The sequence below is a fragment of the Eretmochelys imbricata genome, chromosome 3 (assembly GCF_965152235.1).
Source record: "Eretmochelys imbricata isolate rEreImb1 chromosome 3, rEreImb1.hap1, whole genome shotgun sequence".
Taxonomy (NCBI): Eukaryota; Metazoa; Chordata; order Testudines; family Cheloniidae; genus Eretmochelys; species Eretmochelys imbricata.
Genome location: NC_135574.1, coordinates 5,583,643 through 5,727,513, shown reverse-complemented (window position 1 = coordinate 5,727,513; position 143,871 = coordinate 5,583,643).

Here is a 143,871-nt window from a genome sequence, read left to right as displayed (position 1 = left end):
CCACCTCCAAGAACCGTAATAACAGAGAAGACGCTCGCTGTGACACTCCTCATTGATAGAAGCGAGCTGAGAAAGCCCCTTCCCAGTTTGAGTGGCACCAAAGGGACTGAAGAGAAGCTGGAGCTGCACATGGAGAGGAAGGTTATCTCCAGAGAAGGCTCCTACCTGAGGCCAGGGGCACAGGCAGGTGAGAGCAGGGCAGATCTTCCCAGGACCCAATGCCACCAGGTTGCCCCAGAGGCACCAGGCTCTGGGCAGTTACCAAGATCCATTCTTGACTCTCTCATTGCTGGGCAGTCTGCACACGACCAGCAGATCAAGGACATGATGGAAATGTTGAGCAGCTCCCGCCCCTTGGCGGGCCATATCTCAGTCTGCCAGCTCTGCTGCAAGGCACAGCCAGGAAAAATGAAGGGTAAGAAAACTCAGGAGGAGACACAAGAATCTGCTGAGCTGCATGGTCTTCGAGACATCCCAGCTCCACATGGGTTCAATGGAACTGTGAATTCAAAGCTCTGCAGGGATCAGCCACCAATCAGAGTCTGCAAGAAGTGCGGTAAGGTTCTAGAGAAGAGACCAGCTGGCTCTGCAGGTGCTGACTTGCCCAAAACGTCCCATGGAATTCCCCAGCGATGGACTCCAGGAGACTCTACCGCATCATCCAACCACAACAAGATGCCAGTGGTGTGGCTCCTTTCAGCAGACAGGAGCAAGAGGCAGGATGGAATGGGGAAAAGGGCTCCCACCAAGCAACCGATGATGGTGTCCATTGCGACAAGTACAACAGGGCTTTTGCAAGCAGGGGAGAAAGCAACTGGGAGTCCTGACGCTTCTCCTCCAAAGCCACCAAAGGCCTCCAGAGCTAGGACATCATCCCCTTCAAGGAACAAAGTTCCAGTTCTCAAACGCATCTTGATGTGCCTGAAGCAAACCTTCTCTAAGCTTCAAAAGAAAGTGAAGTCCCAAATGTCCAAGGACTCTCGTTCAAGAACGACTGGTCCTAAATTTACAAAGCTACCCTTTCGAAAGGCAAGGGCTTCTGAGGGTGTCTGGTAGTATTATAAGGGACCTACTGTCAATCAAACCCTCACCCCTCCTCTTTACCCCTTAAATCCCACCCCTTGACCCCTTCGGCCCCGACCACCTGTCACCGGAAGTCCCACTCATGGGGTATTACTTCCAGAGTCAAGGCGGACACATGACTGGAAGCAAAGTGTGTCATGTGACCCCCTTGAAGAACTCCTCCCACTGCCTTCTACTAATCAGGCTCAGTTTCACCCCCGTAGGCCTCCCCGACAGGAGATATGACTAATCCAGGGGAGTTCCAGGGAAGGATGACCCTCTGGAAGTGGTTCATCGGAGCCTTCTAAGAACTCCACCCACCTCCCTTCTGCCGATGAGGAGGGGTTTCAGCCACATAGGACTGCCCAGTGAGGAGATTTGACCAATCGGGGGTGTTCTAGGGCGCGGTGACCCATCTGGAAGTGGTTCATGTGACCCCTCTAACACTTCCTCCCACCTCCCTCCACCAATCGCAATGGGTTTTGGCCGCATAGGACCACCCTGAGAGCAGATTTGAGCCATCGGGGGTGTTCCGTGGAGGGGTGACCACCCAGAAGAGGGTTGTGTGACCCCTCTAAGAACTACTCCCAGTGCCCTCTGCCAACCAGAGTGAACCACCATCACCGTATAAGTCCAGCACCGGGGCAGAAGAGGCAATCTTTTACCAAGAACGCGTGCTTTAGAAATAGTGGAAAGATGGACTCCTTCAGCACCCCTGTGAGAATTCGGACTTTGTTTTAGCCCTGAGGACCTTTGGACTTGTGTGGAGACACCCCGATGAGCATGGTGGCCTCTTGACGTCCACCCTCCTGGAGGAGGAAGGCAAACGCAGCTTGGGGGAGTCACCGGAGAACAAGGTGAACGGAAAAGACGTTGCTCAGGTAAATGAATGAAGTGGCAGTTGATGATGGGGTGAAATGGGGTTAGGAACCGAGGGGGGGGAGTTTTGTAAACTTAAAAACAAGCAGTGGGAACTTACACTGTTTCTTTTCTGAAAATCTCTCAACAGCTCGACGATGCCTTTCCAGAGGTCCCGGAGGACCCTGACAGCGTCGCATCAAGCAGTGAAGATGAACCGGGCCCACCTTGTTTTTGCTCAGCGTCAATCCAAATTGTTGAAGAGGACTCCGAGGATGACGGCTAGGAGGCGTTTAGGAGGAGGTTTGGCATGGAACCCACTGAGCCAGTGCCACGTCGTGAGCGTAAAAAAGTCATGCGGACTATTGTACGTGTTGCTGTTTCTGCTGTCCTCAATCGCTGCCTTCGGGAAAAGCTGTTTGAAGATTGTGAGGGCTGTGTTATGGTTGCGCCAGCCCAACAGCACCATGGCTGTGAATAAAAAACCAAGGCTGACAAACCATTCTCCCAACACCATAAGCTCGTCACAGCTCCCCCATATTCTAGGATTTGGGAAAAGAATTATGCTGCATTCAGAAAACTGATGAAGATTTGGGGGAAATATGACGCTTTGTTCAGTATACTGGTGGCTGCTCTATCCTCAGAAGACCTAAAAGAAAGGAGGGCTGGAAACGACATCAAAAATGCAAAAGGACTGGCAGGTGACTTTTTGAAAAATACTTCAATTTTTCCAAAAGGTGGCTCTGAGCAGGCGTGACTAGCTGTGGAAAGGGTCCTGGGTAAAAAGGGCACCCTCACGGGTACACATCAGGTCAGGTGTAAACAAAAGCGGGGACAACTCTTGGTGGACAAACAAAGGGCTGCCAAAAAGTTCCAGGCCAGAATTGCTGTAAAATTTTTTGAAAAGGCTAAAGAGGCAATGAGGAAAAAAACCAAAAAGAGATGTCCCCGACTAGAGGCTCTCTAACTGGCTTGCCTGAAAATGGGAAAGCAGAACCCGACTCTCACGCAGAGCCTGATTCAGAAAATTCGGCAGGAGGCTCTCTAGAAGGGTCCCTGTCTACTCCTGATGACCCTCACGGAGGCCCCTCGGACTCTGACTCTCAAATAGCCTCTGATGTAGAAGATGCCGCTGATGGTCCCGTAGAGGAACCCCCAAGTAACTCTGAAAATGCAGAGGTGTATATGGAGAGAGTGAGAAGTTGGCAACGTGAATTACCTAGATTTGGGGGGTCGGTATATTGTGAGGAATTTCGTTTTGTCAATCTTGAGCAAAGAAATTCAGCTCAGCAGGTTGTTGAAGCCATACACAGGGGAATACAGTTCGTTTTGGATGACGTTGATGGTCGGGTAGGCCCTGATGATTCTGTTCAGTTAGGTTGAAAGAGCCGAAATTTAACTAACCCTTTGTTTTCGGTCAGAAGAACTAGGGATGAGCTGTCTGCTGAGGGTTTCTTAAATCAGGCCTCAAAGCTGCTACAGAGCAAGAGAGCGTTGCATCTCGATGGGACGTTGTGACAGTTGGAATTAACAGAGGTGGTGGCGCTCGTAGAGTTTTAAATTCTATCCTCAGTAGTCAAATCGTGCATATAAAGAGACAATGCTTAGTGTAGACCTGACTTACACCGGTTTTGCGGGTGGGCTCTTGGCTGGTTTGTCCGACTGTGAACCTACGGACGTGGAATTGTTAGCGGGGGCGAGAAAGTTGCATGGGAAACTGGGGTGGTCAGATCCAAAAATGGTTCTGCTCAGTGCCGTAGCAACGTTGGAAGAGCATTGAGGAGTCACCATACAGGTGGTGCTGTCTGCCGCGAAAGGCGGACGGGGCTTCTTTAAAACGGGGGGGGGGGCATGTACCTTAAGACTCTTTTCAACCTTTTGCATGATGAGCATTACTATGGGGTTCTGGACGTGAAAAAGTTGTTTGGTGAGAAAAATTATGGTGAGTTTTGCCACAGAGGGTACCGTCAGGACCACTCTTGCAGGTATCGTTGCCGCTTCTGTTTGAGCGTAACGTGCTTGGACATCATGGGCGTGCAGCTGAGGTGTCCTAGCTGTAGACTGTATTGTTGGTCCAAAGGGCGTTTAGACAGACACGTCGACTGTGCATTGAAAAAGGAAGTCGAATGCCCGTCTAAAACTTTGTGTGATAAGTGTCAGTCTTGTGCGGACAAGTGGCACAGGTGTGAAGGGAGGCGCTGTAAGCAGGGTCAGGGTTTGATCGCTGGTGATGTAGACAGTCACCTGTGTTTTCTGGAGAGCATTAGAAAGCCCGAATCCTCGGAAAAGTATATATATTTTTTTATGATTTTGAATGTATGCAGGAGATTGGGTTGCACACGCCCAATTACATTTTCGCTATGTCCCTAAAGCCTGAGAAATCCTGGGAATTTAAGGGCAACAAGTGTCTTTCTCTGTTTGTTTAGACTTTTGTTGGCAAATAATTCTGGGACTACACGTTCCTAGCGCACAGTTCCAAAGGTTCCGATGCGTACTTCATTGCGAGACAGTTACTGAGGGAAAAGATATGCATAGAACTGATCACTCAGGGTAGTAAACTAATGTGTGTGGAAGTGAAAGCCCTGGGCATTGGTTTGATAGACTCTTTTCAAACTTCTTGCCCATGAAGCTTAGCAAGCTCCCACAGGCGACGGGGCTTGAAGGGTGCAAAGTGTATTTTTCACTTTTTTTTAACACTTTCGAAAATCAAAATTACATGGGGCCTATGCCCGGTGTGGAGCACTCTGGTGTGGAAAGCATGATGCCCAGGGAGAAAGCAGAGTTCCTTGATTGGTATCGGGACCACAGATATGAGACGTTTGACTTGCAGAATGAGCTTGCGTATACCTGTCAGCAGGATGTCAAAATTTTGAGACAGGCTTATATCCTATATGGAAAAGAGATTATGAAAATGACGGAAATGGGAGATATAGTAGAGAAAGAACCTGGTAAATTCACCGAGATAAAACTGTGTATAGATTCATTCCGGTACATAACGCTGGCATCTGTCTCCATGGCTATGTACAGGATTTTGTTTTTGGAGTCTAACATGGTAGCTCTTCTCCCTCCAGACAACTATCACAAGTAGAAAAAGATATTCAACCCCATCTAATCAGTGGCTGTTGTATGCCTCTCACAAAGAAAATATACAGATTCGGCATGCTTTACAGGGTGGGGAACTACAGGTAGGCCCCTACTTTTTAGACGGTTATGCCAATGTTGATGGGGTAAGCATGGCCTTTGAGTTTCATGGGTGTTTTCTCTGCGTTTGTGTCACCTATTATTGTGAAAAAGCACAAAATCCTATGACGGGGACAACTTTTGGGTTTCTTTATTACAAGACGCAGCTCAAGACTGACTACGTGAAAAGACTTGGTTTTGTAGTGGGGACTCTCTGGGAGCAGGAGTGGGAGGTGATGAAAGAAACAGAGAGGGAGCTTGCAGATCTTTTAAACCGAGCCAGCTTGCCCCAGCCTCTCATGCCAAAGGATGCACTTTATGGGGGGAGGACAAACGCTTTCCGTCTGTATTACAAACCTAACCCTGGGAAAGAAATCCACTCTTATGATTTTACCAGCCTGTACCCTTTCATAAACAAAACCAAAGAATACCCCATCGGACACCCCGATATAATTTACGATAAATTTGAACCCCTTGCAAATTATTTTGGAATTGCGAGAGTTAAAGTGTACACCCCGCGAGGCCTCTTTGTCCCATTGATACCTGTCAGAGTGGGTGGCAAGCTTCTATTCCCGCTATACTGAACCTGTGTGGAAACCGAGCAGCAGGAGATATGCACGCACACTGAGGAGGACAGGGCCATCCTGGGGACTTGGTGCACGGTGGAATTGAACACGGCCATAGCGAAGGGGTACGCGGTGGCTAAAAACTATGAAATCTGGCATTTTAATGAAAAATCTGATGAACTCTTTTCAGAGTACATAAAATTACACCTCTGCCAAAAACAAGAGGCTTCAGGGTGTCCCAGCTGGTGCACAAAGGAAGAAAAACAAAATAAATACGTTAACGATTTCTACCAGCAGGAAGGCGTGCTTTTATGCCAACACGAAGTCAGGTCAAACCCCGCTAAATGCCAAGTCGCTAAACTGTTTTTAAAATCTCTGTGGGGTAAATTTGGCCAAAGAACAAACCTACCCAACACCAGCATCGTGAGAGATCCTGATGAACTCTTTCAGAACCTGTTTTCCCCCAATTACGAGGTTTCATCCTGCGAGTTTATCGAGGATGAAACCGCGTGTGTGTCTTGGAAGCACGCAAAAGACCAGCACTCTGTCTCTGGCAATACCAATGTCTTCATAGCCTGTTTCACCACCGCTTATGCCCACTTAGAACTATACAACCTCCTAGACAGGTTGCAAGAGCGGTGTCTGTACCACGACGCTGACTTGGAGACATTTGTGAAAAGGGAGGGTGACCGGAATCCCCCTCTGGGGGATTATTTAGAGGACCTCATGAGCGAGATCCCGCCAGATCAACATATCTCCGAGTTTGTGTCGGCAGGCCCAAAAACATATGTGTATAATCTGTCAGGAGGAAAGGCCTTAGGAAGGTCAAAGGTATTATCCTGAACATAGCAAACTGTGAAAAGATTAACTTTGAGAGTATGGAAGATCGAGTTCTGGACTATTGCACGGACCTGCGAGAAAACACCTCGAAAACGACAGAGGTGCAGCAGCCCTCTGTTGTAAGGAACAAAAATCAGTGGCAAATAGCGACAAAAACCCTTCAGAAAACAAACACAGAAAGTCGTTTACAACAAGAAGGTCCAAGGAGAGGGTTTAAAACCCTGCCCTATGGTTTTTAAAAATGGATATAAGATGGAAACACCCCTTTTCTGCAATTCTCATGGGGCCTAGCAACTGCCGGAAAAGTTACTTTATAAAAAATGTGTTGGATAACGCCAAACAAACACTGTCTGTTATGCCTGAGAACATCGTGTGGTGTTACAGTTGTTGGCAACCTCTGTAGACAGAATTGCTCTGTAAATATCCCTTTATCAATTTTGTGGAGGGGCTGCCTGATGCTTTTGACGATGACCGTTTGTTTCCTACCAGTAAAGTAAAGACGATTATCTGATGAACGATCTGATGAACTCTGCTTGTGAACGTGATGAAATCGAGAAAGCCTTTACCAAGTATGTGCATCACAGAAACCTGAGCATTATGTTTATAGTTCAAAGCGTATTTTGTCAGGGGAAAAAGAGTCGCAAGATTAACCTAAACACAAAGTACATGGTTCTGTTCAAAAACCCCAGGGATAAATTACAAATCTCTACACTCGCTCGGCAAATGCGACACTCGGGGACACCCGTACTTTCTTCAAAAAGGGACGCTGATACAATGCGCAGTTTAAAGCCTTCAGCTGCACTGCCCATTAAAGAGAAAGCGTCTTTACTGCGCGTCAGTTTAATGTTCACATCGACTCCGTTCAACAAAAGGTTTTCTTGAAAAAACAGGTCGCTGTGCAGATGATCCAGCAGCTCTACCATCCTGCTCTGGGCCGTCAGCTTTGCACGCCTCACAAACCCCAGATTCCCTCCGTCCAACTCTAGTTTCTTCATGTTGTCCGGCAGTGTCTTTGTAAAACAGGCCGGTGGAAAATTGCGTGGCGAGGGTGTTGTCGCTGTAATTGATCACCGATTCTATAAAGGCCCTGTAAGGGTAACAGTTGTTGCTTTAGCTTACGAGGCGGTCTCCCAGCGTAACATCGCACTGACTAAAAATAGAGGCCATGGGGTAATTCACCAGGCCCACCTCGGCATCCACGGCGAGTTCAGTTTCGTCTCCTTTTACAATCTTGCAACACAGGTCCAGCAGCGTGTTGTTTAAAACCATATAATCTACGTCATTCCCATCTATGCGATAAAAAAGTCAATGGGGGCAGACTCCATAATGGCCGACAGAGGCGGCACCTCGATGTAGATGCCTTTCTCAATGCTGGTCTGCGTAGGGGCTATTTGGAACAAGTCTAATTCGGATTCGGATGTTCACTCTTCAGAACCACAGTGAACAAAAGCCATGTTGATTCAAATATATCTCTTTCACCAGCCAGTGAACGTCTCCTCTTTTGCCCAGGCTTCCTCTTGGACTTACGTTTATGGCTGGCCCTGCGGGTCAAAGCCCTTCTTTTAAAGGGTTTTGGGGGACCCTGTGTATCGCGGGTATGATACATTTCTCATGCTCTTCCTCCTTTTAATGTACATCAGTCCTGATCCTTCCTGTGAAGCTGTATTCCCCACTTTCTCCAGAACAGTGCGGGAAACATGACCTACCATGTCTTTAGCTATGTTTTGAGCGGCGATTTTTACATGGGGTTTAATAATCTCTAACCCCCTCCTCAAAAGCGGTACAGCTTTTCAAAAGAGGCTACGAAATATTCCACTCACACCAACCCCGTATATCACAGGGGCACCATGACATCCAGGAAGGGCGTATCCAGCCTGAGCTTTGTAATAGTTCCTGTAGATGGTGGGGTCACCGTAATTTTTTAGGATAGCCAAATAGTGTTTTGCTTTTTAGAAACCTCGCTCTGTCCACGGTCGCAGGTGCAGCTTGATGATCACCTTGCTGAAGCAAAATGAGACATGTCTGTTCTGATCCGTCTTTAGTTCAATGGTGATGCTGTCAATGCGGTTTTTACTGACAGGGACATAGTGAGGTTTACCGTTGGTGATGGTGACAAACTCATTGTTCCTTCCTCGGACGGGAATGCAGCATAACAGGGCAACAGAAAAGTCCCCCACAAACGGGTGTTGTATCTGTACACGCAAATCATACAAGGAGTTGAAACCCCCTGTGATGTCTGCCAAGACGGGAAATTTTTGGACACTGCGCTTGGGGCCCAAACCCAGAATGTTAGCTAGCTCCCTGCTGGTCAAAAACATATACGTAAAATTGGCAGTTTTAAGTCTCACTTTTCTACCCACAGGGTCGTAGTTCATGACCACCTCAGGTGGTGTGGAATGACGAGCCACGGTGCTGTTCATATGATCCAGTAATTCGGGTATGGTCGAGTAATAACCTCGTTGTAGGATGAAATTCCACCTCATATCTCCAAAGGTGATTTTGAAAGGGGTGTCTTCATGGATAGTGTTCCAGCTGTGCGGCTATTGTGTTTCCACTAATCCCACCTCCCAGGTACCTGGGAGATCCAAGGGCTTAATTTGTCGTATTGTAATGTTGGAGCTGGTGTTTTGAGGAAAAGCTGCAGAGCTGGCATTGCTGGGCAAAGTAATGTAAAACCCGCCGTCCCTCATTTCTCTCTCTCTCTCTCTGTCTCTGTTTGGGTCTAAATGTCACAGAGTTGAAAAGCTTTCACCTAGCTGTTAAACTCATCGGGCCACCCCAACCATTTCACCAGTAGCTGCTTTTTTCTCCCTTTCCCTTTCGCTGCTTGAACTTTTTTAACCCTGTAAATCCTGTCTCGTTTGGGGTTTACTTTTTGTAATTCTTCAGGGTAAAAAGATCCAGTAACTGTCTCACCCTCGTAACCTTTTAATTGGTATACGGGTCTCTGGACCCTGGTTAACGCTTCATCCACGATGAATATCTCATCGGTAACTGTCCGTTCATTACCTTTTTCATAAGCTCCTTTGGTTTTAGTCTCACGTGGTCGCCTTTTCTAAAAGGGGCAACAACTAGTTTATTTTAAAACCATCTCCCTAAACCGTTTTCCATACCTTCAAAGAATTTGAAGGGTTAACATCAGCGGATCTGGTGAGTATCATTCTGTGAAAGCTCTGGTTGTAACTCTTGATAAAATCAGGTAACACGTCAATGTAGCGAAAGGTGTTATGGGCTGTAAAATTTCTCTACATCCTAGTTTTTAAAGTTCTCTTAAATCGCTCTACAACCCCTGCTTTGACTTCATTATTAGTAAGAAAATGGTGAACTCCATGCTGCTTTAACAATCTCCTGAAAGGTTTGTTTAAAATCTTTTTCCCCCTATCGGTATGTAGTTTTTGAGGCATGCGACCTTTGCTGAAAATAGCTTTAAAGGCCTTGGATACCTCACCACTGGTCTTGTCTTCTAGGCCGAAGGCCCAGGCATATTTGGATAAAATGTCTATGATTGTTAAGATGTGTACCTAAAACCGCTGTTGCGTTTGGAGAGGCGGTGCATATCCATCAAATCTGCCTGCCATTATGCATACACATCTGAAACAATGGTCTTGTTTCTTTTAAAGCATATTTGAGCCTGTTTGTGTCAAGTGTAAGCGTCCTGGTGTGAAAGCAAAGCTGTTACCTGTCTTCTATTTAAAGTTTTACTCTGCTTTTTGGCCACTTGAAAAAGAGGGTTCACCCCGCCGAAGCTCCCAGCTTCCCTGGGGGACTAATATATTTTCTTTCACAGAGTTGCCTGTGTAGACATGACTCTTACTGGTACCGTCTTTTACTCACACAAATATGAAGGGGGACACATTCATATTGATGTATTTAAATAAGTTTTACTAATTGCCTGGTTTAACACGACCTTTTACAGCCGCCGGTAAAAATGGACGCCATCACCCCTACCATAAGGGAGTGATTCTTCCATTTTGTCCTTTTCTAGATTTTCCTCTTGAGATCTGTGTCTCAGATATGAGGAAAACCAGCGGATGCATGATATATTTACTCCCACGGGGCAACCGATGTAGAAGTTCTCAAAGGCCTCTGGAAAGGCATCGTCGAGCTGTTGAGAGATTTTCAGAAAAGAAACAGTGTAAGCACCCCACTGCTTGTTTTTAGATTTACACAGCCTCCCCGGTTCCTAACCCCATTACACCCCATCATCAGCTCTCACTTCTTAATCATTCATTTACCTGAGCAACGTCTTTTCCGTTCACCTTGTCCTCCGGTGACTTCCCCCGAGCTGCATTTGCCTTCCACCTCTCGGGGGGCTGACAACGAGAGGCCATCATGCTCCTCGGGGTGCCTCAGAAAGGTTTGGGTTTCAGGTTCCGTGGTATCCATCAACGGCCGTGTCAAAGGGCCCTCGTCGGAACTGTTGCTGATGGAGCACTTTCTCCACACAAGTCCAAAGGCCCTCAGGGCTAAAACAAAGTCTGAAGTTCTCACGGGGATGGCAAAGAACTCCATGTTTTCACGATTTCTAAAGCATATGTTCTTGGTAAAAGGTGGCCTCTTCTGCCCCTGCGATGGGACTTATGGGGTGATGGTGCTGCGCTCTGATTGGCAGAGGGCGCTGGGATGAGTTCTTTGAGGGGTCACATGGCCTTCTTCGGTGTGGGTCACCCGCCCCAGGACACCCTTGATTGGTCAAATCTGCTCTCGGTGCAGTCCTATGCAGCTGAATCCCATCGCAACTGGTAGAGGGCAGTGGGAGGAGGTCTTAGAGGGGTCACACGAGCCACTTCCAAACAGGAACACACCCTGGAACACAACCGATTGGTCAAATTTCCTCTCAAAGCAGGCCTATGGGGGTGAAAATCATCCTGATTGGTAGAGGGCAGTGCGAGGAGTTCTTAGATGGGTCACATGACACATTTTGCATCCGGTCATGTGTCCGCCTTCACCCCGGAAGTAATATTCCCCATGGGTGGGACTTCCACTGACAGGTGGTCAGGGCATGAGGGGTCAAGGGTTGGGGTTTAAGGGGTCAAGTGGCGGGGTTAGGGTTTGTTTGATGGTAGCACCCTTATACTACTACCAGTTTCCATACTACTGAATCCCACCCTGACAGCATTCCCACTTACAGAAGGGGCCCACAAATTCTACCATCTCCCTCGCATCAGTGGGCCTGGTAAGCATGGACCAAAGGGGCTGAGAACAGTTGCATGTTGTCCCGGGACACAGAGACTGATGTATAAGAGACTCTCGTTGGGGTATGATGTTTAACCCCAGATTCCAAGGTGAAAGGCAGGCCTGGGGCTTGGATGAGACTGAGGGTGTGAATAGCTCACTGGATTTGTTACTTTACCTCATCTAGTTCAAGAATAAATCCTTCCTTTGCAGATTCATGGCCAAAGTCTCGTCCTTACAGATGTTTTCGCAACATTTGTGAATAAAAGCAAACAATCCATGGAGGAAACCCTCAAAGTTTTCAGAAATTGACCTGGTGCTAGACATGGAAGGGCGGTAGCAGTGGGGGAAAAAGCCCCAGAGATGTTTATACTAGAGGGTGGAAAGCAGGGGACTCCATGGGGCACTTGGATTGCACAGGGCTCAGAAGAGAAACTTACTAGTAGATAAAGGGCAGGGCTTTCCTGGGGTGACGGAAAGACAGAGTTTGGAATTTCCAAGGTGGCAGACCCAAAACCTGAGGGAGGGGCTGGGGCAGGAAGGAAGTGAGGCCCTTGAACCAAAGTGAGGCCCTTGAAAGAAGGAGAGATCAGCCACAGACCTGAGGGGAGTGCCATCCAAATGGAGTATGACTAACCCCCATTTCCCCTCTCTACAGCATACCATCCAAGAGCTGAGATGTCATAGGGCTGGAGTGTTGGAGCGGGGGAGGCAGATATTAATAATTAAAGGAGGCTTTAGCATAATGAATGGCCAACAATCCATGAAGGAGGATAACAGCAAAGCCTCTAAGTTTTCAGAAACTGACCTGGTGCTAGACATGGAAGGGTGGCAGCGAGTGGGGGCGGGGGGAAATGCCCCAGAGATGTTCATACTAGAGGGTGACTACCCCCCATTTCCCTTCTATACAGCACACCGTCCAAGAGCTGAGATGTCATGAGGCAGGGGTGTCGGAGCTGGGGAAGAAGATACCAATAATTAAAGGGGGCTTGAGCATAATGAATGGCCACAGCCAAGCTGTGGAAAACAGAGATCTCAAGAACTGAGGCTTGGATAATTGAGGTGCCCTGCAACTTAAACCCCAGTCCACTGTGCCTGCATTGCACATGTTAGCTGAGCTTCCTGGGCTCGATGACCTGCAGCACAGGGACGTAGGTTTGGAGAGCAGAACGTGGGCCATCTGCCTGGTGTCTGGGAGCAGACAAGTGGCTGGAGATAAGGTTCTGCTAACCCTCTGAGAGAGGCAGGTCCTATTACAGCAGGAGTCTCCGGCCTTAAAGGGATACAAACCTCAAGTACAAGCAACCCAGTAGCTAGCCATCCCCAGCATCAGTGGGGGTGGGGAGAGGCTGGATGGGTGGCACTAGGGCCCAGGGAAGGTGTTGTAGCTGATACCTCTACAAGGAGCTTCTCAAGCCTGGGAATTATTGTGGTATCTAGCCCAAGGAACCTGATGAGATCAACTGATGACAAAACCAAGTCCTGGTTGGTTTGCCCCAAGCCATAAGGGCCCGGGCAGGTTATGGGTCTATTACAGGAGGGGATGGGTGAGGTTCTTTGGCCTGCAAGATGAAGGAGGTCAGACTAGATGATCACAGTGGTCCCTCCTGGCCTTAAAGTCTAGGAGGAACTTCTTTGCTTTCCAAAAGATGGGAATGGCTCTGAGGGGATCCCAGGTAGTAAGCCGCTAAACTTCTGGAGCCCCTCCCAGTTGTGATTTCTTCTTCCGATGAGCTCATATCTCTTCCCACCTCTGCCTCCTTCTTGGGGCCAGATTCACCAAAGGGCTTAAGTGCCTAACTCTTGGTTTAGGCACCAACTGCCAGAATCAGACCCCACTGGGATTCCCAACCCCCCGCCCAACTGCTGCTCACCACTGCAGCGTCCTAAACATTTTTTGGAGTAAAAGTTCACAGGGCATCTGTGTTTCCGAGCCTGCACCCTGTAGCACCCACACCAGGGACAGTAGGAGTTTGCCACCTAATTTGGCTGTGGAGCCCAATCAGGCTTCTCAAAGTGAGCTTACAGAGGTTGAAGGAAGGATGGGGAGGTGAAAGACCCAATGTCCAATCTCCCTGCACCTATGTTTTTTTTTAGTTATTTCCCCCACAATGGAATAGCTTCAACGGGAGTGATTGAGGGAGCCCCTGTCAGGCTGTCCCAAAGCCCAGTGTGTTCACCTGACAGGTGGCAGATCCCCATTCAAATTCTTCTCCCCTCAGCTAGAGGGTGGGACTTGAACCTGGAGTCTTCTCCATCGCCAGCTTTTGTGATTCCCTTTCTCAGGTGTCTGTCTCTCCCCAGTTGTTCTACAGGGAGCCCAGGCACCAACGCAGGGTTTGTGAATCATCCAAAAGATTGGCATGGTGATGTTCAGTGTTACCGCACCTCAGTCCATTGTGAATTTAGCTCTTGGTGTTCTGTGTAAAACTGGGTGACATTCTTTGGATGAGGAGGATTATTACATGAAAAATGCAGTTCTGAGTGACCTGAAATGAATACCGCATTTGACACACACAGTTTTGGCCAGTCCGAAAAGGGCCAGGAGAGAAGGAGAAAGGTGGTGCTCCTGGTGTTGTTGCAACTGCTCTGTCTTTAGTCCAGTGGTTCGGGTGCATTTCCCCTCGCTGTAAAAGACAGCAGTTCAAATCTCTGCTCTGGAATAGAGCCACCACAGCCTGTCCTTGAGTCACTGAAAAGTTTCACATTCAGTTTGACCCAAACAAAAGAATGTATTTCTCATAAGTGCCGCTGACTGGAAATATCCGTTATTTGCCCAGCTCTAGCTCTGGAGAGAGCCCACTGTGGTAGTGCCTAGGCGTCCAGTCAGGGAGTCTGGGCCACTGTGTGATCGAGGGGCATCCCCCCTTCGCCTGCAGCAAACCCCATGTCCCAGGGAGCCTGAGCTGCAGACAGGAGGCGCTGTGGCAATCTGCATTGGTTTCCACAGTGAAGCAAAACCACCACAACCGAGCCCAGACCGAGGCCCCCGGGGCAAACAGACTGATATCAAGCTGTATGGGGTGGGAACCGTTCCAACCCGGTCCCTGGCAGATGTGCTGAAGGTTTTGTCAGGGCAGCCCCGGGCTTCCCGTGCAGTCGGAAGAGGGACTGGAGGGTGGGTGGATGAAGAGCTTGGAAGGGGGGAACCTCCCCCAGATCTAAGGACTGTTTGGAGCTCCAAGCGTCAGGGGCTCCCTGTGTGTGTTTTGAATCACGATTTCCGGTTCAGTCCACGGGGCCTGCTCTGGAGATCGGCTCTAGGCCGGCAGGAGGGGGCTGCTGGCCCCCACTGACACGCAGAGGGTTTTGTGGCTGGCCTCTCCCAGTCCCCAAAGAAAGGGGAATGGAGGGAGAGAAATCAGGGTCCTGAGACTGACAGTCCCCAGGGCCAACGGGGAGACGCCAACGCTCCAGCTCAGCCCGATTGACAGGGCAGGCCAGGCAACGAGGGAGCCGGGAGCCCAGGGTCCCATCCTGCGTGTGAGGGGAGCTGCCGGCGGCGAGCGGGGCCGAGCTAAGGGCAGAGCAGCAGCCAGAGCGGGGCCAGAGCTGGGGGAGCCGGGGCAGCCGGGAGCTGGGGTCGTGCAGACCAGCCGCGCCGTCGGGGGCCCGGCCAGCTCGCGTCTGAGGGCCCGTGGCCAGCGCCAGAGCCGGGTGCGACCCGCGGTGTCACCGCCGCCCAGCCCGGGCCTGGGAGGGAGGCGGGGGGTGTGAGGAAGAGCCGGTGAACTTTCCCTACGTCCCAGAGACGCCGGTGGTGCTGCCCCCGAGCCCACAGGGCGGGTCCCTTGTTCCCTTCACCCTCTTCCATTTTTCCTTATTCTCCTCACCGTTGCTGTTTAATACACTGTCTTTGGTGTGAACTCAATGCACTGACCAGGGGGTCAGGGAAGGGCCGGTGCGGAGGGAGGGAAGGGCTGCTGGGCTGGGCAAACAGAGCAAGAGACAGGTGGGGAGCAGCCTGGCTCAGGGGCTAAGTGGATGTGAAGTAACAAGCAAAGCCAGGGCACAGGGCAAGCCAGAGAGTTACCCACACAGGTTCACACAGAAATCGCTCTGAAAGATTTCCTTGGGGGTGTTGGGGACACTGGGGCATGGCCACTAGGTAACTCGAGGGGATGGAAGACCACGAGTGTCGATGAAGCCCCCTCGCACTAGGCCCAGGTGTCCTTGGCCCCTGCCTGCCACCTGGAGGCACTTGCAGCAGCTCTGCGTACTAGGCCCAAGTGTCCTTGGCCCCCCGACCTGGAGGCACTCGCAGCAGTTATGCTGAGGATCTGCAACAATATGTTGCAGAGTCAGACTGCCTGAAAGTAAGCAAGGCCACACAGGGCAGATATGGAAGAACAATGGTGAATAAAGCAGCTTTATGTATGGTTTAACAAATGATACAGAAAGAAGGGAACTAGCTGGGAACTGGATTGGCTGGCTGTGTGGATACTTAGGGCAGCTTGCTATTGGATAAGTATGCTGGGAAAAAGGATGTATAAAAGCCTGTGTAACTTCCTGCTCTGGGTGCAGGATCTGAGATTCTATTCTCCCTGTACCTTTTTGCAGCTGCTAATAAACTTTTCTGCTTCTCCACCCCGTTGTGATTCTTGGGTGTAGCACACCGGGTAGCGAACCAACCTCAGTTGTTGTTTAGCCTCTTGGCACCGGGTGCCGGCAACAGGGGCAGCCAACAAGACCAGGAACCATTGGGTTCCTCCTCTCCCCTCACACTGTAAACTTTACCCTCTTTGACTCTGCTTGATGCACTCATGAGGCAGCCCGGCTCTCACAAGAACAGCAGCTCTAGGGAGCAGACTGTGCAGAGATCGCTCAGCTAAGGATGAAGGGTTACTGTCCCCTGGCTGTGTCTGCATCCACCCCTCATCCTGCCTGATCAGTGGGCTCTTGGTGACAAGGCTCAGACTGGGAGTAGGTGGGGTAGCCCTTTCTTCCTTCAGCACCTCTGGATTCTAGGCATTATTATTATTTGTATTATGGTAGCACTTAGGAGCCCTAGTCATGGATCTGGGCCCCCGCGTGTTAGGTGCTGTATGTACAGAGCAAAAACTCACTTCTTCTGTGAAGCTTTTGAGTACTCCTCTGCCCTATGCCAGTTCCCTCCCCCTCCAGTATGGACCACTGTTGTCATGAACAGGGCATGGGTCATCTAACTTCGTGATCAGAGTAGGAGTCAGGCCCCATTAGTGACCAGGAAGTCAGAGCTGCAAGTGAACCAGAAGGCAAAACCAGGAGTCAAGCAGGGATGAGAGGATCCCACTTCCTGCTCCTGTGCTGGGTTTATATAGAAGCTGTGGCCAATCAGGATCCCCAGAGTCCTGTCAATCAGATGACAGGACTGACAGTCTCTGTCAGAGCTCAGCTTCTCTTTAGATAAGCTATTACCAGCAGGACAGTGGGGTGGGAGGAGGTATTGTTTCATATTCTCTGTGTATATATAAAGTTTGCTGCAGTTTCCACGGTATGCATCTGATGAAGTGAGCTGTAGCTCACGAAAGCTCATGCTCAAATAAATTGGTTAGTCTCTAAGGTGCCACAAGTACTCCTTTTTTTTTTGCGAATACAGACTAACACGGCTGTTACTCTGAAATCTTCCAGCAGTGTTAGATGGTCACTGCACGGCAGGTTAGACCACACTAGTGCCTATGGCCTATACAGACAAGGACTCCAGACGCACAGTCTCTGCCATCAGCCCCTTGCTGAGGGGCACCCTCAGAGTGATGTGGGACCAGGTTTTTCAGGATGATTCCTATGGAACGTTTGCACAAAGGTAGGAGTGTCTACATTTTCCACAGGCTTCCAGGTGTGCTCCTCAGGCCCTTTCCCAGTCAACAAGACACCCGAGCCTGCCACGGTCACCTTTAGAGTCCAGGATTTTGTGGCCCATGTATTCCTCGTGGCCCTGTACCACTGGAGGAGGTGGCTGGATCCTGTGAGGAAAAGGGTTTTCTGGGTAGGGTTTCAAAAGTGATATGTGAAGCACCGGGTGACCTGCAGAGAGCAGGGTGGTTGGAGCTCAGAAATGACTGGATTAACCTGCCGCAGGATCTGAAAAGGGCCAAGGAACCGAAAGTCCAGCTGGTGAGCAGGTCTGCCCGTGCAGAGATGCTCCGTGGGGAGCCATAGCTTTTGTCGCACTGCATTGGTGGGGCCTTGCTGTTGATGCTTGTCTGCATACTGCTTATAATTCACTCTTGCCTTTTCCAGGTGCTTCTTCATTTCTTCCTGGGCCTCACCAATCTGCTGCAACAGGTCTGAGGTGGCTGGGTTGGGAGGCTTGTCGCTTGGCATCTTGGCATGGGCACACATCTCACAGGAGGCAATGAAGGACTATTGATCGGGCATATTCAGGGCAGGGTGCTAGTGATTGTTAGGGGTATAGGCTCTGGGGTGAGGCCAGGGGATGAGGGGTTTGGGGTGCAGGAGGGGTCTCCGGGCTGGATCCATGGGGTGCGGCATGCAGGAGGGGTTACGGGTTCCACCTGAGGGGATGTGAGGATTAATTAATGGTTGTGAGGTACTCTGATCATATGTGTGTGGCAGAGAGGCCTGGTTTGTGGATGGAGAGGCAGGAGATGGAGTGGCTTTTCCTGGCTCTGCCACCTACTTGCTCTGTGACCTTGGGCAAGTCACTTTGCTTCTCCCTGTGGTTGGTTGCCTTCCTGCCTGTTGCCCAGTGTAGCCAGACAGCCAGCCCCCGCCCCCCCCTCCTCAGACCAGCATTGCTGGAAACACAGGAGGAAGCCGGAACAGGGCACTTAACATATATTCCAGCACAGCCTTTGAAGCTGTGAAAGCACAGGTGTGCTGCTACAATGTGCCTCTGGGAGCAGATACAAAGATTAAGCTCACAGCAGGCAGAGGCCCTGTGACAGACATGGCTCTTAGCCCCTACTAACTAGCGTGATGCACACACACCAGCATCCTAGCTGGGAAAATATTTACCCTGATAAAAGAAATGTCCAGTAGTCAACACTTATTGTTTCTCTCCCTTGCAAGTGTAAACTACTCTTGCGAAAGCTGGCGTCACCCAGACAGACCAGCCTCAATTTGGCATAAGAAAGGAGAAAGAGAATAAAGGAGTACAGAGGTATAAGTAGGGGACCTACAGCACCATGATTTTTGAGTGCTTTTCACTATCTATCTGCTGGTCAGATAAGTGACAGCCTCCCAAGGCTTCTGCAGCTAAGAGGGTCCCTACGCCTTGTCCCTTATTCATCTTTCCGCGGAATTGAGTGACCGATCCTGGCTTGGCACCGCTGGAATCGAGAGATGCAAGGAGGGTAAGAAGCACCCACACCTGATCTCCTATCTTTAGTGTACACATATTTTGAAATAGAGCTCTATACTTTGTTTTCTTTCTTTGGGATTGTGGCTTCAGTTTTGTAACTTGTTTGTGTGTGTAACATCTCTACATTTAAATAAGTAGGCACTAGCAATTTTGTAACCACATGATTAGAATCTAGCTTAATAAATTTTGGTAACCATTTGTGCATAAGCCTGACTTGTTTTCTCTGGTTTACTGTAAAGCAGCCAACACAATGAAAGAACCTCAGCCGTTTTGGCTCTAAAGCCTGGCCATGAGGTGAGAGTACTAAGAGCCTAGCGTTGAGTTGTGCCGCCTCCACGGGGCAAACTCTTGGGGCACCTGTCAGTCAATCCTGGCTGCCCGCTGCAAAGGAGCTCTGAGCTCTAGCAGTTAAAGTCACGGGTGTGGAGAGGCTCTTAGTGCTGCCATTGGGGCACCTGTCAGTCAGTATTGACTGCCCGCTGCGAAGGAGCTCTGAGCTCTAGCAGTTAAAGTCACGGGTGGTTAGGACCTTGGGGCATCCGTCAGCCTAGCCCGGGCTGCCCGCCGCGAAGGGACAGTGCGTCCTAGCGGTTAAAGTCATGGATGGTATAAACGGGCATAGCTGGCACCACACCAAACATCCTTGGCCGTCGGCTAACACCCAGTCTGTGTGTTTAGTGTCAGGAATAAGGACCCACAGCAGCCTGATTAAACTCTCCAGCCTAACGAATCCAGCTGGGCCCCAGTTGAGCCACCTGATTGGCCAAACCGCCTGTAGGATGGGGGGATCAGCAGATCTGCTCTAAGGAGACCAACTGAGGGCTGCTGCTGCTGCCTTGGACCCAGCCCTTCTCCTGCCTTCCCTGACTCCAGGGAACCCCATTCTGGTCTGCAGCTCCAGTCCCTGCCTCGGACTTGGACTCCGGCTTGGCCCTTGGCCTGGCATTCGACCCCTGATTTCGGTTCTGACACTGGGCTACAATTCCTGAGGTTCTGTCTCTGGCTTGATCCTTGGCTCTGGCAGCCGCCCTCTAACTCTGGTTCTGACTCTGGGTTTGATTTCCCTGCTCCTGATGCTTGCTGCGACCACTAGGCCACACTGCCCACGCCCCGCTCCCCAACACTTAGACTGCAAGCTCTGCGGGGCAATGACTGGGTCGCTCGCTATGTGGATGTATCGGGGGCTCTTGATCTCATTTGGGGCAGAAAGGCTGAACAGCAATTCCAACAGGGATATGCAGGCACGCGCCCTCTCCCACAGGAGGAGGGCAGTTCAGTGGGCCACCAGCCAGTTACCACCAGATATCACTATGTTTATAAGCATCTTCCAAAGATCAGCAAGGCATACATGGGGGAGGTCTGATTTTTTTTTTCAGTTTCCCAAAGCACTTGGGATCCTCGTAGCCTGTAGGTAGCGGCTCTGCCAGATGAGCTTCCCATGTGAGCTGTCAGGAGCCAGAACGGCTCTGCTCAAGGCCTGGAGAAGTCACTCTGGGCCGATCGTACAGAGACCCTGTAGCCGAAAGCAGCCGGCGTTGGCCTATGCTGAGCACTAGGTTGCAGGAGGCCGGGGATGTGCTCAGGCGTGGAGCAGTCAGGACCAAAGGCCAGCGTTTGGGAAATAGGTTATTTCAGCCGCCCTAGGAAAGGCAGGGTGATGAGCAAAGGAGCGGGCTTATTATTCACTCCGAAGGAAAACAGACCGGGGGAACCTGGACGAGTGGAATTAGGCAGAAACACTTCAGCAAAAGCAAATCTGCGCCAGTTACACATGGCCGAGAGAAGCATGAGCATAGGCTGCAATGTGGCCGATAAACACCACAACAAATCCCCCTGCCCGCGTTCTTGGCCTGCACCATGCTACATGTTAGGACTTCTGGGGCCTTCACGAGATGATACTTCTCATCCTCTGAGCCAAGATCTTCGGCCGGGCCTAGTGATTTCAGATGCCTCCATTTTCTGGGGGCCCAGCTTGGCTCTCCTTAAAGGGATCTAATTTTTGGAGTTGGGGTGAGAATCGGGGTCTCAGGTCAGGCGCCCAGTGTCCCTGGTCACCTCTGACTGCTCCTAAACAGCCCCGTGGCCTGAACTAAAAGAAATATGTCATCCTACATCCTCTGGCCTCTTCTTCAAAGGAGAAACGAATAGGAAATCTGGGTGCTCAGAAAGAAGCCGATAATCCCTCAGCCCTGTATGTCCCACAAGGGCCCCCGCTTTGTGGGCATCCCTGTTTCTGGGCATCCAACCTGCTACACCTTGGAGCTAGCTGCAGAAGTGCTGGGCACTCAGAACTGACAACTCCACTTGGCTCCTACGGCAGCCCCTGGCGCTCAGCACCTCGGAAAAGCTGCCTGCAGGAATCTCAGCTGGGCGTAGAAAAGAGAAGAGCCCCCCGCAAACCAGGGGCCACTTTGGAAGAGTTGGGCCTAAACTCTCTTCACTGCCAGCCGAACGTGGGTCAGAACCAGTGACCCAGAGACCGCCCAGCCTGGTAACGATGGGCCAGATCCTCAGCTGGTGTAAATCAGCCCAGCTCCAGTGACACCAATGAAGTTCTCCTGCTTTATACCAATGGAGGGTCTGGCTCCAGACCCCCAACCACGCTGCCCCGCAGCCTCTTTTCATAGCGGGGTCCCGGGCTGCTCCGTCATGCCTAAGACCCGATCGCCAAGGGCCCGGAGAGCTGAGTGTCAGCACGTACAGTGACCTCCTCCGCGGAGCTGCTGTTCTGTGACATAACAGGAGGCCTCTGGCCACCCTGGAGCGAATTAACCAGCTTCCCCATCATGCAAGAGAAAAGGCAGCGCTGGAGGGCAGCGCTCGAGATGGACGCTGATCCGCAGGTGTGAGGATTGGAACAGGCCGTGTTTCCAGCTGAGGCCTGTCTCGTCTGCCCGGCCCTTGGGCTGGGAGGTTGTCTCTGTCATGGAGTGTGGGTGAGTCCAGGCCCTGCACCCCTCTTCCTGGGATTCACTGAGACTCTCAGCCAGCCAGTAAAACAGAAGGGTTATTGAACAACAGGAACACAGTCTCAAGCAGAGCTTGTGGGTACAACCAGGACCCCTCAGTCAAGTCCTTCTGGGGGGGCAGGGAGCTTAGATCTCAGCCCTGGGGTTCCCTGCGTTCCACCACCCAGCACCAAACTGAAAACTAAACCCCCCCGCAACAGGCTCCCTCCTGCAGCCTCTGTCCACGTTCCCTGGCAGAGGTCTCACCTCACCCTCCCGCTCCTGGCTCAGGTGACAGGCTCTCAGGTCTCCCAGTGAAACTCCCCTGCCACATTCCCAGGTCAACACTCCCCCCTCCCTGCTGCGTCACATCCTCCTTTGCCTGATTTTTCTCTCCCCCCTTGTTCTCCTTCTCCGCGAGCTGTGTGTGTCGAATGCGCAGTGGAAGGAGACGCGGCCCCCAGCACGGCGCGGGGGAGGAGGCAGGGCAGGGGATTTGGGGAAGGGGTTAGAATAGGGGGCTCTTATGGTGCCACGGCTCCCCGGTCTCTCTCCTGCTACAGCCGGGCAGGCTCCATGGCAGCCAAGATCCCCCCAACCCCTATCTCTTCCCCCAGCGAACTGTGACCCCCGCCCTCCCTGCCACCGATCAGCTGTATGCCCGCGCGAGGGGGGGCGAGGGAGGAGAAGCGGGGGGCTTGGGGAAGGGGGTGGAATCGGGGCATATCCCTTCCAGCCCCCTGCCGTGAGCCACTCAGGGCAGGGGTCTGGGAGCATCCCCCTGCCCCGCCCTCCACCCTGACTCCCGCACCCCCCTTCCGCACCCCCAGCCCCCAGTCCTGACTCCCGCACCCCCCTTCCACACCCCGAGCCCCCAGTCCTGTCTCCCGCACCCCCCACGCCCCCCAGCCCTCTGCCCTGGCTCCTGCATGCCCCCAGAACCCCAGCCCTGTCTCCTGCATCCCCACACATACCCAGCCCCTCCCACACCATGCCCTGATTCCTGCACCCCCTCATACACACCCACCCTGCAGTCCTGATTCCTGCACCCCCCTCCACATCTCCACCCCCACCCTGAGCACCAAACGGGAGCTCCTTCCCCCTCCCCCCCACATACCCACCTGAACCCCTTGCACCGAATGGGAGTTGCCCCAGGTAAGTGCTCCACACCCGAACCTCCTGCCCCAACCCTGAACCCCCTCCCTCATTCTAGCTCCTGGCCAGACCCTGCACCCCAACCCCCAGCCTGTTCCTGCACCCTAACTCCCTCCCAGACCCTGCACCCCCATCCTCAACTCAGTGCAGAGACATAGCTGTAAAAGTCATCTGAAAAGTTTTCAACATAAAACACGGTTTAAAAGTGTCTAGTGTGTCCCTTCTAAAAATGAAACCTACATCTATCTCTGAGTTGTGAAGAATATGAATTAAGGTTATAACAACCAATAAGAAGGCACTTTTATGTCGAAACCCATGATTAAATCAAGTATCCCTGACTAGTGATTGAAAACATGATTTAAATCAAATCCACCCTGCCCGCTGTGCTCTTGCCCCTGGCCTCTTCATTCCCCAGGGGGGCCCACAAATATGTTTGGCGCCGGGCCCACAAAAAGTTAATCCAGCCCTGGAAGAAAGGGACATGGCAGTGTGGGTCGGGGGGAATCATGAGGAGGGAGGAGCAGGGAGGGCAGGAGAGTGAGACTGTCTGCGGGAGATGGGTCAGAGGATGTTGCCACAAACAGCTAATCAGTAGAGAGGAAAAAGTCTCCAGAGTGCAAAGGTAGAAAGCAGAATTTGGTGCCATTCTTTTGGGTCCAGGAGACTGTGAAGATGTCTCCCCCACCATCGTCCTGGTACTGCTCCCCCTGGCTTCTGCTCTGGGGATGGGAGACCCGTGATTGCAGGGGCTGGCTTCAGCCCACAAATAACTGGGAGGGGACAGTGGGGCCCTGGTTCCCTGGTTCCCCCAAACCCTCCAACCCATTTCATGCGGCTACCTAAATATCCAGCCCCAGGTGTGGGGTTTAATAAAAAGCAACATAGGGAAATAAGAGACGACCCTAGAGTTGAGATCTGAGGTTGGGGAAGAGCCATCAAATGGGGTTAAAACCCCCTAATTCATAGGACTAAGGCTGTTCAGAGTCATGGTAAGGGATCCTTTCAGCCGGGTTTGTACATCATTCTGTCTGTGCAAAAATCAAATCCAATTAAAAGAGGGTTAGTCGTTTCCAGAGGAGTGTATTAAAAGCAGGAGTTCGGGGAGTGACGCTTTGCTTTACCTATTACTCTTTTAACATAGCGATAAATATTATTTCTCCACCGTGGTCAAAGCAGACCAGTGTGGGGGTTGTCCTGGAGCCAGCTGACGGAGGTACTCCTCTAGCTTAAGGGGTGGTGTTTTGTGCTGCAGGGCTCCAAATCAAGCGCCCAGCCCTGGATTTTCCTCAACCCGTGGACAGTCCAGAGAAATCATATGGTTTGTTTCTTCCTTTAAAGACACCAAAGCCCTTCACAGCTTATTAAGTTAACTGGGGGTAAATAGACTTCCCTTGAAACGCAGCCCTGAGTTTAGGGCAAAACTGAAATGAGTCTATAAACAAAACCTATATAGGAGTCATCGAAGTCAAGTATAAGGAATGCAGATAGAAAGAATTACAAGTAAAACAAAACAAGCTACACTTTTAAAGGTCTAAAACTTAGTCTAGCTAGACACAGGCTCCGTTCAAGATGGTTTCTCTCATCCACAGTCTCGCGGCAAAATGGGGACTGCCTCTCCCCTTCCTCAGGCTCTCTTCCAGGGGCCCAAAGGTGCTGGTGTTTTTGTTTTTTTAGGTGAAAGAATGTGGGGTTGTCTGCCTCTTCCTTTTATAGTCCATTGACTCTTGGAAGTTGATTCTTCTAAAGCAGTGGTTTAGACAGGGGTATGGGGTGGACAGAGGTCTGCTTGGGAATACAGTAACTCCTGCAGATATTTGCCTTGTTTTCCAGCAGGCGACATAAAAAGCACGAGCGAAATAAGTACAAACTAACATTTCGTACAGACAAAAGGAGAAAGTCAGCAATTTTTCAATAAGAGTGTGCTGTGACACATCTGTATTTTATGTCTGATTTTGTTACCAAGTAGTTTCGAAGTGAGGTGAAACTTGGGGGTACACAAGACAAATCAGACTCTGGAAAGGGGCACAGTATATGGAAAAGGTTGAGAGCCACTGTTCTACAGGACACCCCTCAAAGCAAAGTTTATCCAAGCTGTGAGGAAGGCGACCTGAAGTCTGGTGGTGAAGGCTCCATGTGTAACCCACACAGCTCCTGGGTGAGGTGTCCTGTCCCATCTAGTGGAACCAAGACCACTTACTGAGCGAGAGATGAAATGAGTCTGCGCTACAGCCTCAGCTCAGAGCCAGTTGGCTTTTAGCCCATGCGGTAGAGACTCATGCAGTATGTTCCAGAGGCCCTAGGTTCAATCCCGCTCGCCGCCAACAGGGGTCTGTCAAGGGTACAAGTGGGGGCTCGTCTGGGATTTCAACCAGGAAGTCTCTGAGCTCGGGACGTGCTTCCTCAGCGAGGGGAAGTATGTAACCCGCACACCTCCTGGGTGTGGTGTTCTGTCCTCTCGCGTGGCACCGAGACCATTTAGAGACAGTGAAATGAGTCTGCTCTGCAGCCTTAGCTAACAGCCAGTCGGCTCTGAGCTCATGCGATAGCGGCTCCTGTACTAAGCGCCAGAGGTCCCAGGTTTGATCCTGCCTGCCAGTAACCAGGGTCTGTCAACGTTACATGTGCTCTTCTTTCTTCCCCCCGCTTCTGTTTGCTGAAATGTAAATTGCTCTGTTCTGCACCATCTCCTTCCCCTGCTTTCTTGAGGACCCTGTTTGCTGCTTGTATAAACCCCCATTCCTTTGCTTAGGACAGACCTCTTTCACAACGTTTGCCAAGGAGGGGCTGTCGAGTTTTCACAAGTAATGTTGTAGAGGGGGAACTCATAACTCTATATGTGATGTTGCATCATGATCTTATTGACCAGAGAGTTGTTTGTTTTCAAATGTTATCTCACAAGGCATATTTCGTACAAAGATTCTTACCATAGCATGTAGGGTGTGAATAGAGGGCTGCTTTGGGTCACACATGCTCAGAAGGGCATCTCCAAGGGCGGAGGGCCACTTCCACTCCCAAATTGAAAAAAAGGGGTTGCCAACCTGTTCCCCCACTTCAGCCACCTCCAGAGGCAGACAGCCGTACCGGAGGGGCGGTGAAGATCCCTGCCCTGAGGACTGATGTTCGCAGGCCTGCTTTGACTACCTGCAGCAAGCAGAGAACTGCCAGGAGAAGGATCCCAGCCCATTCAAAGAACAGGGTCCTTGCTGCTTGCTCAGCTCAGGAGGGTGTGAGGACATAAATGCCAAATAAGCAGCGCGTGCTTCAAATGCATAGGCTTAGTGGCCCCTGTACCTTTCAGTAGTGAAGAAATCTGTTTGCTGGATATTATTTTACTTTGACCACTAGGTGCTGTATTGCTGTAATGATAAGAGCATGTTTAGATTTATGAGGCGTCTTAGTTGACCCACAAATTGTCTTCTTATAAAGGGAAGGATTTTTTTGTTTAGTCTGAGCAGCTTCACTACACTGTGGTGTCTTTCCTCCAAATCGGAGCAACTCAGGTGACTGGCATCCCCAACTGCCCCAATTTGCATATTTGTGTTGTTCTCCACAGGTGGGAGTTCCGCGGTCAGAACAGACTGAACCTGCTCACTAGCCCTGCACTAACGTGGAATTATTATGGGTACGGGTGTAATCAAAGTTTGGTGGGTTACACTCAGGCCAGGCCCTTGTCTCTGGCTCTTTAACGGAGCACTGACTCTGCCCTCCCAGGAGCCCCCCTCTGCCTGAACACAGGCTGCTCTTACAGGCCCAGCTCACGAGGTGAAATCTCCCCTGTCTTTCCATCCAGACTCCATGGAAGGCTGGAGAACTGAGCAGGATTATGACATCACAGGTATCAAGGAGACTGAAGAGCTGTAACAGAAGAACGGCCACGCTGGGTCAGACCAAAGGTCCATCGAGCCCAGTCTCCGGTCTTCTGACAGTGGCCAATGCCAGGTATTTCAGAGGGAATGGGCAGAACAGGGAATCATCAAGTGATCCATCCCCTGTCGCCCATTCCCAGCTTCTGGCAAACAGAACCTAGGGACACTCAGAGCGTGGTGTGGCATCCCTGCCCATCTTGGCTAATAGCCATTGATGGACCTATCTTTCATGAAATTATCTCATTCTTTTTTGAACCCTGTTATAGTCTTGGCCGTCCCAACAGCCTCTGGCAAAGAGTTCCTTGGGTTGACTGTGCATTGTGCGAAGAAATACTTCCTTTTGTTTGTTTTCAACCTGCTGCCTCTTAATTTCATGTGGTGACCCTGAGTTCTTGTGTTATGAGAAGGAGAAAATAACACTTCCTTCTTTACTTTTTCCACACGAATCATGATTGGTAGACCTCTGTCATATCCCCTGTACTTGTCTTTTTGAAGATGAAAAGTCCCAGTCTTATTAATCTCTCCTCATATGCAAGCTGTTCCATACCCCTACTCATTTGTGTTGCTCTTTTCTGAACCTTTTCCAATGCCAATATGTCTTTTTTGAGGTGGGGAGACCACATCTGCATGCAGTATTCAAGATCTGGCTGTACCATGGATTCTTAGAGGGGCAAGATGATATTTTCTGTCTTGTTATCTATCCTTTTCCTAATGATTCCCAACTTTCTGTTTCCTTTTTTGACTGCCGCTGCACATTGAGCGGATGTTTTCAGAGAACTACTCACAATGCCTCCAAGATCTCTTGTTGAGTGGTAACAGCTAATTAGCCCCCATCCTTTTCGCTGTATACTTGGGATTATGCTTTCCAATGTGCATTACTTTGCATTTATCAACCTTGAATTTCATTGCCATTTTCTTCCCCAGTCACTCAGGTTTGTGAGATCCCTTCGCAGTCTGCTTTGGACTGAACTAGCTTGAGTAGTTTTGTATCATCTGCAAATTTTGCCACCTCACTGTTTACCCCTTTTTCCGGATCGTTTATGAATCTGTTGAACAGTACTGTTCCCAGTAGAGATCCCTGGGGGCACCACTATTTACCTCTCTCTACTGTGAAAATGGATTATTTATTCCTACCCTTTGTTTCCTATGTTTCAGCCAGTTACTGATCCATGAGAGGACCCTCCCTCTTATCCCATGACAGCTTCTGTTGCTTAAGAGCCTTTGGTGAGGGACCTTGTCAAAGGCTTTCTGAAAATCCCAGTATATCAGTGCACTGCAAGGCCATCAATGGCTTCTAAACTTTCTCATGGGGACATCGGAGACATGGTCCAGTTAACATGCGTTCAGGCAGAACAAGAACCCAGATTCAACCTGCTGTGAGAACCTCGTTTTAATAATGATGCCCCTGTGCCAGCACAGGTCACAGGTCAAAATGTGTAACTTCAATAACAATGGTGATTGGAAGAGCCCAGACTAACCACCACAGGAATGTACTGACTATGACCCCTTACTTCAAATGTACTGTGGCCTCGTGGATAGAGCACTAGATGGAACTCGGAAGGCTTAAGTGCTCGTCCTGGCTCTGTTACTGTCTTGCTGGGTGATCTTGGGCAAATCACTGCTCTTCCCTGTGCCTCAGTTTCCCATCTCTAAAAGGGGGCTAATGTTCCACGCCTCCTTTGTAAAGTGCTTTGAGATCTACTGATTGAAGATGTTAGATAAGAGGTAGGGCTCTTTATTTTCTTATGATAGAGGGTGCTTTTCCTAAAGCTTCCAGGCCTGGAGTGAATTATAAGTGAATTATTTGAGAATCTCTGCTTTTTCTTGTATTTGTTAACCATTTTCAAGCCCTCATGGCTGCAAAGAGAAGCTGGAGGACATGAATTGAATGCACCCTCGCGGCTTAGACACTAGCAGGCAAATGAAGAGTTCCCCAGAGGAATTTTTTTTGGAAGAGCTCATTATTTTGAAGCCAATCTCATGATTTTGGTGGGGCCCAACTCATGGTTTTGGAATGCTTGGGCTGGCGATACCGTGAAAGTTTGTCTGCACTCCTAGCGCTAGGTAATCACTTCAGGGCTGCTTCTCGCTTCAGGCTGGGAGATTCTGCCTCAGTCACAGGGGTTTTATGAGTTCCCACAAGGAGGGGGAAAACGTCCCTTGCCTAGGGCTTGAGAGTCGTAAAGCTCGGAAAAGAGCCGGGGTTTTCCTGGGAAATCGGATGCCCTCTCTCCTGCCTTATTCTGAGCTCAGCAGCTCAGCCCCCTGGGGCGGTTGCCCATCCTATCTCCTGATGTAAGTATGGCATTGACAGCTCACAGGCGAGAGGGAGATTGCAGGAGGGCGGCCCCATTCTGACCTAGAGACGACATCAGCACCTGCCTGATGCCAGAGCAGCAAGCTGCAGTCAGGTGTAGCCTGGGTACTTGTTGCTGGTTTGAGAGTATCTGTGGTTCTTAGTGTCTGAGCCCTGGGAAATGAGTTCACTCCTCCTATATCTCAACTGGGCCTCCTGCCTAACGATCCTGAGATGCACGGTGCTGTTTCTTGCCTTTCATGCTGTGATGAGCCTCGCCACATCGGAGGTAAGTGAGAATCCTCGAGAGATGGAAAGGCTGGACTGATGCCAGCTGAATGCAGAACCAAACATAAGTATTTTTAAATCAGCAGGCTCGGATCATCTATAATAAAGAGTCCTCAAAGAACTGGCTCAGGAGGTTATTGACCTACTGACAGTAATTTTTAACAAATTTAGGATAATTGAGGGAATTCCAGAAGGCTAGAAGTGTGCTCATGTTTTGTCAATATTCAAAAAGGTACGGGAGGTTGACCCGGCTTATTGTAAGCCAGTTAGCCTGAAATAATGGGCAAAGTGATACAGGATTCAATCGCTAAAGAATAAAAGGACGGGAATATATTTAAAGCAGGTGAACAATGTTTTAATGAAAATGGGTCATGTCAAACATAGATGTGACAAACTTAGACTTTAGTAAGGTGTTGTTTTTCACAGATTCCAAGGCAAGATGGGCCCATTGTGATCTTCTAGTCTGACCCTCCTGCATAGCAGAGGCCAAAGATCTTCCCCACTGTAATTCCTAGAGCATACCTTTTATCAAAATATCCACTCTTGATTTTAAAAATTGCCAGCGATGGAGAATCAATCCACCAGGACCTTGGGAAATTGTTCCAATGGTTAATTACTCTCACCGTTAAAAATGTACGCCTTATTTCCAGTCTGAATTTGTCTAGTTTCAAGTTCCAGCCATTGGACCATGTTAGACCGTTCTCTGCTAGACTGAAGAGCCCATTTGTAATTATTTGTTCCCCATGTCAGTATTTATAGCCTTTTAATCCAACCACCCTTAACCTCTTTAAGGGACATTGACTGACCTCCTAAAGTCTATCACTACAAGGCATGTTTTCTCATCCTTTAATCATTCTTTTGGCTCTTCTCTGAACCCTCTGCAATTTAGCAACATCCTTTCTGAATGTTAGACACTGGAACTGGACACAGGCTTCTAAACTCTCTCCTCCAACTTGAGATTCCCCTGTTTATGCATTCAAGTACCGCAGGACATTTGGATTAAAAAATTAGAACTATACAATATCAATGGAGCACAGGTTAAATGGACTGAGTACAGGCTAATGGCCAACTGGCAGATCTCAAAAAGTAATTGTCAATGGGCTCCTCAAATGTGGGTGTTTCTAATGGGGCTCTGCAGGGATCAGTACTTGGTCTGATGCTAGTCACTATTTTTATCAATGACTTGGAAGTAAATATAAAATTGCTGCTGATAAAAATTTGCTGATGACCCGAAGATTGGCAGAATGGTGAATAACGATGAGGACAGGGCAGTCACACAGAGAGTTCTGGAGAGTTTGTTTGGCAAATGGGGCCCATTCAAACAAAATGAATGTTCACACAGCCCAAAACAGAGTTATACATCTAGAAAAGGCAGAGCATATTCAGCTTTGGGTTGAACTAGATTTAGTTTTGTATCATCTGCCAGTCTGGCCACTTCCCTGTTTCCCCCCTTTTCTAGGTCACATATGAATATGTTGAACATCTCTGGTCCCAGTACAGATCCTTGGGGGACCTTGCTATTTATCTCTCTTTATAAACTCAAAATTTCTTCCTACCTTTTGTTTCCGATCTTTAAACCAGTTACTGGTCCATGAGAAGACATTCCCTCTTCTCCCATAACAACTTATTTTGCTTAAAATCTTTCTGAAAATTGAGGTCCACTAGATCCACTGAATCACCCTTCTCCACATGCTTGTTCACCCCTGTGACTCCCCATATTCTTCATAGAAATATTGTTAGATGAATGTGGCATAACTAAGGTATGTTTTTTGCAATATGGGTCGTGTGAGATATCATTGGAAAGGTTATGATTTACTGAATGTGATTATCCTTTTTGTGTGGATGTATCATTTCTGTATCTGAAGTCAGGAATATGAGCTATGTCTCAATTACAAAAGTGCTTGCACCAGGGGAATGCCCACCAAAGAGTAGGCAGACAGCCTGGATGGGTCATTAGGAAGGACAATAGGACTTGGAAGATACGAAACTTCCTCCTTCCTGAGAAGTTTCCTGGGATGCTGCTTTGACACTGCAGGTTCATGTGATCATGTCACCCGGTACTGAGCATCATTATGGACTGGTGGTATTTGTCCACTAGGAGGAAGTGGGGGGTCAAACTGGAAGACAAAGGATTCCTGTCCTATCCAAATCCTATTTAAGGCTTTTGGACTGGAGTTAATCTGGGTTCTTGTCCACCACCTCCCTGCTCAAAAAGGAAGACTCCTGAAAACACCTGGAGAAAGAAAGAAACTAAATTGTGGGGGAGGAGGGCAGGGGCTGAGGCCAGGTGAGAAAGATCTAGCCTGTGAAAGGAATAGCTGGATATTTAAGCTGCAAGCAGTGCAGTTTACCTTCCATAAACTTTGCAACTGCACAAAACAACATTTAGGGTGAGAATGTACTTTCTATTAAGCAGTTAATTTCGCGTATTAACCTTAGGTGGTGTGTTTTGTTTTATTTGCTCAGTAATGTGCTTTGATCTGTTTGCTATCCCTTCTAATCTCTTAACATTTACCTTTTGTAGTTAATAAACTTATTTTTGGTTTCTTCTAAAAGTCAGTTTGTGCAATTCATAACTGGCGGGGTTGGGGGCAGCTATGTATATCTTCCTGCACATTGAGGGAGGGAGAGAATGTCATGAGCTTACATTGTATAGATCTCTGTACAGCGCAAGGCAATATAATTTTGGGTTTACACTCCTGAGGGTGCTGGGCACTCCCGGAGCTGAGTCTTCCCAAACAGATCGGATGGCATACTCTGTGTGATTCTGCAGGTGGGTGTGTCCCTGCCAGTGTGTGTGTGTAGCAGGGCAGGGTGAGGGAGCCCAGGCTGGTGGAAGAGATGGGCTCAGTGGGACCCCAGTAGATCAGGTGGCATCCCGCAATGGGGGGTCCAACCCATCACACCCCCCTCAAAGAATTCCAGGAGATTGGTGAGGCAGGATTTCCCTTTTCAAAACCGTGTTGACTCTTCCCCAACAAATCGTGTTCATCGATGTATCTGATAATTCTGTTCTTTACTAGAGTTTCAACCAATTTGCCTTGTACTGAAACTAAGCTCACTGGCCTGCAATTGCCAGGATCGCCTCTGGAACCTTTTTTATAAATCAGCGTCACATAGCTACCCTTCAGACATCTCATACAGAGGATGATTTAAGCAATAGCTTACGTACCACAGTTAGTAGTTCTGCAATTTCATATCCGAGTTCCCGCAGTACTCGAGGGTGAATCGGGAGTGCCTTCTCGAAACCATTCTTTGAGTCAAACTCAAGTGATAGGACTCCATACAGGATGAAATATTCTGGCCTGTGTGATTCAAAAGGTCAGACTAGATGATCGAATGGTCCCTTCTAGCCTTAAATGCTATGAATCTGTGAATGATTTTACACCTCTAGCATGTTCCCTCTTGAAATAGTCCCAGTCTTTTCAATCTCTCTCTGTATAGAGGAGTCTTTCCAGGCTTTTCATCATTTTGGACCCTCCTATTAAAATTCATGACAGGGTGCCCCACCCTTCCCCATTGCCCCCAGAAGAGGAGGTTAAAGTGCTTTGGAATGCAGGGAGAGTATCTTCCACACCCCAAAGGGATGGTCCCTGATGACAGCTGGGTCTGGGGTAGAAGCACCTTAAAAGGAAGATTTTGAGACTTGGGAGAAGTCCTTGTTCACAGAAAGAAGCACACTCAGTCTGGGCCTGGGTTGAGAATACTTGTGCTACAGAAAGGACCCAGAGCTGGGCAGAGTGATGCTCTCTGAAGTCAGGGTGCTTGGTCCTCTTAGCACTGTCATAACAGTCCCCGGTCAACCAGGGACACTTTGTTGTGAGTTAATGCCTCAAGAGGGTGAAATAAGACCTGCAGTGGGTATGTAGCGAAGTGTTTGAAGCCTGAAGTTGGCAGACCTTCATCAGCCCGCTGGGGGCTGGCAGGTGTGGTGCCAAGAGTGGGATCTACAAGGCACCATATCCCAGTGACTGCTGCTGTGGTGGGCAGAGAACCAGACCCAGCAACAGCACTGCTATTCCTTTGACAAATGGCATCTCGGCAGCCTCGGGGGCATGGATCAATGTTCACATTGCACTCCCGGACCCCAGCGGTACCCAGGCCGGGCCGGGGAAGCCAATGATCCAACCAACAGACCAAATTCATTGATGAATCCTGCTCACGTGCCACTTGAGGCACGTTGTGCGTACGCTAAGAAGAAGCAGCAGCAGCCTCAAGTGCTGATTTAACCCCGATATCATCCTGAACGGCAGCTGTTTTACACCAAAAGAAAACAGTTTGGCATGAGTTCAGCCCACTTCCTTCTAGCCCCACATGGCAATCCCCTCTGGCTCCTTGTTATCCCAGTTTTATTGAGGAGTTCTCTCTAACCCTGCTGCTTTTTCTGTGTGTGGCAGGCTTCTCAGAGGAAGAGGAGGCACAGACACAAAAAGAAGAAAAAGAAAGGTAAGCAGTCCCTGTCCCCACAGCTGTGGTGGCAGACTCGGGCCCCATGCAAAGCAATGAAATCGGGTCTATTCCCCATTTGCTCCCCTCTTCCTGCGAAGGCACAGACATGCCCAGAGTCGTGCAGAGGCACTGGCGTGGGCTCCGTTCACACACTGCCCCTGAAATCTGGGGCTCTGGGGTGCTAGGAAGCAAAGGGTGCCCAAGCAGCTCAATGTCTCCCTTATGTCTCACTTCTGGCAGCTTTAGGACACCTTGAGGAAGAGATGGAGGAGGCTTGTGCATCCCTAGAGACATGGTAAGCAATGCCCCCCTCCATAAGTCTGCAGTGAGTCAGTCCCCTCCCTTGGATTCAAAGTAACCCTTGCCACAGGGGTAGTAGCTCTAGTAATCCCTCCCCTACCCCGACCTGTATCCCAGGCAATCAACTATTCTCCATTCGAACCATGAAATTCATTCTCACCCAGCAGAAGTTGCCGTCTCTAATCCACCCCATGCATCATACAGTGGGTCATTTCCTTCCTCTAGCATCATTTAACCTGGCGGGGGGAGGGGCGGTAGATTGTGTAGTCTGGACTGAACCATCCTCCCCCCTAAGAGGAGGAGAAAACGTTTTCTGGGAGCAGCCCCGTGCACACCAGGGAGGTGAGGTGGAGAGTTCAGGGAGGAAGACTGGCCTTTCTGGGAGGGTGAGTAGGGTGAAAGGGATCCGGCAGCACTTGTGTAATGGCCCCTCCTCCACCCCCGCCTCCAGTCCCCCAGCAGGGGTTCCCAGTAGGATTTGAAGCCTGGACCTACAGCTCTGCAGCATAAAACACCCCTTCGAGCTAAAGAGGTAGCTCCATTAGTTGGTAGCTGGAGTAGGCCGTTATCCTACATGTTGATTAGCTTGTGCGGAAGGCACGTGACCCACACGCTGCCAGCAGGACACACTCTCACCTTCTCAGCGCTAGACAGGGATCACCTAAGAATCCAGCTAACCCAAAACCAGAACATCCAAGGCTGGGTATTGCAGGGAAGGAGGTTGCCTCAGTGGAGAATGGGACAGGAAGCCTTTCAGTGCTGCACCTCTGCGTTAAAGAGGGCCTGAGGGCAGGGCCTGCCCTCAACTATCTGCTCTCTCTGTTCCACAGCTGCCGTGTGCCCCTGGAGAAGCTCACCTTGGCTCACAGCCGCAGGCTGGTTGAGAGGAGGACACAGTACGTGGCCAGATACCTGGATGAAGTTCTGATACCGTAAGGCAACTGAACGGGGCGCACCAGACTGGGGGCTGGGTGTGAGGGGATAGTGAATGTAGAGAGGAGGGAACAAAGAAAACCAGACACTCCAGGATCCTAAAATAACAGGGAAAAAGCCTCTAAGAGGCTTTAGCTTCCATGGTGAGACACCAGTGAAAGTGAGATGAGGGCTTATCAGAAATTGAATGCAGAGACTACAAACTGGGGTTGGGAGTTGGATCAAATCCTTCTGTACGGCAATATCTCCCAGCAGGCGACTGTCTAGAACCTTCCCCTGCTATGTTTGAAAGAAAAAGCAATCAAATGACACCCTGTGATGGGGTGTCCACCAGTTAGGGAGGAAGGCTGGCCTTTCTGGGAGGGTGAGTAGGGTGAAAGGGATCCGGCAGCACTTGTGTAATGGCCCCTCCTCCACCCCCACCTCCAGTCCCCCAGCGTTGGTTCCCAGTAGGATATGAACCCTGGACCTTCGGCTCTGCAGCATAAAACACCCCTTCGAGCGAAAGAGGTAGCTCCATTAGTTGGTAGCTGTCATAGGCCGTTATCCTACTTGTTGATTAGCTTCCGCAGAAGGCACATGACCCACATGCTGCCAGTAGGACACACTCTCACCTTCTCAGCGCTAGACAGGGATCACCGAACAATCCAGCTACCCCAAAACCAGAACATCCAAGGCCTGGGTATGGCATGGGAGGAGGTTGCCTCAGTGGAGAATGGGACACGGAGCCTTTCAGTGCTGCACCTCTGGGTGAAAGAGGGCCTGAGGGCAGGGCCTGCCCTCAACTATCTGCTCTCTCTGTTCCATAGCTGCCGCGTGCCCCTGGAGAAGCTCACCTTGGCTCACAGACTCAGCCTCGTTGAGAGGAGGGTACAGTACGTGGCCAGATACCTGGATGAAGTTCTGATACCGTAAGGCAACTGAACGGGGGGCACCAGACTTGGGGCTGGGTGTGAGGGGATAGTGAATGTAGAGAGGAGGGAGCAGAGAAAGCCAGACACTCCAGGATCCTAAAATAACAGGGAAAAAGCCACTAAGAGACTTTAGCTTCCAAGATGAGATACCAGTGAAAGTGAGGTTAGGGATTATCAGAAATTAAATGCAGAGACTACAAACTGGGGTTGGGAGTCGGATCAAATCCTTCTGTACGGCAATATCTCCCAGCAGACGACTGTCTAGAACCTTCCCTTGCTATGTTTGAAAGAAAAAGCAATCAAATGACACCTGAGATGGGGTATCCACGCTACATAGGTCTGGAAGAGGTTAAGGTGGGCAGCTAGCCCTGTTAATTCCACAGGCTGCATCTGGAGGAAGAGTCAGGGAGCAGGGAATTGATTGCAAGCAGGCTCAGCTGGGCAGGAATAGGTCATGCCAAAAAGCCAGGAAGCTGGTAACAGACAGGGGCTGCCGCTGGGAAAGGGCAGTCCCTCCCTGGGAAGATTGGGGAGTGTTGGGAGGTTGTACACCCAGCAGGGGAAGCAGGAGTGATAGGAAGCAGTGCAGGGAAGAAGCGGAGACGGATGGGAGAGGAAAGCCCAGAACTCCTGGATGGAGGGTCCCTGGACTGGAACCCGGAGTAGAGGGCAGGCCCAGGTTCCCCTACCAGCTACTGAGGGAGTGGCATAGACTGGCAGGACAATGAACGGGAAGCCTGTCTGGGTCACTGCGAGAGTGATAGAGATTGAAGGACTGTACCCCAAAGGGGAGAAACGCTGAGTGAAAGGGCCAGCGGGCTGGGTCATGAAGATTGTGGTTCCTGGAACGAGAGAGGAGCTGCAGACCCAAGAGATAGATGATATGACCACGTGTGAGAATGGGAAGGGGCATTTACCTCGAGTGCTAATCCCCGGAGTGACCAGGAGGAGGTACCAGACAAGCAGTGAGCAGTGCACCCAGTGACATGCCCCAAACATGAGTCATCAGCTGGGTTCAAACCCAGAACTTTCAGGACCATACACAGATCTCCACCACTGGAGCTAAAGAAGAAACTCCATTAACTGATAGCAGTAGTAGGTGGTTATCCTCTAGTGCATCAGCCACTCGACGAGGACAGTTTTCTAGTGGGTTAGAACATAGAATTTAAGGACAGCCATACTGGGTCAGAGCAAAGATCCATTTCGCCCAGTATCCTGTCTTCCGAAAGTGGCCAATGCCAGGTGCTTCAGAGGGAATGAACAGAACAGGTAATTATCAAGTGATCCATCCCGTCGCCCATTCCCAGCTTCAGGCAGAGACTAGGGACATCATCCTTGCCCATCCTGGCTAATAGTTATTGAGGAATTGATCTAGTTCTTTTTTGAACCCTGTTTATGGTCTTGGCCTTCACAACATTCTGTGGCAAGGGTTACTTTGAATCTAAAGGAGGGGTCTGACCCACTGCAGATTTATAGAGCGGAGCATTGCTTACCATGTCTCTCGGGATGCACAAGCCTCCTCCAACTCTTCCTCACAGCGTCCAAAATCTGCCAGAAGTGAGACGTAAAGGAGACACGGAGCTGCTTGGGCATCCTTTGCTTCCTAGCATTCCAGATCCCCAGATTTCAGGGGCAGCATGTGAACGGATCCCCAGACAGTGCTTCTGCATGACTCTGGGCTTGTGTGTGCCTTCGCAGGAAGAGGGGAGGCAAGTGGGGGAATAGACCCGATTTCTCTGCTTTGCATGGGGCCTGAGTCTGCCACCACAGCTGTGGGGTCAGGGACTGCTTACCTTTCTGTTCCTTCTTTTTGTGTCTGTGCCTCGTCTTTCTCTGAGAAGCCTGCCACACACAGAAAAAGCAGCAGGGTTAGAGAGAACTCCTCAATAAAACTGGGATAACAAGGAGCCAGAGGGGATTGCCATGTGGGGCCAGAGGGAAGTTTTTCCTTGTGGGAGAGTATTGCACTCTGAGGAATCATGGGGAGGCATTGTGCTTTCCTATCATGCAGCCCATATAGGGAACACAGCACAACCCATAACAGGGGTCCCTGGAATCATGGAGGGGTTGGACAAACAGGGATTGCTTGTACTAGGAGCCTGCAGAGTTTATTAGCATTGAAGGAGAGATCCTGCAAAGTTTTCTCTCCTGCAGAGCTTCTAAAACTCTGCAGATTTAAGGACTGCAGGGTATGCAACGAACCACAGATACCAGTCCCCGAATTCAGACCTTGGGGGAGAAATCCGACATCTGGACCACAATGTTTCCTGTTTCCATATTTAGGGAATGCATGATATAGGGGTTTTATCTGCATGCATTTGGGATGGCCATGCTACTCCTGAGTGGTGAAGCCAGGAATGGGTTATGCAAATTCTCCCAAACAAGTGCTGATATAACCCCTATACCATCCTGAAACGGCAGCTGTTTTACACCAAAAGAAAACAGTTTGGCATGAGTTCAGCCCACTTGCCTGGGAGCTGCTGAGCAGTGATGGGCTCTCGATGGTGACCTTAGGATCATGATCAGGACCACTTGGGTCAGTGGTGCTGGTTCTGGTGGCCAGTCCTAGGCTAGTCCTGCAAGGAGGGGTGTCATCTTACCCGGAGGCGGAAGAAAGCTGCAATCTCACATTTGAGGCTGCTGCTTCTTCTTCTTAGCGTATGCACAAGGTGCCTGAAGTGGCACGTGAGCAGGATTCATCAATGAATTTGGTCTGTTGGTTGGATCATTGGCTTCCCTGGCCCGGCCTGGGTACCGCTGGGGTCAGGGAGTGCAATGTGAACATTGATCCATGCCCCCGAGGCTGCCGAGATGCCATTTGTCAAAGGGATAGCAGTGCTGTTGCTGGGTCTGGTTCTCTGCCCACCACAGCAGCAGTCACTGGGATATGGTGCCTTGTAGATCCCACTCTTGGCACCACACCTGCCAGCCCCCAGCGGGCTGATGAAGGTCTGCCAACTTCAGGCTTCAAACACTTCGCTACATACCCACTGCAGGTCTTATTTCACCCTCTTGAGGCATTAACTCACAACAAAGTGTCCCTGGTTGACCAGGGACTGTTATGACAGTGCTAAGAGGACCAAGCACCCTGACTTCAGAGAGCATCACTCTGCCCAGCTCTGGGTCCTTTCTGTAGCACAAGTATTCTCAACCCAGGCCCAGACTGAGTGTGCTTCTTTCTGTGAACAAGGACTTCTCCCATGGCTCAAAATCTTCCTTTTAAGGTGCTTCTACCCCAGACCCAGCTGTCATCAGGGACCATCCCTTTGGGGTGTGGAAGGTACTTTCCCTGCATTCCAAAGCACTTTAACCTCCTCTTCCGGGGGCAGTGGGGTAGGGTGGGGCACCCTGTCATGAGTTGAAATTGGAGGGTCCAAAGTGATGAAAGGCCTGGAAAGACTCCTCTATACAGAGAGAGATTGAAAAGACTGGGACTATTTCAAGAGGGAACATGCCAGAGGTGTAAAATCATTCATAGATTCATAACCCACCCTGGGGCAGTAGCCCTAGTAATCCCTCCCCTACCCCGACCTATATACCACGCAAGCCACTATTCTTTTTTAAGAAAAGGAGGACTTGTGGCACCTCAGAGACTTACAAATTTATTTGAGCATAAGCTTTCGTGAGCTGCAGCTCACTGCATCAAAATGCATCCGACGAAGTGAGCTGTAGCTGACGGAAAGCTTATGTTGAAATAAATTTGTTAGTCTCTAAGGTGCCACAAGTACTAAGGGTCCTGCCCTTAGGACGGAAGAATCCAATGCACCGCTACAGACGAGGGACCGAATGGCTAGGCAGCAGTTCTGCGGAAAAGGACCTAGGGGTGACAGTGGACGAGAAGCTGGATATGAGTCAACAGTGTGCCCTTGTTGCCAAGAAGGCCAATGGCATTTTGGGATGTATAAATAGGGGCATAGCCAGCAGATCGAGGGACGTGATTGTTCCCCTCTATTCGACATTGGTGAGGCCTCATCTGGAGTACTGCGTCCAGTTTTGGGCCCCACACTACAAGAAGGATGTGGAAAAATTGGAGAGAGTCCAGCAAAGGGCAACAAAAATGATTAGGGGTCTGGAACACATGAGTTATGAGGAGAGGCTGAGGGAACTGGGATTGTTTAGTCTGCAGAAGAGAAGAATGAGGGGGGATTTGATAGCTGCTTTCAACTACCTGAAAGGGGGTTCCAAAGAGGATGGTTCTAGACTATTCTCAGTGGTAGAAGAGGACAGGACAAGGAGTAATGGTCTCAAGTTGCAGTGGGGGAGGTTTAGGTTGGATATTAGGAAAAACTTTTTCACTAGGAGGGTGGTGAAACACTGGAATGCGGTGCCTAGGGAGGTGGTGGAATCTCCTTCCTTAGAAGTTTTTAAGGTCAGGCTTGACAAAGCCCTGGCTGGTATGATTTAATTGGGGATTGGTCCTGCTTTGAGCAGGGGGTTGGACTAGATTACCTCCTGAGGTCCCTTCCAACCCTGATACTCTATGATTCTATGATACTTCTTTTCTTTTTGCAAATACAGACTAACACGGCTGCGACTCTGAAACCTATTCTCCATTAGAACCATGCAGTTCATTCTCACCCAGCAGAAGTTGCCATCTCTAATCCACCCCATGCAGCCTACAGTGGGTCATTCCCTTCCTCTAGCATCATGTGGCTCATTTAATCTGGGGGGGGGGGCGTGGGGGATGGTAGATTGTGTCGACTGGAGTGGACCATCCTCCCCTCCCAAGAGGGGGAGAAAATGCTTTCTGAGAGCAGCCCCGTGCACACCAGGGAGGTGAGGTGGAAAGCTCAGGGAGGAAGACTGGCCTTTCTGGGACGGTGAGTAGGGTGAAAGGGATCCGGCAGCACTTGTGTCATGGCCCCTCCTCCACCCCCACCTCCAGTCCCCCAGCATGGGTTCCCAGTAGGATATGAACCCTGGACCTTCAGCTATGCAGCATAAAATACCCCTTAGAGTCAAAGAGGTAGCTGCATTAGTTGGTAGCTGTCATAGGCCGTTATCCTACTTGTTGATTAGCTTCTGCGGAAGGTGCATGACCCACACGCTGCCAGCAGGACACACTCTCACCTTCTCAGCACTCTACAGGGATCACCTAAGAATCCAGCTAACCCAAAACCAGAACATCCAAGGCCTGGGTATTGCAGGGGAGGAGGTTGCCTCAGTGGAGAATGGGACAGGGAGCTTTTCAGTGCCGCACCTCTGGGTGAAAGAGGGCCTGAGGGCAGGGTCTGCACTGAACTATCTGCTCTCTCTGTTCCACAGCTGCCGTGTGCCCCTGGAGAAGCTCACCTTGGCTGACAGCCTCAGGCTGGTTGAGAGGAGGATACAGTACGTGGCCAGACAGCTGGATGAAGTTCTGATACCGTAAGGCAACTGAACAGGGGGCACCAAACTGGGGGCTGGGTGGGAGGGGATAGTGAATGTAGAGAGGAGGGAGCAGAGAAAACCAGACACTCCAGGATCGTAAAATAACAGGGAAAAGCCTTCTGTACGGCAATATCTCCCAGCAGATGACTGTTTAGAACCTTCCCCTGCTATGTTTGAAAGAAAAAGCAATCAAATGACACCCTGTGATGGGGTGTCCACCCTACATAGGACTGTAAGGGCTTAAGGTGGGCAGCTAGCCCTATTAACTCCACAGGATGCATCTGGAAGAAGAGTCAGGGAGCAGGGAATTGATGGCAAGCAGGCTCAGCTGGGCAGGAATAGGCCAGGCCTATACAGCCAGGAAGTTGGCAACAGACAGCGGCTGCCCCTGGGAAAGGGCAGTCCTTCCCTGGGAAGATGGGGGGAGTGTCTGGAGCTTGTACACCCAGCAGGGGAACGAGGAATAACAGGAAGCAGTTCAGGGAAGAAGTGGTGAGGGCTGGGAGTGCAAAGCCCAGAACTGCTGGGTTGAGGGTCCCTGTCCTGGAACCAGGTGAAAAGTGTGGGCCCGGGTTTCCCTGCCAGCCACCGAGGGCATGGCATAGATGGGTGGGGCAGTGAAAAGGAAGACTGTCTGAGTCACGGTGGGAGTGAGAGGCAATTGAAGGACTGTACCCTGGAAGAGGGGGAAACGCTGAGTGGCTAAGTCACGTTGCTGAGTCAAGAAGAGGACACTGCAGTCGGGGAAGAGAGAGGGGTTATAGACCTGAGAGGGAGATGATGTGATCACGTGTGGCAATGGGGAGGGGCATTGAGCTCGAGCGCTAATCCCCGGAGTGACTGGGAGGAGGTACTAGACAAGAAGTGAGCGGTGCACCCAGTGACACACCCCAAACTTGAGTCATCAAGTTCAAACCCAGGACTTTCAGGACAATAGCACAGACCTTCACCACTGGAGCTAAAGAAGAAACTCCATTAACTGGTATCAGTAGTAGGTGGTTATCCTCTAGTGCATCAGCTACTCGACGAGGACAGTTTTCCAGGGGGTTAGAACATAAGAACTTAGGGACGGCCATACTGGGTCAGATCAAAGATCCATTTAGCCCAGTATCCTGTCTTCCGACAGTGGCCAATGCCAAGTCCTTCAGAGGGAATGAACAGAACAGGTAATTATCAAGTTATCCATCCCTTCTCACCAATTCCCAGCTTCAGGCAGAGACTAGGGACACCATCCCTGCCCATCCTGGCTAATAGCCATTGGGGAATTTATCTAGTTCTTTCTTGAACCCTGTTTATGGTCTTGGCCTTCACAACATCCTCTGGCAAGAGTAACATACACATGCTCACATCTTCCTCACCCAAACCAATTTTTGTTAGCTAATCTTTCTATTCAAAGAGCACTCGGTCCCCAATCATGCTCAAGCCCCATTGTGCTAGGTGCTGCACCTGTGCGTGCGATGAAGGGGTAATTGTTATCGATAAAATGGGTGCCATCTCCCTCTCGCAGTCCTTCGTTCTCCAGTTGATGTCCTTGTGTCAGAGCGTGGTGTGCCATGCACGCCTAGACACTGCCCCATTGCAGTACAGTTGGACGGCTGTGCCCAAGGTTTGCCTTTGCTCAGCAGGGCCATGTCCCATCTGTCCCTGTCTGCTCTCTCCCACAGGCCATGTGTGATGACATTTTCCGTGAGCCAGTTCTCCTATTCCTCTGTGGAATCCATCACCTCTTTCCTCCGGATCTCCACCTCCTTTTCCCTGAGAGAAGCCTCCGTGGCTCGGTCTGAGCCCCTCTACAACACAAGGGAGATCATGGCTGTCACGGGCTGGGAAGGATCCACTCATCCCATCCAAGACCAGCCTCTCCCCAGGCCTGCTGTCCACAGCAGACGAGACCGGCGAGAGCAGATCAGGGGTCTGGACCAGACGTCAGCCCATGGCTTAGACTTCAGCATCCGACACAATCATCTGCAGAGTCAACTGGGGGCACCTACCGCATACACAGAGTGGCTGGCCAGGATGATCCCTAATGCCACTGCTCTGCGCCCACCAGACAGAGGCCCCAGGGTGAAGTTCAATGTGAGCAGGGTCGCTTTCCGAAGCCATGAAGTCCGGGAGGAGCTTTACTTGCACACAAAGAGACTCCAGCATGAGCAGGGCTTACCCCTCACACCCCAGAAACCTCACACAGCTCTTCTGCCTCCAACTCCACAAATCCGCATCCTGGGAGAGCCATTGCTGGGTGAGCATGACACCAAGCAGCAATGGAAATTAAGCACAGATCAGCCCAAATATGGATTTCCAGCAAAGGTCCCAAAGCCCATGAGATCTGATGCCAGCCCTCAGTGTGCAGAGGAGATCCGGGAGCCCTGTGTGTGCCCCTCAGGATCCCTGCCCCAAAATACCCCTAGCATCATAGAATCCCCTGATGCCATCCTGGCCAGGCTTGTGCCCACAGCAGTGGTCAAGCTGCAGGATCATGTGGCTCAGAAATGCTTGGAGATCCAAATGAAGGCATTTCCTAAGATCGTGAGAGAGTCACCCAGAAATGCTCCCCTCCTGAGAGAGACTGCCCTGCCTGGGCCACTTTGCCCCCCTGGGGAGCCAGGGAAGCACAGGCCAGCGGCATTCCCAACACTGGGACAACAACCTGCCCACCCCATGGAACTCCACCTGAGCCCTAAGCATCTCGTCATGCAGTGTGGGCTGCTCACCCTGGACCCAGAGCCTCCGGCAAACCTGCCTCATGCCATCCCAGCCATGGGAACTGGTGTAGAGTTCAGCGAGATGCAGACTGATTTCCTGCTTGATGAGCTCAGGGAGAACTTGGGCTGGCATTTGCAGCGGAAGAAGCTGCAGCAGGAGTGGGGTTTGCCGGATGCCGTGTGTCAATCCCTGCGGGCTTTCCTACCCCCGGTTCCCAAGCTGTCCTCCCTGAAGACAATGCCCGAGGTTGAGGTGGTTCCCATCCTTGGGGAGCTGCCCTTCCTTGGAGGGGACGTTAAGAAGCAGCTGGCGTTCCACATTATAAAGATGAAAGTGCAGCAAAGATGGGGACTGCCCATGAGGATCCAGGATTCCCGGAGGAGTTTGGAGTCTCCTTCCCCAGAGGAGAGAGGCCGGCTCTCTCACCCTACGTGTGGGGGCACAGCGACTCCCTACCTGCCACCGTTTCAGCTGTGTTCCAAGAAGCCTCCATCTATTCAGTTGCCTCTAAGGGCCCCAAGTAAGAGATGGCTGGAGGATGGACATGCTCTACCCACCGACAGAAGGCAGCAAATGGCCAGGTCTTACTCCTGGAAGCATCCTGGGGCAGTAGCATTAAAAGGGGAAGAAAGCCCAGACCATCACAGCACATCGCAGACAGGGAAGCGAAGCACAAGCTCCTCTTGTTCCACACGTCCTCCAACGCCAGTGGACGATAGCACCATGGAGACAGGCAGCAGTGATGGGACGGCAGGAAACCAGACTAACCCGGATCGCTGCACTCTGCCAGCAGGGGTGGATCTGACATCGCTGCCTCCAGGAACCGCATTAAGAGAGACACTCGCTGCGATACTCCACGTTGATAGGAGTGAGTTGAGAAAGCCCCTTCCCAGTTTGAGTGGCACCAAAGGGACTGAAGAGAAGCTGGAGCTGCACATGGAGAGGAAGGTTATCTCCGGAGAAGGCTCCTGCCTGAGGCCAGGGGCACAGGCTGGTGAGAGCAGGGCAGATCTTCCCAGGACCCAATGCCATCAGGTTGCCCCAGAGGCACCAGGCTCTGGGCAGCTACCAAGATCCATTCTTGACTCTCTCATTGCTGGGCAGGCTGCACACGACCTGAAGATCAAGCACCTGATGGAAATGTTGAGCAGCTCCCGCCCCTTGGCGAGCCATGTCTCAGTCTGCCAGCTGTGCCGCAAGGCACATCGAGGAAAGTTGAAGGGTAAGAAAACTCAGGAGGAGACACAAGGATCTGCTGAGCTTCATGGTCTTCGAGACATCCCGGCTCCACATGGGTTCGATGGAACAGTGAATTCAATGCTCTTCAGGGACCAGCAGCCTATCAGAGTCTGCAAGAAGTGTGGAAAGGTTCTAGAGAAGAGACCAGCTGGCTCTGCAGGTGCTGACTTGCCCAGAACGTCCCATGGAACTCCCCAGAGATGGACTCCAGGAGACTCTGCCGCATCATCCAACCACAACAAGATGCCAGTGGTGTGGCTCCTTCCAGCAGACAGGAGCAAGAGGCAGGATGGAATGGGAAAAAGGGCTCCCACCAAGCAACTGAAGATGGTGTCCATTGCGACAAGTACAACAGGGCTTTCGCAAGCAGGGGAGAAAGCAACTGGGAGTCCTGACGCTTCTCCTCCAAAGCCACCAAAGGCCTCCAGAGCTAGGACATCATCCCCTTCAAGGAACAAAGTTCCAGTTCTCAAATGGATCTTCATGTGCCTGAAGGAAACCTTCTCCAAGCTTCAAAAGAAAGTGAAGTCCCAAATGTCCAAGGACTCTTGTTCAAGAACACCTGATCCTAAATTTACAAAGCTACCCTTTCGAAAGGCAAGGGCCTCTAAGGGTGTCTGGTAGTAGTATAAGGGACTACCGTCAAGGAAACCCTAACCCCGCCTCTTTACCCCTTAAACTCCGCCCCTTGAGCCCTTAAACCCCGACCCTCTGTCAGCAGAAGTCCCACCCATGGGGGTGTTACTTCCAGAGTCAAGGCGGACACATGACTGGAAGCAAAATGTCTCATGTGACCCCCTCGAAGAACTCCTCCCAATGCCCTCTACCAATGAGGCTCAGTTTTGCCCCTGTAGGCCTCTCCGAGAGGAGATTTGAGCAATCGGGGGTGTTCCAGGGTGGTGTGTCCCATCCGGAAGTGGTTTGTGTGACCCCTCGAAGAACACTTCCCACTGCCCTCGACCAATCAGGAGAGGTTTCCGCCTCATAGGACTGCCCTGAGAGCAGATTTGACCAATTGGGGGTGTTCCAGAGCGGGCTGACCAATCCGGAAGTGGTTCGTGTGACCCCACTAAGAACTCCTCCCACTGCTCTCTACCAATCAGGAGGGGTTTCAGGCGCATAGGGCTGCCCAGAGAGGAGATTTGACCAATTGGGTGTGTTCCAGAGCGTGGGGACCCATCCGGAAGTGGTTTGTGTGACCCCTCTAAGACCTCCTCCCACCACCCTCTACCAATCGCAATGGGTTTTGGCTGCATAGGACCACCCTGAGAGCAGATTTGACCTTTCGGGGGTGTTCCGTGGCGGGGTGACCTGCCCAGAAGAGGGTTGTGTTACCCGTCTAAGAACTCCTCCCAGTGCCCTCTGCCAATCAGAGTGCAGCACCATCACCCCATAAGTCCCAGCACCAGAGCAGAAGAGGCCATCTTTTACCAAGAACGCGTGCTTTAGAAATCGTGGAAACATGGACTCCTTCACCACCTCCGTGAGAACTTGGGACTTTGTTTTAGCCCCAAAGGCCTTTGGACTTGTGTGGAGACACCCCGATGAGCGTGGTGGCCTCTTGTCGTCCACCCCCCTGGAGGAGGAAGGCGAACGCAGCTTGGGGGAGTCACCGGAGAACAAGGTGAATGGAAAAGACATGGCTCAGGTAAATGAATGATTAAGAAGTGACGGTTGATGATGGGGTGAAATGGGGTTAGGAACTGGAGGGGCGGGAGAGTTTTGTAAATTTAAAAACAAGCAGTGGGAACTTACACTGTTTCTTTTCTGAAAATCTCTCAACAGCTCGACGATGCCTTTCCAGAGGCCCTGGAGGCTACAGACAGCGTCGCATCAAGCAGCGAAGATGAACCAGGCCCACCTTGTTTTTGCTCAGCGCCGATCCAAATTCTTGAAGAGGACCCGAGGATGACGGCTAGGAGGCGTTTAGGAGGAGGTTTGGCATGGAACCCACTGAGCCAGTGCCACGTCGTGAGCGTAAAAAAGTCATGCGGACTATTGTACGCGTTGCTGTTTCTGCTGTCCTCAATCGCTGCCTTTGGGAAAAGCTGTTTGAAGATGTGAGGGCTGTGTCATGGGTGCGCCAGCCCAACGGCACCATGGCTGTGTGACTTGGACTTCAGTGGATAGAAACTGCCAGCTCCGGGGCCGGCTTGCTGAGCTGTGTTTGCAAAGCCGATTAAACACTGTTCTTGCCATAGGTTAAGCTGTGCAATGTCTGTGCCTCACCCAAGAACATTTAGCGCACAGGGTGACCTTGATAAATGCTGTGCAATTTAGTGCAGACCCTGACCGTGTTTGAAAGAAAATGACCAAACCGGAAGATGCTGCTTCCAGCATTATATTGACTGTCTGGTCTGCACAAAAAGTTACAGAACCCTGCTTCAGAAAAAGACCAGTTGTAAGAAATCAAAAAGGATTAAGTTAGAAAATGGTGAGGGGACAAACAGCGACATACAACTTGGTAGCTGTAAATTGAAAAAAAAAAAGGGCTTTGTGACTATCTGTGTTTCTGTTAGAAGGTCTCTGGCCCTTGGTTTCTTTTCACAGAGCTGTATGTCTTTTAAAGAAAAGAAAAGAAAAGAAAAGAAAAGAAAAGAAAAGAAAAGAAAAGAAAAGAAAAGCAGCCCAGTTGTGCAGACAACTTATTCCCCCACCCCAGATCACAAAAGGGAATGCTAGGGAGGGGGAATCCAATCACCTTGCTAGTTATTTTGAAACAAAGAGTTACGATGGTATAAAAGCCTCAGGTAGCTTGGAGACTGTCTCTTTCAACAGAACCTCTCTTGAATTGCTGCTTAGGGCGTTTAGACAGACACGTCCACTGTGCGTCGAAAAAGCGAGTCGAATGCCTGTCTAAAACTTTGTGTGATAAGTGTCAGTTTTGTGTGGACAAGCGGCACAGGTGTGAAGGGAGGCGCTGTAAACAGGGTCAGGGTTTGATCGCTGGTGATGTAGACAGTCACCTGTGTTTTCTGGAGAGCATTCGAAAACCCGAATCCTCAGAAAAGTATATATTTTTTATGATTTTGAATGCACACAGAAGACTGGGTTGCACACGCCCAATTATATTTTCGTTATATCCCGAAAGCCTGAAAAGTCCTGGGAATTTAAGGGCGACAAGTGTCTTTCTCTGTTTGTTTAGACCTTTATTGGCAAAGAATTCCGGGACTACACGTTCCTAGCGCTCAGTTCCAAAGGTTCTGATACGTACTTCATCGCGAGACAGTTCCTGAGGGAAAAGATGTGCACAGAACTGATCACTCAGGGTAGTAAACTAATGTGTGTGGAAGTGAAAGCCCTGGGCATTTGTTTGATAGAATCTTTTCAAACTTCTTGCCCATGAAGCTTAGCAAGCGACGGGGTTTGAAGGGTGCAAACGGTGTTTTTCCACCTCTTTTTAACACTTTAGAAAATCAAAATTACATGGGGCCAATGCCCAGTGTGGAGCACTCTGGTGTGGAAAGCATGATGCCCAGGGAGAAAGCAGAGTTTCTCGACTAGTGTCGGGACCACAGATATGAGACATTTGACTTGCAGAATGAGCTCGCGTATTCCTGTCAGCAGGATGTCAAAATTTTGAGACAGGCTTGTATCCTCTATGGAAAAGAGATTATGAAAATGAGAGAGATGGGAGATAGAATCATAGAATCATAGAATCATAGAATATCAGGGTTGGAAGGGACCCCTGAAGGTCATCTAGTCCAACCCCCTGCTCGAAGAAGGACCAATTCCCAGTTAAATCATCCCAGCCAGGGCTTTGTCAAGCCTGACCTTAAAAACTTCCAAGGAAGGAGATTCCACCACCTCCCTAGGCAACGCATTCCAGTGTTTCACCACCCTCTTAGTGAAAAAGTTTTTCCTAATATCCAATCTAAACCTCCCCCACTGCAACTTGAAGCCATTACTCCTCGTTCTGTCATCTGCTACCATTGAGAACAGTCTAGAGCCATCCTCTTTGGAACCCCCTTTCAGGTAGTTGAAAGCAGCTATCAAATCCCCCCTCATTCTTCTCTTCTGCAGGCTAAACAATCCCAGCTCCCTCAGCCTCTCCTCATAAGTCATGTGTTCTAGACCCCTAATCATTTTTGTTGCCCTTCGCTGGACTCTCTCCAATTTATCCACATCCTTCTTGTAGTGTGGGGCCCAAAACTGGACACAGTACTCCAGATGAGGCCTCACCAATGTCGAATAGAGGGGGACGATCACGTCCCTCGATCTGCTCGCTATGCCCCTACGTATACATCCCAAAATGCCATTGGCCTTCTTGGCAACAAGGGCACACTGCTGACTCATATCCAGCTTCTCGTCCACTGTCACCCCTAGGTCCTTTTCCGCAGAACTGCTGCCTAGCCATTCGGTCCCTAGTCTGTAGCGGTGCATTGGATTCTTCCGTCCTAAGTGCAGGACCCTGCACTTATCCTTATTGAACCTCATCAGATTTCTTTTGGCCCAATCCTCCAATTTGTCTAGGTCCTTCTGTATCCTATCCCTCCCCTCCAGCGTATCTACCACTCCTCCCAGTTTAGTATCGTCCGCAAATTTGCTGAGAGTGCAATCCACACCATCCTCCAGATCATTTATGAAGATATTGAACAAAACCGGCCCCAGGACCGACCCCTGGGGCACTCCACTTGACACCGGCTGCCAACTAGACATGGAGCCATTGATCACTACCCGTTGAGCCCGACAATCTAGCCAGCTTCTACCCACCCTATAGTGCATTCATCCAGCCCATACTTCCTTAACTTGCTGACAAGAATACTGTGGGAGACCGTGTCAAAAGCTTTGCTAAAGTCAAGAAACAATACATCCACTGCTTTCCCTTCATCCACAGAACCAGTAATCTCATGATAAAAGGCGATTAGATTAGTCAGGCATGACCTTCCCTTGGTGAATCCATGCTGGCTGTTCCTGATCACTTTCCTTTCATGCAAGTACTTCAAGATTGATTCTTTGAGGACCTGCTCCATGATTTTTCCAGGGACTGAGGTGAGGCTGACTGGCCTGTAGTTCCCAGGATCCTCCTTCTTCCCTTTTTTAAAGATTGGCACTACATTAGCCTTTTTCCAGTCATCCGGGACTTCCCCGGTTCGCCACGAGTTTTCAAAGATAATGGCCAATGGCTCTGCAATCACAGCCGCCAATTCCTTCAGCACTCTCGGATGCAACTCGTCCGGCCCCATGGACTTGTGCACGTCCAGCTTTTCTAAATAGTCCCTAACCACCTCTATCTCCACAGAGGGCTGGCCATCTCTTCCCCATTTTGTGATGCCCAGCGTAGCAGTCTGGGAGCTGTCCTTGTTAGTGAAAACAGAGGCAAAAAAAGCATTGAGTACATTAGCTTTTTCCACATCCTCTGTCACTAGGTTGCCTCCCTCATTCAGTAAGGGTCCCACACTTTCCTTGGCTTTCTTCTTGTTGCCAACATACCTGAAGAAACCCTTCTTGTTACTCTTGACATCTCTCGCTAGCTGCAGCTCCAGGTGCGATTTGGCCCTCCTGATTTCATTCCTACATGCCCGAGCAATATTTTTATACTCTTCCCTGGTCATATGTCCAACCTTCCACTTCTTGTAAGCTTCTTTTTTATGTTTAAGATCCGCTAGGATTTCACCGTTAAGCCAAGCCGGTCGCCTGCCATATTTACTATTCTTTCGACTCATCGGGATGGTTTGTCCCTGTAACCTCAACAGGGATTCCTTGAAATACAGCCAGCTCTCCTGGACTCCTTTCCCCTTCAAGTTAGTCCCCCAGGGGATCCTGGCCATCCGTTCCCTGAGGGAGTCGAAGTCTGCTTTCCTGAAGTCCAGGGTCCGTATCCTGCTGCTTACCTTTCTTCCCTGCGTCAGGATCCTGAACTCAACCAACTCATGGTCACTGCCTCCCAGATTCCCATCCACTTTTGCTTCCCCCACTAATTCTACCCGGTTTGTGAGCAGCAGGTCAAGAAAAGCGCCCCCCCTAGTTGGCTCCTCTAGCACTTGCACCAGGAAATTGTCCCCTACGCTTTCCAAAAACTTCCTGGATTGTCTATGCACCGCAGTATTGCTCTCCCAGCAGATATCAGGAAAATTAAAGTCACCCATGAGAATCAGGGCATGCGATCTAGTAGCTTCCGTGAGCTGCCAGAAGAAAGCCTCATCTACCTCATCCCCCTGGTCCGGTGGTCTATAGCAGACTCCCACCACTACATCACTCTTGTTGCACACACTTCTAAACTTAATCCAGAGACACTCAGGTTTTTCTACAGTTTCATACCGGAGCTCTGAGCAGTCATACTGCTCCCTTACATACAGTGCTACTCCCCCACCTTTTCTGCCCTGCCTGTCCTTCCTGAACAGTTTATAACCATCCATGACAGTACTCCAGTCATGTGAGTTATCCCACCAAGTCTCTGTGATTCCAATCACATCATAGTTCCTTGACATTACTAGGACCTCCAGTTCTCCCTGCTTGTTTCCAAGGCTTTGTGCATTCGTATATAAGCACTTGAGATAACCTGTTGATCGCCCCTCATTCCCAGTATGAGGCAGGAGCCCTCTCCTCACAGACATTTCTGCCTGTGCTTCCTCCCGGTATCCCTCTTTCCCACTTACCTCAGGGCTTTGGTCTCCTTCCCCCGGTGAACCTAGTTTAAAGCCCTCCTCACTAGGTTAGCCAGCCTGCTGGCAAAGATGCTCTTCCCTCTCTTCGTAAGATGGAGCCCGTCTCTGCCCAGCACTCCTCCTTCATGGAACACCATCCCATGGTCAAAGAATCCAAAGCCTTCTCTCCGACACCACCTGCATAGCCATTCGTTGACTTCCACGATTCGACGGTCCCTACCCAGGCCTTTTCCTTCCACGGGGAGGATGGACGAGAAGACCACTTGCGCCTCAAACTCCTTTATCCTTCTTCCCAGAGCCACGTAGTCCGCAGTGATCCGCTCAAGGTCATTCTTGGCAGTATCATTGGTGCCCACGTGGAGAAGCAGGAAGGGGTAGCGATCCGAGGGCTTGATGAGTCTCGGCAGTCTCTCCGTCACATCGCGAATCTTAGCCCCCGGCAAGCAGCAGACTTCTCGGTTTTCCCGGTCAGGGCGTCAGATATATGACTCAGTCCCCCGGAGGAGAGAGTCCCCGACCACCACCACCCGCCTTCTCCTCTTGGGAGTGGTGGTCGTGGAACCCCCAACCTCAGGACATCGCATCTCATGCCTTCCAACCAGCGGAGTCTCCTTCTGCTTTCTCGCCCCAGACATATCATCTGGTCCACTCTCCGCAACGGTACCTGTGGAGAGAACATGAAAGCGGTTAGTTACCTGTGTCTGTGTTACTGGAACCCGGACATTCCGCTTACCTCTTCTGGAGGTCACATGTTGCCAAGCTTCTTCACTGGCCTCTTCACTGGAGATATAGTAGAGAAAGAACCTGGTAAATTCACTGAGAGAAAACTGTGTATAGATCCATTCCGGTACATAATCCTGGCATCTGTCTCCATGGCTATGTACAGAATTTTGTTTTTGGAGCCTAACACGGTAGCTCTTCTCCCTCCAGACAATGATCACAGGTAGAAAAAGAGATATTCTATTCAGTGGCTGTTGTATACCTCTCACAAAGAAAATATACAGATTCGGCATGCTTTACAGGATGGGGAACTACAGGTAGGCCCCTACTTTTTAGACGATTATGCCAATGTTGATGGGGTAAGCATGGCCTTTGAGTTTCATGGGTGTTTTTTCTGCGGTTTTGTCACCTATTATTGTGAAAAAGCACAAAATCCTATGATGGGGACAACTTTTGGGTTTCTTTATTACAAGACGCAGCTGAAGACCGACTATCTGAAAAGACTTGTTTTTGTAGTGAGGACTCTCTGGGAGTAGGAGTGGGAGGTGATGAAAGAAACAGAGAGGGAGTTTGCAGATCTTCTAAACCGAGCCCAGTTGCCTCTCCTGCCTAGGGATGCACTTTATTGGGGGAGGACAAACGCTTTCCGTTTGTATTACAAACCTAACCCTGGGGAAGAAATCCACTCTTATGATTTTACCAGCCTGTACTCTTTTGTAAACAAACCAAGGAATACCCCATCGGACACCCTGATATAATTTACGGCAAATTTGGACCCCTTGCAAATTATTTTGGAATTGCAAAAGTTAAAGTGTACCCCCTGCGAAGCCTCTTTTTCCCGTTGTTACCTGTCAGAGTGGGTGGTAAGCTTCTGTTCCTGCTATGCCGAACCTGTGCGGAAACCGAGCAGCGGGAGACATGCACCCACAGTGATGAGGAGAGGGCCATCCTGGGGACTTGGTGCATGGTGGAATTGAATACGGCCATAGCGAAGGTGTATGCGGTGGCTAAAGTCTATGAAATGTGGCATTTTAATGAAAAATCTGATGAACTTTTTTCAGCGTACATAAAATTACACCTCTGCCAGAAAGAAGAGGCTTCAGGGTATCCCAGCTGGTGCACAGATGAAGAAAAACAAAATAAGTACATTAACGATTTCTACCAGCAAGAAGGCGTGCTTTTACGCCAACACGAGATCAGGTCGAACTCCGCTAAATGCCAAATCACTAAACTGTTTTTAAAATCTCTGTGGGGTCAGTTTGGCCAAAGAACAAACCTACCCAACACCAGCATCATGAGAGATCCTGACAAACTCTTTCAGAACCTGTTTTCCCCCAATTACAAGGTTTCATCCTGCAAGTTTATCGAGGATGAAACCGCGTGTGTGTCTTGGAAGCACGCAAAAGACCTGCGTTCTGTATCTGGCAATACCAATGTCTTCACAGCCTGTTTCACCACCGCTTATGCCCGCTTAGAACTATACAACCTCCTAGACAGGTTGCAAGAGTGGTGTCTGTACCACGACACAGACTTGGTGACATTTGTGAAAAGGGAGGGTGACCGGAATCCCCCTCTGGGGGATTATTTAGGGGACCTCACAAGCAAGATCCCGCCTGATCCACACATCACCGAGTTTGTGTCGTCAGGCCCAAAAACATATGAGTATAAGCTGTCGGGAGGAAAGGCCTTAGGAAAGTCAAAGGTATTACCCTGAACGTAGCAAACTGTGAAAAGATCAACTTTGACAGTATAAAAGATCAAGGTCTGGACTATTGCACGGGCCTGCGAGAAAACACCTCAAAAAAGACAGAGGTGCAGCACCCCTCTATCGTAAGGAACAAAAATCAGTGGCAAATAGCGACAAAAACCCTTCAGAAAACAAACACAGAAAGTCGTTTAGAACAAGAAGGTCCAAGGAGAGGGTTTAAAACCCTGCCCTACGGTTTTTAAAAATGGATAATTTCGAAACACCCCTTTTCGGCAATTCTCGCAGGGCCTAGCAACTGCCGGAAAAGTTACTTTATAAAAAATGTGTTGGATAACGCCAGACAAACACTGTCTGTTATGCCTGAGAACATCGTGTGATGTTACAGTTGTTGGCAACCTCTGTATACAGAATTGCTCTGTAAATATCCCTTTATCAATTTTGTGGAGGGGCTGCCTGATGCTTTTGACGATGACCGTTTGTTTCCTACCAGTAAAGTAAAGACGATTATCTGATGAACGATCTGATGAACTCTGCTTGTGAAAGCGCTGAAATCGAGGAAGGCTTTACCAAGTACGTGCGTCACAGAAACCAGAGCATTATGTTTATAGTTCAAAGCGTATTTTGTCAGGGGAAAAAGAGTCGCAAGATTAACCTAAACACAAAGTACATGGTTCTGTTCAAAAACCCCAGGGATAAATTACAAATCTCTACAATCGCTCGGCAAATGCAACACTCGGGGACACCCTTACTTTCTTCAAAAAGGGATGCTGATACAATGATACAGTGATACAATGCACAGTTTAAAGCCTTCTGCCGCACTGCCCGTTAAACAGAAAGCGTCTTTACTGCGCGTCAGTTTAATGTTCACATCCACTCCGTTCAACAAAAGTTTTTCTTGAAAAAACAGGTCGCTGTGCAGATGAACCAGCAGCTCTACCATCCTGCTCTGGGCCATCAGCTTTGCACACCTCACAAACCCTAGATTCCCTCCATCCATCTCGAGTTTCTTCCTGTTGTCTGGCAGTGTCTTTGTAAAACAGGCCGGTGGAAAATTGCATGGCGAGGGTGTCGTCACTGTAATTGAGCACCGATTCTATAAAGGCCCTGTAAGGGTAACAGTTGTTGCTTTGCCTTACGAGGCAGTCTCCCAGCGTGACATCTCACTGACTAAAAATAGAGGCCACGGGGTAATTCACCAGGCCCACCTCAACGTCCCCTGGAGTTCAGTTTCGTCTCCTTTTACAATCTTGCAACACAGCTCCAGCAGCATGTTGTTTAAATCCATACAATCTACACCATTCCCTGCTACAAAAAAGTCAATGGGGGCAGACTCCATAATGACCGACAGAGGCGGCGCCTCGATGTAGATGCTTTTCTCAATGCTGGTCTGCGTAGGGGCTATTTGGAACAAGTCTAGTTCGGATGTGGTCCACTCCTCAGACCCGCAGTGAACAAAAGCCATGTTGATTCAAATATATCTCTTTCACCAGGTGGAGAGCGTCTCCTCTTTCGCCCAGGCTTCCTCTTGGACTTTCACTTGTGGCTGGCCTTGTGGGTCAAACCCCTTCTTTTAAAGGGTTTTGGGGGACCTGAGCATCGCGAGTATGACACATTGCTCGTGCTCTTCCTCCTTTTAATGTACATCAGCCCCGATCCTTCCTGTGAAACTGTGTTCCCCACTTTCTCCAGAACAGCGCGGGAGACATGACCTACCACGTCTGTAGCTATGTTTTGAGTGGCGGTTTTTATGTGGACTTTTATAATCTCTAGCTCCCTCCTCAAAAGTGGTACAGCTTTTCAAAAGAGGGTGTGAAATCTTCCACCCACACCAGCCCGGTGTATCACGGGGGCCCCATGACATCCAGGAAGGGCGTATCCAGCCTGGGCTTTGTAATAGTTTCTGTAGATGGTGGGGTCACCGTAATGTTTTAGGATCGCCAAAATAGTATTTTGCTTTTTAGAAACCTCGCTCTCTCCGTGGACGCAGGTGCAGCTTGACGATCACCTTGCCAAAGCAAAATGAGATGCGTCTGTTCTGATCTGTCTTTAGTTCAATGGTGATGGTGTCAATGTGGTGTTTACTGACAGGGACGTAGTGAGGTTTATCGTAAGTTAGGGTGAGAAACTCGTTGTTCCTTCTCGGACAGGGACGCAGCGTAACTGGGCAACAGAAAAGTCTCCCACAAACTCGTGTTGTACAATATCTGTGTACAGATACAAGGAGTTGAAACCCCCTGTGATGTCTGCCGAGACGGGAAATTTTTGAGCGCCGCGCTTGGGGTCCAAACCCAGAATGTTAGCTAGCTCCCTGCTGGTAGAAAACATGTACGTAAAATTGGCAGATTTAAGTCTCACTTTTCTACCCACAGGGTCGTAGTTCATGACCACCTCAGGTGGTGCGGAATGACGAGCCACGGTGCTGTTCATATGATGCAGTAATTCGGGTATGGTCGAGTAATAACCTCGTCGTAGGATGAAATTCCACTTCATATCTCCAAAGGTGATTTTGAAAGGGGTGTCTTCGTGGATAGTGTTCCAGCTGTGCGGGTATTGTGTTTCCACTAACCCCACCTCCCAGGCACCCGGGAGATCCAAGGGCTTAATTAGTCCTATTGTAACGTTGGAGCTGGTGTTTTGAGGAAAAGCTGCAGAGCTGGCATTGCTGGGCAAAGTAATGTAAAACCCGCCATCCCTCATTTCTCTCTCTCTCCCTCTCGCTCTCTCTGTTTGTGTCTAAGTGTCACAGAGTTGAAAAGCTTTCACCTAGCTGTTAAACTCATTGGGCCACCCCAACCATTTTACCAGTAGCTGCTTTTTTCTCCCTTTTCCTTTCGCCGCTCGAACTTTTTCAACCCTGTAAATCCTGTCTCCTTTGTCTTCAGGGTAAAAAGATCCAGTAACTGTCTCACCCTCGTAAAATATCTCCACATCCTAGTTTTTAAAGTTTTCTTCAATCGCTCTACAACCCCTGCTTTGACTTCAGTATTAGTAACAATATGGCGAACTCCATGCCGCTTTAACAATCTCCTTAAAGGTTTGTTTAAAAATTCTTTCCCCCGATCGGAATGCCATTTTTGAGGCACGCGACCTTTGCTGAAAATAGCTTTAAAGGCCTTGGAGACCTCACCACTCGTCTTGTCTTTTAGGCCGAAGGCCCAGGCATATTTGGATAGAATGTCTACGACTGTTAAGATGGACTTAAAACTGCTGTTGCCTTTGGAGAACCGGTGCATATCCATCAAATCTGCCTGCCATTACGCATCCACATCTGAAACAATGGTCTTGTTTCTTTTAAAACATATTCGAGCTGGTTTGTGTCAAGTGTAAGAGTCCTGGTGTGAAAACCAAGCTGTTACCCGTCTTCATTTAAAGTTTTACTCTGCTCTTTGGCCACTTGAAAAAGAAGGTTCACCCTGCCGAAGCTCCCAACTTCCCCAGGGGTCAAATATATTTTCTTTCACAGAGCTGCCTGTGTAGACATGACTCTTACTGGTACCGTCTCTTACTCACACAAATATGAAGGGGGACACATTCATATTGACACTTTTAACTAAGTGTTATTAATCACCTGGTTTAACACGACCTTTTACAGCCCCCTGTAAAAATGGACGCCATGAACCTTACCGTAAGGGAGTGATTCTGCCATTTTGTCCTTTTCTGGATTTTCCTCTTGAGATCTGTGTCTCAGACATGAGGAAAACCAGCGGATGCATGATATATTTACTCCCACGGGGCAACTGATGTAGAAGTTCTCAAAGGCCTCTAGAAAGGCATCGTCGAGCTGTTGAGAGATTTTCAGAAAAGAAACAGTGTAAGTACCCCACTGCTTGTTTTTAGATTTACACAGCCCCCCCCCCTGGTTCCTAACCCCATTATACCCCATCATCAGCCGTCACTTCTTAATCATTCATTTACCTGAGCGACGTCTTTTCCGTTCACCTTGTCCTCCGGTGACTCCCCCGAGCTGCGTTTGCCTTCCACCTCTCGGGGGGCTGACAATGAGAGCCCATCATGCTCCTCGGCGTGCCTCAGAAGAGTTTGGGTTTCAGGTTGTGGCGTATCCATCAACGGGTGAGTCAAAGGGCCCTTGTTGGACCTGTCGCTGATGTAGCGCTTTCTCCACACAAGTCTAAAGGCCCTCGGGGCTAAAACAAACTCCGAAGTTCTCACGAGGGTGGTGAAGGTATCCATCTTTCCACGATTACTAAAGCACGCGTTCTTGGTAAAAGGTGCCCTCTTCTGCCCCTGTGCTGGGACTTATGGGGTGATGGTGCTGCGCTCTGATTGGCAGAGGGCACTGGGATGAGCTCTTTGAGGGGTCACATGGCCCTCTTCGGTGCGGGTCAACCACCCCAGTACACCCCTGATTGGTCACATCTGCTCTTGGGGCGGTCCTATGCGGCTGAAACCTATCGCGACTGGTAGAGGGCGGTGGGAAGAGGTCTTAGAGGGGTCACACGAACCACTTCCAGATGGGTCACCCTGCCCTGGAACACCACTGATTGGTCAAATCTCCTCTCGCAGCAGGTGTATTGGGGCAAAACCCACAGTGATTGGTTGAGGGCAGTGGGAGGAGTTCTTAGAGGGGTCACATGACACATTTTGCATCCGGTCATGTGTCCGCCTTCACCCCGGTAGCAATATCCCCTATTGGTGGGACTTCCAGTGACAGGTGGTCGGGGCTTATGAGGTCAAGCGGCGGGGTTTCAGGGGCCAAGGGCAGGGTTAGGGTTTGTTTGACCGTAGGGCCCTTCTACTACTTCCAGTTTCCATATTACTGAATCCCACCCTGCCAGCATTCCCACTCACAGAAGGGGCCCACAAATTCCACCATCTCCCTCGCATCCAGCGGGCCTGGTAAGCATGGACCAAAGTGGATGAGAACAATTGCATGTTGTCCTGGGACACAGAGACTGATGTATAAGAGACTCTCCTTGGGGTATGATGTTTAACCCCAGATTCCAAGGTGAAAGGCAGGCCTGGGGCTTGGATGAGACTGAGGGTGTGAATAGCTCACTGGATTTGTTCCTTTACCTCATTTAGTTCCAGAATAAATCCTTCCTTTGCAGATTCATGGCATAAGTCTTGTCCTTTCAGATGTTTTGGCCACAAGTGTGAAGAAAAGCCAACAATCCATGGAGGAGGATAAGAGCAAAGCCTCAAAGTTTTCAGAAACTGACCTGGTGCTTGACATGGAAGGGTGGTAGCAGTGGGGGGAAAAGCCCCAGAGATGTTTATACTAGAGGGTGGAAAGCAGGGGACTCCATGGGGCACTTAGATTGCACAGGGCTCAGAAGAGAAACTTACTGGGAGATAAAGGGCAGGTCTTTCCTGGGGTGATGGAAAGAGAGAGTTTGGAATTTCCAAGGTGGCAGACCCAAAACCCGAGGGAGGGGCTGGGGTAGGAAGGAAGTGAGGCCCATGAACCAAAGAGAGAAATAAGGAGAGATCTGCCAGAGACCTGAGGGGAGTGCCATCCACCTGGAGTGATGACCAACCCCCATTTCCCCTCTCTACATCACTCCTTCCAAGAGCTGAGATGTCATGGGCCTGGGGTGTCGGAGCGGGGGAGATAGATACCAATCATTAAAGGGGGCTTGAGCATAATGAATGACCACAGCCAAGCTGTGGAAAACAGAGATCTCAAGAACTGAGGCTTGGATAATTGAGGTGCCCTGCAACTTAAACCCCAGTCCACTGTGCCTGCATTGCACATGTTAGCTGAGCTTCCTGGGCTCTATGACCTGCAGCACAGGGACGTAGGAAGGCCAAGGTTTGGAGAGCAGAACGTGGGCCATCTAGCTGGTGTCTGGGAGCAGACAGGTGGCTGGAGATAAGGTTCTGCTAACCCTCTGAGAGAGGCAGGTACTATTTCAGCAGGACTCTCCGGTCTTAAAGGGGTACAAACTTCAAGTACAAGCACCCAGTGGCTAGCCATCCCCGGCATCAGTGGGCGTGGGGAGAGGCTGGATGGGGTGGCACTAGGGCCCAGGGAAGGTGTTGTAGCTGATACCTCTACAAGGAGCTTCTCAAGCCTGGGAATTATTCAGGTATCTAGCCCAAGGAACCTGATGAGATCAACTGATGACAAAACCAAGCCCTGGTTGGTTTGCCCCAAGCCATAAGGGCCCGCGCAGGTTATGGGTCTATTAAAGGAGGGGATGGGTGAGGTTCTTTGGCTTGGAAGATGAAGGAGGTCAGACTAGATGATCACAATGGTCGCTCCTGGCCTTAAACTCTAGGAGGAACTTCTTTGCTTTCCAAAAGATGGGAATGGCTCCGAGGGGATCCCAGGTAGTAAGCCCCTAAACTTCTTGAGCCCCTCCCAGTTGTGATTTCTTCTTCCGATGAGCTCATATCTCTTCCCAGCTCTGCCTCCTTCTTGGGGCCAGATTCACCAAAGGGCTTAAGTGCTTAACTGTTGGTTTAGGCACCAACTGCCAGAATCAGACCCCACTGGGATTCCCAACCCCCTACTCAGCTGCTGCTCACCATTGCAGGGTCCTAAACATTTTTTGTAGTAAAAGTTCACAGGGCATCTGTGTTTCCGAGCCTGCACCCTGTAGCACCCACACCAGGGACAGTAGGAGTTTGCCACCTAATTTGGCTGTGGAGCCCAATCAGGCTTCTCAAAGTGAGCTTACAGAGGTTGAAGGAAGGATGGGGAGGTGAAAGACCCAATGTCCAATCTCCCTGCACCTATGTTTTTTTTTTAGTTATTTCCCCCACAATGGAATAACTTCAACGGGAGTGATTGAGGGAGCCCCTGTCAGGCTGTCCCAAAGCCCAGTGTGTTCACCTGACAGGTGGCAGATCCCCATTCAAATTCTTCTCCCCTCAGATAGAGGGTGGGACTTGAACCTGGAGTCTTCTCCATCGCCAGCTTTTGTGATTCCCTTTCTCAGGTGTCTGTCTCTCCCCAGTTGTTCTACAGGGAGCCCAGGCACCAACGCAGGGTTTGTGAATCATCCAAAAGATCGGCATGGTGATGTTCAATGTGACCGCACCTCAGTCACTTGTGAATTTAGCTCTTGGTGTTCTGTGTAAAACTGGGTGACATTCTTTGGATGAGGAGGATTATTACATGAAAAATGCAGTTCTGAGTGACCTGAAATGAATAGGGCATTCGACGCACACAGTTTTGGCCAGTCCCAAAAGGGCCAGGAGAGAAGGAGAAAGGTGGTGCTCCTGGTGTTGTTGCGACTGCTCTGTCTTTAGTCCAGTGGTTCGGGTGCATTTCCCCTCGCTGTAAAAGACAGCAGTTCAAATCTCTGCTCTGGAATAGAGCCACCACAGCCTGTCCTTGAGTCACTGAAAAGTTTCACATTCAGTTTGACCCAAACAAAAGAATATATTTCTCATAAGTGCCACTGACCGGAAATATCCGTTATTTGCCCAGCTCTAGCTCTGGAGAGAGCCCACTGTGGTAGTGCCTAGGCGTCCAGTCAGGGAGTCTGGGCCACTGTGTGATCGAGGGGCATCCCCCCTTCGCCTGCAGCAAACCCCATGTCCCAGGGAGCCGGAGCTGCAGACAGGAGGCGCTGGGGCAATCTGCATTGGTTTCCACAGTGAAGCAAAACCACTACAACCGAGCCCAGACCGAGGCCCCCGGGGCAAACAGACTGATATCAAGCTGTATGGGGTGGGAACCGTTCCAACCTGGTCCCTGGCAGATATGCTGAAGGTTTTGTCAGGGCTGCCCCGGGCTTCCCGTGCAGTCGGAAGAGGGACTGGAGGGTGGGTGGATGAAGAGCTTGGAAGGAGGGAACCTTCCCCAGATCTAAGGACTGTTTGGAGCTGCAAGCGTCAGGGGCTCCCTGTGTGTGTTTTGAACCCGATTTCCGGTTCAGTCCACGGGGCCTGCTCTGGAGATCGGCTCTAGGCCGGCGGGAGGGGGCTGCTGGCCCCCACCGACACTCAGAGGGGTTTGTGGCTGGCCTCTCCCAGTCCCCAAAGAAAGGGGAATGGAGGGAGAGAAATCAGGGTCCTGAGACTGACAGTCCCCAGGGCCAACGGGGAGACGCCAACGCTCCAGCTCAGCCCGATTGACAGGGCAGGCCAGGCAACGAGGGAGCCAGGAGCCCAGGGACCCGTCCTGCGTGTGAGGGGAGCTGCCGGAGGCGAGCGGGGCCGAGGTAAGGGCAGAGCAGCAGCCAGAGCGGGGCCAGAGCTGGGGGAGCCGGGGCAGCCGGGAGCTGGGGCCGTGCAGACGAGCCGCGCCGTCGGGGGCCCGGCCAGCTCGCGCCTGAGGGCCCGTGGCCAGCGCCAGAGCCGGGTGCGACCCGCGGTGTCACCGCCGCCCAGCCCAGGCCTGGGAGGGAGGCAGGGGGTGTGAGGAAGAGCCGGTGAACTTTCCCTACGTCCCAGAGACGCCGGTGGTGCTGCCCCCGAGCCCACAGGGCGGGTCCCTTGTTCCCTTCACCCTCTTCCATTTTTCCTTATTCTCCTCACCGTTGCTGTTTAATACACTGTCTTTGGTGTGAACTCAATGCGCCGACCAGGGGGTCAGGGAAGGGCTGGTGCGGAGGAAGGGAAGGGCTGCTGGGCTGGGCAAACAGAGCAAGAGACAGGTGGGGAGCAGCCTGGCTCAGGGGCTAAGTGGATGTGAAGTAACAAGCAAAGCCAGGGCACAGGGCAAGGCAGAGAGTTACCCACACAGGTTCACACAGAAATCGCTCTGAAAGATTTCCTTGGGGGTGTTGGGGACACTGGGGCATGGCCACTAGGTAACTCAAGGGGATGGAAGACCACGAGTGTCGATGAAGCCCCCTCGCACTAGGCCCAGGTGTCCTTGGCCCCCGCCCCCCGCCTGGAGGCACTCGCAGCAGCTCTGCGTACTAGGCCCAAGTGTCCTTGGCCCCCCGACCTGGAGGCACTCGCAGCAGTTATGCTGAGGATCTGCAACAATATGTTGCAGAGTCAGACTGCCTGAAAGTAAGCAAGGCCACACAGGGCAGATATGGAAGAACAATGGTGAATAAAGCAGATTTATGTATGGTTTAACAAATGATACAGAAAGAAGGGAACTAGCTGGGAACTGGATTGGCTGGCTGTATGGATACTTAGGGCAGCTTGCTATTGGATAAGTATGCTGGGAAAAAGGATGTATAAAAGCCTGTGTAACTTCCTGCTCTGGGTGCAGGATTTGAGATTCTATTCTCCCTGTACCTTTTTGCAGCTGCAAATAAACTTTTCTGCTTCTCCGCCCCGTTGTGATTCTTGAGTGTAGCACACCGGGTAGCGAACCAACCTCAGTTGTTGTTTAGCCTCTCGGCACTGGGTGCCGGCAACAGGGGCAGCCAACAAGACCAGGAGCCATTGGGTTCCTCCTCTCCCCTCACCTTGTAAACTTTACCCTCTTTGACTCTGCTTGATGCACCCATGAGGCAGCCTGGCTCTCACAAGAACAGCAGCTCTAGGGAGCAGACTGTGCAGAGATCGCTCAGCTAAGGATGAAGGGTTACTGTCCCCTGGCTGTGTCTGCATCCACCCCTCATCCTGCCTGATCAGTGGGCTCTTGGTGACAAGGCTCAGACTGGGAGTAGGTGGGGTAGCCCTTTCTGCCTTCAGCACCTCTGGATTCTAGGCATTATTATTATTTGTATTATGGTAGCACTTAGGAGTCCTAGTCATGGATCAGGGCCCCAGTGTGTTAGGTGCTGTATGTGCAGAGCAAAAACTCACTTCTTGTGTGAAGCCTTTGATCACTCCTCTGCCCTACGCCAGTTCCCTCCCCCTCCAGTATGGACCACTTGTTGTCATGAGCAGGGCATGGCTCGTCTAACTTAGTGACCAGAGCAGAAGTCAGGCCACATTAGCGACCAGGAAGTCAGAGCCCCAAGTGGGCCAGAGGGTAAAACCAGGAGTCAGGCAGGGGTACGGGGATCCCACTTGCATGGATAACTTCCTGCTCCTGTGCTGGGTTTATATAGAAGCTGTGGCCAATCAGGATCCCCGGAGTCCTGTCAATCAGATGACAGAACTGACAGTCTCTCTCAGAGCTCAGCTCCTATTCCAGCAGCTGTTAGATGATCACTGCATGGCAGGTTAGACCACACAAGTGCCTAAGCCTGTACAGACAAGGGTTCAAGACCTACAGTCTCTGCCATCAGCCCCTTGCTGAGGGGCACCCTCAGAGTGACATGTGACCAGGTTTTTCAGGGTGATTCCTATGGAACGCTTGCACAAAGGTAGGAGGATCTACATTTTCCACAGGCTTCCAGGTGTGCTCCTCACGACCATACCTTTCCCAGTCAACAAGACACCCGAGCCTGCCACGGTCACCTTTAGAGTCCAGGATTTTGTGGCCCATGTATTCCTCGTGGCTCTCTATCACTGGAGGAGGTGGCTGGATCCTGTGAGGAAAAGGGTTTTCTGGGTAGGGTTTCAAAAGTGATATGTAAAGCACTGGGTGACCTGCAGAGAGCAGGGTGATTGGAGCTCAGAAATGACTGGATTAACCTGCCACAGGATCTGGAAAGGGCCAAGGAACCGAAAGTCCAGCTGGTGAGCAGGTCTGCCCGTGCAGAGATGCTCCGTGGGGAGCCATAGCTTTTGTCGCACTGCATCGGTGGGGCCTTGCTGTTGATGCTTGTCTGCATACTGCTTATAATTCACTCTTGCCTTTTCCAGGTGCTTCTTCATTTCTTCCTGGGCCTCACCAATCTGCTGCAACAGGTCTGAGGTGGCTGGGTTGGGAGGCTTGTCGCTTGGCATCTTGGCATGGGCACACATCTCACAGGAGGCAATGAAGGACTATTGATCGGGCATCTTCAGGGCAGGGTGCTAGTGATTGTTAGGGGTGTAGGCTCTGGGGTGAGGCCGGGGGATGAGTGGTTTGGGGTGCAGGAGGGGTCTCCGGGCTGGATCCATGGGGTGCGGCATGCAGGAGGGGTTACGGGTTCCACCTGAGGGGATGTGAGCATTAATTAATGGTTGTGAGGTACTCTGATCATATGTGTGTGGCAGAGCGGCCTGGTTTGTGGATGGAGAGGCAGGAGATGGAGTGGCTTTTCCTGGCTCTGCCACCTACTTGCTCTGTGACCTTGGGCAAGTCACTTTGCTTCTCCCTGTGGTTGGTTGCCTTCCTGCCTGTTGCCCAGTCTGTCTGTTTAGTGTCAGGAATAAGGACCCACAGCAGCCTGCTTAAACTCTCCAGCCTAACGAATCCAGCTGGGCCCCAGTTGAGCCACCTGATTGGCCAAACCGCCTGTAGGATGGGGGGATCAGCAGATCTGCTCTAAGGAGACCAGCTGAGGGCTGCTGCTGCTGCCTTGGACCCAGCCCTTCTCCTGCCTTCCCTGACTCCAGGGAACCCCATTCTGGTCTGCAGCTCCAGTCCCTGCCTCGGACTCGGCTTGGCCCTTGGCCTGGCATTCGACCCCTGATTTCGGTTCTGACACTGGGCTACAATTCCTGAGGTTCTGTCTCTGGCTTGATCCTTGGCTCGGGCAGCTGCCCTCTAACTCTGGTTCTGACTCTGGGTTTGATTTCCCTTCTCCTGATGCTTGCTGCGACCACTAGGCCACACTGCCCACGCCCCGCTCCCCAACACTTAGACTGCAAGCTCTGCGGGGCAATGACTGGGTCGCTCGCTATGTGGATGTACCGGGGGCTCTTGATCTCATTTGGGGCAGAAAGGCTGAACAACAATTCCAACAGGGATATGCAGGCACCCGCCCTCTCCCACAGGAGGAGGGCAGTTCAGTGGGCCACCAGCCAGTTACCACCAGATATCACTATGTTTATAAGCATCTCCCAAAGATCAGCAAGGCATACATGGGGGAGGTCTGATTTTTTTTTTTCAGTTTCCCAAAGCACTTGGGATCCTCGTAGCCTGTAGGTAGCGGCTCCGCCAGGTGAGCTTCCCATGTGAGCTGTCAGGAGCCAGAACGGCTCTGTTCAAGGCCTGGAGAAGTCACTCTGGGCCGATCGTACAGAGACCCTGTAGCCGAAAGCAGCCGGCGTTGGCCTATGCTGAGCACTAGGTTGTAGGAGGCCGGGGATGTGCTCAGGCGTGGAGCAGTCAGCACCAAAGGCCAGCGTTTGGGAAGTAGGTTATTTCAGCCGCCCTAGGAAAGGCAGGGTGGTGAGCAAAGGAGCGGGCTTATTATTCACTCCGACGGAAAACAGACCGGGGGAACCTGGACGAGTGGAATTAGGCAGAAACACTTCAGCAAAAGCAAATCTGCGCCAGTTACACGTGGCCGAGAGAAGCATGAGCATAGGCTGCAATGTGGCCGATAAACACCACAACAGATCCCCCCGCCCGCGTTCTTGGCCTGCACCGTGCTACATGTTAGGACTTCTGGGGCCTTCACAAGATGTTACTTCTCATCCTCCGAGCCAAGATCTTCAGCCGGGCCTAGTGATTTCAGATGCCTCCATTTTCTGGGGGCCCAGCTTGGCTCTCCTTAAAGGGATCTAATTTTTGGAGTGGGGGTGAGAATCAGGGTCTCAGGTCAGGCGCCCAGTGTCCCTGTTCACCTCTGACTGCTCCTAAACAGCCCCGTGGCCTGAACTAAAAGAAATATGTCATCCTACATCCTCTGGCCTCTTCTTCAAAGGAGAAATGAATACGAACTCTGGGTGCTCAGAAGGAAGCCGATAATCCCTCAGCCCTGTATGTCCCCGAAGGGCCCCGCTTTGTGGGCGTCCCTGTTTCTGGGCATCCAACCTGCTACACCTTGGAGATAGCTGCAGAAGTGCTGGGCACTCAGAACTGACAACTCCACTTGGCTCCTACGGCAGCCCCTGGCGCTCAGCACCTCGGAAAAGCTGCCTGAAGGAATCTCAGCTGGGCGTAGAAAAGAGAAGAGCCCCCTGCAAACCAGGGGCCACTTTGGAAGAGTTGGGCCTAAACTCTCTTCACTGCCAGCCGAACGTGGGTCAGAACCAGCGACCCAGAGACTGCCCAGCCTGGTAACGATGGGCCAGATCCTCAGCTGGTGTAAATCAGCCCAGCTCCAGTGACACCAATGAAGTTCTCCTGCTTTATACCAATGGAGGGTCTGGCTCCAGACCCCCAACCACGCTGCCCCGCAGCCTCTTTTCATAGCGGGGTCCCGGGCTGCTCCGTCATGCCTAAGACCCGATCGCCAAGGGCCCGGAGAGCTGAGTGTCAGCACGTACAGTGACCTCCTCCGCGGAGCTGCTGTTCTGTGACATAACAGGAGGCCTCTGGCCACCCTGGAGCGAATACACCAGCTTCCCCATCATGCAAGAGAAAAGGCAGCGGTGGAGGGCAGCGCTCGAGATGGACGCTGATCCGCAGGTGTGAGGATTGGAACAGGCCGTGTTTCCAGCTGAGGCCTGTCTCGTCTGCCCGGCCCTTGGGCTGGGAGGTTGTCTCTGTCATGGAGTGTGGGTGAGTCCAGGCCCTGCACCCCTCTTCCTGGGATTCACTGAGACTCTCAGCCAGCCAGTAAAACAGAAGGGTTATTGAACAACAGGAACACAGTCTCAAGCAGAGCTTGTGGGTACAACCAGGACCCCTCAGTCAAGTCCTTCTGGGGGGGCAGGGAGCTTAGACCTCAGCCCTGGGGTTCCCTGCGTTCCACCACCCAGCACCAAACTGAAAACTAAACCCCCCCGCAACAGACTCCCTCCTGCAGCCTCTGTCCACGTTCCCTGGCAGAGGTCTCACCTCACCCTCCCGCTCCTGGCTCAGGTGACAGGCTCTCAGGTCTCCCAGTGAAACTCCCCTGCCACATTCCCAGGTCAACACTCCCCCCTCCCTGCTGCGTCACATCCTCCTTTGCCTGATTTTTCTCTCCCCCCTTGTTCTCCTTCTCCGCAAGCTGTGTGTGTCGAATGCGCAGTGGAAGGAGACGCGGCTCCCAGCACGGCGCGGGGGAGGAGGCAGGGCAGGGGATTTGGGGAAGGGGTTAGAATAGGGGGCTCTTATGGTGCCACGGCTCCCCGGTCTCTCTCCTGCTACAGCCGGGCAGGCTACTTGGCAGCCAAGATCCCCCCGCCCCCTGTCTCTTCCCCCAGCGCACTGTGACCCCCGCCCTCCCTGCCACCGATCAGCTGTATGCCCGCGCGAGGGGGGGCGAGGGAGGAGAAGCGGGGGGCTTGGGGAAGGGGGTGGAATCGGGGCATATCCCTTCCAGCCCCCTGCCGTGAGCCACTCAGGGCAGGGGTCTGGGAGCATCCCCCTGCCCCACCCTCCACCCTGACTCCCGCACCCCCCTTCCGCACCCCCAGCCCCCAGTCCTGACTCCCGCACCCCCCTTCCACACCCCCAGCCCCCAGTCCTGTCTCCCGCACCCCCCACGCCCCCCAGCCCTCTGCCCTGACTCCTGCATGCCCCCAGAACCCCAGCCCTGTCTCCTGCATCCCCACACATACCCAGCCCCTCCCACACCATGCCCTGATTCCTGCACCCCCTCATACACACCCACCCTGCAGTCCTGATTCCTGCACCCCCCTCCACATCTCCACCCCCACCCTGAGCACCAAACGGGAGCTCCTCCCTCCTCCCCCCCACATACCCACCTGAACCCCTTGCACCGAATGGGAGTTGCCCCAGGTAAGTGCTCCACACCCGAACCTCCTGCCCCAACCCTGAACCCCCTCCCTCATTCTAGCTCCTGGCCAGACCCTGCACCCCAACCCCCAGCCTGTTCCTGCACCCTAACTCCCTCCCAGACCCTGCACCCCCATCCTCAACTCAGTGCAGAGACATAGCTGTAAAAGTCATCTGAAAAGTTTTCAACATAAAACACGGTTTAAAAGTGTCTAGTGTGTCCCTTCTAAAAATGAAACCTACATCTATCTCTGAGTTGTGAAGAATATGAATTAAGGTTATAACAACCAATAAGAAGGCACTTTTATGTCGAAACCCATGATTAAATCAAGTATCCCTGACTAGTGATTGAAAACATGATTTAAATCAAATCCACCCTGCCCGCTGTGCTCTTGCCCCTGGCCTCTTCATTCCCCAGGGGGGCCCACAAATATGTTTGGCGCCGGGCCCACAAAAAGTTAATCCAGCCCTGGAAGAAAGGGACATGGCAGTGTGGGTCGGGGGGAATCATGAGGAGGGAGGAGCAGGGAGGGCAGGAGAGTGAGACTGTCTGCGGGAGATGGGTCAGAGGATGTTGCCACAAACAGCTAATCAGTAGAGAGGAAAAAGTCTCCAGAGTGCAAAGGTAGAAAGCAGAATTTGGTGCCATTCTTTTGGGTCCAGGAGACTGTGAAGATGTCTCCCCCACCATCGTCCTGGTGCTGCTCCCCCTGGCTTCTGCTCTGGGGATGGGAGACCCGTGATTGCAGGGGCTGGCTTCAGCCCACAAATAACTGGGAGGGGACAGTGGGGCCCTGGTTCCCTGGTTCCCCCAAACCCTCCAACCCATTTCATGCGGCTACCTAAATATCCAGCCCCAGGTGTGGGGTTTAATAAAAAGCAACATAGGGAAATAAGAGACGACCCTTGTTACGAATTACACCTTGTAGGACACGCACACAAGTGCTACGAATTACACCTGGTAGGATACGCACACAAGTGCTACGAATTACACCTGATAGGACACGCACACAAATGCTGCGAATTATACCTGATAGGACACGCACACCAGTGCTGCGAATTATACCTGATAGGTCACGCACAGTTCGAATCTAGGCTGAGGCACAGAAACAAAGTCCACAACTGCAGAGTTCCCAAAAGACACTAAGTTTATTACGCTCGAGCGTGGTGCCCCCCTGCTAGCCAGGAGGGGACCCTGAATGCAGATTATACAAAGGTTATATACCTTTTAGCAAAGCATGTTGCCCTCGTGCATCGGAAACCTTAGCCAATAAACAAACCCTTGTCTTATCTACCACCTATCCCTGCTTGGTGCATTCCTCGTGCTATACCAGTATGTTAATTACACAGCATGGTCCTAAAGCCATGCATCAGTAACTTTTATTATCAGGATGGGAGGCCTCACATCAAGGCCAAGAGACAGGGAGTTAGAGACTGACAAAAACCAGATACTGGGAGACAAGGCAGGCTGGAGACAAGGAGGAGGATTTTCACAGGGATTCAATATCTAAGGATTACTCCTCCTGATGTATGATGTGCTGGCATTTAAACAATGGTGGGCCCCAAACCAAAATGGAGTCACATGTGCTAACTTTTCCTTAACAGTCCTCCCTTTTTTTTTTTGTACGTCAGTAAGCTATATTGGGGCTGAGTAACCGCGCTGCAGGGTTAGCAATTGCCGACAGCACATACTGCAGCATTGTAGGCATACAAAAAATAACGCAAAAACAATAACAGTTAAAAAAAGTAAATACAAAATACGCCGTCCCCAAGTCCCCACATCCGGTAGCCATGAAGTGAGCCAGTCCCAGACCTCCTGGAATCCGGTGCTGGTAGTATCGAGGCTGATGTGGTGGAATAGGGCTGCCTGTTGCTTGAGGATGTGGATGTCAGTTTCCACCCTATGATGCTGATTTACAAATACGCAACAGCTTGAGTTGACCAGAGCACAAACCCCGCCCTGATTTGCAAGGAGATAATCCAGGGCTAGGCGGTTTTGCAATGTAGTTTGGGATAGCTGGGTGACTTCAATTTGAAGGGCAGATAGAGCATCTGCAGTAGCATTTGCCATTAGTTCCAAAGCAGCTGAAATGTTAACTATAGCTTTTTCCAGCTCGCTTACTCCCAACCATGGCAGAAACCAACGCACAAAGGAGTGAAAGCCTTTGGGCCGATAAGAAAGGGGGTTTAAAGGAATACTTCGTCGGTCCCTCCATACTAGATTGCGGATCTCTCCCCGGGTCAGGTTCTGGTGTACTGTCACGGCGGGTACTATAGCCCCTAAGGTACATGTACCACACCATCCTGCTGGGAGAACCTTATAGGCTGTGTGATTGCATAACCAATACCAGCCAGACCCCTCGGGGACTGGCCACGGGGTTCTGGAGTAGGTAGAGGGGCCTCCCGCACCAGAGCTGATTTGGGTGGTGTCCTTGCACCCTACAAAATTCCCTACAAAAACTGTATTTTCTATGCCCTTACGTCGTGACACACATAAAGCATAATTACCCTGGGCCACCATATCAATAGACCATATTTGAATTGTAACATTCCAGTTAAATGTAGTGTTTGCCCATAGCTTGGTTTGGAGCGTTCGATTAAGGGGGATAGGTACCCCTACCAACGGGACGCCCTGACCTAAATATGTGGGGGTATGAATACAAATCCAACACTGCGTTCGATTTACACCCTGTTTGATAGCACGGGTTAAATTTAAAAAGCTATTGCTCTCCCATCCTTGTACTGGACTTGGGAATAGGGAGAGGATCCCCCAGGCAAACCATACCAATGTTGACATCCTCCCCTGTACCATACAAAAAACACTACCCCCAATGTAAGTCCAATAAACAGGAACACAAAAAGTCCTGGTGGGCTATGAAGGTCCCAGTAGCTGGAAAGCTCAGTCCATGGGTTGGCTGTAGTGTTCATTCGTGAAGTGGCTCGTCTGCTGGCTTGCCAGGGTCAGGTGGGGGTTCTGTTGCCAACTTGACGTAGCTATGGTGAATCCAGGAACCTTTACCTGCAACTTTTAAAGCAGAATAAGTACATAACAGAACCTGGTACGGCCCCTCCCACCGAGGTTCCAGGGGGTCGGTGCGGGGGATCTTTTTTTACCATTACCCAATCCCCTGGTTTAAAGGAATGAACTTGTAACCCTAAGGGTGCGGTTTGAAACAACTGAGCTTCAGACTGGTTTTCAGTCAGCTCCTTTTGCAGTCTAGCAACATATCTGGCCAAAGTTTCATCTCCATCCAAGAGGCTAGCATGTACAGGAACATAAGTTCCCGGGACCAAAGCTGGTCTCCCAAACAGTACCTCAAATGGGGACAGGCCTAGGGGCATGCGTGGCGTTCGTCTTATATGCCATAAAACTATAGGCAAGGCCTCTGGCCACTTAAGTCCAGTTTCCTTACAAAACTTTGCTACCATTGTCTTTATTGTTCGGTTCATGCGCTCCACCTGACCTGCAGACTGGGGGTGGTACGGGGTGTGTAATTGTCGAATAATCCCCAAGCACCGGTACAGTTCCTCCAAAATCTTTGCAGTAAAGTGTGAGCCCCGATCTGAATCAATGACTTCAGGGACACCAAACCTGGGTACAATGTCTTTCATTAAGAACTTGACCACAGATCTTGCATCTGCCTTTCTGGTTGGTATTCCTACAGTTGAGATCTGAGGTTGGGGAAGAGCCATCAAATGGGCTTAAAACCCCCTAATTCATAGGACTAAGGCTGTTCAGAGTCATGGTAAGGGATCCTTTCAGCCGGGTTTGTACATCATTCTGTCTGTGCAAAAATCAAATCCAATTAAAAGAGGGTTAGTCGTTTCCAGAGGAGTGTATTAAAAGCAGGAGTTCGGGGAGTGACGCTTTGCTTTACCTATTACTCTTTTAACATAGCGATAAATATTATTTCTCCACCGTGGTCAAAGCAGACCAGTGTGGGGGTTGTCCTGGAGCCAGCTGACGGAGGTACTGCTCTAGCTTAAGGGGTGGTGTTTTGTGCTGCAGGGCTCCAAATCAAGCGCCCAGCCCTGGATTTTCCTCAACCCGTGGACAGTCCAGAGAAATCATATGGTTTGTTTCTTCCTTTAAAGACACCAAAGCCCTTCACAGCTTATTAAGTTAACTGGGGGTAACTAGACTTCCCTTGAAACGCAGCCCTGAGTTTAGGGCAAAACTGAAATGAGTCTATTAACAAAACCTATATAGGAGTCATCGAAGTCAAGTATAAGGAATGCAGATAGAAAGAATTACAAGTAAAACAAAACAAGCTACACTTTTAAAGGTCTAAAACTTAGTCTAGCTAGACACAGGCTCCGTTCAAGATGGTTTCTCTCATCCACAGTCTCGCGGCAAAATGGGGACTGCCTCTCCCCTTCCTCAGGCTCTCTTCCAGGGGCCCAAAGGTGCTGGTGTTTTTGTTTTTTTAGGTGAAAGAATGTGGGGTTGTCTGCCTCTTCCTTTTATAGTCCATTGACTCTTGGAAGTTGATTCTTCTAAAGCAGTGGTTTAGACAGGGGTATGGGGTGGACAGAGGTCTGCTTGGGAATACAGTAACTCCTGCAGATATTTGCCTTGTTTTCCAGCAGGCTACATAAAAAGCACGAGCGAAATAAGTACAAACTAACATTTCGTACAGACAAAAGGAGAAAGTCAGCAATTTTTCAGTAAGAGTGTGCTGTGACACATCTGTATTTTATGTCTGATTTTGTAACCAAGTAGTTTCGAAGTGAGGTGAAACTTGGGGGTACACAAGACAAATCAGACTCTGGAAAGGGGCACAGTAGATGGAAAAGGTTGAGAGCCACTGTTCTACAGGACACCCCTCAAAGCAAAGTTTATCCAAGCTGTGAGGAAGGCGACCTGAAGTCTGGTGGTGAAGGCTCCATGTGTAACCCACACAGCTCCTGGGTGAGGTGTCCTGTCCCATCTAGTGGAACCAAGACCACTTACTGAGCGAGAGATGAAATGAGTCTGCGCTACAGCCTCAGCTCAGAGCCAGTTGGCTTTTAGCCCATGCGGTAGAGACTCATGCAGTATGTTCCAGAGGCCCTAGGTTCAATCCCGCTCGCCGCCAACAGGGGTCTGTCAAGGGTACAAGTGGGGGCTCGTCTGGGATTTCAACCAGGAAGTCTCTGAGCTCGGGACGTGCTTCCTCAGCGAGGGGAAGTATGTAACCCGCACACCTCCTGGGTGTGGTGTTCTGTCCTCTCGCGTGGCACCGAGACCATTTAGAGACAGTGAAATGAGTCTGCTCTGCAGCCTTAGCTAAGAGCAGTCGGCTCTGAGCTCATGCGATAGCGGCTCCTGTACTAAGCGCCAGAGGTCCCAGGTTTGATCCTGCCTGCCAGTAACCAGGGTCTGTCAACGTTACATGTGCTCTTCTTTCTTCCCCCCGCTTCTGTTTGCTGAAATGTAAATTGCTCTGTTCTGCACCATCTCCTTCCCCTGCTTTCTTGAGGACCCTGTCTGCTGCTTGTATAAACCCCCATTCCTTTGCTTAGGACAGACATCTTTCACAACGTTTGCCAAGGAGGGGCTGTCAAGTTTTCACAAGTAATGTTGTAGAGGGGGAACTCATAACTCTATATGTGATGTTGCATCATGATCTTATTGACCAGAGAGTTGTTTGTTTTCAAATGTTATCTCACAAGGCATATTTCGTACAAAGATTCTTACCATAGCATGTAGGGTGTGAATAGAGGGCTGCTTTGGGTCACACATGCTCAGAAGGGCATCTCCAAGGGCGGAGGGCCACTTCCACTCCCAAATTGAAAAAAAGGGGTTGCCAACCTGTTCCCCCACTTCAGCCACCTCCAGAGGCAGACAGCCGTACCGGAGGGGCGGTGAAGATCCCTGCCCTGAGGACTGATGTTCGCAGGCCTGCTTTGACTACCTGCAGCAAGCAGAGAACTGCCAGGAGAAGGATCCCAGCCCATTCAAAGAACAGGGTCCTTGCTGCTTGCTCAGCTCAGGAGGGTGTGAGGACATAAATGCCAAATAAGCAGCGCGTGCTTCAAATGCATAGGCTTAGTGGCCCCTGTACCTTTCAGTAGTGAAGAAATCTGTTTGCTGGATATTATTTTACTTTGACCACTAGGTGCTGTATTGCTGTAATGATAAGAGCATGTTTAGATTTATGAGGTGTCTTAGTTGACCCACAAATTGTCTTCTTATAAAGGGAAGGATTTTTTTGTTTAGTCTGAGCAGCTTTACTACACTGTGGTGTCTTTCCTCCAAATCGGAGCAACTCAGGTGATTGGCATCCCCAACTGCCCCAATTTGCATATTTGTGTTGTTCTCCACAGGTGGGAGTTCCGCGGTCAGAACAGACTGAACCTGCTCACTAGCCCTGCACTAACGTGCAATTATTATGGGTACGGGTGTAATCAAAGTTTGGTGGGTTACACTCAGGCCAGGCCCTTGTCTCTGGCTCTTTAACGGAGCACTGACTCTGCCCTCCCAGGAGCCCCCCTCTGCCTGAACACAGGTTGCTCTTACAGGCCCAGCTCACGAGGTGACATCTCCCCTGTCTTTCCATCCAGACTCCATGGAAGGCTGGAGAACTGAGCAGGATTATGACATCACAGGTATCAAGGAGGCTGAAGAGCTGTAACAGAAGAACGGCCACGCTGGGTCAGACCAAAGGTCCATCGAGCCCAGTCTCCGGTCTTCTGACAGTGGCCAATGCCAGGTATTTCAGAGGGAATGGGCAGAACAGGGAATCATCAAGTGATCCATCCCCTGTCGCCCATTCCCAGCTTCTGGCAAACAGAACCTAGGGACACTCAGAGCATGGTGTGGCATCCCTGGCTATCTTGGCTAATAGCCATTGATGGACCTATCTTTCATGAAATTATCTCATTCTTTTTTGAACCCTGTTATAGTCTTGGCCGTCCCAACAGCCTCTGGCAAAGAGTTCCTTGGGTTGACTGTGCATTGTGCGAAGAAATACTTCCTTTTGTTTGTTTTCAACCTGCTGCGTCTTAATTTCATGTGGTGACCCTGAGTTCTTGTGTTATGAGAAGGAGAAAATAACACTTCCTTCTTTACTTTTTCCACACGAATCATGATTGGTAGACCTCTGTCATATCCCCTGTACTTGTCTTTTCGAAGATGAAAAGTCCCAGTCTTATTAATCTCTCCTCATATGCAAGCTGTTCCATACCCCTACTCATTTGTGTTTCTCTTTTCTGAACCTTTTCCAATGCCAATATGTCTTTTCTGAGGTGGGGAGACCACATCTGCATGCAGTATTGAAGATCTGGCTGTACCATGGATTCTTAGAGGGGCAAGATGATATTTTCTGTCTTGTTATCTATCCTTTTCCTAATGATTCCCAACTTTCTGTTTCCTTTTTTGACTGCCGCTGCACATTGAGCGGATGTTTTGAGAGAACTACTCACAATGCCTCCAAGATCTCTTGTTGAGTGGTAACAGCTAATTAGCCCCCATCCTTTTCGCTGTATACTTGGGATTATGCTTTCCAATGTGCATTACTTTGCATTTATCAACCTTGAATTTCATTGCCATTTTCTTGCCCAGTCACCCAGGTTTGTGAGATCCCTTCGCAGTCTGCTTTGGACTCAACTAGCTTGAGTAGTTTTGTATCATCTGCAAATTTTGCCACCTCACTGTTTACCCCATTTTTCTGGATCGTTTATGAATCTGTTGAACAGTACTGTTCCCAGTAGAGATCCCTGGGGGCACCACTATTTACCTCTCTCTACTGTGAAAATGGATTATTTATTCCTACCCTTTGTTTCCTATGTTTCAGCCAGTTACTGATCCATGAGAGGACCCTCCCTCTTATCCCATGACAGCTTCTGTTGCTTAAGAGCCTTTGGTGAGGGACCTTGTCAAAGGCTTTCTGAAAATCCCAGTATATCAGTGCACTGCAAGGCCATCAATGGCTTCTAAACTTTCTCATGGGGACATCGGAGACATGGTCCAGTTAACATGTGTTCAGGCAGAACAAGAACCCAGATGCAACCTGCTGTGAGAACCTCGTTTTAATAATGATGCCCCTGTGCCAGCACAGGTCACAGGTCAAAATGTGTAACTTCAATAACAATGGTGATTGGAAGAGCCCAGACTAACCACCACAGGAATGTACTGACTATGACCCCTTACTTCAAATGCACTGTGGCCTCGTGGATAGAGCACTAGATGGAACTCGGAAGGCTTAAGTGCTCGTCCTGGCTCTGTTACTGTCTTGCTGGGTGATCTTGGGCAAGTCACTGCTCTTCCCTGTGCCTCAGTTTCCCATCTCTAAAAGGGGGCTAATGTTCCACGCCTCCTTTGTAAAGTGCTTTGAGATCTACTGATTGAAGATGTTAGATAAGAGGTAGGGCTCTTTATTTTCTTATAATAGAGGGTGCTTTTCCTAAAGCTTCCAGGCCTGGAGTGAATTATAAGTGAATTATTTGAGAATCTCTGCTTTTTCTTGTATTTGTTAACCATTTTCAAGCCCTCATGGCTGCAAAGAGAAGCTGGAGGACATGAATTGAATGCACCCTCGCGGCTTAGACACTAGCAGGCAAATGAAGAGTTCCCCAGAGGAATTTTTTTTGGAAGAGCTCATTATTTTGAAGCCAATCTCATGATTTTGGTGGGGCCCAACTCATGGTTTTGGAATGCTTGGGCTGGCGATACCGTGAAAGTTTGTCTGCACTCCTAGCGCTAGGTAATCACTTCAGGGCTGCTTCTCGCTTCAGGCTGGGAGATTCTGCCTCAGTCACAGGGGTTTTATGAGTTCCCACAAGGAGGGGGAAAACGTCCCTTGCCTAGGGCTTGAGAGTCGTAAAGCTCGGAAAAGAGCCGGGGTTTTCCTGGGAAATCGGATGCCCTCTCTCCTGCCTTATTCTGAGCTCAGCAGCTCAGCCCCCTGGGGCGGTTGCCCATCCTATCTCCTGATGTAAGTATGGCATTGACAGCTCACAGGCGAGAGGGAGATTGCAGGAGGGCGGCCCCATTCTGACCTAGAGACGACATCAGCACCTGCCTGATGCCAGAGCAGCAAGCTGCAGTCAGGTGTAGCCTGGGTACTTGTTGCTGGTTTGAGAGTATCTGTGGTTCTTAGTGTCTGAGCCCTGGGAAATGAGTTCACTCCTCCTATATCTCAACTGGGCCTCCTGCCTAACGATCCTGAGATGCACGGTGCTGTTTCTTGCCTTTCATGCTGTGATGAGCCTCGCCACATCGGAGGTAAGTGAGAATCCTCGAGAGATGGAAAGGCTGGACTGATGCCAGCTGAATGCAGAACCAAACATAAGTATTTTTAAATCAGCAGGCTCGGATCATCTACACCAAAGAGTCCTCAAAGAGCTGGTTCACGAGGTTATTGGCCCACTGACCTTACTTTTTAACAAATTTAGGATTCCTGAGGGAATTCCAGAAGGCTAGAAGTGTGCTCATGTTTTGTCAATATTCAAAAAGGTACGGGAGGTTGACCCGGCTTATTATAAGCCAGTTAGCCTGAAATAATGGGCAAAGTGATACAGGATTCAATCGCTAAAGAATAAAAGGACGGGAATATATTTAAAGCAGGTGAACAATGTTTTATGGAAAATGGGTCATGTCAAACATAGATGTGACAAACTTAGACTTTAGTAAGGTGCTGTTTTTCACAGATTCCAAGGCAAGATGGGCCCATTGTGATCTTCTAGTCTGACCCTCCTGCATAGCACAGGCCAAAGATCTTCCCCACTGTAATTCCTAGAGCATACCTTTTATCAAAATATCCAATCTTGATTTTAAAAATTGCCAGCGATGGAGAATCAATCCACCAGGACCTTGGGAAATTGTTCCAATGGTTAATTACTCTCACCGTTAAAAATGTACGCCTTATTTCCAGTCTGAATTTGTCTAGTTTCAAGTTCCAGCCATTGGACCATGTTAGACCGTTCTCGGCTAGACTGAAGAGCCCATTTGTAATTATTTGTTCCCCATGTCAGTATTTATAGCCTTTTAATCCAACCACCCTTAACCTCTTTAAGCGACATTGACTGACCTCCTAAAGTCTATCACTACAAGGCATGTTTTCTCATCCTTTAATCATTCTTTTGGCTCTTCTCTGAACCCTCTGCAATTTAGCAACATCCTTTCTGAATGTTAGACACTGGAACTGGACACAGGCTTCTAAACTCTCTCCTCCAACTTGAGATTCCCCTGTTTATGCATTCAAGTACCGCAGGACATTTGGATTAAAAAATTAGAACTATACAATATCAGTGGAGCACAGGTTAAATGGACTGAGTACAGGCTAATGGCCAACTGGCAGATCTCAAAAAGTAATTGTCAACGGGCTCCTCAAATGTGGGTGTTTCTAATGGGGCTCTGCAGGGATCAGTACTTGGTCTGATGCTAGTCACTATTTTTATCAATGACTTGGAAGTAAATATAAAATTGCTGCTGATAAAAATTTGCTGATGACCCGAAGATTGGCAGAATGGTGAATAACGATGAGGACAGGGCAGTCACACAGAGAGTTCTGGAGAGTTTGTTTGGCAAATGGGGCCCATTCAAACAAAATGAATGTTCACACAGCCCAAAACAGAGTTATACATCTAGAAAAGGCAGAGCATATTCAGCTTTGTGTTGAACTAGATTTAGTTTTGTATCATCTGCCAGTCTGGCCACTTCCCTGTTTCCCCCCTTTTCTAGATCACATATGAATATGTTGAACATCTCTGGTCCCAGTACAGATCCTTGGGGGACCTTGCTATTTATCTCTCTTTATAAACTCAAAATTTCTTCCTACCTTTTGTTTCCGATCTTTAAACCAGTTACTGGTCCATGAGAAGACATTCCCTCTTCTCCCATAACAACTTATTTTGCTTAAAATCTTTCTGAAAATTGAGGTCCACTAGATCCACTGAATCACCCTTCTCCACATGCTTGTTCACCCCTGTGACGCCCCATATTCTTCATAGAAATATTGTTAGATGAATGTGGCATAACTAAGGTATGGTTTTTGCAATATGGGTCGTGTGAGATATCATTGGAAAGGTTATGATTTACTGAATGTGATTATCCTTTTTGTGTGGATGTATCATTTCTGTATCTGAAGTCAGGAATATGAGCTATGTCTCAATTACAAAAGTGCTTGCACCAGGGGAATGCCCACCAAAGAGTAGGCAGACAGCCTGGATGGGTCATTAGGAAGGACAATAGGACTTGGAAGATACGAAACTTCCTCCTTCCTGAGAAGTTTCCTGGGATGCTGCTTTGACACTGCAGGGTCATGTGATCATGTCACCCGGTACTGAGCATCATTATGGACTGGTGGTATTTGTCCACTCGGAGGAAGTGGGGGGTCAAACTGGAAGACAAAGGATTCCTGTCCTATCCAAATCCTATTTAAGGCTTTTGGACTGGAGTTAATCTGGGTTCTTGTCCACCACCTCCCTGCTCAAAAAGGAAGACTCCTGAAAACACCTGGAGAAAGAAAGAAACTAAACTGTGGGGGAGGAGGGCAGGGGCTGAGGCCAGGTGAGAAAGATCTAGCCTGTGAAAGGAATAGCTGGATATTTAAGCTGCAAGCAGTGCAGTTTACCTTCCATAAACTTTGCAACTGCACAAAACAACATTTAGGGTGAGAATGTACTTTCTATTAAGCAGTTAATTTCGTGTATTAAGCTTAGGTGGTGTGTTTTGTTTTATTTGCTCAGTAATGTGCTTTGATCTGTTTGCTATCCCTTCTAATCTCTTAACATTTACCTTTTGTAGTTAATAAACTTATTTTTGGTTTCTTCTAAAAGTCAGTTTGTGCAATTCATAACTGGTGGGGTTGGGGGCAGCTATGCATATCTTCCTGCACATTGAGGGAGGGAGAGAATGTCATGAGCTTACATTGTATAGATCTCTGTACAGCGCAAGGCAATATAATTTTGGGTTTACACTCCTGAGGGTGCTGGGCACTCCCAGAGCTGAGTCTTCCCAAACAGATCGGATGGCATACTCTGTGTGATTCTGCAGGTGGGTGTGTCCCTGCCAGTGTGTGTGTGTAGCAGGGCAGGGTGAGGGAGCCCAGGCTGGTGGAAGAGATGGGCTCAGTGGGACCCCAGTAGATCAGGTGGCACCCCACAATGGGGGGTCCAACCCATCACAATCCCCTCAAAGAATTCCAGGAGATTGGTGAGGCAGGATTTCCCTTTTCAAAAGTCGTGTTGACTCTTCCCCAACAAATCGTGTTCATCGATGTATTTGATAATTCTGTTCTTTACTAGAGTTTCAGCCAATTTGCCTTGTACTGAAACTAAGTTCACTGGCCTGCAATTGCCAGGATCGCCTCTGGAACCTTTTTTATAAATCAGCGTCACATTAGCTACCCTTCAGACATCTCATACAGAGGATGATTTAAGCAATAGCTTACGTACCACAGTTAGTAGTTCTGCAATGTCATATCCGAGTTCCCGCAGTACTCGAGGGTGAATCGGGAGTGCCTTCTCGAAACCATTCTTTGAGTCAAACTCAAGTGATAGGACTCCATACAGGATGAAATATTCTGGCTTGTGTGATACACAAGGTCAGACTAGATGATCGAATGGTCCCTTCTAGCCTTAAATGCTATGAATCTGTGCATGATTTTACACCTCTAGCATGTTCCCTCTTGAAATTGTCCCAGTCTTTTCAATCTCTCTCTGTATAGAGGAGTCTTTCCAGGCCTTTCATCATTTTGGACCCTCCTATTAAAATTCGTGACAGGGTGCTCCACCCTTCCCCACTGCCCCCGGAAGAGGAGGTTAAAGTGCTTTGGAATGCAGGGAGAGTATCTTCCACACCCCAAAGGGATGGTCCCTGATGACAGCTGGGTCTGGGGTAGAAGCACCCTAAAAGGAAGATTTTGAGCCATGGGAGAAGTCCTTGTTCACAGAAAGAAGCGCACTCAGTCTGGGCCTTGGTTGAGAATACTTGTGCTACAGAAAGGACCCAGAGCTGAGCAGAGTGATGCTCTGTGAAGTCAGGGTGCTTGGTCCTCTTAGCACTGTCATAACTGTCCCCGGTCAACCAGGGACACTTTGTTGTGAGTTAATGCCTCAAGAGGGTGAAATAAGACCTGCAGTGGGTATGTAGCAAAGTGTTTGAAGCCTGAAGTTGGCAGACCTTCATCAGCCCGCTGGGGGCTGGCAGGTGTGGTGCCAAGAGTGGGATCTACAAGGCACCATATCCCAGTGACTGCTGCTGTGGTGGGCAGAGAACCAGACCCAGCAACAGCACTGCTATTCCTTTGACAAATGGCGTCTCGGCAGCCTCGGGGGGCATGGATCAATGTTCACATTGCACTCCCAGACCCCAGCGGTACCCAGGCCGGGCCGGGGAAGCCAATGATCCAACCAACAGACCAAATTCATTGACGAATCCTGCTCACGTGCCACTTGAGGCACGTTGTGCATATGCTAAGAAGAAGCAGCAGCAGCCTCAAGTGCTGATTTAACCCCGATTTCATCCTGAACGGCAGCTGTTTTACACCAAAAGAAAACAGTTTGGCATGAGTTCAGCCCACTTCCCTCTAGCCCCACATGGCAATCCCCTCTGGCTCCTTGTTATCCCAGTTTTATTGAGGAGTTCTCTCTAACCCTGCTGCTTTTTCTGTGTGTAGCAGGCTTCTCAGAGGAAGACGAGGCACAGACACAAAAAGAAGAAAAAGAAAGGTAAGCAGTCCCTGACCCCACAGCTGTGGTGGCAGACTCGGGCCCCATGCAAAGCAGAGAAATCGGGTCTATTCCCCACTTGCTCCCCTCTTCCCGCGAAGGCACAGACATGCCCAGAGTCGTGCAGAGGCACTGGCGTGGGCTCCGTTCACACGCTGCCCCTGAAATCTGGGGCTCTGGGGTGCTAGGAAGCAAAGGGTGCCCAAACAGCTCAATGTCTCCCTTATGTCTCACTTCTGGCAGCTTTAGGTCACCTTGAGGAAGAGATGGAGGAGGCTTGTGCATCCCTAGAGACATGGTAAGCAATGCCCTCCTCCATAAGTCTGCAGTGGGTCAGTCCCCTCCTGGATTCAAAGTAACCCTTGCCACAGGGGTAGTAGCTCCAGTAATCCCTCCCCTACCCCGACGTGTATCCCAGGCAATCAACTATTCTCCATTAGAACCATGAAATTTATTCTCACCCAGCAGAAGTTGCCGTCTCTAATCCACCCCCATGCATCACACAGTGGATCATTCCCTTCCTCTAGCATCATGCGGCTCATTTAACCTGGCGGGGGGAGGGGCGGTAGATTGTGTAGTCTGGACTGAACCATCCTCCCTCCTAAGAGGAGGAGAAAACGTTTTCTGGGAGCAGCCCCGTGCACACCAGGGAGGTGAGGTGGAGAGTTCAGGGAGGAAGGCTGGCCTTTCTGGGAGGGTGAGTAGGGTGAAAGGGATCCGGCAGCACTTGTGTAATGGCCCCTCCTCCACCCCCGCCTCCAGTCCCCCAGCAGGGGTTCCCAGTAGGATTTGAAGCCTGGACCTTCAGCTCTGCAGCATAAAGCACCCCTTCGAGCTAAAGAGGTAGCTCCATTAGTTGGTAGCTGGAGTAGGCCGTTATCCTACATGTTGATTAGCTTGTGCAGAAGGGACATGACCCACACGCTGCCAGTAGGACACACTCTCACCTTCTCAGCGCTAGACAGGGATCACCTAAGAATCCAGCTAACCCAAAACCAGAACATCCAAGGCTGGGTATTGCAGGGAAGGAGGTTGCCTCAGTGGAGAATGGGACAGGGAGCCTTTCAGTGCCGCACCTCTGGGTGAAAGAGGGCCTGAGGGCAGGGTCTGCACTGAACTATCTGCTCTCTCTGTTCCACAGCTGCCGCGTGCCCCTGGAGAAGCTCACCTTGGCTCACAGCCGCAGGCTGGTTGAGAGGAGGACACAGTACGTGGCCAGATACCTGGATGAAGTTCTGATACCGTAAGGCAACTGAACGGGGCGCACCAGATTGGGGGCTGGGTGTGAGGGGATAGTGAATGTAGAGAGGAGGGAGCAAAGAAAACCAGACACTCCAGGATCCCAAAATAACAGGGAAAAAGCCTCTAAGAGGCTTTAGCTTCCATGGTGAGACACCAGTGAAAGTGAGATGAGGGCTTATCAGAAATTGAATGCAGAGACTACAAACTGGGGTTGGGAGTTGGATCAAATCCTTCTGTACGGCAATATCTCCCAGCAGGCGACTGTCTAGAACCTTCCCCTGCTATGTTTGAAAGAAAAAGCAATCAAATGACACCCTGTGATGGGGTGTCCACCAGTTAGGGAGGAAGGCTGGCCTTTCTGGGAAGGTGAGTAGGGTGAAAGGGATCCGGCAGCACTTGTGTCATGGCCCCTCCTCCACCCCCGCCTCCAGTCCCCCAGCAGGGGTTCCCAGTAGGATTTAAAGCCTGGACCTTCGGCTCTGCAGCATAAAGCACCCCTTCGAGCGAAAGAGGTAGCTCCATTAGTTGGTAGCTGGAGTAGGCCGTTATCCTACATGTTGATTAGCTTGTGCGGAAGGAACATGACCCACACGCTGCCAGTAGGACCCACTCTCACCTTCTCAGCTCTAGACAGGGATCACCGAACAATCCAGCTAACCCAAAACCAGAACATCCAAGGCCTGGGTATGGCATGGGAGGAGGTTGCCTCAGTGGAGAATGGGACACGGAGCCTTTCAGTGCTGCACCTCTGTGTTAAAGAGGGCCTGAGGGCAGGGCCTGCCTCAACTATCTGCTCTCTCTGTTCCACAGCTGCCGCGTGCCCCTGGAGAAGCTCACCTTGGCTCACAGACTCAGCCTCGTTGAGAGGAGGGTACAGTACGTGGCCAGATACCTGGATGAAGTTCTGATACCGTAAGGCAACTGAATGGGGGGCACCAGACTGGGGGCTGGGTGGGAGGGGATAGTGAATGTAGAGAGGAGGGAGCAGAGAAAGCCAGACACTCCAGGATCCTAAAATAACAGGGAAAAAGCCACTAAGAGACTTTAGCTTCCAAGGTGAGATACCAGTGAAAGTGAGGTTAGGGATTATCAGAAATTAAATGCAGAGACTACAAACTGGGGTTGGGAGTCGGATCAAATCCTTCTGTACGGCAATATCTCCCAGCAGACGACTGTCTAGAACCTTCCCTTGCTATGTTTGAAAGAAAAAGCAATCAAATGACACCCGTGATGGGGTATCCACGCTACATAGGTCTGGAAGAGGTTAAGGTGGGCAGCTAGCCCTGTTAATTCCACAGGCTGCATCTGGAGGAAGAGTCAGGGAGCAGGGAATTGATTGCAAGCAGGCTCAGCTGGGCAGGAATAGGTCAGGCCAAAAAGCCAGGAAGCTGGCAATAGACAGGGGCTGCCGCTGGGAAAGGGCAGTCCTTCCCTGGGAAGATTGGGGAGTGTTGGGAGGTTGTACACCCAGCAGGGGAACCAAGAGTGATAGGAAGCAGTGCAGGGAAGAAGTGGAGACGGATGGGAGAGGAAAGCCCAGAACTCCTGGATGGAGGGTCCCTGGACTGGAACCCGGAGTAGAGGGCAGGCCCAGGTTCCCCTACCAGCTACTGAGGGAGTGGCATAGACTGGCAGGACAATGAACGGGAAGCCTGTCTGGGTCACTGCGAGTGTGATAGAGATTGAAGGACTGTATCCCAAAGGGGAGAAACGCTGAGTGAAAGGGCCAGCGGGCTGAGTCATGAAGATTGTGGTTCCCGGAACGAGAGAGGAGCTGCAGACCCAAGAGATAGATGATATGACCACGTGTGAGAATGGGAAGGGGCATTTACCTCGAGTGCTAATCCCCGGAGTGACCAGGAGGAGGTACCAGACAAGCAGTGAGCAGTGCACCCAGTGACACGCCCCAAACATGAGTCATCAGCTGGGTTCAAACCCGGAACTTTCAGGACCATACACAGATCTCCACCACTGGAGCTAAAGAAGAAACTCCATTAACTGATAGCAGTAATAGGTGGTTATCCTCTAGTGCATCAGCCACTCGACGAGGACAGTTTTCTAGTGGGTTAGAACATAGAATTTAAGGACAGCCATACTGGGTCAGACCAAAGATCCATTTAGCCCAGTATCCTGTCTTCCAAAAGTGGCCAATGCCAGGTGCTTCAGAGGGAATGAACAGAACAGGTAATCCATCCCGTCGCCCATTCCCAGCTTCAGGCAGAGACTAGGGACATCATCCTTGCCCATCCTGGCTAATAGTTATTGAGGAATTGATCTAGTTCTTTTTTGAACCCTGTTTATGGTCTTGGCCTTCACAACATTCTGTGGCAAGGGTTACTTTGAATCTAAAGGAGGGGTCTGACCCACTGCAGATTTATAGAGCGGAGCATTGCTTACCATGTCTCTCGGGATGCACAAGCCTCCTCCAACTCTTCCTCACAGCGTCCAAAATCTGCCAGAAGTGAGACGTAAAGGAGACATGGAGCTGCTTGGGCATCCTTTGCTTCCTAGCATCCCAGATCCCCAGATTTCAGGGGCAGCATGTGAACGGATCCCCAGACAGTGCTTCTGCATGACTCTTGGCTTGTGTGTGCCTTCGCAGGAAGAGGGGAGGCAAGTGGGGGAATAGACCCGATTTCTCTGCTTTGCATGGGGCCTGAGTCTGCCACCACAGCTGTGAGGTCAGGGACTGCTTATCTTTCTGTTCCTTCTTTTTGTGTCTGTGCCTCGTCTTTCTCTGAGAAGCCTGCCACACACAGAAAAAGCAGCAGGTTAGAGAGAACTCCTCAATAAAACTGGGATAACAAGGAGCCAGAGGGGATTGCCATGTGGGGCCAGAGGGAAGTTTTTCCTTGTGGGAGAGTATTACACTCTGAGGAATCATGGGGAGGCATTGTGCTTTCCTATCATGCAGCCCATATAGGGAACACAGCACAACCAATAACAGGGGTCCCTGGAATCATCGAGGGGTTGGAGAAACGGGGATTGCTTGTACTAGGAGCCTGCAGAGTTTATTAGCATTGAAGGAGAGATCCTGCAAAGTTTTCTCTCCTGCAGAGCTTCTAAAACTCTGCAGATTTAAGGACTGCAGGGTATGCAACGAACCACAGATACCAGTCCCCGAATTCAGACCTTGGGGGAGAAATCCGACATCTGGACCACAGTGTTTCCTGTTTCCATATTTAGGGAATGCATGATATAGGGGTTTTATCTGCATGCATTTGGGATGGCCATGCTACTCCTGAGTGGTGAAGCCAGGAATGGGTTATGCAAATTCTCCCAAACAAGTGCTGATATAACCCCTATACCATCCTGAAACGGCAGCTGTTTTACACCAAAAGAAAACAGTTTGGCATGAGTTCAGCTCACTTGCCTGGGAGCTGCTGAGCAGTGATGGGCTCTCGATGGTGACCTTAGGATCATGATCAGGACCACTTGGGTCAGTGGTGCTGGTTCTGGTGGCCAGTCCTAGGCTAGTCCTGCAGGTAGGGGTGTCATCTTACCCGGAGGCGGGAGAAAGCTGCTATCTAACATTTGAGGCTCCTGCTTCTTCTTCTTAGCGTACACACAAGGTGCCTCAAGTGGCACGTGAGCAGGATTCGTCAATGAATTTGGTGTGTTGGTTGGATCATTGGCTTCCCCGGCCCGGCCTGGGTACCGCTGGGGTCAGGGAGTGCAATGTGAACATTGATCCATGCCCCCGAGGCTGCCGAGATGCCATTTGTCAAAGGAATAGCAGTGCTGTTGCTGGGTCTGGTTCTCTGCCCACCACAGCAGCAGTCACTGGGATATGGTGCCTTGTAGATCCCACTCTTGGCACCACACCTGCCAGCCCCCAGCGGGCTGATGAAAGTCTGCCAACTTCAGGCTTCAAACACTTTGCTACATACCCACTGCAGGTCTTATTTCACCCTCTTGAGGCATTAACTCACAACAAAGTGTCCCTGGTTGACCGGGGACTGTTATGACAGTGCTAAGAGGACCAAGCACCCTGACTTCAGAGAGCATCACTCTGCTCAGCTCTGGGTCCTTCCTGTAGGACAAGTATTCTCAACCCAGGCCCAGACTGAGTGTGCTTCTTTCTGTGAGCAAGGACTTCTCCCATGGCTCAAAATCTTCCTTTTAAGGTGCTTCTACCCCAGACCCAGCTGTCATCAGGGACCATCCCTTTGGGGTGTGGAAGGTACTTTCCCTGCATTCCAAAGCACTTTAACCTCCTCTTCCGGGGGCAGTGGGGTAGGGTGGGGCACCCTGTCATGAGTTGAAATTGGAGGGTCCAAAGTGATGAAAGGCCTGGAAAGACTCCTCTATACAGAGAGAGATTGAAAAGACTGGGACTATTTCAAGAGGGAACATGCTAGAGGTGTAAAATCATTCATAGATTCATAACCCACCCTGGGGCAGTAGCCCTAGTAATCCCTCCCCTGCCCCGACCTATATACCACGCAAGCCACTATTCTTTTTTAAGAAAAGGAGGACTTGTGGCACCTCAGAGACTTACAAATTTATTTGAGCCTAAGCTTTCGTGAGCTGCAGCTCACTGCATCAAAATGCATCCGACGAAGTGAGCTGTAGCTCACGGAAAGCTTATGTTGAAATAAATTTGTTAGTCTCTAAGGTGCCACAAGTACTAAGGGTCCTGCCCTTAGGACGGAAGAATCCAATGCACCGCTACAGACGAGGGACCGAATGGCTAGGCAGCAGTTCTGCGGAAAAGGACCTAGGGGTGACAGTGGACGAGAAGCTGGATATGAGTCAGCAGTGTGCCCTTGTTGCCAAGAAGGCCAATGGCATTTTGGGATGTATAAGTAGTGGCATAGCCAGCAGATCGAGGGACGTGATCGTTCCCCTCTATTCGACATTGGTGAGGCCTCATCTGGAGTACTGCGTCCAGTTTTGGGCCCCACACTACAAGAAGGATGTGGAAAAATTGGAGAGAGTCCAGCAAAGGGCAACAAAAATGATTAGGGGTCTGGAACACATGAGTTATGAGGAGAGGCTGAGGGAACTGGGATTGTTTAGTCTGCAGAAGAGAAGAATGAGGTGGGATTTGATAGCTGCTTTCAACTACCTGAAAGGGGGTTCCAAAGAGGATGGTTCTAGACTATTCTCAGTGGTAGAAGAGGACAGGACAAGGAGTAATGGTCTCAAGTTGCAGTGAGGGAGGTTTAGGCTGGATATTAGGAAAAACTTTTTCACTAGGAGGGTGGTGAAACACTGGAATGTGTTACCTAGGGAGCTGGTGGAATCTCCTTCCTTAGAAGTTTTTAAGGTCAGGCTTGACAAAGCCCTGGCTGGTATGATTTAATTGGGGATTGGTCCTGCTTTGAGCAGGGGGTTGGACTAGATTACCTCCTGAGGTCCCTTCCAACCCTGATACTCTATGATTCTATGATACTTCTTTTCTTTTTGCAAATACAGACTAACACGGCTGCTACTCTGAAACCTATTCTCCATTAGAACCATGCAGTTCATTCTCACCCAGCAGAAGTTGCCATCTCTAATCCACCCCATGCAGCCTACAGTGGGTCATTCCCTTCCTCTAGCATCATGTGGCTCATTTAATCTGGGGGGGGGGCGTGGGGGATGGTAGATTGTGTCGACTGGAGTGGACCATCCTCCCCTCCCAAGAGGGGGAGAAAATGCTTTCTGAGAGCAGCCCCGAGCACACCAGGGAGGTGAGGTGGAAAGCTCAGGGAGGAAGACTGGCCTTTCTGGGACGGTGAGTAGGGTGAAAGGGATCCGGCAGCACTTGTGTCATGGCCCCTCCTCCACCCCCACCTCCAGTCCCCCAGCATGGGTTCCCAGTAGGATATGAACCCTGGACCTTCAGCTATGCAGCATAAAATACCCCTTAGAGTCAAAGAGGTAGGTGCATTAGTTGGTAGCTGTCATAGGCCGTTATCCTACTTGTTGATTAGCTTCTGCGGAAGGTGCATGACCCAGACGCTGGCAGCAGGACACACTCTCACCTTCTCAGCACTCTACAGGGATCACCTAAGAATCCAGCTAACCCAAAACCAGAACATCCAAGGCCTGGGTATTGCAGGGGAGGAGGTTGCCTCAGTGGAGAATGGGACAGGGAGCTTTTCAGTGCCGCACCTCTGGGTGAAAGAGGGCCTGAGGGCAGGGTCTGCACTGAACTATCTGCTCTCTCTGTTCCACAGCTGCCGTGTGCCCCTGGAGAAGCTCACCTTGGCTGACAGCCTCAGGCTGGTTGAGAGGAGGATACAGTACGTGGCCAGACAGCTGGATGAAGTTCTGATACCGTAAGGCAACTGAACAGGGGGCACCAAACTGGGGGCTGGGTGGGAGGGGATAGTGAATGTAGAGAGGAGGGAGCAGAGAAAACCAGACACTCCAGGATCGTAAAATAACAGGGAAAAGCCTTCTGTACGGCAATATCTCCCAGCAGATGACTGTTTAGAACCTTCCCCTGCTATGTTTGAAAGAAAAAGCAATCAAATGACACCCTGTGATGGGGTGTCCACCCTACATAGGACTGTAAGGGCTTAAGGTGGGCAGCTAGCCCTATTAACTCCACAGGATGCATCTGGAAGAAGAGTCAGGGAGCAGGGAATTGATGGCAAGCAGGCTCAGCTGGGCAGGAATAGGCCAGGCCTATACAGCCAGGAAGTTGGCAACAGACAGCGGCTGCCCCTGGGAAAGGGCAGTCCTTCCCTGGGAAGATGGGGGGAGTGTCTGGAGCTTGTACGCCCAGCAGGGGAACGAAGAATAACAGGAAGCAGTTCAGGGAAGAAGTGGTGAGGGCTGGGAGTGCAAAGCCCAGAACTGCTGGGTTGAGGGTCCCTGTCCTGGAACCAGGTGAAAAGTGTGGGCCCGGGTTTCCCTGCCAGCCACCGAGGGCATGGCATAGATGGGTGGGGCAGTGAAAAGGAAGACTGTCTGAGTCACGGTGGGAGTGAGAGGCAATTGAAGGACTGTACCCTGGAAGAGGGGGAAACGCTGAGTGGCTAAGTCACGTTGCTGAGTCAAGAAGAGGACACTGCAGTCGGGGAAGAGAGAGGGGTTATAGACCTGAGAGGGAGATGATGTGATCACGTGTGGCAATGGGGAGGGGCATTGAGCTCGAGCGCTAATCCCCGGAGTGACTGGGAGGAGGTACTAGACAAGAAGTGAGCGGTGCACCCAGTGACACACCCCAAACTTGAGTCATCAAGTTCAAACCCAGGACTTTCAGGACAATAGCACAGACCTTCACCACTGGAGCTAAAGAAGAAACTCCATTAACTGGTATCAGTAGTAGGTGGTTATCCTCTAGTGCATCAGCTACTTGACGAGGACAGTTTTCCAGGGGGTTAGAACATAAGAACTTAGGGACGGCCATACTGGGTCAGATCAAAGATCCATTTAGCCCAGTATCCTGTCTTCCGACAGTGGCCAATGCCAAGTCCTTCAGAGGGAATGAACAGAACAGGTAATTATCAAGTTATCCATCCCTTCTCACCCATTCCCAGCTTCAGGCAGAGACTAGGGACACCATCCCTGCCCATCCTGGCTAATAGCCATTGGGGAATTTATCTAGTTCTTTCTTGAACCCTGTTTATGGTCTTGGCCTTCACAACATCCTCTGGCAAGAGTAACATACACATGCTCACATCTTCCTCACCCAAACCAATTTTTGTTAGCTAATCTTTCTATTCAAAGAGCACTCGGTCCCCAATCATGCTCAAGCCCCATTGTGCTAGGTGCTGCACCTGTGCGTGCGATGAAGGGGTAATTGTTATCGATAAAATGGGTGCCATCTCCCTCTCGCAGTCCTTCGTTCTCCAGTTGATGTCCTTGTGTCAGAGCGTGGTGTGCCATGCACGCCTAGACACTGCCCCATTGCAGTACAGTTGGACGGCTGTGCCCAAGGTTTGCCTTTGCTCAGCAGGGCCATGTCCCATCTGTCCCTGTCTGCTCTCTCCCACAGGCCATGTGTGATGACATTTTCCGTGAGCCAGTTCTCCTATTCCTCTGTGGAATCCATCACCTCTTTCCTCCGGATCTCCACCTCCTTTTCCCTGAGAGAAGCCTCCGTGGCTCGGTCTGAGCCCCTCTACAACACAAGGGAGATCATGGCTGTCACGGGCTGGGAAGGATCCACTCATCCCATCCAAGACCAGCCTCTCCCCAGGCCTGCTGTCCACAGCAGACGAGACCGGCGAGAGCAGATCACGGGTCTGGACCAGACGTCAGCCCATGGCTTAGACTTCAGCATCCGACACAATCATCTGCAGAGTCAACTGGGGGCACCTACCGCATACACAGAGTGGCTGGCCAGGATGATCCCTAATGCCATTGCTCTGCGCCCACCAGACAGAGGCCCCAGGGTGAAGTTCAATGTGAGCAGGGTCGCTTTCCGAAGCCATGAAGTCCGGGAGGAGCTTTACTTGCACACAAAGAGACTCCAGCATGAGCAGGGCTTACCCCTCACACCCCAGAAACCTCACACAGCTCTTCTGCCTCCAACTCCACAAATCCGCATCCTGGGAGAGCCATTGCTGGGTGAGCATGAGACCAAGCAGCAATGGAAATTAAGCACAGATCAGCCCAAATGTGGATTTCCAGCAAAGGTCCCAAAGCCCATGAGATCTGATGCCAGCCCTCAGTGTGCAGAGGAGATCCGGGAGCCCTGTGTGTGCCCCTCGGGATCCCTGCCCCAAAATACCCCTAGCATCATAGAATCCCCTGATGCCATCCTGGCCAGGCTTGTGCCCACAGCAGTGGTCAAGCTGCAGGATCATGTGGCTCAGAAATGCTTGGAGATCCAAATGAAGGCATTTCCTAAGATCGTGAGAGAGTCACCCAGAAATGCTCCCCTCCTGAGAGAGACTGCCCTGCCTGGGCCACTTTGCCCCCCTGGGGAGCCAGGGAAGCACAGGCCAGCGGCATTCCCAACACTGGGACAACAACCTGCCCACCCCATGGAACTCCACCTGAGCCCTAAGCATCTCGTCATGCAGTGTGGGCTGCTCACCCTGGACCCAGAGCCTCCGGCAAACCTGCCTCATGCCATCCCAGCCATGGGAACTGGTGTAGAGTTCAGCGAGATGCAGACTGATTTCCTGCTTGATGAGCTCAGGGAGAACTTGGGCTGGCATTTGCAGCGGAAGAAGCTGCAGCAGGAGTGGGGTTTGCCGGATGCCGTGTGTCAATCCCTGCGGGCTTTCCTACCCCCGGTTCCCAAGCTGTCCTCCCTGAAGGCAATGCCCGAGGTTGAGGTGGTTCCCATCCTTGGGGAGCTGCCCTTCCTTGGAGGGGACGTTAAGAAGCAGCTGGCGTTCCACATTATAAAGATGAAAGTGCAGCAAAGATGGGGACTGCCCATGAGGATCCAGGATTCCCGGAGGAGTTTGGAGTCTCCTTCCCCAGAGGAGAGAGGCCGGCTCTCTCACCCTACGTGTGGGGGCACAGCGACTCCCTACCTGCCACCGTTTCAGCTGTGTTCCAAGAAGCCTCCATCTATTCAGTTGCCTCTAAGGGCCCCAAGTAAGAGATGGCTGGAGGATGGACATGCTCTACCCACCGACAGAAGGCAGCAAATGGCCAGGTCTTACTCCTGGAAGCATCCTGGGGCAGTAGCATTAAAAGGGGAAGAAAGCCCAGACCATCACAGCACATCGCAGACAGGGAAGCGAAGCACAAGCTCCTCTTGTTCCACACGTCCTCCAACGCCAGTGGACGATAGCACCATGGAGACAGGCAGCAGTGATGGGACGGCAGGAAACCAGACTAACCCGGATCGCTGCACTCTGCCAGCAGGGGTGGATCTGACATCGCTGCCTCCAGGAACCGCATTAAGAGAGACACTCGCTGCGATACTCCACGTTGATAGGAGTGAGTTGAGAAAGCCCCTTCCCAGTTTGAGTGGCACCAAAGGGACTGAAGAGAAGCTGGAGCTGCACATGGAGAGGAAGGTTATCTCCGGAGAAGGCTGCTGCCTGAGGCCAGGGGCACAGGCTGGTGAGAGCAGGGCAGATCTTCCCAGGACCCAATGCCATCAGGTTGCCCCAGAGGCACCAGGCTCTGGGCAGCTACCAAGATCCATTCTTGACTCTCTCATTGCTGGGCAGGCTGCACACGACCTGAAGATCAAGCACCTGATGGAAATGTTGAGCAGCTCCCGCCCCTTGGCGAGCCATGTCTCAGTCTGCCAGCTGTGCCGCAAGGCACATCGAGGAAAGTTGAAGGGTAAGAAAACTCAGGAGGAGACACAAGGATCTGCTGAGCTTCATGGTCTTCGAGACATCCCGGCTCCACATGGGTTCGATGGAACAGTGAATTCAATGCTCTTCAGGGACCAGCAGCCTATCAGAGTCTGCAAGAAGTGTGGAAAGGTTCTAGAGAAGAGACCAGCTGGCTCTGCAGGTGCTGACTTGCCCAGAACGTCCCATGGAACTCCCCAGAGATGGACTCCAGGAGACTCTACCGCATCATCCAACCACAACAAGATGCCAGTGGTGTGGCTCCTTCCAGCAGACAGGAGCAAGAGGCAGGATGGAATGGGAAAAAGGGCTCCCACCAAGCAACTGAAGATGGTGTCCATTGCGACAAGTACAACAGGGCTTTCGCAAGCAGGGGAGAAAGCAACTGGGAGTCCTGACGCTTCTCCTCCAAAGCCACCAAAGGCCTCCAGAGCTAGGACATCATCCCCTTCAAGGAACAAAGTTCCAGTTCTCAAATGGATCTTCATGTGCCTGAAGGAAACCTTCTCCAAGCTTCAAAAGAAAGTGAAGTCCCAAATGTCCAAGGACTCTTGTTCAAGAACACCTGATCCTAAATTTACAAAGCTACCCTTTCGAAAGGCAAGGGCCTCTAAGGGTGTCTGGTAGTAGTATAAGGGACTACCGTCAAGGAAACCCTAACCCCGCCTCTTTACCCCTTAAACTCCGCCCCTTGAGCCCTTAAACCCCGACCCTCTGTCAGCAGAAGTCCCACCCATGGAGGTGTTACTTCCAGAGTCAAGGCGGACACATGACTGGAAGCAAAATGTCTCATGTGACCCCCTCGAAGAACTCCTCCCAATGCCCTCTACCAATGAGGCTCAGTTTTGCCCCTGTAGGCCTCTCCGAGAGGAGATTTGAGCAATCGGGGGTGTTCCAGGGTGGTGTGTCCCATCCGGAAGTGGTTTGTGTGACCCCTCGAAGAACACTTCCCACTGCCCTCGACCAATCAGGAGAGGTTTCCGCCTCATAGGACTGCCCTGAGAGCAGATTTGACCAATTGGGGGTGTTCCAGAGCGGGCTGACCAATCCGGAAGTGGTTCGTGTGACCCCACTAAGAACTCCTCCCACTGCTCTCTACCAATCAGGAGGGGTTTCAGGCGCATAAGGCTGCCCAGAGAGGAGATTTGACCAATTGGGTGTGTTCCAGAGCGTGGGGACCCATCCGGAAGTGGTTTGTGTGACCCCTCTAAGACCTCCTCCCACCACCCTCTACCAATCGCAATGGGTTTTGGCTGCATAGGACCACCCTGAGAGCAGATTTGACCTTTCGGGGGTGTTCCGTGGCGGGGTGACCTGCTCAGAAGAGGGTTGTGTTACCCGTCTAAGAACTCCTCCCAGTGCCCTCTGCCAATCAGAGTGCAGCACCATCACCCCATAAGTCCCAGCACCAGAGCAGAAGAGGCCATCTTTTACCAAGAACGCGTGCTTTAGAAATCGTGGAAACATGGACTCCTTCACCACCTCCGTGAGAACTTGGGACTTTGTTTTAGCCCCAAAGGCCTTTGGACTTGTGTGGAGACACCCCGATGAGCGTGGTGGCCTCTTGTCGTCCACCCCCCTGGAGGAGGAAGGCGAACGCAGCTTGGGGGAGTCACCGGAGAACAAGGTGAATGGAAAAGACATGGCTCAGGTAAATGAATGATTAAGAAGTGACGGTTGATGATAGGGTGAAATGGGGTTAGGAACTGGAGGGGCGGGAGAGTTTTGTAAATTTAAAAACAAGCAGTGGGAACTTACACTGTTTCTTTTCTGAAAATCTCTCAACAGCTCGACGATGCCTTTCCAGAGGCCCTGGAGGCTACAGACAGCGTCGCATCAAGCAGCGAAGATGAACCAGGCCCACCTTGTTTTTGCTCAGCGCCGATCCAAATTGTTGAAGAGGACCCGAGGATGACGGCTAGGAGGCGTTTAGGAGGAGGTTTGGCATGGAACCCACTGAGCCAGTGCCACGTCGTGAGCGTAAAAAAGTCATGCGGACTATTGTACGCGTTGCTGTTTCTGCTGTCCTCAATCGCTGCCTTCGGGAAAAGCTGTTTGAAGATGTGAGGGCTGTGTCATGCGTGCGCCAGCCCAACGGCACCATGGCTGTGTGACTTGGACTTCAGTGGATAGAAACTGCCAGCTCCGGGGCCGGCTTGCTGAGCTGTGTTTGCAAAGCCGATTAAACACTGTTCTTGCCATAGGTTAAGCTGTGCAATGTCTGTGCCTCACCCAAGAACATTTAGCGCACAGGGTGACCTTGATAAATGCTGTGCAATTTAGTGCAGACCCTGACCGTGTTTGAAAGAAAATGACCAAACCGGAAGATGCTGCTTCCAGCATTATATTGACTGTCTGGTCTGCACAAAAAGTTACAGAACCCTGCTTCAGAAAAAGACCAGTTGTAAGAAATCAAAAAGGATTAAGTTAGAAAATGGTGAGGGGACAAACAGCGACATACAACTTGGTAGCTGTAAATTGAAAAAAAAAAAGGGCTTTGTGACTATCTGTGTTTCTGTTAGAAGGTCTCTGGCCCTTGGTTTCTTTTCACAGAGCTGTATGTCTTTTAAAGAAAAGAAAAGAAAAGAAAAGAAAAGAAAAGAAAAGAAAAGAAAAGAAAAGCAGCCCAGTTGTGCAGACAACTTATTCCCCCACCCCAGATCACAAAAGGGAATGCTAGGGAGGGGGAATCCAATCACCTTGCTAGTTATTTTGAAACAAAGAGTTACGATGGTATAAAAGCCTCAGGTAGCTTGGAGACTGTCTCTTTCAACAGAACCTCTCTTGAATTGCTGCTTAGGGCGTTTAGACAGACACGTCCACTGTGCGTCGAAAAAGCGAGTCGAATGCCTGTCTAAAACTTTGTGTGATAAGTGTCAGTTTTGTGTGGACAAGCGGCACAGGTGTGAAGGGAGGCGCTGTAAACAGGGTCAGGGTTTGATCGCTGGTGATGTAGACAGTCACCTGTGTTTTCTGGAGAGCATTCTAAAACCCGAATCCTCAGAAAAGTATATATTTTTTATGATTTTGAATGCACACAGAAGACTGGGTTGCACACGCCCAATTATATTTTCGTTATATCCCGAAAGCCTGAAAAGTCCTGGGAATTTAAGGGCGACAAGTGTCTTTCTCTGTTTGTTTAGACCTTTATTGGCAAAGAATTCCGGGACTACACGTTCCTAGCGCTCAGTTCCAAAGGTTCTGATACGTACTTCATCGCGAGACAGTTCCTGAGGGAAAAGATGTGCACAGAACTGATCACTCAGGGTAGTAAACTAATGTGTGTGGAAGTGAAAGCCCTGGGCATTTGTTTGATAGAATCTTTTCAAACTTCTTGCCCATGAAGCTTAGCAAGCGACGGGGTTTGAAAGGTGCAAAGGGTGTTTTTCCACCTCTTTTTAACACTTTAGAAAATCAAAATTACATGGGGCCAATGCCCAGTGTGGAGCACTCTGGTGTGGAAAGCATGATGCCCAGGGAGAAAGCAGAGTTTCTCGACTAGTGTCGGGACCACAGATATGAGACATTTGACTTGCAGAATGAGCTCGCGTATTCCTGTCAGCAGGATGTCAAAATTTTGAGACAGGCTTGTATCCTCTATGGAAAAGAGATTATGAAAATGAGAGAGATGGGAGATATAGTAGAGAAAGAACCTGGTAAATTCACTGAGAGAAAACTGTGTATAGATCCATTCCGGTACATAATCCTGGCATCTGTCTCCATGGCTATGTACAGAATTTTGTTTTTGGAGCCTAACACGGTAGCTCTTCTCCCTCCAGACAATGATCACAGGTAGAAAAAGAGATATTCTATTCAGTGGCTGTTGTATACCTCTCACAAAGAAAATATACAGATTCGGCATGCTTTACAGGATGGGGAACTACAGGTAGGCCCCTACCTTTTAGACGATTATGCCAATGTTGATGGGGTAAGCATGGCCTTTGAGTTTCATGGGTGTTTTTTCTGCGGTTTTGTCACCTATTATTGTGAAAAAGCACAAAATCCTATGATGGGGACAACTTTTGGGTTTCTTTATTACAAGACGCAGCTGAAGACCGACTATCTGAAAAGACTTGTTTTTGTAGTGAGGACTCTCTGGGAGTAGGAGTGGGAGGTGATGAAAGAAACAGAGAGTGAGTTTGCAGATCTTCTAAACCGAGCCCAGTTGCCTCTCCTGCCTAGGGATGCACTTTATTGGGGGAGGACAAACGCTTTCCGTTTGTATTACAAACCTAACCCTGGGGAAGAAATCCACTCTTATGATTTTACCAGCCTGTACTCTTTTGTAAACAAACCAAGGAATACCCCATCGGACACCCTGATATAATTTACGACAAATTTGGACCCCTTGCAAATTATTTTGGAATTGCAAAAGTTAAAGTGTACCCCCTGCGAAGCCTCTTTTTCCCGTTGTTACCTGTCAGAGTGGGTGGTAAGCTTCTGTTCCTGCTATGCCGAACCTGTGCGGAAACCGAGCAGCGGGAGACATGCACCCACAGTGATGAGGAGAGGGCCATCCTGGGGACTTGGTGCATGGTGGAATTGAATACGGCCATAGCGAAGGTGTATGCGGTGGCTAAAGTCTATGAAATGTGGCATTTTAATGAAAAATCTGATGAACTTTTTTCAGCGTACATAAAATTACACCTCTGCCAGAAAGAAGAGGCTTCAGGGTATCCCAGCTGGTGCACAGATGAAGAAAAACAAAATAAGTACATTAACGATTTCTACCAGCAAGAAGGCGTGCTTTTACGCCAACACGAGATCAGGTCGAACTCCACTAAATGCCAAATCACTAAACTGTTTTTAAAATCTCTGTGGGGTCAGTTTGGCCAAAGAACAAACCTACCCAACACCAGCATCATGAGAGATCCTGACAAACTCTTTCAGAACCTGTTTTCCCCCAATTACAAGGTTTCATCCTGCAAGTTTATCGAGGATGAAACCGCGTGTGTGTCTTGGAAGCACGCAAAAGACCTGCATTCTGTATCTGGCAATACCAATGTCTTCACAGCCTGTTTCACCACCGCTTATGCCCGCTTAGAACTATACAACCTCCTAGACAGGTTGCAAGAGTGGTGTCTGTACCACGACACAGACTTGGTGACATTTGTGAAAAGGGAGGGTGACCGGAATCCCCCTCTGGGGGATTATTTAGGGGACCTCACAAGCAAGATCCCGCCTGATCCACACATCACCGAGTTTGTGTCGTCAGGCCCAAAAACATATGAGTATAAGCTGTCGGGAGGAAAGGCCTTAGGAAAGTCAAAGGTATTACCCTGAACGTAGCAAACTGTGAAAAGATCAACTTTGACAGTATAAAAGATCAAGGTCTGGACTATTGCACGGGCCTGCGAGAAAACACCTCAAAAAAGACAGAGGTGCAGCACCCCTCTATCGTAAGGAACAAAAATCAGTGGCAAATAGCGACAAAAACCCTTCAGAAAACAAACACAGAAAGTCGTTTACAACAAGAAGGTCCAAGGAGAGGGTTTAAAACCCTGCCCTACGGTTTTTAAAAATGGATAATTTCGAAACACCCCTTTTCGGCAATTCTCGCAGGGCCTAGCAACTGCCGGAAAAGTTACTTTATAAAAAATTTGTTGGATAACGCCAGACAAACACTGTCTGTTATGCCTGAGAACATCGTGTGATGTTACAGTTGTTGGCAACCTCTGTATACAGAATTGCTCTGTAAATATCCCTTTATCAATTTTGTGGAGGGGCTGCCTGATGCTTTTGACGATGACCGTTTGTTTCCTACCAGTAAAGTAAAGACGATTATCTGATGAACGATCTGATGAACTCTGCTTGTGAAAGCGCTGAAATCGAGGAAGGCTTTACCAAGTACGTGCGTCACAGAAACCAGAGCATTATGTTTATAGTTCAAAGCGTATTTTGTCAGGGGAAAAAGAGTCGCAAGATTAACCTAAACACAAAGTACATGGTTCTGTTCAAAAACCCCAGGGATAAATTACAAATCTCTACAATCGCTCGGCAAATGCAACACTCGGGGACACCCTTACTTTCTTCAAAAAGGGATGCTGATACAATGATACAGTGATACAATGCACAGTTTAAAGCCTTCTGCCGCACTGCCCGTTAAACAGAAAGCGTCTTTACTGCGCGTCAGTTTAATGTTCACATCCACTCCGTTCAACAAAAGTTTTTCTTGAAAAAACAGGTCGCTGTGCAGATGAACCAGCAGCTCTACCATCCTGCTCTGGGCCATCAGCTTTGCACACCTCACAAACCCTAGATTCCCTCCATCCATCTCGAGTTTCTTCCTGTTGTCTGGCAGTGTCTTTGTAAAACAGGCCGGTGGAAAATTGCATGGCGAGGGTGTCGTCACTGTAATTGAGCACCGATTCTATAAAGGCCCTGTAAGGGTAACAGTTGTTGCTTTGCCTTACGAGGCAGTCTCCCAGCGTGACATCTCACTGACTAAAAATAGAGGCCACGGGGTAATTCACCAGGCCCACCTCAACGTCCCCTGGAGTTCAGTTTCGTCTCCTTTTACAATCTTGCAACACAGCTCCAGCAGCATGTTGTTTAAATCCATACAATCTACACCATTCCCTGCTACAAAAAAGTCAATGGGGGCAGACTCCATAATGACCGACAGAGGCGGCGCCTCGATGTAGATGCTTTTCTCAATGCTGGTCTGCGTAGGGGCTATTTGGAACAAGTCTAGTTCGGATGTGGTCCACTCCTCAGACCCGCAGTGAACAAAAGCCATGTTGATTCAAATATATCTCTTTCACCAGGTGGAGAGCGTCTCCTCTTTCGCCCAGGCTTCCTCTTGGACTTTCACTTGTGGCTGGCCTTGTGGGTCAAACCCCTTCTTTTAAAGGGTTTTGGGGGACCTGAGCATCGCGAGTATGACACATTGCTCATGCTCTTCCTCCTTTTAATGTACATCAGCCCCGATCCTTCCTGTGAAACTGTGTTCCCCACTTTCTCCAGAACAGCGCGGGAGACATGACCTACCACGTCTGTAGCTATGTTTTGAGTGGCGGTTTTTATGTGGACTTTTATAATCTCTAGCTCCCTCCTCAAAAGTGGTACAGCTTTTCAAAAGAGGGTGTGAAATCTTCCACCCACACCAGCCCGGTGTATCACGGGGGCCCCATGACATCCAGGAAGGGCGTATCCAGCCTGGGCTTTGTAATAGTTTCTGTAGATGGTGGGGTCACCGTAATGTTTTAGGATCGCCAAAATAGTATTTTGCTTTTTAGAAACCTCGCTCTCTCCGTGGACGCAGGTGCAGCTTGACGATCACCTTGCCAAAGCAAAATGAGATGCGTCTGTTCTGATCTGTCTTTAGTTCAATGGTGATGGTGTCAATGTGGTGTTTACTGACAGGGACGTAGTGAGGTTTATCGTAAGTTAGGGTGAGAAACTCGTTGTTCCTTCTCGGACAGGGACGCAGCGTAACTGGGCAACAGAAAAGTCTCCCACAAACTCGTGTTGTACAATATCTGTGTACAGATACAAGGAGTTGAAACCCCCTGTGATGTCTGCCGAGACGGGAAATTTTTGAGCGCCGCGCTTGGGGTCCAAACCCAGAATGTTAGCTAGCTCCCTGCTGGTAGAAAACATGTACGTAAAATTGGCAGATTTAAGTCTCACTTTTCTACCCACAGGGTCGTAGTTCATGACCACCTCAGGTGGTGCGGAATGACGAGCCACGGTGCTGTTCATATGATGCAGTAATTCGGGTATGGTCGAGTAATAACCTCGTCGTAGGATGAAATTCCACTTCATATCTCCAAAGGTGATTTTGAAAGGGGTGTCTTCGTGGATAGTGTTCCAGCTGTGCGGGTATTGTGTTTCCACTAACCCCACCTCCCAGGCACCCGGGAGATCCAAGGGCTTAATTAGTCCTATTGTAACGTTGGAGCTGGTGTTTTGAGGAAAAGCTGCAGAGCTGGCATTGCTGGGCAAAGTAATGTAAAACCCGCCATCCCTCATTTCTCTCTCTCTCCCTCTCGCTCTCTCTGTTTGTGTCTAAGTGTCACAGAGTTGAAAAGCTTTCACCTAGCTGTTAAACTCATTGGGCCACCCCAACCATTTTACCAGTAGCTGCTTTTTTCTCCCTTTTCCTTTCGCCGCTCGAACTTTTTCAACCCTGTAAATCCTGTCTCCTTTGTCTTCAGGGTAAAAAGATCCAGTAACTGTCTCACCCTCGTAAAATATCTCCACATCCTAGTTTTTAAAGTTTTCTTCAATCGCTCTACAACCCCTGCTTTGACTTCAGTATTAGTAACAATATGGCGAACTCCATGCCGCTTTAACAATCTCCTTAAAGGTTTGTTTAAAAATTCTTTCCCCCGATCGGAATGCCATTTTTGAGGCACGCGACCTTTGCTGAAAATAGCTTTAAAGGCCTTGGAGACCTCACCACTCGTCTTGTCTTTTAGGCCGAAGGCCCAGGCATATTTGGATAGAATGTCTACGACTGTTAAGATGGACTTAAAACTGCTGTTGCCTTTGGAGAACCGGTGCATATCCATCAAATCTGCCTGCCATTACGCATCCACATCTGAAACAATTGTCTTGTTTCTTTTAAAACATATTCGAGCTGGTTTGTGTCAACTGTAAGTGTCCTGGTGTGAAAACCAAGCTGTTACCGGTCTTCATTTAAAGTTTTACTCTGCTCTTTGGCCACTTGAAAAAGAAGGTTCACCCTGCCGAAGCTCCCAACTTCCCCGGGGGTCAAATATATTTTCTTTCACAGAGCTGCCTGTGTAGACATGACTCTTACTGGTACCGTCTCTTACTCACACAAATATGAAGGGGGACACATTCATATTGACACTTTTAACTAAGTGTTATTAATCACCTGGTTTAACACGACCTTTTACAGCCCCCTGTAAAAATGGACGCCATGAACCTTACCGTAAGGGAGTGATTCTGCCATTTTGTCCTTTTCTGGATTTTCCTCTTGAGATCTGTGTCTCAGACATGAGGAAAACCAGCGGATGCATGATATATTTACTCCCACGGGGCAACTGATGTAGAAGTTCTCAAAGGCCTCTAGAAAGGCATCGTCGAGCTGTTGAGAGATTTTCAGAAAAGAAACAGTGTAAGCACCCCACTGCTTGTTTTTAGATTTACACAGCCCCCCCCCCCCCGGTTCCTAACCCCATTATACCCCATCATCAGCCGTCACTTCTTAATCATTCATTTACCTGAGCGACGTCTTTTCCGTTCACCTTGTCCTCCGGTGACTCCCCCGAGCTGCGTTTGCCTTCCACCTCTCGGGGGGCTGACAATGAGAGCCCATCATGCTCCTTGGCGTGCCTCAGAAGAGTTTGGGTTTCAGGTTGTGGCGTATCCATCAACGGGTGAGTCAAAGGGCCCTTGTTGGACCTGTCGCTGATGTAGCGCTTTCTCCACACAAGTCTAAAGGCCCTCGGGGCTAAAACAAACTCCGAAGTTCTCACGAGGGTGGTGAAGGTATCCATCTTTCCACGATTACTAAAGCACGCGTTCTTGGTAAAAGGTGCCCTCTTCTGCCCCTGTGCTGGGACTTATGGGGTGATGGTGCTGCGCTCTGATTGGCAGAGGGCACTGGGATGAGCTCTTTGAGGGGTCACATGGCCCTCTTCGGTGCGGGTCAACCACCCCAGTACACCCCTGATTGGTCACATCTGCTCTTGGGGCGGTCCTATGCGGCTGAAACCTATCGCGACTGGTAGAGGGCGGTGGGAAGAGGTCTTAGAGGGGTCACACGAACCACTTCCAGATGGGTCACCCTGCCCTGGAACACCACTGATTGGTCAAATCTCCTCTCGCAGCAGGTGTATTGGGGCAAAACCCACAGTGATTGGTTGAGGGCAGTGGGAGGAGTTCTTAGAGGGGTCACATGACACATTTTGCATCCGGTCATGTGTCCGCCTTCACCCCGGTAGCAATATCCCCTATTGGTGGGACTTCCAGTGACAGGTGGTCGGGGCTTATGAGGTCAAGCGGCGGGGTTTCAGGGGCCAAGGGCAGGGTTAGGGTTTGTTTGACCGTAGGGCCCTTCTACTACTTCCAGTTTCCATATTACTGAATCCCACCCTGCCAGCATTCCCACTCACAGAAGGGGCCCACAAATTCCACCATCTCCCTCGCATCCAGCGGGCCTGGTAAGCATGGACCAAAGTGGATGAGAACAATTGCATGTTGTCCTGGGACACAGAGACTGATGTATAAGAGACTCTCCTTGGGGTATGATGTTTAACCCCAGATTCCAAGGTGAAAGGCAGGCCTGGGGCTTGGATGAGACTGAGGGTGTGAATAGCTCACTGGATTTGTTCCTTTACCTCATTTAGTTCCAGAATAAATCCTTCTTTTGCAGATTCATGGCATAAGTCTTGTCCTTTCAGATGTTTTGGCCACAAGTGTGAAGAAAAGCCAACAATCCATGGAGGAGGATAAGAGCAAAGCCTCAAAGTTTTCAGAAACTGACCTGGTGCTTGACATGGAAGGGTGGTAGCAGTGGGGGGAAAAGCCCCAGAGATGTTTATACTAGAGGGTGGAAAGCAGGGGACTCCATGGGGCACTTAGATTGCACAGGGCTCAGAAGAGAAACTTACTGGGAGATAAAGGGCAGGTCTTTCCTGGGGTGATGGAAAGAGAGAGTTTGGAATTTCCAAGGTGGCAGACCCAAAACCCGAGGGAGGGGCTGGGGTAGGAAGGAAGTGAGGCCCATGAACCAAAGAGAGAAAGAAGGAGAGATCTGCCAGAGACCTGAGGGGAGTGCCATCCACCTGGAGTGATGACCAACCCCCATTTCCCCTCTCTACATCACTCCTTCCAAGAGCTGAGATGTCATGGGCCTGGGGTGTCGGAGCGGGGGAGATAGATACCAATCATTAAAGGGGGCTTGAGCATAATGAATGACCACAGCCAAGCTGTGGAAAACAGAGATCTCAAGAACTGAGGCTTGGATAATTGAGGTGCCCTGCAACTTAAACCCCAGTCCACTGTGCCTGCATTGCACATGTTAGCTGAGCTTCCTGGGCTCTATGACCTGCAGCACAGGGACGTAGGAAGGCCAAGGTTTGGAGAGCAGAACGTGGGCCATCTAGCTGGTGTCTGGGAGCAGACAGGTGGCTGGAGATAAGGTTCTGCTAACCCTCTGAGAGAGGCAGGTACTATTTCAGCAGGACTCTCCGGTCTTAAAGGGGTACAAACTTCAAGTACAAGCACCCAGTGGCTAGCCATCCCCGGCATCAGTGGGCGTGGGGAGAGGCTGGATGGGGTGGCACTAGGGCCCAGGGAAGGTGTTGTAGCTGATACCTCTACAAGGAGCTTCTCAAGCCTGGGAATTATTCAGGTATCTAGCCCAAGGAACCTGATGAGATCAACTGATGACAAAACCAAGCCCTGGTTGGTTTGCCCCAAGCCATAAGGGCCCGCGCAGGTTATGGGTCTATTAAAGGAGGGGATGGGTGAGGTTCTTTGGCTTGGAAGATGAAGGAGGTCAGACTAGATGATCACAATGGTCGCTCCTGGCCTTAAACTCTAGGAGGAACTTCTTTGCTTTCCAAAAGATGGGAATGGCTCCGAGGGGATCCCAGGTAGTAAGCCCCTAAACTTCTTGAGCCCCTCCCAGTTGTGATTTCTTCTTCCGATGAGCTCATATCTCTTCCCAGCTCTGCCTCCTTCTTGGGGCCCGATTCACCAAAGGGCTTAAGTGCTTAACTGTTGGTTTAGGCACCAACTGCCAGAATCAGACCCCACTGGGATTCCCAACCCCCTACTGAGCTGCTGCTCACCATTGCAGGGTCCTAAACATTTTTTGTAGTAAAAGTTCACAGGGCATCTGTGTTTCCGAGCCTGCACCCTGTAGCACCCACACCAGGGACAGTAGGAGTTTGCCACCTAATTTGGCTGTGGAGCCCAATCAGGCTTCTCAAAGTGAGCTTACAGAGGTTGAAGGAAGGATGGGGAGGTGAAAGACCAAATGTCCAATCTCCCTGCACCTATGTTTTTTTTTTAGTTATTTCCCCCACAATGGAATAACTTCAACGGGAGTGATTGAGGGAGCCCCTGTAAGGCTGTCCCAAAGCCCAGTGTGTTCACCTGACAGGTGGCAGATCCCCATTCAAATTCTTCTCCCCTCAGATAGAGGGTGGGACTTGAACCTGGAGTCTTCTCCATCGCCAGCTTTTGTGATTCCCTTTCTCAGGTGTCTGTCTCTCCCCAGTTGTTCTACAGGGAGCCCAGGCACCAACGCAGGGTTTGTGAATCATCCAAAAGATCGGCATGGTGATGTTCAATGTGACCGCACCTCAGTCACTTGTGAATTTAGCTCTTGGTGTTCTGTGTAAAACTGGGTGACATTCTTTGGATGAGGAGGATTATTACATGAAAAATGCAGTTCTGAGTGACCTGAAATGAATAGGGCATTCGACGCACACAGTTTTGGCCAGTCCCAAAAGGGCCAGGAGAGAAGGAGAAAGGTGGTGCTCCTGGTGTTGTTGCGACTGCTCTGTCTTTAGTCCAGTGGTTCGGGTGCATTTCCCCTCGCTGTAAAAGACAGCAGTTCAAATCTCTGCTCTGGAATAGAGCCACCACAGCCTGTCCTTGAGTCACTGAAAAGTTTCACATTCAGTTTGACCCAAACAAAAGAATATATTTCTCATAAGTGCCACTGACCGGAAATATCCGTTATTTGCCCAGCTCTAGCTCTGGAGAGAGCCCACTGTGGTAGTGCCTAGGCGTCCAGTCAGGGAGTCTGGGCCACTGTGTGATCGAGGGGCATCCCCCCTTCGCCTGCAGCAAACCCCATGTCCCAGGGAGCCGGAGCTGCAGACAGGAGGCGCTGGGGCAATCTGCATTGGTTTCCACAGTGAAGCAAAACCACCACAACCGAGCCCAGACCGAGGCCCCCGGGGCAAACAGACTGATATCAAGCTGTATGGGGTGGGAACCGTTCCAATCTGGTTCCTGGCAGATATGCTGAAGGTTTTGTCAGGGCTGCCCCGGGCTTCCCGTGCAGTCGGAAGAGGGACTGGAGGGTGGGTGGATGAAGAGCTTGGAAGGAGGGAACCTTCCCCAGATCTAAGGACTGTTTGGAGCTGCAAGCGTCAGGGGCTCCCTGTGTGTGTTTTGAACCCGATTTCCGGTTCAGTCCACGGGGCCTGCTCTGGAGATCGGCTCTAGGCCGGCGGGAGGGGGCTGCTGGCCCCCACCGACACTCAGAGGGGTTTGTGGCTGGCCTCTCCCAGTCCCCAAAGAAAGGGGAATGGAGGGAGAGAAATCAGGGTCCTGAGACTGACAGTCCCCAGGGCCAACGGGGAGACGCCAACGCTCCAGCTCAGCCCGATTGACAGGGCAGGCCAGGCAACGAGGGAGCCAGGAGCCCAGGGACCCGTCCTGCGTGTGAGGGGAGCTGCCGGAGGCGAGCGGGGCCGAGGTAAGGGCAGAGCAGCAGCCAGAGCGGGGCCAGAGCTGGGGGAGCCGGGGCAGCCGGGAGCTGGGGCCGTGCAGACGAGCCGCGCCGTCGGGGGCCCGGCCAGCTCGCGCCTGAGGGCCCGTGGCCAGCGCCAGAGCCGGGTGCGACCCGCGGTGTCACCGCCGCCGAGCCCGGGCCTGGGAGGGAGGCAGGGGGTGTGAGAAAGAGCCGGTGAACTTTCCCTACGTCCCAGAGACGCCGGTGGTGCTGCCCCCGAGCCCACAGGGCGGGTCCCTTGTTCCCTTCACCCTCTTCCACTTTTCCTTATTCTCCTCACCGTTGCTGTTTAATACACTGTCTTTGGTGTGAACTCAATGCGCCGACCAGGGGGTCAGGGAAGGGCTGGTGCGGAGGGAGGGAAGGGCTGCTGGGCTGGGCAAACAGAGCAAGAGACAGGTGGGGAGCAGCCTGGCTCAGGGGCTAAGTGGATGTGAAGTAACAAGCAAAGCCAGGGCACAGGGCAAGGCAGAGAGTTACCCACACAGGTTCACACAGAAATCGCTCTGAAAGATTTCCTTGTGGGTGTTGGGGACACTGGGGCATGGCCACTAGGTAACTCGAGGGGATGGAAGACCACGAGTGTCGATGAAGCCCCCTCGCACTAGGCCCAGGTGTCCTTGGCCCCCGCCCCCCGCCTGGAGGCACTCGCAGCAGCTCTGCGTACTAGGCCCAAGTGTCCTTGGCCCCCCGACCTGGAGGCACTCGCAGCAGTTATGCTGAGGATCTGCAACAATATGTTGCAGAGTCAGACTGCCTGAAAGTAAGCAAGGCAACACAGGGCAGATATGGAAGAACAATGGTGAATAAAGCAGATTTATGTATGGTTTAACAAATGATACAGAGAAGAAGGGAACTAGCTGGGAACTGGATTGGCTGGCTGTATGGATACTTAGGGCAGCTTGCTATTGGATAAGTATGCTGGGAAAAAGGATGTATAAAAGCCTGTGTAACTTCCTGCTCTGGGTGCAGGATTTGAGATTCTATTCTCCCTGTACCTTTTTGCAGCTGCAAATAAACTTTTCTGCTTCTCCGCCCCGTTGTGATTCTTGAGTGTAGCACACCGGGTAGCGAACCAACCTCAGTTGTTGTTTAGCCTCTCGGCACTGGGTGCCGGTAACAGGGGCAGCCAACAAGACCAGGAGCCATTGGGTTCCTCCTCTCCCCTCACCTTGTAAACTTTACCCTCTTTGACTCTGCTTGATGCACCCATGAGGCAGCCTGGCTCTCACAAGAACAGCAGCTCTAGGGAGCAGACTGTGCAGAGATCGCTCAGCTAAGGATGAAGGGTTACTGTCCCCTGGCTGTGTCTGCATCCGCCCCTCATCCTGCCTGATCAGTGGGCTCTTGGTGACAAGGCTCAGACTGGGAGTAGGTGGGGTAGCCCTTTCTGCCTTCAGCACCTCTGGATTCTAGGCATTATTATTATTTGTATTATGGTAGCACTTAGGAGTCCTAGTCATGGATCAGGGCCCCAGTGTGTTAGGTGCTGTATGTGCAGAGCAAAAACTCACTTCTTGTGTGAAGCCTTTGATCACTCCTCTGCCCTACGCCAGTTCCCTCCCCCTCCAGTATGGACCACTTGTTGTCATGAGCAGGGCATGGCTCGTCTAACTTAGTGACCAGAGCAGAAGTCAGGCCACATTAGCGACCAGGAAGTCAGAGCCCCAAGTGGGCCAGAGGGTAAAACCAGGAGTCAGGCAGGGGTACGGGGATCCCACTTGCATGGATAACTTCCTGCTCCTGTGCTGGGTTTATAGAGAAGCTGTGGCCAATCAGGATCCCCGGAGTCCTGTCAATCAGATGACAGAACTGACAGTCTCTCTCAGAGCTCAGCCCCTATTCCAGCAGCTGTTAGATGATCACTGCACGGCAGGTTAGACCACACAAGTGCCTAAGCCTGTACAGACAAGGGTTCAAGACCTACAGTCTCTGCCATCAGCCCCTTGCTGAGGGGCACCCTCAGAGTGACATGTGACCAGGTTTTTCAGGGTGATTCCTATGGAACGTTTGCACAAAGGTAGGAGGATCTACATTTTCCACAGGCTTCCAGGTGTGCTCCTCACGACCATACCTTTCCCAGTCAACAAGACACCCGAGCCTGCCACGGTCACCTTTAGAGTCCAGGATTTTGTGGCCCATGTATTCCTCGTGGCTCTCTATGACTGGAGGAGGTGGCTGGATCCTGTGAGGAAAAGGGTTTTCTGGGTAGGGTTTCAAAAGTGATATGTAAAGCACTGGGTGACCTGCAGAGAGCAGGGTGGTTGGAGCTCAGAAATGACTGGATTAACCTGCCACAGGATCTGGAAAGGGCCAAGGAACCGAAAGTCCAGCTGGTGAGCAGGTCTGCCCGTGCAGAGATGCTCCGTGGGGAGCCATAGCTTTTGTCGCACTGCATCGGTGGGGCCTTGCTGTTTATGCTTGTCTGCATACTGCTTATAATTCACTGTTGCCTTTTCCAGGTGCTTCTTCATTTCTTCCTGGGCCTCACCAATCTGCTGCAACAGGTCTGAGGTGGCTGGTTTGGGAGGCTTGTCGCTTGGCATCTTGGCATGGGCACACATCTCACAGGAGGCAATGAAGGACTATTGATCGGGCATCTTCAGGGCAGGGTGCTAGTGATTGTTAGGGGTGTAGGCTCTGGGGTGAGGCCGGGGGATGAGTGGTTTGGGGTGCAGGAGGGGTCTCCGGGCTGGATCCATGGGGTGCGGCATGCAGGAGGGGTTACGGGTTCCACCTGAGGGGATGTGAGCATTAATTAATGGTTGTGAGGTACTCTGATCATATGTGTGTGGCAGAGCGGCCTGGTTTGTGGATGGAGAGGCAGGAGATGGAGTGGCTTTTCCTGGCTCTGCCACCTACTTGCTCTGTGACCTTGGGCAAGTCACTTTGCTTCTCCCTGTGGTTGGTTGCCTTCCTGCCTGTTGCCCAGTCTGTCTGTTTAGTGTCAGGAATAAGGACCCACAGCAGCCTGCTTAAACTCTCCAGCCTAACGAATCCAGCTGGGCCCCAGTTGAGCCACCTGATTGGCCAAACCGCCTGTAGGATGGGGGGATCAGCAGATCTGCTCTAAGGAGACCAGCTGAGGGCTGCTGCTGCTGCCTTGGACCCAGCCCTTCTCCTGCCTTCCCTGACTCCAGGGAACCCCATTCTGGTCTGCAGCTCCAGTCCCTGCCTCGGACTCGGCTTGGCCCTTGGCCTGGCATTCGACCCCTGATTTCGGTTCTGACACTGGGCTACAATTCCTGAGGTTCTGTCTCTGGCTTGATCCTTGGCTCGGGCAGCTGCCCTCTAACTCTGGTTCTGACTCTGGGTTTGATTTCCCTTCTCCTGATGCTTGCTGCGACCACTAGGCCACACTGCCCACGCCCCGCTCCCCAACACTTAGACTGCAAGCTCTGCGGGGCAATGACTGGGTCGCTCGCTATGTGGATGTACCGGGGGCTCTTGATCTCATTTGGGGCAGAAAGGCTGAACAACAATTCCAACAGGGATATGCAGGCACCCGCCCTCTCCCACAGGAGGAGGGCAGTTCAGTGGGCCACCAGCCAGTTACCACCAGATATCACTATGTTTATAAGCATCTCCCAAAGATCAGCAAGGCATACATGGGGGAGGTCTGATTTTTTTTTTTCAGTTTCCCAAAGCACTTGGGATCCTCGTAGCCTGTAGGTAGCGGCTCCGCCAGGTGAGCTTCCCATGTGAGCTGTCAGGAGCCAGAACGGCTCTGTTCAAGGCCTGGAGAAGTCACTCTGGGCCGATCGTACAGAGACCCTATAGCCGAAAGCAGCCGGCGTTGGCCTATGCTGAGCACTAGGTTGTAGGAGGCCGGGGATGTGCTCAGGCGTGGAGCAGTCAGCACCAAAGGCCAGCGTTTGGGAAGTAGGTTATTTCAGCCGCCCTAGGAAAGGCAGGGTGGTGAGCAAAGGAGCGGGCTTATTATTCACTCCGACGGAAAACAGACCGGGGGAACCTGGACGAGTGGAATTAGGCAGAAACACTTCAGCAAAAGCAAATCTGCGCCAGTTACACGTGGCCGAGAGAAGCATGAGCATAGGCTGCAATGTGGCCGATAAACACCACAACAGATCCCCCCGCCCGCGTTCTTGGCCTGCACCGTGCTACATGTTAGGACTTCTGGGGCCTTCACAAGATGTTACTTCTCATCCTCCGAGCGAAGATCTTCAGCCGGGCCTAGTGATTTCAGATGCCTCCATTTTCTGGGGGCCCAGCTTGGCTCTCCTTAAAGGGATCTAATTTTTGGAGTGGGGGTGAGAATCAGGGTCTCAGGTCAGGCGCCCAGTGTCCCTGTTCACCTCTGACTGCTCCTAAACAGCCCCGTGGCCTGAACTAAAAGAAATATGTCATCCTACATCCTCTGGCCTCTTCTTCAAAGGAGAAATGAATACGAACTCTGGGTGCTCAGAAGGAAGCCGATAATCCCTCAGCCCTGTATGTCCCCGAAGGGCCCCGCTTTGTGGGCGTCCCTGTTTCTGGGCATCCAACCTGCTACACCTTGGAGATAGCTGCAGAAGTGCTGGGCACTCAGAACTGACAACTGCACTTGGCTCCTACGGCAGCCCCTGGCGCTCAGCACCTCGGAAAAGCTGCCTGAAGGAATCTCAGCTGGGCGTAGAAAAGAGAAGAGCCCCCTGCAAACCAGGGGCCACTTTGGAAGAGTTGGGCCTAAACTCTCTTCACTGCCAGCCGAACGTGGGTCAGAACCAGCGACCCAGAGACTGCCCAGCCTGGTAACGATGGGCCAGATCCTCAGCTGGTGTAAATCAGCCCAGTTCCAGTGACACCAATGAAGTTCTCCTGCTTTATACCAATGGAGGGTCTGGCTCCAGACCCCCAACCACGCTGCCCCGCAGCCTCTTTTCATAGCGGGGTCCCGGGCTGCTCCGTCATGCCTAAGACCCGATCGCCAAGGGCCCGGAGAGCTGAGTGTCAGCACGTACAGTGACCTCCTCCGCGGAGCTGCTGTTCTGTGACATAACAGGAGGCCTCTGGCCACCCTGGAGCGAATTAACCAGCTTCCCCATCATGCAAGAGAAAAGGCAGCGGTGGAGGGCAGCGCTCGAGATGGACGCTGATCCGCAGGTGTGAGGATTGGAACAGGCCGTGTTTCCAGCTGAGGCCTGTCTCGTCTGCCCGGCCCTTGGGCTGGGAGGTTGTCTCTGTCATGGAGTGTGGGTGAGTCCAGGCCCTGCACCCCTCTTCCTGGGATTCACTGAGACTCTCAGCCAGCCAGTAAAACAGAAGGGTTATTGAACAACAGGAACACAGTCTCAAGCAGAGCTTGTGGGTACAACCAGGACCCCTCAGTCAAGTCCTTCTGGGGGGGCAGGGAGCTTAGACCTCAGCCCTGGGGTTCCCTGCGTTCCACCACCCAGCACCAAACTGAAAACTAAACCCCCCCGCAACAGGCTCCCTCCTGCAGCCTCTGTCCACGTTCCCTGGCAGAGGTCTCACCTCACCCTCCCACTCCTGGCTCAGGTGACAGGCTCTCAGGTCTCCCAGTGAAACTCCCCTGCCACATTCCCAGGTCAACACTCCCCCCTCCCTGCTGCGTCACATCCTCCTTTGCCTGATTTTTCTCTCCCCCCTTGTTCTCCTTCTCCGCAAGCTGTGTGTGTCGAATGCGCAGTGGAAGGAGACGCGGCTCCCAGCACGGCGCGGGGGAGGAGGCAGGGCAGGGGATTTGGGGAAGGGGTTAGAATAGGGGACTCTTATGGTGCCACGGCTCCCCGGTCTCTCTCCTGCTACAGCCGGGCAGGCTACTTGGCAGCCAAGATCCCCCCGCCCCCTATCTCTTCCCCCAGCGCACTGTGACCCCCGCCCTCCCTGCCACCGATCAGCTGTATGCCCGCGCGAGGGGGGGCGAGGGAGGAGAAGCGGGGGGCTTGGGGAAGGGGGTGGAATCGGGGCATATCCCTTCCAGCCCCCTGCCGTGAGCCACTCAGGGCAGGGGTCTGGGAGCATCCCCCTGCCCCACCCTCCACCCTGACTCCCGCACCCCCCTTCCGCACCCCCAGCCCCCAGTCCTGACTCCCGCACCCCCCTTCCACACCCCCAGCCCCCAGTCCTGTCTCCCGCACCCCCCACGCCCCCCAGCCCTCTGCCCTGACTCCTGCATGCCCCCAGAACCCCAGCCCTGTCTCCTGCATCCCCACACATACCCAGCCCCTCCCACACCATGCCCTGATTCCTGCACCCCCTCATACACACCCACCCTGCAGTCCTGATTCCTGCACCCCCCTCCACATCTCCACCCCCACCCTGAGCACCAAACGGGAGCTCCTCCCTCCTCCCCCCCACATACCCACCTGAACCCCTTGCACCGAATGGGAGTTGCCCCAGGTAAGTGCTCCACACCCGAACCTCCTGCCCCAACCCTGAACCCCCTCCCTCATTCTAGCTCCTGGCCAGACCCTGCACCCCAACCCCCAGCCTGTTCCTGCACCCTAACTCCCTCCCAGACCCTGCACCCCCATCCTCAACTCAGTGCAGAGACATAGCTGTAAAAGTCATCTGAAAAGTTTTCAACATAAAACACGGTTTAAAAGTGTCTAGTGTGTCCCTTCTAAAAATGAAACCTACATCTATCTCTGAGTTGTGAAGAATATGAATTAAGGTTATAACAACCAATAAGAAGGCACTTTTATGTCGAAACCCATGATTAAATCAAGTATCCCTGACTAGTGATTGAAAACATGATTTAAATCAAATCCACCCTGCCCGCTGTGCTCTTGCCCCTGGCCTCTTCATTCCCCAGGGGGGCCCACAAATATGTTTGGCGCCGGGCCCACAAAAAGTTAATCCAGCCCTGGAAGAAAGGGACATGGCAGTGTGGGTCGGGGGGAATCATGAGGAGGGAGGAGCAGGGAGGGCAGGAGAGTGAGACTGTCTGCGGGAGATGGGTCAGAGGATGTTGCCACAAACAGCTAATCAGTAGAGAGGAAAAAGTCTCCAGAGTGCAAAGGTAGAAAGCAGAATTTGGTGCCATTCTTTTGGGTCCAGGAGGCTGTGAAGATGTCTCCCCCACCATCGTCCTGGTGCTGCTCCCCCTGGCTTCTGCTCTGGGGATGGGAGACCCGTGATTGCAGGGGCTGGCTTCAGCCCACAAATAATTGGGAGGGGACAGTGGGGCCCTGGTTCCCTGGTTCCCCCAAACCCTCCAACCCATTTCATGCGGCTACCTAAATATCCAGCCCCAGGTGTGGGGTTTAATAAAAAGCAACATAGGGAAATAAGAGACGACCCTACAGTTGAGATCTGAGGTTGGGGAAGAGCCATCAAATGGGGTTAAAACCCCCTAATTCATAGGACTAAGGCTGTTCAGAGTCATGGTAAGGGATCCTTTCAGCCGGGTTTGTACATCATTCTGTCTGTGCAAAAATCAAATCCAATTAAAAGAGGGTTAGTCGTTTCCAGAGGAGTGTATTAAAAGCAGGAGTTCGGGGAGTGACGCTTTGCTTTACCTATTACTCTTTTAACATAGCGATAAATATTATTTCTCCACCGTGGTCAAAGCAGACCAGTGTGGGGGTTGTCCTGGAGCCAGCTGACGGAGGTACTGCTCTAGCTTAAGGGGTGGTGTTTTGTGCTGCAGGGCTCCAAATCAAGCGCCCAGCCCTGGATTTTCCTCAACCCGTGGACAGTCCAGAGAAATCATATGGTTTGTTTCTTCCTTTAAAGACACCAAAGCCCTTCACAGCTTATTAAGTTAACTGGGGTTAACTAGACTTCCCTTGAAACGCAGCCCTGAGTTTAGGGCAAAACTGAAATGAGTCTATTAACAAAACCTATATAGGAGTCATCGAAGTCAAGTATACGGAATGCAGATAGAAAGAATTACAAGTAAAAGAAAACAAGCTACACTTTTAAAGGTCTAAAACTTAGTCTAGCTAGACACAGGCTCCGTTCAAGATGGTTTCTCTCATCCACAGTCTCGCGGCAAAATGGGGACTGCCTCTCCCCTTCCTCAGGCTCTCTTCCAGGGGCCCAAAGGTGCTGGTGTTTTTGTTTTTTTAGGTGAAAGAATGTGGGGTTGTCTGCCTCTTCCTTTTATAGTCCATTGACTCTTGGAAGTTGATTCTTCTAAAGCAGTGGTTTAGACAGGGGTATGGGGTGGACAGAGGTCTGCTTGGGAATACAGTAACTCCTGCAGATATTTGCCTTGTTTTCCAGCAGGCTACATAAAAAGCACGAGCGAAATAAGTACAAACTAACATTTCGTACAGACAAAAGGAGAAAGTCAGCAATTTTTCAGTAAGCGTGTGCTGTGACACATCTGTATTTTATGTCTGATTTTGTAACCAAGTAGTTTCGAAGTGAGGTGAAACTTGGGGGTACACAAGACAAATCAGACTCTGGAAAGGGGCACAGTAGATGGAAAAGGTTGAGAGCCACTGTTCTACAGGACACCCCTCAAAGCAAAGTTTATCCAAGCTGTGAGGAAGGCGACCTGAAGTCTGGTGGTGAAGGCTCCATGTGTAACCCACACAGCTCCTGGGTGAGGTGTCCTGTCCCATCTAGTGGAACCAAGACCACTTACTGAGCGAGAGATGAAATGAGTCTGCGCTACAGCCTCAGCTCAGAGCCAGTTGGCTTTTAGCCCATGCGGTAGAGACTCATGCAGTATGTTCCAGAGGCCCTAGGTTCAATCCCGCTCGCCGCCAACAGGGGTCTGTCAAGGGTACAAGTGGGGGCTCGTCTGGGATTTCAACCAGGAAGTCTCTGAGCTCGGGACGTGCTTCCTCAGCGAGGGGAAGTATGTAACCCGCACACCTCCTGGGTGTGGTGTTCTGTCCTCTCGCGTGGCACCGAGACCATTTAGAGACAGTGAAATGAGTCTGCTCTGCAGCCTTAGCTAACAGCCAGTCGGCTCTGAGCTCATGCGATAGCGGCTCCTGTACTAAGCTCCAGAGGTCCCAGGTTTGATCCTGCCTGCCAGTAACCAGGGTCTGTCAACGTTACATGTGCTCTTCTTTCTTCCCCCCGCTTCTGTTTGCTGAAATGTAAATTGCTCTGTTCTGCACCATCTCCTTCCCCTGCTTTCTTGAGGACCCTGTTTGCTGCTTGTATAAACCCCCATTCCTTTGCTTAGGACAGACATCTTTCACAACGTTTGCCAAGGAGGGGCTGTCAAGTTTTCACAAGTAATGTTGTAGAGGGGGAACTCATAACTCTATATGTGATGTTGCATCATGATCTTATTGACCAGAGAGTTGTTTGTTTTCAAATGTTATCTCACAAGGCATATTTCGTACAAAGATTCTTACCATAGCATGTAGGGTGTGAATAGAGGGCTGCTTTGGGTCACACATGCTCAGAAGGGCATCTCCAAGGGCGGAGGGCCACTTCCACTCCCAAATTGAAAAAAAGGGGTTGCCAACCTGTTCCCCCACTTCAGCCACCTCCAGAGGCAGACAGCCGTACCGGAGGGGCGGTGAAGATCCCTGCCCTGAGGACTGATGTTCGCAGGCCTGCTTTGACTACCTGCAGCAAGCAGAGAACTGCCAGGAGAAGGATCCCAGCCCATTCAAAGAACAGGGTCCTTGCTGCTTGCTCAGCTCAGGAGGGTGTGAGGACATAAATGCCAAATAAGCAGCGCGTGCTTCAAATGCATAGGCTTAGTGGCCCCTGTACCTTTCAGTAGTGAAGAAATCTGTTTGCTGGATATTATTTTACTTTGACCACTAGGTGCTGTATTGCTGTAATGATAAGAGCATGTTTAGATTTATGAGGCGTCTTAGTTGACCCACAAATTGTCTTCTTATAAAGGGAAGGATTTTTTTGTTTAGTCTGAGCAGCTTTACTACACTGTGGTGTCTTTCCTCCAAATCGGAGCAACTCAGGTGACTGGCATCCCCAACTGCCCCAATTTGCATATTTGTGTTGTTCTCCACAGGTGGGAGTTCCGCTGTGAGAACAGACTGAACCTGCTCACTAGCCCTGCACTAACGTGGAATTATTATGGGTACGGGTGTAATCAAAGTTTGGTGGGTTACACTCAGGCCAGGCCCTTGTCTCTGGCTCTTTAACGGAGCACTGACTCTGCCCTCCCAGGAGCCCCCCTCTGCCTGAACACAGGTTGCTCTTACAGGCCCAGCTCACGAGGTGACATCTCCCCTGTCTTTCCATCCAGACTCCATGGAAGGCTGGAGAACTGAGCAGGATTATGACATCACAGGTATCAAGGAGACTGAAGAGCTGTAACAGAAGAACGGCCACGCTGGGTCAGACCAAAGGTCCATCGAGCCCAGTCTCCGGTCTTCTGACAGTGGCCAATGCCAGGTATTTCAGAGGGAATGGGCAGAACAGGGAATCATCAAGTGATCCATCCCCTGTCGCCCATTCCCAGCTTCTGGCAAACAGAACCTAGGGACACTCAGAGCATGGTGTGGCATCCCTGGCCATCTTGGCTAATAGCCATTGATGGACCTATCTTTCATGAAATTATCTCATTCTTTTTTGAACCCTGTTATAGTCTTGGCCGTCCCAACAGCCTCTGGCAAAGAGTTCCTTGGGTTGACTGTGCATTGTGTGAAGAAATACTTCCTTTTGTTTGTTTTCAACCTGCTGCGTCTTAATTTCATGTGGTGACCCTGAGTTCTTGTGTTATGAGAAGGAGAAAATAACACTTCCTTCTTTACTTTTTCCACACGAATCATGATTGGTAGACCTCTGTCATATCCCCTGTACTTGTCTTTTCGAAGATGAAAAGTCCCAGTCTTATTAATCTCTCCTCATATGCAAGCTGTTCCATACCCCTACTCATTTGTGTTTCTCTTTTCTGAACCTTTTCCAATGCCAATATGTCTTTTTTGAGGTGGGGAGACCACATCTGCATGCAGTATTGAAGATCTGGCTGTACCATGGATTCTTAGAGGGGCAAGATGATATTTTCTGTCTTGTTATCTATCCTTTTCCTAATGATTCCCAACTTTCTGTTTCCTTTTTTGACTGCCGCTGCACATTGAGCGGATGTTTTGAGAGAACTACTCACAATGCCTCCAAGATCTCTTGTTGAGTGGTAACAGCTAATTAGCCCCCATCCTTTTCGCTGTATACTTGGGATTATGCTTTCCAATGTGCATTACTTTGCATTTATCAACCTTGAATTTCATTGCCATTTTCTTCCCCAGTCACCCAGGTTTGTGAGATCCCTTCGCAGTCTGCTTTGGACTCAACTAGCTTGAGTAGTTTTGTATCATCTGCAAATTTTGCCACCTCACTGTTTACCCCATTTTTCTGGATCGTTTATGAATCTGTTGAACAGTACTGTTCCCAGTAGAGATCCCTGGGGGCACCACTATTTACCTCTCTCTACTGTGAAAATGGATTATTTATTCCTACCCTTTGTTTCCTATGTTTCAGCCAGTTACTGATCCATGAGAGGACCCTCCCTCTTATCCCATGACAGCTTCTGTTGCTTAAGAGCCTTTGGTGAGGGACCTTGTCAAAGGCTTTCTGAAAATCCCAGTATATCAGTGCACTGCAAGGCCATCAATGGCTTCTAAACTTTCTCATGGGGACATTGGAGACATGGTCCAGTTAACATGTGTTCAGGCAGAACAAGAACCCAGATGCAACCTGCTGTGAGAACCTCGTTTTAATAATGATGCCCCTGTGCCAGCACAGGTCACAGGTCAAAATGTGTAACTTCAATAACAATGGTGATTGGAAGAGCCCAGACTAACCACCACAGGAATGTACTGACTATGACCCCTTACTTCAAATGCACTGTGGCCTCGTGGATAGAGCACTAGATGGAACTCGGAAGGCTTAAGTGCTCGTCCTGGCTCTGTTACTGTCTTGCTGGGTGATCTTGGGCAAGTCACTGCTCTTCCCTGTGCCTCAGTTTCCCATCTCTAAAAGGGGGCTAATGTTCCACGCCTCCTTTGTAAAGTGCTTTGAGATCTACTGATTGAAGATGTTAGATAAGAGGTAGGGCTCTTTATTTTCTTATGATAGAGGGTGCTTTTCCTAAAGCTTCCAGGCCTGGAGTGAATTATAAGTGAATTATTTGAGAATCTCTGCTTTTTCTTGTATTTGTTAACCATTTTCAAGCCCTCATGGCTGCAAAGAGAAGCTGGAGGACATGAATTGAATGCACCCTCGCGGCTTAGACACTAGCAGGCAAATGAAGAGTTCCCCAGAGGAATTTTTTTTGGAAGAGCTCATTATTTTGAAGCCAATCTCATGATTTTGGTGGGGCCCAACTCATGGTTTTGGAATGCTTGGGCTGGCGATACCGTGAAAGTTTGTCTGCACTCCTAGCGCTAGGTAATCACTTCAGGGCTGCTTCTCGCTTCAGGCTGGGAGATTCTGCCTCAGTCACAGGGGTTTTATGAGTTCCCACAAGGAGGGGGAAAACGTCCCTTGCCTAGGGCTTGAGAGTCGTAAAGCTCGGAAAAGAGCCGGGGTTTTCCTGGGAAATCGGATGCCCTCTCTCCTGCCTTATTCTGAGCTCAGCAGCTCAGCCCCCTGGGGCGGTTGCCCATCCTATCTCCTGATGTAAGTATGGCATTGACAGGTCACAGGCGAGAGGGAGATTGCAGGAGGGCGGCCCCATTCTGACCTAGAGACGACATCAGCACCTGCCTGATGCCAGAGCAGCAAGCTGCAGTCAGGTGTAGCCTGGGTACTTGTTGCGGGTTTGAGAGTATCTGTGGTTCTTAGTGTCTGAGCCCTGGGAAATGAGTTCACTCCTCCTATATCTCAACTGGGCCTCCTGCCTAACGATCCTGAGATGCACGGTGCTGTTTCTTGCCTTTCATGCTGTGATGAGCCTCGCCACATCGGAGGTAAGTGAGAATCCTCGAGAGATGGAAAGGCTGGACTGATGCCAGCTGAATGCAGAACCAAACATAAGTATTTTTAAATCAGCAGGCTCGGATCATCTACACCAAAGAGTCCTCAAAGAGCTGGTTCACGAGGTTATTGGCCCACTGACCTTACTTTTTAACAAATTTAGGATTCCTGAGGGAATTCCAGAAGGCTAGAAGTGTGCTCATGTTTTGTCAATATTCAAAAAGGTACGGGAGGTTGACCCGGCTTATTATAAGCCAGTTAGCCTGAAATAATGGGCAAAGTGATACAGGATTCAATCGCTAAAGAATAAAAGGACGGGAATATATTTAAAGCAGGTGAACAATGTTTTATGGAAAATGGGTCATGTCAAACATAGATGTGACAAACTTAGACTTTAGTAAGGTGTTGTTTTTCACAGATTCCAAGGCAAGATGGGCCCATTGTGATCTTCTAGTCTGACCCTCCTGCATAGCAGAGGCCAAAGATCTTCCCCACTGTAATTCCTAGAGCATACCTTTTATCAAAATATCCACTCTTGATTTTAAAAATTGCCAGCGATGGAGAATCAATCCACCAGGACCTTGGGAAATTGTTCCAATGGTTAATTACTCTCACCGTTAAAAATGTACGCCTTATTTCCAGTCTGAATTTGTCTAGTTTCAAGTTCCAGCCATTGGACCATGTTAGACCGTTCTCGGCTAGACTGAAGAGCCCATTTGTAATTATTTGTTCCCCATGTCAGTATTTATAGCCTTTTAATTCAACCACCCTTAACCTCTTTAAGCGACATTGACTGACCTCCTAAAGTCTATCACTACAAGGCATGTTTTCTCATCCTTTAATCATTCTTTTGGCTCTTCTCTGAACCCTCTGCAATTTAGCAACATCCTTTCTGAATGTTAGACACTGGAACTGGACACAGGCTTCTAAACTCTCTCCTCCAACTTGAGATTCCCCTGTTTATGCATTCAAGTACCGCAGGACATTTGGATTAAAAAATTAGAACTATACAATATCAATGGAGCACAGGTTAAATGGACTGAGTACAGGCTAATGGCCAACTGGCAGATCTCAAAAAGTAATTGTCAACGGGCTCCTCAAATGTGGGTGTTTCTAATGGGGCTCTGCAGGGATCAGTACTTGGTCTGATGCTAGTCACTATTTTTATCAATGACTTGGAAGTAAATATAAAATTGCTGCTGATAAAAATTTGCTGATGACCCGAAGATTGGCAGAATGGTGAATAACGATGACGACAGGGCAGTCACACAGAGAGTTCTGGAGAGTTTGTTTGGCAAATGGGGCCCATTGAAACCAAATGAATGTTCACACAGCCCAAAACAGAGTTATACATCTAGAAAAGGCAGAGCATATTCAGCTTTGGGTTGAACTAGATTTAGTTTTGTATCATCTGCCAGTCTGGCCACTTCCCTGTTTCCCCCCTTTTCTAGATCACATATGAATATGTTGAACATCTCTGGTCCCAGTACAGATCCTTGGGGGACCTTGCTATTTATCTCTCTTTATAAACTCAAAATTTCTTCCTACCTTTTGTTTCCGATCTTTAAACCAGTTACTGGTCCATGAGAAGACATTCCCTCTTCTCCCATAACAACTTATTTTGCTTAAAATCTTTCTGAAAATTGAGGTCCACTAGATCCACTGAATCACCCTTCTCCACATGCTTGTTCACCCCTGTGACGCCCCATATTCTTCATAGAAATATTGTTAGATGAATGTGGCATAACTAAGGTATGGTTTTTGCAATATGGGTCGTGTGAGATATCATTGGAAAGGTTATGATTTACTGAATGTGATTATCCTTTTTGTGTGGATGTATCATTTCTGTATCTGAAGTCAGGAATATGAGCTATGTCTCAATTACAAAAGTGCTTGCACCAGGGGAATGCCCACCAAAGAGTAGGCAGACAGCCTGGATGGGTCATTAGGAAGGACAATAGGACTTGGAAGATACGAAACTTCCTCCTTCCTGAGAAGTTTCCTGGGATGCTGCTTTGACACTGCAGGGTCATGTGATCATGTCACCCGGTACTGAGCATCATTATGGACTGGTGGTATTTGTCCACTCGGAGGAAGTGGGGGGTCAAACTGGAAGACAAAGGATTCCTGTCCTATCCAAATCCTATTTAAGGCTTTTGGACTGGAGTTAATCTGGGTTCTTGTCCACCACCTCCCTGCTCAAAAAGGAAGACTGCTGAAAACACCTGGAGAAAGAAAGAAACTAAACTGTGGGGGAGGAGGGCAGGGGCTGAGCCCAGGTGAGAAAGATCTAGCCTGTGAAAGGAATAGCTGGATATTTAAGCTGCAAGCAGTGCAGTTTACCTTCCATAAACTTTGCAACTGCACAAAACAACATTTAGGGTGAGAATGTACTTTCTATTAAGCAGTTAATTTCGTGTATTAACCTTAGGTGGTGTGTTTTGTTTTATTTGCTCAGTAATGTGCTTTGATCTGTTTGCTATCCCTTCTAATCTCTTAACATTTACCTTTTGTAGTTAATAAACTTATTTTTGGTTTCTTCTAAAAGTCAGTTTGTGCAATTCATAACTGGTGGGGTTGGGGGCAGCTATGCATATCTTCCTGCACATTGAGGGAGGGAGAGAATGTCATGAGCTTACATTGTATAGATCTCTGTACAGCGCAAGGCAATATAATTTTGGGTTTACACTCCTGAGGGTGCTGGGCACTCCCGGAGCTGAGTCTTCCCAAACAGATCGGATGGCATACTCTGTGTGATTCTGCAGGTGGGTGTGTCCCTGCCAGTGTGTGTGTGTAGCAGGGCAGGGTGAGGGAGCCCAGGCTGGTGGAAGAGATGGGCTCAGTGGGACCCCAGTAGATCAGGTGGCATCCCGCAATGGGGGGTCCAACCCATCACACCCCCCTCAAAGAATTCCAGGAGATTGGTGAGGCAGGATTTTCCTTTTCAAAACCGTGTTGACTCTTCCCCAACAAATCGTGTTCATCGATGTATCTGATAATTCTGTTCTTTACTAGAGTTTCAACCAATTTGCCTTGTACTGAAACTAAGTTCACTGGCCTGCAATTGCCAGGATCGCCTCTGGAACCTTTTTTATAAATCAGCGTCACATAGCTACCCTTCAGACATCTCATACAGAGGATGATTTAAGCAATAGCTTACGTACCACAGTTAGTAGTTCTGCAATGTCATATCCGAGTTCCCGCAGGACTCGAGGGTGAATCGGGAGTGCCTTCTCGAAACCATTCTTTGAGTCAAACTCAAGTGATAGGACTCCATAAAGGATGAAATATTCTGGCTTGTGTGATTCAAAAGGTCAGACTAGATGATCGAATGGTCCCTTCTAGCCTTAAATGCTATGAATCTGTGAATGATTTTACACCTCTAGCATGTTCCCTCTTGAAATAGTCCCAGTCTTTTCAATCTCTCTCTGTATATAGGAGTCTTTCCAGGCTTTTCATCATTTTGGACCCTCCTATTAAAATTCATGACAGGGTGCCCCACCCTTCCCCATTGACCCCAGAAGAGGAGGTTAAAGTGCTTTGGAATGCAGGGAGAGTATCTTCCACACCCCAAAGGGATGGTCCCTGATGACAGCTGGGTCTGGGGTAGAAGCACCTTAAAAGGAAGATTTTGAGACTTGGGAGAAGTCCTTGTTCACAGAAAGAAGCACACTCAGTCTGGGCCTGGGTTGAGAATACTTGTGCTACAGAAAGGACCCAGAGCTGGGCAGAGTGATGCTCTCTGAAGTCAGGGTGCTTGGTCCTCTTAGCACTGTCATAACAGTCCCCGGTCAACCAGGGACACTTTGTTGTGAGTTAATGCCTCAAGAGGGTGAAATAAGACCTGCAGTGGGTATGTAGCGAAGTGTTTGAAGCCTGAAGTTGGCAGACCTTCATCAGCCCGCTGGGGGCTGGCAGGTGTGGTGCCAAGAGTGGGATCTACAAGGCACCATATCCCAGTGACTGCTGCTGAGGTGGGCAGAGAACCAGACCCAGAAACAGCACTGCTATTCCTTTGACAAATGGCATCTCGGCAGCCTCGGGGGCATGGATCAATGTTCACATTGCACTCCCTGACCCCAGCAGTACCCAGGCCGGGCCGGGGAAGCCAATGATCCAACCAACAGACCAAATTCATTGACGAATCCTGCTCACGTGCCACTTGAGGCACGTTGTGCGTACGCTAAGAAGAAGCAGCAGCAGCCTCAAGTGCTGATTTAACCCCAATATCATCCTGAACGGCAGCTGTTTTACACCAAAAGAAAACAGTTTGGCATGAGTTCAGCCCACTTCCCTCTAGCCCCACATGGCAATCCCCTCTGGCTCCTTGTTATCCCAGTTTTATTGAGGAGTTCTCTCTAACCCTGCTGCTTTTTCTGTGTGTAGCAGGCTTCTCAGAGGAAGAGGAGGCACAGACACAAAAAGAAGAAAAAGAAAGGTAAGCAGTCCCTGACCCCACAGCTGTGGTGGCAGACTCGGGCCCCATGCAAAGCAAAGAAATCGGGTCTATTCCCCACTTGCTCCCCTCTTCCCGCGAAGGCACAGACATGCCCAGAGTCGTGCAGAGGCACTGGCTTGGGCTCCGTTCACACGCTGCCCCTGAAATCTGGGGCTCTGGGGTGCTAGGAAGCAAAGGGTGCCCAAGCAGCTCAATGTCTCCCTTATGTCTCACTTCTGGCAGCTTTAGGACACCTTGAGGAAGAGATGGAGGAGGCTTGTGCATCCCTAGAGACATGGTAAGCAATGCCCCCCTCCATAAGTCTGCAGTGGGTCAGTCCCCTCCTTTAGATTCAAACTAACCCTTGCCACAGGGGTAGTAGCTCTAGTAATCCCTCCCCTACCCTGACGTGTATCCCAGGCAATCAACTATTCTCCATTAGAACCATGAAATTCATTCCCACCCAGCAGAAGTTGCCGTCTCTAATCCACCCCCATGCATCATACAGTGGGTCATTTCCTTCCTCTAGCATCATTTAACCTGGTGGGGGGAGGGGCGGTAGATTGTGTAGTCTGGACTGAACCATCCTCCCCCCTAAGAGGAGGAGAAAACGTTTTCTGGGAGCAGCCCCGTGCACACCAGGGAGGTGAGGTGGAGAGTTCATGGAGGAAGACTGGCCTTTCTGGGACGGTGAGTAGGGTGAAAGGGATCTGGCAGCACTTGTGTAATGGCCCCTCCTCCACCCCCGCCTCCAGTCCCCCAGCAGGGGTTCCCAGTAGGATTTGAAGCCTGGACCTACAGCTCTGCAGCATAAAACACCCCTTCGAGCTAAAGAGGTAGCTCCATTAGTTGGTAGCTGGAGTAGGCCGTTATCCTACATGTTGATTAGCTTGTGCGGAAGGCACATGACCCACACGCTGCCAGCAGGACACACTCTCACCTTCTCAGCACTAGACAGGGATCACCTAAGAATCCAGCTAACCCAAAACCAGTACATCCAAGGCTGGGTATTGCAGGGAAGGAGGTTGCCTCAGTGGAGAATGGGACAGGAAGCCTTTCAGTGCTGCACCTCTGCGTAAAAGAGGGCCTGAGGGCAGGGCCTGCCCTCAACTATCTGCTCTCTCTGTTCCACAGCTGCCGCGTGCCCGTGGAGAAGCTCACCTTGGCTCACAGCCGCAGGCTGGTTGAGAGGAGGACACAGTACGTTGCCAGATACCTGGATGAAGTTCTGATACCGTAAGGCAACTGAACGGGGCGCACCAGACTGGGGGCTGGGTGTGAGGGGATAGTGAATGTAGAGAGGAGGGAGCAAAGAAAACCAGACACTCCAGGATCCTAAAATAACAGGGAAAAAGCCTCTAAGAGGCTTTAGCTTCCATGGTGAGACACCAGTGAAAGTGAGATGAGGGCTTATCAGAAATTGAATGCAGAGGCTACAAACTGGGGTTGGGAGTTGGATCAAATCCTTCTGTATGGCAATATCTCCCAGCAGGCGACTGTCTAGAACCTTCCCCTGCTATGTTTGAAAGAAAAAGCAATCAAATGACACCCTGTGATGGGGTGTCCACCAGTTAGGGAGGAAGGCTGGCCTTCCTGGGACGGTGAGTAGGGTGAAAGGGATCCGGCAGCACTTGTGTAATGGCCCCTCCTCCACCCCCACCTCCAGTCCCCCAACGTTGGTTCCCAGTAGGATATGAACCCTGGACCTTCGGCTCTGCAGCATAAAACACCCCTTCGAGCGAAAGAGGTAGCTCCATTAGTTGGTAGCTGTCATAGGCCGTTATCCTACTTGTTGATTAGCTTCTGCAGAAGGCACATGACCCACACGCTGCCAGTAGGACACACTCTCACCTTCTCAGCACTAGACAGGGATCACCGAACAATCCAGCTACCCCAAAACCAGAACATCCAAGGCCTGGGTATGGCATGGGAGGAGGTTGCCTCAGTGGAGAATGGGACACGGAGCCTTTCAGTGCTGCACCTCTGGGTGAAAGAGGGCCTGAGGGCAGGGCCTGCCCTCAACTATCTGCTCTCTCTGTTCCACAGCTGCCGCGTGCCCCTGGAGAAGCTCACCTTGGCTCACAGACTCAGCCTCGTTGAGAGGAGGGTACAGTACGTGGCCAGATACCTGGATGAAGTTCTGATACCGTAAGGCAACTGAACGGGGGGCACCAGACTTGGGGCTGGGTGTGAGGGGATAGTGAATGTAGAGAGGAGGGAGCAGAGAAAGCCAGACACTCCAGGATCCTAAAATAACAGGGAAAAAGCCACTAAGAGACTTTAGCTTCCAAGATGAGATACCAGTGAAAGTGAGGTTACGGATTATCAGAAATTAAATGCAGAGACTACAAACTGGGGTTGGGAGTCGGATCAAATCCTTCTGTACGGCAATATCTCCCAGCAGACGACTGTCTAGAACCTTCCCTTGCTATGTTTGAAAGAAAAAGCAATCAAATGACACCCGTGATGGGGTATCCACGCTACATAGGTCTGGAAGAGGTTAAGGTGGGCAGCTAGCCCTGTTAATTCCACAGGCTGCATCTGGAGGAAGAGTCAGAGAGCAGGGAATTGATTGCAAGCAGGCTCAGCTGGGCAGGAATAGGTCAGGCCAAAAAGCCAGGAAGCTGGTAACAGACAGGGGCTGCCGCTGGGAAAGGGCAGTCCCTCCCTGGGAAGATTGGGGAGTGTTGGGAGGTAGTACACCCAGCAGGGGAACCAGGAGTGATAGGAAGCAGTGCAGGGAAGAAGCGGAGATGGATGGGAGAGGAAAGCCCAGAACTCCTGGATGGAGGGTCCCTGGACTGGAACCCGGAGTAGAGGGCAGGCCCAGGTTCCCCTACCAGCTACTGAGGGAGTGGCATAGACTGGCAGGACAATGAACGGGAAGCCTGTCTGGGTCACTGCGAGAGTGATAGAGATTGAAGGACTGTACCCCAAAGGGGAGAAACGCTGAGTGAAAGGGCCAGCGGGCTGGGTCATGAAGATTGTGGTTCCCGGAACGAGAGAGGAGCTGCAGACCCAAGAGACAGATGATATGACCACGTGTGAGAATGGGAAGGGGCATTTACCTCGAGTGCTAATCCCCGGAGTGACCAGGAGGAGGTACCAGACAAGCAGTGAGCAGTGCACCCAGTGACATGCCCCAAACATGAGTCATCAGCTGGGTTCAAACCCAGAACTTTCAGGACCATACACAGATCTCCACCACTGGAGCTAAAGAAGAAACTCCATTAACTGATAGCAGTAGTAGGTGGTTATCCTCTAGTGCATCAGCCACTCGACGAGGACAGTTTTCTAGTGGGTTAGAACATAGAATTTAAGGACAGCCATACTGGGTCAGAGCAAAGATCCATTTCGCCCAGTATCCTGTCTTCCGAAAGTGGCCAATGTCAGGTGCTTCAGAGGGAATGAACAGAACAGGTAATTATCAAGTGATCCATCCCGTCGCCCATTCCCAGCTTCAGGCAGAGACTAGGGACATCATCCTTGCCCATCCTGGCTAATAGTTATTGAGGAATTGATCTAGTTCTTTTTTGAACCCTGTTTAAGGTCTTGGCCTTCACAACATTCTGTGGCAAGGGTTACTTTGAATCTAAAGGAGGGGTCTGACCCACTGCAGATTTATAGAGCGGAGCATTGCTTACCATGTCTCTCGGGATGCACAAGCCTCCTCCAACTCTTCCTCACAGCGTCCAAAATCTGCCAGAAGTGAGACGTAAAGGAGACACGGAGCTGCTTGGGCATCCTTTGCTTCCTAGCATCCCAGATCCCCAGATTTCAGGGGCAGCATGTGAACGGATCCCCAGACAGTGCTTCTGCATGACTCTTGGCTTGTGTGTGCCTTCGCAGGAAGAGGGGAGGCAAGTGGGGGAATAGACCCGATTTCTCTGCTTTGCATGGGGCCTGAGTCTGCCACCACAGCTGTGGGGTCAGGGACTGCTTACCTTTCTGTTCCTTCTTTTTGTGTCTGTGCCTCGTCTTTCTCTGAGAAGCCTGCCACACACAGAAAAAGCAGCAGGGTTAGAGAGAACTCCTCAATAAAACTGGGATAACAAGGAGCCAGAGGGGATTGCCATGTGGGGCCAGAGGGAAGTTTTTCCTTGTGGGAGAGTATTGCACTCTGAGGAATCATGGGGAGGCATTGTGCTTTCCTATCATGCAGCCCATATAGGGAACACAGCACAACCCATAACAGGGGTCCCTGGAATCATGGAGGGGTTGGACAAACAGGGATTGCTTGTACTAGGAGCCTGCAGAGTTTATTAGCATTGAAGGAGAGATCCTGCAAAGTTTTCTCTCCTGCAGAGCTTCTAAAACTCTGCAGATTTAAGGACTGCAGGGTATGCAACGAACCACAGATACCAGTCCCCGAATTCAGACCTTGGGGGAGAAATCCGACATCTGGACCACAATGTTTCCTGTTTCCATATTTAGGGAATGCATGACATAGGGGTTTTATCTGCATGCATTTGGGATGGCCATGCTACTCCTGAGTGGTGAAGCCAGGAATGGGTTATGCAAATTCTCCCAAACAAGTGCTGATATAACCCCTATACCATCCTGAAACGGCAGCTGTTTTACACCAAAAGAAAACAGTTTGGCATGAGTTCAGCCCACTTGCCTGGGAGCTGCTGAGCAGTGATGGGCTCTCGATGGTGACCTTAGGATCATGATCAGGACCACTTGGGTCAGTGGTGCTGGTTCTGGTGGCCAGTCCCAGGCTAGTCCTGCAAGGAGGGGTGTCATCTTACCCGGAGGCGGAAGAAAGCTGCAATCTCACATTTGAGGCTGCTGCTTCTTCTTCTTAGCGTATGCACAAGGTGCCTGAAGTGGCACGTGAGCAGGATTCATCAATGAATTTGGTCTGTTGGTTGGATCATTGGCTTCCCCGGCCCGGCCTGGGTACCGCTGGGGTCAGGGAGTGCAATGTGAACATTGATCCATGCCCCCGAGGCTGCCGAGATGCCATTTGTCAAAGGAATAGCAGTGCTGTTGCTGGGTCTGGTTCTCTGCCCACCACAGCAGCAGTCACTGGGATATGGTGCCTTGTAGATCCCACTCTTGGCACCACACCTGCCAGCCCCCAGCGGGCTGATGAAGGTCTGCCAACTTCAGGCTTCAAACACTTCGCTACATACCCACTGCAGGTCTTATTTCACCCTCTTGAGGCATTAACTCACAACAAAGTGTCCCTGGTTGACCAGGGACTGTTATGACAGTGCTAAGAGGACCAAGCACCCTGACTTCAGAGAGCATCACTCTGCCCAGCTCTGGGTCCTTTCTGTAGCACAAGTATTCTCAACCCAGGCCCAGACTGAGTGTGCTTCTTTCTGTGAGCAAGGACTTCTCCCATGGCTCAAAATCTTCCTTTTAAGGTGCTTCTACCCCAGACCCAGCTGTCATCAGGGACCATCCCTTTGGGGTGTGGAAGGTACTTTCCCTGCATTCCAAAGCACTTTAACCTCCTCTTCCGGGGGCAGTGGGGTAGGGTGGGGCACCCTGTCATGAGTTGAAATTGGAGGGTCCAAAGTGATGAAAGGCCTGGAAAGACTCCTCTATACAGAGAGAGATTGAAAAGACTGGGACTATTTCAAGAGGGAACATGCCAGAGGTGTAAAATCATTCATAGATTCATAACCCACCCTGGGGCAGTAGCCCTAGTAATCCCTCCCCTGCCCCGACCTATATACCACGCAAGCCACTATTCTTTTTTAAGAAAAGGAGGACTTGTGGCACCTCAGAGACTTACAAATTTATTTGAGCCTAAGCTTTCGTGAGCTGCAGCTCACTGCATCAAAATGCATCCGACGAAGTGAGCTGTAGGTCACGGAAAGCTTATGTTGAAATAAATTTGTTAGTCTCTAAGGTGCCACAAGTACTAAGGGTCCTGCCCTTAGGACGGAAGAATCCAATGCACCGCTACAGACGAGGGACCGAATGGCTAGGCAGCAGTTCTGCGGAAAAGGACCTAGGGGTGACAGTGGACGAGAAGCTGGATATGAGTCAACAGTGTGCCCTTGTTGCCAAGAAGGCCAATGGCATTTTGGGATGTATAAATAGGGGCATAGCCAGCAGATCGAGGGACGTGATTGTTCCCCTCTATTCGACATTGGTGAGGCCTCATCTGGAGTACTGCGTCCAGTTTTGGGCCCCACACTACAAGAAGGATGTGGAAAAATTGGAGAGAGTCCAGCAAAGGGCAACAAAAATGATTAGGGGTCTGGAACACATGAGTGAGGAGGCTGAGGGAACTGGGATTGTTTAGTCTGCAGAAGAGAAGAATGAGGGGGGATTTGATAGCTGCTTTCAACTACCTGAAAGGGGGTTCCAAAGAGGATGGTTCTAGACTATTCTCAGTGGTAGAAGAGGACAGGACAAGGAGTAATGGTCTCAAGTTGCAGTGGGGGAGGTTTAGATTGGATATTAGGAAAAACTTTTTCACTAGGAGGGTGGTGAAACACTGGAATGTGTTACCTAGGGAGCTGGTGGAATCTCCTTCCTTAGAAGTTTTTAAGGTCAGGCTTGACAAAGCCCTGGCTGGTATGATTTAATTGGGGATTGGTCCTGCTTTGAGCAGGGGGTTGGACTAGATTACCTCCTGAGGTCCCTTCCAACCCTGATACTCTATGATTCTGTGATACTTCTTTTCTTTTTGCAAATACAGACTAACACGGCTGCGACTCTGAAACCTATTCTCCATTAGAACCATGCAGTTCATTCTCACCCAGCAGAAGTTGCCATCTCTAATCCACCCCATGCAGCCTACAGTGGGTCATTCCCTTCCTCTAGCATCATGTGGCTCATTTAATCTGGGGGGGGGGGGGTGGGGGATGGTAGATTGTGTCGACTGGAGTGGACCATCCTCCCCTCCCAAGAGGGGGAGAAAATGCTTTCTGAGAGCAGCCCCGTGCACACCAGGGAGGTGAGGTGGAAAGCTCAGGGAGGAAGGCTGGCCTTTCTGGGACGGTGAGTAGGGTGAAAGGGATCCGGCAGCACTTGTGTCATGGCCCCTCCTCCACCCCCACCTCCAGTCCCCCAGCATGGGTTCCCAGTAGGATATGAACCCTGGACCTTCAGCTATGCAGCATAAAATACCCCTTAGAGTCAAAGAGGTAGGTGCATTAGTTGGTAGCTGTCATAGGCCGTTATCCTACTTGTTGATTAGCTTCTGCGGAAGGTGCATGACCCACACGCTGCCAGCAGGACACACTCTCACCTTCTCAGCACTCTACAGGGATCACCTAAGAATCCAGCTAACCCAAAACCAGAACATCCAAGGTCTGGGTATTGCAGGGGAGGAGGTTGCCTCAGTGGAGAATGGGACAGGGAGCCTGTGAGTGCCACACCTCTGGGTGAAAGAGGGCCTGAGGGCAGGGTCTGCACTGAACTATCTGCTCTCTCTGTTCCACAGCTGCCGCGTGCCCCTGGAGAAGCTCACCTTGGCTGACAGCCTCAGGCTGGTTGAGAGGAGGATACAGTACGTGGCCAGACAGCTGGATGAAGTTCTGATACCGTAAGGCAACTGAACAGGGGGCACCAGACTGGGGGCTGGCTGGGAGGGGATAGTGAATGTAGAGAGGAGGGAGCAGAGAAAACCAGACACTCCAGGATCGTAAAATAACAGGGAAAAGCCTTCTGTACGGCAATATCTCCCAGCAGACGACTGTTTAGAACCTTCCCCTGCTATGTTTGAAAGAAAAAACAATCAGATGACACCCTGTGATGGGGTGTCCACCCTACATAGGACTGTAAGGGCTTAAGGTGGGCAGCTAGCCCTATTAACTCCACAGGATGCATCTGGAAGAAGAGTCAGGGAGCAGGGAATTGATGGCAAGCAGGCTCAGCTGGGCAGGAATAGGCCAGGCCTATATAGCCAGGAAGTTGGCAACAGACAGCGGCTGCCCCTGGGAAAGGGCAGTCCTTCCCTGGGAAGATGGGGGGAGTGTCTGGAGCTTGTACACCCAGCAGGGGAACGAGGAATAACAGGAAGCAGTTCAGGGAAGAAGTGGTGAGGGCTGGGAGTGCAAAGCCCAGAACTGCTGGGTTGAGGGTCCCTGTCCTGGAACCAGGTGAAAAGTGTGGGCCCGGGTTTCCCTGCCAGCCACCGAGGGCATGGCATAGATGGGTGGGGCAGTGAAAAGGAAGACTGTCTGGGTCACGGTGGGAGTGAGAGGCAATTGAAGGACTGTACCCTGGAAGAGGGGGAAACGCTGAGTGGCTAAGTCACGTTGCTGAGTCAAGAAGAGGACACTGCAGTCGGGGAAGAGAGAGGGGTTATAGACTCGAGAGGGACATGATGTGATCACGTGTGGCAATGGGGAGGGGCATTGAGCTCGAGCGCTAATCCCCGGAGTGACCGGGAGGAGGTACTAGACAAGAAGTGAGCGGTGCACCCAGTGACACACCCCAAACTTGAGTCATCAAGTTCAAACCCAGGACTTTCAGGACAATAGCACAGACCTTCACCACTGGAGCTAAAGAAGAAACTCCATTAACTGGTATCAGTAGTAGGTGGTTATCCTCTAGTGCATCAGCTACTCGACGAGGACAGTTTTCCAGGGGGTTAGAACATAAGAACTTAGGGACGGCCATACTGGGTCAGATCAAAGATCCATTTAGCCCAGTATCCTGTCTTCCGACAGTGGCCAGTGCCAAGTGCTTCAGAGGGAATGAACAGAACAGGTAATTATCAAGTTATCCATCCCTTCTCACCCATTCCCAGCTTCAGGCAGAGACTAGGGACACCATCCCTGCCCATCCTGGCTAATAGCCATTGGGGAATTTATCTAGTTCTTTCTTGAACCCTGTTTATGGTCTTGGCCTTCACAACATCCTCTGGCAAGAGTAACATACACATGCTCACATCTTCCTCACCCAAACCAATTTTTGTTAGCTAATCTTTCTATTCAAAGAGCACTCGGTCCCCAATCATGCTCAAGCCCCATTGTGCTAGGTGCTGCACCTGTGCGTGCGATGAAGGGGTAATTGTTATCGATAAAATGGGTGCCATCTCCCTCTCGCAGTCCTTCGTTCTCCAGTTGATGTCCTTGTGTCAGAGCGTGGTGTGCCATGCACGCCTAGACACTGCCCCATTGCAGTACAGTTGGACGGCTGTGCCCAAGGTTTGCCTTTGCTAAGCAGGGCCATGTCCCATCTGTCCCTGTCTGCTCTCTCCCACAGGCCATGTGTGATGACATTTTCCGTGAGCCAGTTCTCCTATTCCTCTGTGGAATCCATCACCTCTTTCCTCCGGATCTCCACCTCCTTTTCCCTGAGAGAAGCCTCCGTGGCTCGGTCTGAGCCCCTCTACAACACAAGGGAGATCATGGCTGTCACGGGCTGGGAAGGATCCACTCATCCCATCCAAGACCAGCCTCTCCCCAGGCCTGCTGTCCACAGCAGACGAGACTGGCGAGAGCAGATCACGGGTCTGGACCAGACGTCAGCCCATGGCTTAGACTTCAGCATCCGACAGAATCATCTGCAGAGTCAACTGGGGGCACCTACCGCATACACAGAGTGGTTGGCCAGGATAATCCCTAATGCCACTGCTCTGCGCCCACCAGACAGAGGCCCCAGGGTGAAGTTCAATGTGAGCAGGGTCCCTTTCCGAAGCCATGAAGTCCGGGAGGAGCTTTACTTGCACACAAAGAGACTCCAGCATGAGCAGGGCTTACCCCTCACACCCCAGAAACCTCACACAGCTCTTCTGCCTCCAACTCCACAAATCCGCATCCCGGGGGAGCCATTGCTGGGTGAGCATGAGACCAAGCAGCAATGGAAATTAAGCACAGATCAGCCCAAATGTGGATTTCCAGCAAAGGTCCCAAAGCCCATGAGATCTGATGCCAGCCCTCAGTGTGCAGAGGAGATCCGGGAGCCATGTGTGTGCCCCTCGGGATCCCTGCCCCAAAATACCCCTAGCATCATAGAATCCCCTGATGCCATCCTGGCCAGGCTTGTGCCCACAGCGGTGGTCAAGCTGCAGGATCATGTGGCTCAGAAATGCTTGGAGATCCAAATGAAGGCATTTCCTAAGATCGTGAGAGAGTCGACCAGAAATGCTCCCCTCCTGAGAGAGACTGCCCTGCCTGGGCCACTTTGCCCCCCTGGGGAGCCAGGGAAGCACAGGCCAGCGGCATTCCCAACACTGGGACAACAACCTGCCCACCCCATGGAACTCCACCTGAGCCCTAAGCATCTCGTCATGCAGTGGGGGCTGCTCACCCTGGACCCAGAGCCTCCGGCAAACCTGCCTCATGCCATCCCAGCCATGGGAACTGGTGTAGAGTTCAGCGAGATGCAGACTGATTTCCTGCTTGATGAGCTCAGGGAGAACTTGGGCTGGCATTTGCAGCGGAAGAAGCTGCAGCAGGAGTGGGGTTTGCCGGATGCCGTGTGTCAATCCCTGCGGGCTTTCCTACCCCCGGTTCCCAAGCTGTCCTCCCTGAAGGCAATGCCCGAGGTTGAGGTGGTTCCCATCCTTGGGGAGCTGCCCTTCCTTGGAGGGGACGTTAAGAAGCAGCTGGCGTTCCACATTATAAAGATGAAAGTGCAGCAAAGATGGGGACTGCCCATGAGGATCCAGGATTCCCAGAGGAGTTTGGAGTCTCCTTCCCCAGAGGAGAGAGGCCGGCTCTCTCACCCTACGTGTGGGGGCACAGCGACTCCCTACCTGTCACCGTTTCAGCTGTGTTCCAAGAAGCCTCCATCTATTCAGTTGCCTCTAAGGGCCCCAAGTAAGAGATGGCTGGAGGATGGACATGCTCTACCCACCGACAGAAGGCAGCAAATGGCCAGGTCTTACTCCTGGAAGCATCCTGGGGCAGTAGCATCAAAAGGGGAAGAAAGCCCAGACCATCACAGCACATCGCAGACAGGGAAGCGAAGCACAAGCTCCTCTTGTTCCACACGTCCTCCAACGCCAGTGGACGATACCACCATGGAGACAGGCAGCAGTGATGGGTCGGCAGGAAACCAGACTAACCCGGATCGCTGCACTCTGCCAGCAGGGGTGGATCTGACATCGCCGCCTCCAGGAACCGCATTAAGAGAGACACTCGCTGCGATACTCCACGTTGATAGGAGTGAGTTGAGAAAGCCCCTTCCCAGTTTGAGTGGCACCAAAGGGACTGAAGAGAAGCTGGAGCTGCACATGGAGAGGAAGGTTATCTCCGGAGAAGGCTCCTGCCTGAGGCCAGGGGCACAGGCTGGTGAGAGCAGGGCAGATCTTCCCAGGACCCAATGCCATCAGGTTGCCCCAGAGGCACCAGGCTCTGGGCAGCTACCAAGATCCATTCTTGACTCTCTCATTGCTGGGCAGGCTGCACACGACCTGAAGATCAAGCACCTGATGGAAATGTTGAGCAGCTCCCGCCCCTTGGCGAGCCATGTCTCAGTCTGCCAGCTGTGCCGCAAGGCACATCGAGGAAAGTTGAAGGGTAAGAAAACTCAGGAGGAGACACAAGGATCTGCTGAGCTTCATGGTCTTCGAGACATCCCGGCTCCACATGGGTTCGATGGAACTGTGAATTCAATGCTCTTCAGGGACCAGCAGCCTATCAGAGTCTGCAAGAAGTGTGGAAAGGTTCTACAGAAGAGACCAGCTGGCTCTGCAGGTGCTGACTTGCCCAGAACGTCCCATGGAATTCCCCAGCGATGGACTCCAGGAGACTCTACCGCATCATCCAACCACAACAAGATGCCAGTGGTGTGGCTCCTTCCAGCAGACAGGAGCAAGAGGCAGGATGGAATGGGGAAAAGGGCTCCCACCAAGCAACCGAAGATGGTGTCCATTGCGACAAGTACAACAGGGCTTTCGCAAGCAGGGGAGAAAGCAACTGGGAGTCCTGACGCTTCTCCTCCAAAGCCACCAAAGGCCTCCAGAGCTAAGACATCATCCCCTTCAAGGAACAAAGTTCCAGTTCTCAAATGGATCTTCATGTGCCTGAAGGAAACCTTCTCCAAGCTTCAAAAGAAAGTGAAGTCCCAAATGTCCAAGGACTCTTGTTCAAGAACACCTGATCCTAAATTTACAAAGCCACCCTTTCGAAAGGCAAGGGCCTCTAAGGGTGTCTGGTAGTAGTATAAGGGACTACCGTCAAGGAAACCCTAACCCCGCCTCTTTACCCCTTAATCTCCGCCACTTGAGCCCTTAAACCCCGACCCTCTGTCAGCAGAAGTCCCACCCATGGGGGTGTTACTTCCGGAGTCAAGGCGGACACATGACTGGAAGCAAAATGTCTCATGTGACCCCCTCGAAGAACTCCTCCCAATGCCCTCTACCAATGAGGCTCAGTTTTGCCCCTGTAGGCCTCTCCGAGAGGAGATTTGAGCAATCGGGGGTGTTCCAGGGTGGTGTGTCCCATCCGGAAGTGGTTTGTGTGACCCCTCGAAGAACACTTCCCACTGCCCTCGACCAATCAGGAGAGGTTTCCGCCTCATAGGACTGCCCTGAGAGCAGATTTGACCAATTGGGGGTGTTCCAGAGCGGGCTGACCAATCCGGAAGTGGTTCGTGTGACCCCACTAAGAACTCCTCCCACTGCTCTCTACCAATCAGGAGGGGTTTCAGGCACATAGGGCTGCCCAGAGAGGAGATTTGACCAATTGGGTGTGTTCCAGAGCGTGGGGACCCATCCGGAAGTGGTTTGTGTGACCCCTCTAAGACCTCCTCCCACCACCCTCTACCAATCGCAATGGGTTTTGGCTGCATAGGACCACCCTGAGAGCAGATTTGACCTTTCGGGGGTGTTCCGTGGCGGGGTGACCTGCCGAGAAGAGGGTTGTGTTACCCCTCTAAGAACTCCTCCCAGTGCCCTCTGCCAATCAGAGTGCAGCACCATCACCCCATAAGTCCCAGCACCGGAGCAGAAGAGGCCATCTTTTACCAAGAACGCGTGCTTTAGAAATCGTGGAAACATGGACTCCTTCACCACCCCCGTGAGAACTTGGGACTTTGTTTTAGCCCTGAGGACCTTTGGACTTGTGTGGAGACACCCCGATGAGCGTGGTGGCCTCTTGTCGTCCACCCCCCTGGAGGAGGAAGGCGAACGCAGCTTGGGGGAGTCACCGGAGAACAAGGTGAATGGAAAAGACATGGCTCAGGTAAATGAATGATTAAGAAGTGACGGTTGATGATGGGGTGAAATGGGGTTAGGAACTGGAGGGGCGGGAGAGTTTTGTAAATTTAAAAACAAGCAGTGGGAACTTACACTGTTTCTTTTCTGAAAATCTCTCAACAGCTCGACGATGCCTTTCCAGAGGCCCCGGAGGCCGCAGACAGCGTCTCATCAAGCAGCGAAGATGAACCAGGCCCACCTTGTTTTTGCTCAGCGCCGATCCAAATTGTTGAAGAGGACCCAAGGATGACGGCTAGGAGGCATTTAGGAGGAGGTTTGGCATGGAACCCACTGAGCCAGTGCCATGTCGTGAGCGTAAAAAAGTCATGCGGACTATTGTACACGTTGCTGTTTCTGCTGTCCTCAATCGCTGCCTTCGGGAAAAGCTGTTTGAAGATGTGAGGGCTGTGTCATGGGTGCGCCAGCCCAACGGCACCATGGCTGTGTGACTTGGACTTCAGTGGATAGAAACTGCCAGCTCCGGGGCCGGCGTGCTGAGCTGTGTTTGGAAAGCCGATTAAACACTGTTCTTGCCATAGGTTAAGCTGTGCAATGTCTGTGCCTCACCCAAGAACATTTAGCGCACAGGGTGACCTTGATAAATGCTGTGCAATTTAGTGCAGACCCTGACCGTGTTTGAAAGAAAATGACCAAACCGGAAGATGCTGCTTCCAGCGTTATATTGACTGTCTGGTCTGCACAAAAAGTTACAGAACCCTGCTTCAGAAAAAGACCAGTTGTAAGAAATCAAAAAGGATTAAGTTAGAAAATGGTGAGGGGACAAACAGCGACATACAACTTGGTAGCTGTAAATTGAAAAAAAAAGGGCTTTGTGACTATCTGTGTTTCTGTTAGAAGGTCTCTGGCCCTTGGTTTCTTTTCACAGAGCTGTATGTCTTTTAAAGAAAAGAAAAGAAAAGAAAAGAAAAGAAAAGAAAAGAAAAGAAAAGCAGCCCAGTTGTGCAGACAACTTATTCCCCCACCCCAGATCACAAAAGGGAATGCTAGGGAGGGGGAATCCAATCACCTTGCTAGTTATTTTGAAACAAAGAGTTACGATGGTATAAAAGCCTCAGGTAGCTTGGAGACTGTCTCTTTCAACAGAAACTCTCTTGAATTGCTGCTTAGGGCGTTTAGACAGACACGTCCACCGTGCGTCGAAAAAGCGAGTTGAATGCCTGTCTAAAACTTTGTGTGATAAGTGTCAGTTTTGTGTGGACAAGCGGCACAGGTGTGAAGGGAGGCGCTGTAAGCAGGGTCAGGGTTTGATCGCTGGTGATGTAGACAGTCACCTGTGTTTTCTGGAGAGCATTCGAAAACCCGAATCCTCAGAAAAGTATATATTTTTTATGATTTTGAATGCACACAGAAGACTGGGTTGCACACGCCCAATTATATTTTCGTTATGTCCCGAAAGCCTGAAAAGTCCTGGGAATTTAAGGGCGACAAGTGTCTTTCTCTGTTTGTTTAGACCTTTATTGGCAAAGAATTCCGGGACTACACGTTCCTAGCGCTCAGTTCCAAAGGTTCTGATACGTACTTCATCGCGAGACAGTTCCTGAGGGAAAAGATGTGCACAGAACTGATCACTCAGGGTAGTAAACTAATGTGTGTGGAAGTGAAAGCCCTGGGCATTTGTTTGATAGACTCTTTTCAAACTTCTTGCCCATGAAGCTTAGCAAGCGACGGGGTTTGAAGGGTGCAAAGGGTGTTTTTCCACCTCTTTTTAACACTTTAGAATATCAAAATGACATGGGGCCAATGCCCGGTGTGGAGCACTCTGGTGTGGAAAGCATGATGCCCAGGGAGAAAGCAGAGTTTCTCGACTAGTGTCGGGACCACAGATATGAGACGTTTGACTTACAGAATGAGCTCGCGTATTCCTGTCAGCAGGATGTCAAAATTTTGAGACAGGCTTGTATCCTCTATGGAAAAGAGATTATGAAAATGAGAGAGATGGGAGATATAGTAGAGAAAGAACCTGGTAAATTCACCGAGAGAAAACTGTGTATAGATCCATTCCGGTACATAATCCTGGCATCTGTCTCCATGGCTATGTACAGAATTTTGTTTTTGGAGCCTAACACGGTAGCTCTTCTCCCTCCAGACAATGATCACAGGTAGAAAAAGAGATATTCTGTTCAGTGGCTGTTGTATACCTCTCACAAAGAAAATATACAGATTCGGCATGCTTTACAGGATGGGGAACTACAGGTAGGCCCCTACTTTTTAGACGGTTATGCCAATGTTGATGGGGTAAGCATGGCCTTTGAGTTTCATGGGTGTTTTTTCTGCGGTTTTGTCACCTATTATTGTGAAAAAGCACAAAATCCTATGATGGGGACAACTTTTGGGTTTCTTTATTACAAGACGCAGCTGAAGACCGACTATCTGAAAAGACTTGTTTTTGTAGTGAGGACTCTCTGGGAGTAGGAGTGGGAGATGATGAAAGAAACAGAGAGGGAGTTTGCAGATCTTCTAAACCGAGCCCAGTTGCCTCTCCTGCCTAGGGATGCACTTTATTGGGGGAGGACAAACGCTTTCCGCCTGTATTACAAACCTAACCCTGGGGAAGAAATCCACTCTTATGATTTTACCAGCCTGTACTCTTTTGTAAACAAACCAAGGAATAACCCATCGGACACCCTGATATAATTTACGACAAATTTGGACCCCTTGCAAATTATTTTGGAATTGCAAAAGTTAAAGTGTACCCCCTGCAAAGCCTCTTTTTCCCGTTGTTACCTGTCAGAGTGGGTGGTAAGCTTCTGTTCCTGCTATGCCGAACCTGTGCGGAAACCGAGCAGCGGGAGACATGCACCCACAGTGATGAGCAGAGGGCCATCTTGGGGACTTGGTGCATGGTGGAATTGAATACGGCCATAGCGAAGGGGTATGCGGTGGCTAAAGTCTATGAAATGTGGCATTTTAATGAAAAATCTGATGAACTCTTTTCAGTGTACATAAAATTACACCTCTGCCAGAAACAAGAGGCTTCAGGGTATCCCAGCTGGTGCACAGATGAAGAAAAACAAAATAAGTACATTAACGATTTCTACCAGCAAGAAGGCGTGCTTTTACGCCAACACGAGATCAGGTCGAACTCCGCTAAATGCCAAATCACTAAACTGTTTTTAAAATCTCTGTGGGGTCAGTTTGGCCAAAGAACAAACCTACCCAACACCAGCATCATGAGAGATCCTGACAAACTCTTTCAGAACCTGTTTTCCCCCAATTACAAGGTTTCATCCTGCAAGTTTATTGAGGATGAAACCGCATGTGTGTCTTGGAAGCACGCAAAAGACCTGCATTCTGTCTCTGGCAATACCAATGTCTTCATAGCCTGTTTCACCACCGCTTATGCCCGCTTAGAACTATACAACCTCCTAGACAGGTTGCAAGAGCGGTGTCTGTACCACGACACAGACTTGGTGACATTTGTGAAAAGGGAGGGTGACCGGAATCCCCCTCTGGGGGATTATTTAGGGGACCTCACAAGCAAGATCCCGCCTGATCCACACATCACCGAGTTTGTGTCGTCAGGCCCAAAAACATATGGGTATAAGCTGTCGGGAGGAAAGGCCTTAGGAAAGTCAAAGGTATTACCCTGAACGTAGCAAACTGTGAAAAGATCAACTTTGACAGTATAAAAGATCGAGGTCTGGACTATTGCATGGGCCTGTGAGAAAACACCTCAAAAAAGACAAAGGTGCAGCACCCCTCTATCGTAAGGAACAAAAATCAGTGGCAAATAGCGACAAAAACCCTTCAGAAAACAAACACAGAAAGTCGTTTAGAACAAGAAGGTCCAAGGAGAGGGTTTAAAACCCTGCCCTACGGTTTTTAAAAATGGATAATTTCGAAACACCCCTTTTCTGCAGTTCTCGCAGGGCCTAGCAACTGCCGGAAAAGTTACTTTATAAAAAATGTGTTGGATAACGCCAGACAAACACTGTCTGTTATGCCTGAGAACATCGTGTGATGTTACAGTTGTTGGCAACCTCTGTATACAGAATTGCTCTGTAAATATCCCTTTATCAATTTTGTGGAGGGGCTGCCTGATGCTTTTGACGATGACCGTTTGTTTCCTACCAGTAAAGTAAAGACGATTATCTGATGAACGATCTGATGAACTCTGCTTGTGAAAGCGCTGAAATCGAGGAAGGCTTTACCAAGTACGTGCGTCACAGAAACCAGAGCATTATGTTTATAGTTCAAAGCGTATTTTGTCAGGGGAAAAAGAGTCGCAAGATTAACCTAAACACAAAGTACATGGTTCTGTTCAAAAACCCCAGGGATAAATTACAAATCTCTACAATCGCTCGGCAAATGCAACACTCGGGGACACCCTTACTTTCTTCAAAAAGGGATGCTGATACAATGATACAGTGATACAATGCACAGTTTAAAGCCTTCTGCCGCACTGCCCATTAAACAGAAAGCGTCTTTACTGCGCGTCAGTTTAATGTTCACATCCACTCCGTTCAACAAAAGTTTTTCTTGAAAAAACAGGTCGCTGTGCAGATGAACCAGCAGCTCTACCATCCTGCTCTGGGCCATCAGCTTTGCACACCTCACAAACCCTAGATTCCCTCCATCCATCTCGAGTTTCTTCCTGTTGTCTGGCAGTGTCTTTGTAAAACAGGCCGGTGGAAAATTGCATGGTGAGGGTGTCGTCACTGTAATTGAGCACCGATTCTATAAAGGCCCTGTAAGGGTAACAGTTGTTGCTTTGCCTTACGAGGCAGTCTCCCAGCGTGACATCGCACTGACTAAAAATAGAGGCCACGGGGTAATTCACCAGGCTCACCTCGGCGTCCCCTGGAGTTCAGTTTCGTCTCCTTTTACAATCTTGCAACACAGCTCCAGCAGCATGTTGTTTAAATCCATACAATCTACACCATTCCCTGCTACAAAAAAGTCAATGGGGGCAGTCTCCATAATGATCGACAGAGGCGGCGCCTCGATGTAGATGCTTTTCTCAATGCTGGTCTGTGTAGGGGCTATTTGGAACAAGTCTAGTTCGGATGTGGTCCACTCCTCAGACCCGCAGTGAACAAAAGCCATGTTGATTCAAATATATCTCTTTCACCAGGTGGAGAGCGTCTCCTCTTTCGCCCAGGCTACCTCTTGGACTTTCACTTGTGGCTGGCCTTGCGGGTCAAAGCCCTTCTTTTAAAGGGTTTTGGGAGACCTGAGCAACACGAGTATGACACATTGCTCGTGCTCTTCCTCCTTTTAATGTACATCAGCCCCGATCCTTCCTGTAAAACTGTGTTCCCCACTTTCTCCAGAACAGCGCGGGAGACATGACCTACCACGTCTGTAGCTATGTTTTGAGTGGCGGTTTTTATGTGGACTTTTATAATTTCTAGCTCCCTCCTCAAAAGTGGTACAGCTTTTCAAAAGAGGGTGTGAAATCTTCCACCCACACCAGCCCGGTGTATCACGGGGGCCCCATGACATCCAGGAAGGGCGTATCCAGCCTGGGCTTTGTAATAGTTTCTGTAGATGGTGGGGTCACCGTAATTTTTTAGGATCGCCAAAATAGTATTTTGCTTTTCAGAAACCTCGCTCTCTCCGTGGACGCAGGTGCAGCTTGATGATCACCTTGCCAAAGCAAAATGAGATGCGTCTGTTCTGATCTGTCTTTAGTTCAATGGTGATGGTGTCCATGTGGTATTTACTGACAGGGACGTAGTGAGGTTTATCGTAAGTTAGGGTGAGAAACTCGTTGTTCCTTCTCGGACGGGGATGCAGCGTAACTGGGCAACAGAAAAGTCTCCCACAAACTCGTGTTGTACAATATCTGTGTACAGATACAAGGAGTTGAAACCCCCTGTGATGTCTGCCGAGACGGGAAATTTTTGGACACTGCGCTTGGGGTCCAAACCCAGAATGTTAGCTAGCTCCCTGCTGGT